Genomic DNA, 135897 nt, shown 5'->3' on the forward strand with positions numbered 1-135897 from the left:
AAAAGATTTCGATAAAAGTTGCGATGTCTTTTGTATTTTTGTTGCAATGAAGTTGTGATAGACATGGAAAATTATTTTAAATTACTAGTTTTCCTACCTAGGTAACCTTACTAAAAAGGCTCAGGATGCTGCAAATGTTGGTATAATATGAAAACGGCTGGTGGATTTAAGTAAAAAAAAAAAATAATTTATTGAAAGAATCAAATTTGAACTTACCTGTCAGTGGCTTGTTGATCTTTACATTGTTAGTTTATGTCCTATCCTGGCCTGGGACACCCATTCATACTATTTGATAAAGTACTTATTGGACTTTAACTTATCATTGCACTTACAATAACGAGAGTAGCTGGCCTCAATTTAGGTCATCGTGTCGTCTCATCTCTGGTTATTCCTGTATCCACCACGTGTGTGTGTGCGCGTGCGTCAGTCGCAGGGGGAACTGAGCAGCCCCGCCCACTGCAGAGAGCCGACAGGATTGAAACAGCAGCCGCTTTCAACGACTTTAATGAAAAACGTTACAGCGTACATTGATGTTAAAATGTATACAGGTTGGCAGGACGGTCTGAAATGTTTTGTTGGTAAATGTGAGATGTTCCAGTCACACACTTCTCGTCTTCATATCAGAAACAAGGAAATCAATTTGGCGACGTACGTGTGTTACGTCAATCCGTTCTCACTCCCGCTTGGTCAGTGGCTCTCAGAGTCCCATACTGATACAAAGTCTGGCACGTGGGACTGCTGGGATTGGTTGAAGTCGCGGGAAACTCCGGTTATTGGTCAAATTTGCGGAATGGTTGCGGTGATTGGTCATAATTGCGAATAGTAAAGTAACTCAAGTATTTATTGTTATTGTAACTCAGGTAAGTTAATAGTACCAATTCCATTCAGTGCATTGAACTTAAAACTATGAAGTATTTTGCACTCATATGAAGCATCTCTCAAACTTACAAAATATATACAAAGCGGCAACCTCTGTTTTTAATGAAGCGTAATCTGCATAGACAGCTGTTTAAATCACACAAATATCCCGCTGTATATGTGTTTTGAACGTATTAACTGTATCTACATGTATTGATCAAGGCTTCCAGTCTGTCAGTGAGTGTTTGGTTCACTACAGACACTGTGATTCTCAATGTCATGTTAACATTTAAATTATTACCTTGATAAAAAGTGGTTATATTCAAAGTAAGGTGGTTAAATTCAAAATAAAGTGGTTAAATTCAACCTTTTTTCTTCTGCTAATTGTTAGAAATGGGTCATTAAATTTTTTTATAATTCGATCAATATTGACTGAAATTAAACATTTTATCGTGATTCATTTTTAAGCTATATCGCCCAGCTCTAGCTGCAGCTCATCATTTTTCTAACTTTCTGAAATGCACACAAAGTTGTCATATAAACATTAGTCATAGCAGTTAGGGCTGTTGGATATTGAAAAGAAGGATGGGAAATAGTTATAATGTGACATCTACTGAGCCAAAAAGCTTATCTTATCATTAGTTGGCTCATTCTTGTTTCCTAACTGCGTTGCGAGTTATAGGAGCTCAGCTTGTGGCAATTGCTGTCGTGTTGTGGCAATTGCTGTTGTAGTCTGCACTTTAGGGCCACCGTATTGTCATCATTTATCATTGTTTATTGAGTTCCTATCATTTCCTACTTTAGTTCTTCTTGATTGAATTTACATGTGACATAATGAGCACATTACAAACTTTGAGGGCACACGGAGAGTGCAGACCTCTGCCAAGGCATGCCCTATGTAACAATGTTAATGTATTATGAAATTTCCCAGTTTGGAAAAAAAATATTCAGATCATTCCGACACCACATGAATGCAGCAAAAACGCCCTATCTCACAATGTTATGAAAGTGAAAAGTATATTTTTTTAACCCCTGTTAAGAAAATCTAAAAGACGTGTTCGTTTGATTTCTGAGGAGGAAGGAGAGGCTGGGTCGAATTGAAAGATTAAGCAAAAGGTTTAATGAACAACACGATGAAAACGACATGACAAAAACAATCAAACATGAAACACTGCCAGCAGTGGACAACAAGACATGCCTCCCCTTGCGGGGTCACAGTTGCAGCCATGCGACATGACAAAACAATACACTGTAAACTGCGGACTACAGAACCTTGTTCCCTTGTCGGGTCCCAGGCTTGCAGTCCTGAAATCATCTCTGTTTCCGAATTATATTCCTGTGGAATTGTGGCCTCGGATTAAGGACACACCTCTGATTTCAGGTTTACTCCAGGTCACAGACAAAGGTCGTTTATCATGGTAGTGCCAATTCTATTCAAGTTTGCAGAGAGTGTCTTTAGAAACTAGGTTTGGGGTGAGGCAGTCAAATGCTGATTAGGCTCAATCAGTATTGCAACAATCCTTTTCGACTCAGTTTCAGTATCGCTCAGTCACACAACAGTTTACATTTTTAAGTTACATTTTTTACCTAAAAGTATATTGTACTAAAACATAAGCATGGTTTTAACTTTTTTATCTTCAACACCCCCCGTGATTGGGATCCGCTCCAAAATGTAATGGGTTCTTCCTTGGCCCATGCTACACCCTTCCACCAAGATTCATGAAAATTAGGCCAGTAGTATTTCTATAATTCTGCTGACAGACAAAACAAACCGACAAACCAACTAAACGACAAACCGAACACAAAACCTCCTTAGCGAAGGTATCAGTACATTATTTGTTTATCGGTGTTTAAGCCCCCCAACGGCACTAGGATTAGGCAATGGTTAGGGTTAGGGTTAGGTGCCTTGAAGTTAACATGCTTTACCAAGATCATTGTGTCCAGGTTGATAAGTGCTAATGTTTTATCATCCAAGGATGTCTTTTTGTTGCTTCAGTCTTCTCTTCCAAATTTCCATATGAACTGTGATGAATTTATTTTGTGTTAGTTATTGTTTTGAGTAGGTGTTGTTTTTTTTTCAAATAGCTGAGAACTTGTTTCTCTAACAGGAGCAAAGTGGAAAGCAGCATCCCCGATCACGACCCACACACCTCACACATGGCATCAGTGCCTCCAGTCGCCTGAGTCATCAAACACAGCAATTATACAGCGTATCTCTCGCAATCACATGCCATTATTTGGCACAATACTCCTCAAACTGCACACAGTGTGGAGCCTTTGTTCAGTAGGCTGCGCTCCCTCCTACTCGTTTCATCTCCTCATGTCTCTGTTCGTTCTCCATTACGCCGGTCCAATCGGACTCGTCACGGTCATTCACTCAGCGACGCCGTGTCCTCTCCCATCCTCCATCACCATCAGCGCTGATTCCTTCTTCTCCTCTCTGCTCCTGTCTCCCTTCAGGTGTTGACCTTGATAGAAATCAGTAGTCAGCACATGCAGAGACCTATGAAAATGTAAATGATGACCAGTAGAGGCAGGGAAGTGGGAGTGGGCTCATCGTGCGCCCAATGAGCAGTGCCTCCAGGGGCCAACCATATCCATCTGGCGAGAGGGCTGCAGGGCCTTCCTAGAAAGCGAATGGCTCGACTGGTCTGATGATTTCACTGCTATGTCCTCTCCTTGCTGTGGCTGGCATGGTTACCACCAGCTCACACAGCGGCTCACACTGGGAGGATTCAATGGAGCTAGTTGCTGGTTTTGTAGCAGTGATACTATCATCAGTGCTGTTTCTTTGTTTTTCATTTGTCCACTCCATACTAAAATAATTTTATCCCTGTTTCACCAAATGCCTCAGTGACCTTCTCCGCCAGCTTATTTCAGCCATCTGTGTGGATGGCTGAAAGTAAAGAAGGAAAGAATGTACTCATGGAAATGAGTCTGGAACTGAACTTTAGACCCAGACTAAACTCAACTGGTTAATTCAAGACGTGTCCTGTCAGGTTTGGGCTCCGATATTATTTCCATATTTCTGAAGAGGCTTTTTGTAAAGCACCACCGTTTTCTAGATTGACCTCTGGATGCCAGTACTGCAGATACTTTCTCGGGATTAAAATTCAGATTCTTGACAAATGTATTCAGCAACCACCTTCTCTGTCTGACCTCAGTGGACTTCTATCAGCGACCAGTGGTAACAGGGGGAAGGAGCAGAGTGGTAAAGCAATAATCATATGAGAAATAGATTTGTCAAATCTAGTGAGAAAATGGATACATTGCCAACTATAGTGCCACCTGCTGGTATGATTGAGCATTGAGTTTGTTAATAAAAATAACTTGTTAAAGTAAAAGTTAAAATAGATAGGATTTTCCTAAAACACAATGTATAGACTAAGACACAAGTAATCCCTCTCAATCCTCATGTATGAATTGTGAGGTGGTGTCTGTCTCTGCCTATGCCTGTATTTTCTCTTTTCTTTTCATTTAGCTTTCGGGACATTTCTGGGTGTTTCTCTGGCCTTGCTCTGCCTCCAGCTGTCACTCCTCTGCTCCCCCCTGGCTCTGTTCTGCCCTGGCTGACACTGTAATTGCAGTTGTCTGAGTTGGAAGTAGAGCCCTTGTGGGAATGTTTTCTTAATCCCGCTCCCGCTGGATTTGTGACCATAACAGCCCACGGTAATGCAGTGTGTGTGTTCTACTCCCGCCCGCTCTCACAATGTGTGTCTTGCCCCGCCCGCACCCGCAAACATTTTGACCAAGCATACACACATTTTTTGATATCCCTCCAACCCCCCCAAAAATATTTAGTGATATTTGTGCTTTTATAAAACGGCACCCCAGCCGACGAAAGGGTAATACATTCAGATGAAGTTCTGAAGAAGTTGATGAGGGACAAGCTACAGTACAGTATGTTTGCCGAATTGCAGGACATTCTTGGACAGAGTGACCTAATTTCATCGGTACATTTGGTCGGTAATTAGAGTCGCATTGTTATTTCTTTGTTGTTTTTTAAGTTCTGCTGATATAGACACCAGCTCAGAGCGGGAAGATTTGTGTCCCGCAGGACCCCAATCCAAATGTCGTCCTCTAGTTGGAAACTCAGGAAGCTCAGCTTAAGGCCGGTTACACACTGGCTGCGTGGCGTGTCCGGGTCAGCTGCGTGGCGTGTCCGTTTATATTTCGGCTCCCATGTTAACAGGTTAGAGCAGGGGTCACCAACGCGGTGCCCGCGGGCACCATGTAGCCCCCAAGGACCACATGAGTAGCCCTCAGGCCTGTTCTAAAAATGAAAATTGAATATTGATATTATGTTTCCCACCTTGTTAAGTCATTGTTTAATAATTATTGTGAGAAATCATTAACGTGATCAGTGTCTTCACATAGATGAGTATCATTAATCATTAATAATCATATATAACTAAAGGCAAACTGAGCACATTTGTTATTTCAGAAGAGTGTATCAAACTGGTAGCCCTTCGTATGACTCAATACCCATGAAGTAGCTCTCAGTTTAGAAAAGGTTGGTGACCCCTGGGTTAGAGCTTCCACACTGCCTGCGTGACACGCACGTCTCAGGCACGGCGAAAAAGCGTGCCTGCTAGAAGTAGAACTGACGCCTATTTTTCACGCGACACGCAAGCGTGTTGGAAGCGTTTCCAGGCAAAATAGAATAGGAAAAGATGTTTACATGTCATTTAGATACGAATACATATTAATAAATGACATGTTGATGTTTGAAAGTCTTTAGGTTTTGATATACATGCAGATATATAAATGTAATAAAAAAAACAAATTGATTTTCAAATATTGCACCTGTCAATACAGAACGAAATATTCTGGCGCCTATTTTGCCGTCAATTTTTTTGCCGACGTTGTCTTTGCTGTAATCAGATCAGTATATATTTATGTTTAACATGGTATTTAATGTTATCAATGGGAAACATCCATGTGTCCAGACAAGGCTAGCAGCAGCAGCGCCGCGTCAGACACCTTTCTGGTGTGTAAAGACAGAAAAATCCACGCCACAGAAACGCCACGCTCACGCCACGCAGCCAGGGTGTAACTGGCCTAATTCTCCTGTCAGGACACAACTATGCCAATTAGCTAGCTACACTCAAGATGGCTAAACTCATTGAGTGTCATTGAGCTGGGGAGCAGGGGCCAAATACTGGTGTATCTCTCATATTTGTCATGGTTCAGGAGCCTGGTGGTGACATCAACACGGACACCGACATACAGAGAGCAAACTAACCAGTCACAGTTAGAGCTGGGCGATGTGGAAGAAAATCAAATATCATGATATACAAAATACTATTGCGGCGTTATTGTAGGGTTTACTGTTGGTGCTTTCAAAAAATATTAACACAATGATGAGTTTTGATAAATAATCCCCAATAATGTGGATACAATGACCAAGTGGGTTCACGATTTTACCATATCCAAAATCTAAAACGATACCTAGCCTCATATATCGATATATTGCCCTGCCCTAGTCACAGTATTATCGTTAATGAACTACAGCTGAACTTTAATGTCTACAGTTGAAGTCTCTGTTAATTATGGAAGTTAAAGTCTTGACTCTTGTCATTTCAAAAGATCACACTTTGAAAATGTGATTATGATTTGACAGCGATTTATTACTATTTATTAATGCCCCTCCCTGTTATGTTAGATTCACGTAGTGCTATGAGGCAATAAAAGCCCACCTGTAACTAATTACCAGCTTACTGGCCATTCCTTTCTTCTTATTAAAATGTATTTTGTCTTTTCTTCTAAATCCTGCCTTGATGCATCCAAGTGCTCGGACACATGCACACATCCATTGGCCCCATTTCTTCCTCGTAAAAAAAAAAAAAAAAAATCATATTTACGATTGTTTTTTATCATCGCTGCTTTTCTTGACTGCCTGTATATGCATACATGCAGCAAAAGACACCTGCAGTTCCTTGTGAAGGTTAAAAACATTATCTTAACCCCTCCAGGTAATGGCAGTGTTGATTCTGTACTGTAAATTGTGGTGTCAAGTGTAGTAGCTGCTATTACTCTGAAAAACAATCAACTAACCTACACACATGCAGTATATCCATACACACAGACTGCAAATGCTTTTTTTTTTATTACTCAATCTAGCACCATTACAGCATGTCTCCTGCTGTGGAAGTCATCTGAAGGTCTTCCTTAAATCTCTCTACTTCATTACCTGCCGCTTGCATGTGACGACCGAACCCAATAGATTATTATTATCCCAGCAGCTCGCTTCACAACATTTAGCAGACGCTCGGTTCCAGCTGCTGCCTCTACTATTGCTCCACTCGCTGTTCTCACATTATTAGGCTGGAGCCAACGATTGGACCTTTAAATAGCAGCGGGACATTCAGGGTTAATATCAGGGATGCAACTATTGCAAATTTCTCAGCCGATACCGAACGTGTAGAATTTTCATTTGACCGATGTCGATGTTTCTTGTTTTCTTTTGCAACAGCTAAACAAATAAATGTCATCATAAAAAAAAATTGGTTAACATGGGCTGAGTCGATCTGTTGGTCTGTGCTTTCTTGGCCTCCAGGTCACCTCTCCGTTTTTTATTAGCTTTCGGGTAATCGTTGTACACTTGAAATGTCACAAGTTTTGAAGCTGAGTAGGCTACTGTATGAGTCAGACAAATTAACACAACATTTAGGCAGCGCAAAATAGATCAACATCGGCTACTGCCATCGGGACATTGCATCCTAGTTAATATCCTCATTCCTTCCACAAGAAATCTTCAGTACTGATATATTTCAGTTTTCCTTCACTTGTTCTGGTTGGGTTGAAGATGAAGAACCTCTTTTGTGAGTAAAGCTTGGCGAAGACATTTATTTATTGACAACAGCATCTTTACCCTCTATCTACAGTCTTTATAGATACACCGATTGTCACTCAAGAATGCCAATGAATAACAGATTTAATAAAGGTTTATTTTAAGAAAAACAAGACAATAAAGGAGAGTAACGGAGACTGTGTTCACTTCTCCCAGTAGGCTACAGTGTGGTAAGACTCAAAAGGCATTTGATTGAGACAGACCTTGTTTTGAATAGGCTCATGATAGAGGCTTGGCAATTTATTTTCCATTACTCATGTTTCAGCATTAGAGCTGTAATGATTAGGTCATTTAACAGGAAAGTATTTTGAGAATGAATTAATCTCGTCTATCATTTTTCTGTCAAACATTCTTCTGTGAAGATTTGCTTTTCTTTCTCAAGTAGGATTAGTAAATTAAATCTCTTTGGGTTTAGACTGTAGGTCAGAGAAAACAAATTTGGGCTCTGTGAAATTGAAATTGGCATTTTTTATATTGTCTTATATTTTATAGTCAAAAGAATAAAAAATCATTTGAAGGCACACAGGAGTGTGGAGTCCAGACCGAAACCTCACAGCAGTAACTGAGCTTCTGAGTTGTAGTTTGGTTTGGTAAAAGGAGAAGAAAAAGTAAGCTACATAAACCATAAGGAGTTTATATGTTTTCTGTGGGTGTTTTTTATGGGAATGTGTATCTTTCAAATCAATTTGAGGAGTGCCTATGGTTAGCATTTTCACTGGTGGAATGTAACGAAGTACATTTACTTAAGTACTGTACTTAAGTACAGTTAGTGCACTGAAGCACAGAAGGGAGGGAACGGGATGAGGAGGAGGAAGGAGGAGCGAGCTAGGTCAACATCGCTTAGAGCACCTTTAAGTAAAGGATCTGGATTCTTCTTCCATCAATGAGCATTTTCCAAATTGTATCGTGTCATGCGGTGTGGGACTCGCACTGGTCTGGTTTGGTCTTGGTCTTGACTCGGTCTCAATACACTCTGGTCTTGGTGATGCCTTGGTCTTGGTTTAGGTGTTCTTGACTACAACACTGCCAGTATCTGCCTGCTTGATGAACCCTGATACAAAAGGCGATAATGTCTTAAAATGTAATTATTAAAAAGGTCTGTATGTGCACTGGCTGGAGCTGCAGGCTGAGATGTCAAACATCATGCAAAGATGATAGATCTGATACTTGTGGGACTCAGTGTCATGTTCTTCTGATATAACACCCGAGTGATGTTTACCGTAATTTGGATGTGACTGCGATGCAGCTAAATGCAAAGCCCGGGGTGGATCTGCTGCACACCTACTGCACAAGGTCAACTCTGAAATCGCACAAATGATCCCAGTCAAGAAGGGCCTGTTTTTTCCTGAATGCAATAATTCGCCGCTGTAAACTAATACATGCAGAATTACAAACACTGAGGTTAGAATGGGAAATGCCACGAGGCATAGACATTTAGACATCACGACATTAGGGAGGAGGCGTCATTTGCAACATGTCATGCAACAGCAGCCTTCAAGCCAAATAGGAAATGAAAAAAGTGAGATTACAACGGCGTTTTGCAAGGCGCTGATAGGAGGTAAACAATCTGGAGGGGAAGGGAAGCAAGGTCCCCGTTCTAATGTGTGCTGATGTTTGTAGGTGGAAGTGTTGAGTATTTTTAAAGATACACAGGAAACAAGATACCAGAAAGTAAGACTAGATGTTTCTTTCTGGAGGGACATAGAACTAAAACACTGTGTACGCACTGACAGAAAGATGGAAATATGCATACAAAAGATTTTCGTCACATTTTTAAAGCCGTACATACACATGGTTCTGTTTTATATTGGAATAGTTTGCATGTTCACAGGTCTGGTTTCCTCTGCTACAGTTGTATGTCTGTCTGCTTTACCAGTTTTTGAGTGATAAAGAACGACAAAGAAGCGTCATTTTAACAAATGGCATTGATGAGGTCCTCCGTAATTATTATTCATTAATCACAACCAGGAAACATGGGCACGCTAATTTGTTAGGGGGCCCCTATTGACCTCCACCATACGACTGCTTTATTATTTCTCTAGACATCTGGAAACGAACCAGTACAATGGTTGTTTTTTAGCAAAAATGCAATAAAAAGGTCTCTGGTCCCTGTTCTCTTAGTCATCTGTGATAGTAAAGCTAATGTCTTTGGGTTTTTGGGCTGTTGATCACACAAAAACAAGACATTTGAATATGTTAACTTGAATTTTGAGAAATTGTATATAAAGAATTATGCGATTACAGCTACATTTTTACACCGGGTCCTTCTACAAGACAGGGCTACAAGATTAGAAATGAAGTTTAGTGGTGCATGTGAAATAAATTTACAATGAACCCAATAACATACAACAACCAATTAATGTGGAGTGAATCTGGGGCTTTTGGGGCTTTTTGATCAGCTTTGATCAGTTGGTTATCCAGCTTCACCTGTAAACTGTCATCAGCAGTGATGCTTTATCTCAATAATCGTTATCGTGCTTGGGGGCCCTGGGGTAAAACTGAGCTGTGGATCAGTATACACAAGTATCTATCAAGTGCACACAACAGAATACACACGGCACCTTCATTAATTAGATTGTATTAAATACATTTTCCCTAAAGCCCTGGAAAACCCCCAGTACTCCTATCTCGGACTACTACCTGGCTACAGGTTTGCCGTGAATAATATTCTTATGTCTTCTCATAATAATAATAACCGGGTTAACCGTAGTTAAAACAATTATACTAAAAGTAACTTTATTGTAGCGTGTTGAATGATGTTGTAACCTTATAACGTTACCCACTGTAGTGGCGCTTTGACCTCCGATTGAACAAAACAAACTAAAAACCCAAAATCAAACCGCCACTGAGGCACCGAAGGAGTGAATCTTACGCAGAGATAAAAGCGTTCTTTGTCCAGGCAGAGGTGGCATTTAGTTGGGTTTATTTATCCAGCTCTCGGCAAACAAACATTTTAAACAAAGGAACAATGGCGTGTCTACCTCCTACATACCTGATCCCCCCTATATGTAGACTTCACCTGGTGGCTAAGGCTGCGTGGTACTTTCAAAACAAAAGCACTAGTAGATACTTAACCCAAATAAAAAAAACTAATCATATAAACAAGCTTATGGAGCTGTATGATTCAAGCAAAACAGAAATTAAATAAATAAATATTTAACTATTAAATATACCAAAACAATGAATAGCTCCAACACCCACCATTAAATTAATGTTGGCTTTTAATGGAATACTCCACGGCAAACCTAAGACTCCCCAAATGTGCAGGGTGCGGCTTCAGCCAGGGAGCTGATGTGGAGAGGCCCACTGATGGAGGGTGAGGTAAAGTGTTATTGGCAGGGGCCAACCTGTTGCATAGTCAAACATACATTTTTTTTATTTTCAAATACTGTTTGTTTATTACAACTATATATATAAAGTGATATCAGCATCTTTGTAAAAAAATAAATACCACCCAATAAGGCCACTACAAACCTTTGTATTTGACTCACCTTCAAACAAACAAAAACACATACTATTGTGTATATATATTGACAATTGAAAGTGAACTATAGAACCAATCTAGCTTTTCGCTGTTTTTTCATATAAACTCCAGACAATGTCGAACGAACAGTAAAGCGGCCGCTTCCTGAAAACATTTTAGGTGAGAAATAGGCAATACAGTAACAGAGTCTTGGTGTAAATCTGATCAGCACTGCCTAGTTTTATAATTTCATCTGAGTTCAGTCTGAGTTTGAAAGGGAGAGGGGCGGCTGTCTATCGATCTGCTTGTATACTCTTTGTGTCCGTGTGCTGAAGTACAATCTGTAGTTCTAGCAACAGCTCTAGAGCCAGCAGGAAAACCCTGGATGAGGCGTTTGGCGTCATTCAGCGTTTTTTTGCTGGCCTGTGAGTAGGGAGATCTGGGCACTGGTAAGACATTTACACATACTACCAACATTATTATGATACAGAGTTGGTTGAAGATCAGCAACGTATCCCTTTAAGTCAGTACTATACTGTACAGTAGCAACACTGCTTAACACCTGCGTAGAATATAGCCATTATTATAAAGCACTTCGCTGCAGCCTACGAAGATGTTTTGATGTGTCCTGTTTTTTTGCGTTTTTAATTTGTATTTTATCTGCACCACCACTTTCCTTCTGTTTCTTTGTTATCCATCGTTAACATGGTGTTTGGAATGAGGGCCGCTCATTTACTACCTACCTTACCATAGACTTGGTCTGGTATTAATACTCGCTGTAGCGGGTAGTATGAAAGGACGCAAGTCCGCGGAGGGAGGTTGGTTGGGGTGGCAGATGGGTGGGACTTTCACCCAGGAGGGCCCGCGTGTGGCGTTGATCAACTGTTTTTTTTTTTTTTAATAAAGCCTTGCCCAATGTACTTTTCCTAAACCCTACCTTTTTTTTGGCGACACCACATGGTGTGTATGTTTACATCCTCTGTATACAGCGTAGACATACACGCAGAAAGCTCAAAATGCGTACAGATAACGCGCCACTTGGCTTTAGGAAAGTGGCGTGTATGTTTACGCAAAGTCATGATGCCATGTTGGTAAAGAGACAGAGACCACAAGCACTTACCTCCACTGTCTCTCTCTCTACACCTGTCAGCGTAGACAACAAATCACACTTTACTGATTACTTACTTACTTATCATTTAGGGATAAGTGACTGAGTGAACGAGGGAGTGATTATGAACACAGCCCAGGTCACGACAGCCGCCGTCCTCCTCGAAGGAGGGAATAACAAACGTTTCAGGTTTGATGTGTGATTATCAGAAAACATACGTTTTCAGTTAGGTCAATTTTATAGTCAAATGTACAAAACCAAAATCCTTTTCACCCGTATCGTTAAATCTTTATCTTTTAAATCACATGCAATGGAAACGAAGTGTGACAAAAGCTGTGTTCACACTTTATATTCATAACCATTCCCTGTTGCAATCCATGTCTGGTAACAATGCAACCTGACAGCAGCGCTCTAAAGGCGAGTGACAATAACAGAAGACATCACATCTGTTTCTGTAGCTCAGCTTCTCCCTCTCTCTTGTCTCCATCACACTCCAGTTTGTGTTTAACGGAGCTGATATACCAATCAAATCACAGTTTGTCTTTCTGTCCCATTGTCCTCCATAGAGCCAAAAGTACAACAGCTGTCTCAGGTGAAAAGATTTACTTATTGTCATGGCAACGCCAGCAAATTGCAATCCGAGTTTTAAAAATACATGTGGGTCACGTGCTTCAACATGAGGATTTTGCAGATGTGGCCGAGACTAACGCACAAAAAAGGGCTGCTTTTTGATGCCCATGCTGGTTAGAAAATACCAGATCGTTGTCACGTGTGGGGGCAAGAAGGAAATTTGGGACACTGAGGTTGTGTGCTGTTCGATGACAACTAAAAACATGTCACAGGTTGATAATAACGCGACTATACAGGCAGTTAAGGCTGATGCCATCAGACAAGCAGGCCAAATGCTAAAGCTGTATGAAAACAGAGTGTCAGAGCTGCTGATCGAGAGGATAAAGAGAGGCTGCTATTAACAGTAAGCAGGTGACAGTGAAATGTGTGTGCGAGTGTGTGTTGATTAGCCTCTTGTGTAGCCTAAGTCAAATTCGTTCACCTCTCTGTCACCACCTCGATTATCCAGAACCGCACACGCAAGACAGTGAAGGGAGAAATGCCTCGGTTCACACCAACAGAAATGGGGGGGGGGCCAATTACAGCTGCCAGTTACCATGCCGACAGAAGGCGGTCCCTTTCTATAAAAAGCCAGTAGTGTGTTACTTTACATAATTCCAGTCACTTTGGATTTTCCATTCTGCTCCTTCGAGACTACGGGAGCTACATTACTGAAGCAGGTTTAAGGAGGCACGTCCAATCGCATAGCTGCAGCGCCAGCAGCGCCACACCGTCACTGTCATCTCCAGATGTGTCTTTTTATTCTCATAAAAACAGTTGACATGTTGACACGCCTCACTTAACTAGGGTTGGGCATCGTTTTGATTTCAACAATTCGGATTCCAATTCCGATTCTTCCTTTCAATGCCGGTTCTTATCGATTCTCGATTCCGATTCTTGGAGGGGTGGAGAAACGGGTCACGTGCTTATTTTATTTTGATTCAGTGGTGATTTACAGTTTTACTGGGAGTTTTTAAAAGAAAATGAAGCCACACTTTAGAGTGCTGCTTACTGTGCTCCATGGCTGCAACACAACAAGTGCCTGAAAGTACGGGGGCCGCTACGAAAACGGAAAACTCTGAACCGATGATCTGATTCCAAACGATTCCAATAAAGAAACGATTCCATTGGAATCATAATTTTCGAAACGACTGAAGTTGGAACTGGTTCTCGATGCCCAATCCTACACTTAACCACAACCCTAACAATGTCTGAACTGCAGATCATAAAGGTGTTGTGTTTCATCACTTGTGTGTCTAAAATACGTTTAGCTGCTGCCCCCCGTCCACAGCAGTTTGCATTGCTTAGCTTCCATGTCTGTACTCCTGCTTCTCCACTAAGGGTGGGACAAAATATCGATACGGCAATATATTGTTGTCCTTCTTTGTGAGATAACATAGTCGATACGCTGGCGCCAAATATCGATATTTTAATGAAAAAAATAAGGCGTTCTAAATACATTCCCCTGCTCCCAGAGTCACTACTTCATGGCTCCTCGAGGTGGCGCTCAACACATGAATGAGGGAAACTTGAACATAAGTTAACTAGCCAAAGAGACAGAGGTTTTCAATGGGATGGCGGAAAGCAGTTTGAGGAAAATAACAGATGCCCCAGTAGGGCTGTCAAAATTGTTTTTTGAAAAATTTGTTTGAATATCTATTTTTGTGCATTATGTCCATAACAAATACAACGGGAGACATACAACTACTTGTGTAGATATATTTATTTGAACATGAAGATGTATTTTAAAAGATAATGTCCTATATAACGTAAAACTTAATTTCAACACCTTAACGTTAGTCCTCTCTCTCTCTGGAGCGTGCAGGAGGCAGACATGACGGAGATTACACCGCGGTCACGGAGCTTTTCGTTATTTGGTCATAAACAACCCAAGTCTCTTGCCGTTCCCTGAGTTTGTCTGACAATACGGGCGTTGGGTCTTACCAACAGAAATGTATCATCGTCTCTGCAGTTAAAGATTACACATTAGCGTCTGTTTGAATTCTCTTCCAGACCAGTGTCAGTACCCGATCCGTTCCACCGGCACGATCCGTTCTGCACATGTGCAAGATGACACGTATGCTATGACGTATGCGCAGATGATAATACTGTTTTAGGACCTGCCCAATCTGTTCCACGCTAGCCTCCACCGGGATAGCTAACAGCTAATTCGGCTAACCGCTAGCCGACAGCCTTCAGTCTAAAATAACGCATGCGCAGAACGGATCGTGCAGGCAGAACGGACAGCTAGATTCAGTGTAAAATAACGTTAAGTCAAACATAATGGGAAAAGCAGGCTACAGCTAAATTAAGACTTTACAGTAATAACAATAAAGACAAGTATTGAGTGATTGTATTTTAAATGAGCACAAGTAGAACTGACCTAACAGCTGTTATATATGTTAACGTTTATTTTCAAGTTTTATTTTGAGGGTCTTTTAAAGTTTACATGCTGTCTCAGCTAGCGGTTAGCCGAATTAGCTGTTAGCTAAACTAACGTTAGCTGGAGGCTAGCGTGGGAACAGATTGGGTAGTGTTGTAAATCCTCGTACCAGAGCGCAGGCGTGAACATCTTGCGCATGCGCAGAAGGGATTGTGCAGGTGGAACGGATCGGGTACTGACAACCAGCTGGGCTTAATCAGAACGTTAGGCAGTAGCGGCCCACGAACGCTCGCTCGAGGCAGATAGCCGCGGTAGTGCCCTTTTTTCAACCTCTCTCATAATATTCAAATCTACATTTTCATATTCAAATTTCTGTTTCTTTTTACTTTTCGAATGTATATTCAAATTTAGAATATTTGTTGACAGCCCTATGCCCCAGCCACATTTAAGTCCAAAGTCTGGACCCATAGTTGCTCTGTAGTATGCGAGTACCTCATAGAACCCCACGAAAAAATTTGAACTATAGAGACAGAGCACATTTAATTTCCGCTTTTCTCTCCGTTGACTTATATTGCGTGAAGGTGCCTCCTTGTCAATTCAGTCTGCTAGCAAACACCAGAAATGCCTAAAAACTGCTGTGTGGTGGGATGAACTAAGAACATAATAAATAACCTATAACTAAGTTTTTATAAGCTGCCCATCGGAAAAACTGAGCTTTTATGATGTGAGGAATCAGCAGGAAGAATGGGAAGACACTAAGCTAACGTTATGCCCAATGTTGTGTGTGCAGCAAACATTTCATTACCAAGCCAAATATCCAAATGTCAGTTGTAGGCTAACTATATTTCTGCAAGTTAAGCTAAAGCATTTTGACAGTATGTAACTTGTGTTATAGTAGAATATGGATAAATCAGAAAGCTATGCAGTATTATGTTTGAAGTGCCTTAGCTTGCTACACATAGCTAACATTAGCTTACTAACAGCTAACGTGTCCTCTCTGATAGACTCTGCTAATAATCGTTTGACATGCATCTAATGTTTTTAGCTAGCTACAGGCACTCTGTTAGCGTTTCAGCTCTTAGTTGCACGTTGTGGCTTTACCAAGCCATTTTTGAGCATTTTTTGCTCCTGTCACATTGTTACCCACTGTGAGATAATTTTTTACTCTATCCACAAGTCTTGCTTCTCAAATTAACAAGCACAACCATGGCCAGAAGCAGGAATAGCTTCTAAATGTCTTTTGAGCAGTATAACACAGTTATAATGGCATACAACATAAAAAAGGCAAACAAAAGTTGTATATTGGATATACAGGGTAAACATGTATATCCAATACAGGAAAAAAGAAGAAAAGAATTTTGGCTGCACATCATTCACACAAAGAATTATTTACATTTTAACAAACTTTACACCAGGCAATCTAGTTCTGTAGTTTGCAGTCTCAGTCATGAATTAGATGATTTTTTTTCACGTGGCTATACACATATGGCTGCTCCCTTTAAGCTAAAGGCTTCCAAACTTTCCCCGTTTGCCTCGGGATGTGTGTTTTGATGGCAATTTATGCATTATAAATATGTTGATATAAACATACTGTGTGTGTGGAACGCTGGAAATATGTGGAGCGTGCAGTACAAACTCCTGAGCCACAGTAATAAGATTTTAAAAGCACCCACGTGACCATAAAGACACACATTTATAAATACTGATTTTGGGTAGAGATGGTTTGAACATGAGCCAAAAAGAAGATTCCGCTTCATGCTAAACTAGTAATGCAGATGCATTTTATTCAACGTTTTTCTTGCAGTGCATTGGAGTGATTGGTCTTGTTGTTGTAAAGCAGCATCCATTATGGATATATGCAAATGTAATCTCAGTAAACGGATTGGTTATGTGATGAGCACAATAGTAATTATGGGATGGTTCTACCAGTGTGATTCCACTCTAACTGCACAGTAACACAATGCTTTCTCCTTTGGCCACTGACATCCGAGCAGTATTGGCTGTCAGGCTACTGTTTCTCCCTGATGGACATGTGTCATGGAGCAGCAGTCTTTACAGGGAATGACCATATTCTGTAGTTCTAATGCCAACAGTTCTTTATCCTACCTCTGTGTCACATTTACATTTACATAATGTCAATGTCAATTTCAATATGACTAGTGAGTCATATTGAGTAAAACTCAGCCTTTGAAAACATGTATAATGTCTTATGCAGCTTAAGAGACTTTTAAAAAAAAATGCATTATGATCTCTGTTGTGAAGTTTGAAAGATGTGGGCTTTTACCTGGCAGGGAGGGTCTAATGAAAGACGCTATTAGTTGCACTGTTGAAAAATGGAGCTTGACCTCTATTGGGAGTAAAAATAAGGATGTTTCAGCTTCTGCTGCCTCGATTCTTACGAGTCCTCTAACTTTATGTAAGTGCAATACCGAGTCCCCTTAAATGTTATGAAACAATCCGATCACGGATGTTTTGTGGCTCGTATCCCATCATATACTGGCTTGACCTCTGTGAGTTGATTCTGGAAGCAGTTAGGAGATCTTGGAGAACAAAGTGACACGAAGCAGGGTTCAGTCACAATGTTTCTAACGGTTTAATGAGACACAAGGATATATACATTTTCTAACATTCACTTTGATGACAAAAGTAGATAGATTAGAATGAGGCACCGAAGGAAAGGAGGATTGGTTCAAGGTAGGTTCAAGCAGATACATCTTCAGAAAGTGACAGTGTAACAATTTATGACAAAAACATTTTTTAAACTTTTTTTTTTTAAGGATTTATTAAGAAATAATTAATTGACAAAACTGTTACTCTGGTTTTGTTAAAATTAAAATTACACATTGAAACAAATCCTTATAATGTAATTTTAAAATGTGCTATCAATCTTAACAGATGTGGAAATGTGGATCGTAATATTAATATTTTATTCTCTGTATGTGAAAGTTTACCTAAGATGGTGAAGCAGGGCTCTCGCTCAACCTCTAGCTTGTGTTGTGCAGCCCTGTAAAGCAATACAGTGTTCCTACTCACTGGAATGGGCTTTTAGTGATTTTCTGGGGGCGGGAAACAAAAGCAATCAGCGGTACTTGTAACTGTAGTGAAGACCCAGTGACTAATATAGCATCTAATCTGGCTTCCTTGTAGACTGATGTGCTTGCTATTTTTAGTACAGACCAGTGATTCATTTGTTGAAATTTATTTTTCTTCTCTGACCTCACACTTCAACGCTTCTACTTCAGATTAATTGAAGATGAGTGCGCTTAAAAGTTAGTTTAATCTAAAGGCGTTCTTACCTGCATTTGTCATCCAACTCACGGCCTTTGCGATGGCCAAACTGCAGCCGCACTGAAGCTGGGAGGATTTCTCCGCTTCACAGACATGGAGCTTATTAATCTCACACTGGTGTCAGCCTGCTGGCACTGATTTAATGAGCCAATTAATGTTAAACAGAGGAGTCGCACAGATTAGGAGCAATTCATATGAAAAATGATTCCTTAATGGTGTTGAACATTTAGATGTACTGTGCACTCTCCTCTCCCTCACTGGAATTAATATGGAGCAGTTACAGTACTTGGACCACTCCAAAGGTGGGCATTGGATGGAATCTGGGGTTTTCCAGAATCTTCCAATATTGATCTTATTGTCTGACGATAAGGTTTAGGAAAATACATGTTTACTTCTACATTCCAACTAAACTCAAAGACAAATTTCTCTTTCCCCCTCATTTAAAGTTACTACATTAAATGTCTCATACCTATTGATATAGTTCAGAATAGTCAAATGTGCCAATGGCAAAACTAAAGGTTTTGGACAACTAGCTTTGCCAAATATAAATACAGCTCATTTATAAACACAAAAAACAATGTAAAATGTTCAATATAGTTTACAGAATAACGTTATTAAGATTTCAAGAAGTAATGACATGGGTTTCCCAGAGCTGCAATCATTCAATAAAATAAAATTCAAAATGAGAGTTGGAACAAAATATGAATTTAAGGACCATTTACTATCTTTCAGCTGCATCTCATGGCCTTCATCAGTGAACGAAAAGTTAAAAAAGTATTGTTCCCAAGATCAATAATGAACTTTCACACTCAAAGTGAAATCATTACAGCCTTTAACTGAAATGTTAAAGTTACTGACTACAAAAGTTAGTAGTCTAGCTAATCTATATTGGTTATAAAAACCAAACACAATCCCAAGTACTCATGGGAGAATCCTACTGCAGACTTAGAACCAATCAATATGCTGCCCTTGGATTGATACCGTGTTATTATCAATTTCTCCAACACCCACTGTTTGAGATGTGGCTATGAACCCATCTCCTAACTCTATCTATAATAAAGAGGCTTCATATTTTCATAGTTCTATAATATACCATTGGACTGGGTTCAACCTATGTCCAGCTTTTAGCTGTTTTGCCTGCCAACCATTTTCAAGATGAAGAAAGAAGTTCTAATGCCTTTCTGATGCCTTACAATTTGTCATTGAATCATGACACACACGCTCAAGCTGTACTGAGTAATAAGTGTAATGGAATCTACATGTTCGATCTCTCTCTCTCAGCCTATGTTCTCAAAATGTGCCCGGAGAGAGTCAGGACAAAGCACACTTCTCTTAGCTTGATGCTTGTAAGATATACCCATAATTCAGTGATCATGTTTGCTTTTTATTTTTTTCTCAGGAATGTCTGCTGTAATGTGTCAGACCATCTCAGCTGACAGGGCAGCGAGACTGACTCAGGGCCTCAGTGCAATTGCCTTTGTACACCGACGCATGTATCATTCCTATTTTGCACCCGACACACAGCGGACTTTTCCCTCCACAGACGCATGTTGGTAAATTAGGGAATGTATTTGCGCTCCCGGGGGCGTTTCAGCGAAAAGAGGAGGCGTGTTCCGGCGCAAACGTTACTTTGTGCTATTCTGCAGTTTCAGAAAACAATTCCGCCACTGACCAGGAAAAACCTGGTCTAAAGTCAGTGGCGCTAGTCTAAAGTCAGTAGCGCGTTATTCAGATGCTATTTTAGGGGCGCATGCTTGGCCATAATGTAGCGTGTGCACAACGAAAATATTACTGAAAATGCGCTTCATGTGTTTGGATAGATCAGGAGGCACTTACAGTCCTCAAAAAGTCGCAGCATTCTTTGTGGCTTGTTGTGTTTTACACATTTCCATGAATTATGGATGTGTTGATAACATAAATGAGGAAATATTACAGGACTTAAGGAGACGTGATGTTGAACTACGGTGGGATTGGACACTCCGGCGGAATCTGGTCCGGGAGTAATGCGCGATGCGCTCCTGGTGGAGCGGGTGGACGGAGATGGAGTGGGGGGGAAGAGGAAGGGGCACAACAGGTAGGGCTGCACAATTAATCGAATTTTAATCACGATCACGATTTTGGCTTCCCACGATCAAATTTGCGTGATCGAGCGATATTTTAAATGCGTCATTCCCTTCATAGAACAGTTTTTGCAAAGCCAATCTAGCGCTCCATAAACCACTGTCTGATCACATGTCTCCATGAGCCAATCAGAGCTGTTCCCTGCCTGCACCGCGCAGTAATGTGAGGAAAATTCCACAACAGGTAGCAGTCGGTCATCATAAGCCGGTCACAATGTTTACCAGTTTACCAGTAAACGCAACATTTTGTCCCGTCTGTGTTGTTTTTCAGACAACAGCAGTGACCAGTGCTAGTTTGTGTCTTTTAGCTCATAGCTTTAGCAGCAGACTGTTGGACGTCCCGCTGTTGGAATCCTACAGTGAAATACAGACACACTACACTGTTTAGCAGTCAGCTACTGTGGCTAACGGTAGGCTAACGTTACCTGCAGTGTAACGTGTTATTAGTGTTTACTAGCGTGCCATTCAGCCGATTTTTATGTTGCCTCTAACGTGGGTTTTGAGACATCAGAGCGCTAACGCAAACATGCAAGTGGCAGTGTAATGAGCCACAGAAATCCGCGTAGCTATTTCGTCTGGTAGATACCAGGCACCACATGCGCCGTTAACGTGAACAGAAAAGTGCGTTGCCTGTATCTTTCCACGGCAAACATGCATGTGTGGAAACGTTCGCACAACAGCTGAAATGGCATACTCCTTCACAGTATCCTTCAATAAAGGAGGAATGTAGCACAATATGGATGTATTAGTAGGAATGTAGCACAATATGGATGTAAAAGCAGTTATAATTATATAATTATGTGACAATAAAATTTGTTTTGGCTAAAATCAACAAATAATCGTGATAATTAATCGTGATCTCAATATTGATCAAAATAATCGTGATTATCATTTTGGCCATAATCGTGCAGCCCTAACAACAGGTGCAGGTTTGGAGGCCCACCCTCCATTGCTGCAGCAATCCTCTCCAGACTTGAGGAGATGCGCCCGAGTGGCCGGAGCAACATCGCCACCCAGCCAAGACGGGCATTTATTACTTTGCCGCATCTCGCATCGGCAGCTCCCGCTGGCGTGCGCCAGGCAAATCCGCCGTCATAATAGCAATCCGCCATGGAACAAGCGCCCTGCTCTTAAAGGGAATGTGAGATGACGCTCTGATTGGTTTATTGCACGTTACGCCCAAACCACACCTAGCTACTTCAGACCAACCCATTTTAGATTTGCGTCGGGCGCAAGAGTCATTTATCCCGCCGGTATCATAGCAACAGCGCCCGAGAGCCGCCCACAAAGCTACTTGCGTTTTGCGTTTCATACTTGCGTTTCAGATCGTTAAAATAGGGCCCTCAGACTTTTTACACCAAAACTAGGGTTGGGTACCTTTCGGTTTTGAACCAATACCACTACCGATACCGGTACCTGGAATTCGGTTCCGGTACCCAACGGTACTTTTTTCAGTACTTTCCCTCTGTAATTACAAAAAAATAATATTTCAGTTGTAAAAATAATTCCAAACCTATTTACTTAGAACATTATGTTATTTATTTAGAATATTTTACACTGACAGAAATTAAACAAAAACTAAAATAAAACCCCTCCCAAACCCGTCCCTACAACCTATTAAATTTAATCATTATTCAACTTTTATTCTTGTATTTGTATATTATTCTATTTTAGTTTTATTTTCATCATGACCGTTTTTAACTGCTCTTTAATGTTTCATGTAAAGCACTTTGAATTGCCTTGTTGCTGAAAGGTGCTGTAGAATAAAGTTGCCTTGCCTTATAACCTCAGCCTGTCAGTCAGTCCCCAGGGCGTAGAAACCACTGTTGTGCCTGCTCGTGTCAGAGGAAGTGTAACGTCAACAGCCCCGCGACTGCTTATGCCTGGCCATTAAAATCATATCGTAGCAAACGCTGTCTGCGTGAAGTTTTGAAAAAGTGTAACCACACTTGAAACCACTTCATCAGCATCGACCGTGACTCACGGTGACTTCAACAAAACTGCAGAGCCGACGTAGTTCACTCCGTCTGCACCTCTGCGCGCGTATGTGTCGGACCTCTGCTCTCTGTCAACATGCAGAGAGGACAGATAAGCTTAAGTTTACTTTCAGGTACCGAAATCAGGCACCGTTTGATTTTACGTGAACAAATACTCGTTAGTACCGATGTGATTTGGTCGGTACCAGTAAAAGTACCATGTTCGGTACCCAACCCTAACCAAAACGAATAATTTCTCTGGGTCAACTGAGCAAATTACCTCTGTTTATCTCAACCAGCTAATGGATGTTGAAAATCAAATTAACTAATACACGTGATATACTTAAAGTTGCAATAATTAATAATTTTATAGAAACTTACTCTGCGTGATGTAAAAGGAGTGGCTCAGAGAGAATCATCACCAACTGTGCAGTTCTCCTCAGTTCAGTGAAGTAGTTTAGGGTCCTTCAGTTCATTGTGTTGGTTTTACAGCCAGCAACTTTGGTTCACTCCCACGGCTCTCATCGATTTCATTTCCAGCCTAAACAGGCAGCTGTTTTCATTGAAACAGTTCCGATAAACCGACTAGCTGGAGCATTAAGCAGCTAAAGAGCCAGATCGGTTTCTTTAGGAGTTGGTGGAGACCAAAACAGCTAAAACGACAGTGACTTAAATTCATTAGAAAGCCAGAAGCCAGAAACTTGACTCCAACCTTGACTCATGGTTATTATAGTAAACTAAAACTGAATCTAATCTAACTAATCTAACGAAAATAATCAATGAAAAATATTGCTAGTAAACTGAAACTAAATAAAACTTCAAACTAAACTGAAAACTAAACTAAAACAATATTGCCTTGTTAAAAAACTAATAAAAACAAACGTTTTTCAATTTTTTATTTTGAGCAATAATATTTTACTACCGCAAAAAGGGGACAGCAAGAATTTCCGTCAACTCTTGTGACATTGAAACACAGAAATTGAAGGGACTTGACATTTAAGAAGATTAAACTTTAACGCCATTCCTTTACAGTTCTCCAATCATGTGTTTTGTCTGTATGTATAGTCTCCATATTTCTGAGATATTATACCTGGCCTGAACAAAAACAAACTGAAACTACTGTAAAACTAAATATATAAAAAATAAAATTAAACCTTTCTGGAACTAAACTAAAACTAGCAAACACACTCTGAAAACTAACTAACTAAAAAAACTATTCTGATTTGTCCAAACCAATTACTACGTTATTTTCTGTTGAAAGTTGCTATAGCGGCTGTTGTAGACACCTTTGTCATTGGAAAAAATATGCAGATTTAAGAGTTGTTTAAGGTATCTGTAAATGGACTTACAATGACCTGTACTGTGTTGCAATTGTTTCCTTCCATTCCTACAAAGCTCTGATTGGCTCAGTTGTTTTTCCAACCAGGGAAACAACCGTTAATGAGCACAACTACTGACCTACTTGAATCACTGGAAATAAATGGAGATGTGGGCAGTGATTCAGGTGTCTGGATCCAGGCTGGTCTACAGAAAACATAGATGGGTATTGAAACTTTAATTTTGCCACATTAGAAACAAGAAAAATATCGAACAGACAGACACCATTTTACAGGTCACAGTCAACTCCAGACAGACTGGAAACCCAGAACCTTTCTTTTCCATGCCGTCTCACAGTATGCTTTATCAGCGACCTATATTCTCACTGATGTGAGAGACAAATGTGAGACATGTGCAGAGCTTAGAGCATTACAGGGCCATGATGGGACCAAAGCAATCCTAGTAGTCTGAGAGTCTGAGCGATTACACACTGGTAGATATAATAGAAGCACCATTATGTGAGGGCCATAGAAGAATGACAGGGGTGGCGAAGTCACCCAGCAGATTAATGAGCTTGCCATCCAGTTCGATGACACCGCCACTTGGTCCAAGCCAAAACATTTAGCAGAGAGTGACCTGTAAAGAGAGATGTCAGTTGGGAGACCATACCTCACAGACCTGCTTCACCGCCACAAACCGCCCCGTAACCTCCACTCCTCTGACGAAACCTCCTCTCCCCACCACTCAGGACCAACCACCGTACCTGGGGTGACAGAGCTTTCACCATTGCAGCCCCCTCCCTCTGGAACTCCATACACATCCATGACTGTACTCACCTGGACACATTCAAAACACTAATCAAAACACACCTCTTCAGATTAGCTTTCCACATACAATACTCTTATATTTCTCACCTGATAGTTACAGGTGTTTTTAATTGCTTCTAATATGTTTGTTTTATGTGCACATATCATGTTAAAAATAGATTAGCAATAAGCTAATCTATTTTTAACATGATATGTGCTGGTTTTAAATGTAAAGTGTCTTTGAGTACCACGAAAAGCGCTATATAAATAAAATGTATTATTATTATTCCAATATGCTCATATGATTTCAACACACTTAAACATAGTGCATACTGTTAGAAAGGTACTCTATCAACATATCAAGAATCGACTGTGGATCCAGAAGACTGATGTTCTCTCCAGATTATAAAAAAAAACTGTGACTGAAAGTTGAAACTGAAAAAAAAAGATTGAAAAAAAAAAAAAAAAGTGACGTGACACTCTCTCTGGTGTTTGGTGTTAGCACCTACGCCTGTCAGAAATTAAAAAAATGTTTAATCTTTGGTGGTCCATGTCCAATTGGGGGGAGTACAGGACCTTCAGATCTAAAACTAACATTACACAATTATTCAAACTAGCTAATGTTATGCTAACTGAAACAAAATATTGGCTAATCATGCATAATTAATCTACCAGTATCAGATAAATGAAACACTTAATGGTAGCCTACCTTTGTGTCTGATTGTATACTATATATATTACATTTCATGTTTTGAATCTTAGTCACTGTGTGTTGTTTTCTGTTAGTTAAGAAGTTCTTTATTTAAACTTACAATAAACAGCCAGCGGAGGGCTCTCTTCGGTGCGTTCAGACCAAAGAAAGCAGTCGGGCAATTCGCCGAAGGATTGTGCGCCAGTGGGAGTGTCACTTAAATGGCCCATTTGTGTAAATACCGTAGTATTGATAAGGTCCACCGTCATTAGTTCTGCTACCTGTAAAAAGCAATTCTGATCAAATTCACAATTCAAGATCAAATTAAACAATAATAAAGAGGCAGATGATGCTCAAATGTAAAGAATGATGAAATACATCACTCTTAAATAATTTAAAATGGAAGTTTTAAAATAGCCTTTGACTGCATTGCATTTCACAGGACGCTGTGTAGCCTACAAAAATAACAATCAGACTTAAAATCATTGTTTTGTTTGATGGATTTGCTGAGGAGGATGAGGACCACGTGTGAAAAAAAATGATTTGAGTTTAAATTCAGAATTCTGACTTTGTTCTAAGAATTCTGACTTTAAACTCAGATCTCAAATAAAAGTTTCATGTGTCCCTAATCCTCTTCTGTAGCCCTGGCATTTTGCCTTTGTGCCCTCAAAAAACAAACACCAAAGGCCCTATGGTAAAAATGCATGCCTGCCTTTAATGCCTCGCTCTACCCACTGAGCTACAGTACATCTACCACAAACCACCCACTCACATTTGGTTTGTCATATTTTAAGAGATTTATTTTTCCATGAATTTCTAATCAAGTTCGTCCCACGTCACAGCAAAAGTGTTAACCCACTGTATATCTGAATAATGAGAAATAGCTTTTGTTTGGAATCACGTCATACAAAGAATAGTCATAAATAGTGCTGGCATAGTTGGCTGCTTAACCGCGACTAAAAAAGGCCACCCACGTCAAGCCATGAGGAACATCACGGGAGCGCTTTAAAAGATGCCACTTATAGTTCATCAAGGGCTGTTTGAAAGGAAACCAGTGGCATTGGAGCTACAAGGCCAACTGCAGATGCAATGTACATCAAACCCATTAGGTTCTTCTTATCGTTAAATCATTTTGTTTAAGGTGGGCTACTTCATGTTAAGCATACAGCTAAGATAAACAAGGAACAAAAAACTGACTGGCTTCAGCTGTACCTAAGCAACCGGCAACACAAGCTGTTACAAGCATTTCTGTGAGAAAAAGAAGAAGCACTCACTCACTATCACAACTGTACACAATACAACTGAGAGACACACACAAACTCATTGTCACATTTATATTTCAATATCGACTCTTTATAGAACCACTTCCAACTGTAGAATTATGTTCAGTTATATTCACCAGACATGTAACTAACAATGAGAGCAATATTGAAGGTGATTTGTATTTGCACATATAGATTTGTAAACATATAGGCATCATGTAAGCATAAAGTACAAGAAAATATATATATATATATATATATATATATATATTTTTTTTTAGCCACTAAATAAGATGTATGTCCAATAAACCCAATATTCACTCTATTTTACCTCTGTTTTAGTCTCCATCGAGTCCTGAGAAAAAGATCTTAGTCCTAAACTGCTAAATATTCCACCATGTCACTTACTTTGTCTGTGTGTTTTATCAGATTTATCAGAGCTTTTTGTTGAAAACAGCTGCTGCTGGAAACGATAAAGTTGTGGGTCCTAACACCAAAACAATGAGCTAAAAGACGCTAAAGCGCTCTGTAGAGCTGAGGGAAACTGCAGTGTGTTGATAATTCTCTGTGGGTTTGACGCTATGGGTGAAAAAAAATCCCATTATTTCCCTCTTCCTCTTATTTCTGGCCACTATGATCCATTTCATGCTTGGTTTGAAAGGATGGCACTTAATTTAAATTGAATGTGTGAATTTCTTGTCAGCCTATGATCAATTTCATGCTTCATTTGACTAGATTGTCACATCATTTGAGCTGCTGCATCACTACAATTCAAAAGTAATGAGAAATGTATGTATATAATATAATATCATATATGATATAATATTGACATAGAATCTCAATATATTGACTTAATATCTTAAAATATTGACCTATTATCTCAAAATATTGACTTAGTATCTCAATATATTGACTGATTAACATATTGACTAAGAATCACAAAGTAATGAGAAGCTTTAAAATATTGACTTAGAATCTCAATATATTGACTGATTAACTCAGAATATTGACTTCATATCTCAACATATTGACTGAGTATCTCAATATATTGACTTATTAACTCAGAATATTGACTTCATATCTCAACATATTGACTTAGTATCTCAATATATTGACTTATTAACTCAGAATATTGACTAAGACCCCCAATGTAATGAGAAACTTTAAAATATTGACTTAGAATCTCAAAATATTGACTTAAAGGAACACATCGACTTATTGGGACTTTGTCTTATTCCCCGTATCCCCCAGAGTTAGATAAGTCCATACATCCCCTTCTCATCTCAGTGTTCGTAACTTGTAACTGAGAGCCCATAGCTACTGTGAAATCCTGGAGGCAGCTTTACCGGCTGCTCCATCTAGCCTACTGCTCCCAATAAGTGACAAAATAACGCCAACATTTTCCTATTTACATGTTGTGATTTGTATAGTCACAGGGTGTACAAATAACAAGGTCACATAAGACACAGCCATCTTCTAACCATATACATACTGGGAACTATATTCTCAGAAGGCGAAGCTGTAATAAGCTGTAAAATTTTGACTTAGTATCTCAATATATTGACTCAGTATTTGAGAATATTGACTAAGAATCTCAAAGTAATGAGAAGCTTTAAAATATTGACTTAGAATCTCAATATATTGACTTAATATCTCAAAATATTGACAACTACGAGACTAGTTGTGCATAAGCCATATGCAAAAAAAAAAAAAAAGTCTTTTGGCCCAAAGTGACATCATCCCCAGAGCTGACATATTTGTGAACTTGATCCATCGTCTCTTTCCTCCTCCCAACGAGGTCACCTTTTTTTTTCGGTGAAAGTGATGAGTCACTGCCTGTTCTCAGTTGTCCTCTGATGATGTTATCTAACTCACCTTTGCTGCTGTTCTTCTGGCCACTTGCTACTGCTCAGAGAAGACATGTTACTGTGAGAGAAAGGCACATTGAAAATTACAACCTCTCCCTGCCGGATCATGGATCTGCTGTCTAATTGTGGTGGGAACGTTCTTGCCTCTCTGTCAACGTCTCCAAGATTAGCTCTGACGGGTCAGCAGGAGTGCACCGGTAAACTTAGATTGCATTTTACTTCTGTTTGTTTGATGATTAGAGGAAGCAAAAAGTCTTTGAACAGTTTCCTCCGATTTTCTAATTTGTGTCATAGCGGGCGGTGAGCCGTTCGTCCATGACACAGCTTGACAATTGTGAACGGATCTCAAAAGAGCAGATGCTCAAAGAGACGCGGTGTCTGTCAAAAATAATGTTAATGTTCTGCACACATTAAAAAAACAAACACACATCACACATAGTCATTTTATTTGTTGACAACCTCTATGAATGCTGACATCATTCAGCACCTCCCTTCCTGTCCAAAGATACAAGTCTTTCAACCCTGGTCCTGTTTGATCCAATGGAAATAAGAAACCGCGTGTTGTATCCTGGCAACAAGTTCGTTGCCAGGTGACAGATACAGAGGTCCTGAGACCAGAGACTGCATGCAACAATTCCACATGAATAAGACAAGGCAGAACATAAGTCACCTCCTGCAATTCACATGTTTCTTTGATAATCCTGCTTTGATGGTCATTGCCATTAAAGCAAACGATACAAATCTGTTTACCATCATATGAACAGTAAACTCCCTCATTCGTCAATGGTGACAAAGGCAATAAACCGGGACGGTATTGCCGAATTCTGACCTCCGCACCTTTCGCAAACCTTAATCCGCTTGCCTAATTGACGCATTGAACCATAATGTACACACTGGCGGCTTATTAGAGAAGACGTATTCGCCAGCAAATATGAAAACAGCCATAAATGGTGAGATTATTAAACGTGTTTCTGCCAGAACACTGGGCCTTTCATGTGGCACCCATGAGCAGAGATAATGATCATTTCCAAGGCGCTGCAGCTGACAAATCCACCACCAAAGGCTTTCATTCTCCCCCGGAGCTGTGTGGGGCGACTGTATACTTTTACTTTGATTTAGATGCAGCTGCTTTAGCGGGGGCCATTTGTTTACTGAGGTCTATTTAGCTCAAGTAAAAACCCATGATGTGTAAAGCAAATATTGGATGGTGAGCTGTATGTTAGGATCACATAACTACATACGTAATGATGTGTAATGTGAAAGGTACCTATTAGTGAGAAAACAGCAGAGAATTATCACCTGGCTCTCTACAGATCTTTTAGCATGTTTTACCTCATTCTTTAGGGTTTTACTCTACTTTCATCAACACTGTTTTCAGCAACAACAACAAACAACAAAGTTGTTTGCCATCTGCCCAGCACCAAATCAAGTAAAGGAAATGTTAGCAACTAGCTGGTGAAGAAAGTCAAACACTTAGCAACTAAACAAGTTCCTTCCCAAGACCATTTTGCAGAGCCACCATCGCTGCATCCAGGGCTTAGCGCCATCCAAGATGATTGTGATTGGTTTAAAGGTCATATGACATGGTGCTCTTTGGATGCTTTTATATAGGCCTTAGTGGTCCCCTAATACTGTATCTGAAGTCTCTTTTATATAGACCTTAGTGGTCCCCTAATACTGTATCTGAAGTCTCTTTTATATAGACCTTAGTGGTCCCCTAATACTGTATCTGAAGTCTCTTTTATATAGACCTTAGTGGTCCCCTAATACTCTATCTGAAGTCTCTTTTATATAGGCCTTAGTGGTCCCCTAATACTGTATCTGAAGTCTCTTTTATATAGACCTTGGTGGTCCCCTAATACTGTATCTGAAGTCTCTTTTATATAGACCTTGGTGGTCCCCTAATACTGTATCTGAAGTCTCTTTTATATAGACCTTAGTGGTCCCCTAATACTGTATCTGAAGTCTCTTTTATATAGACCTTAGTGGTCCCCTAATACTCTATCTGAAGTCTCTTTTATATAGACCTTAGTGGTCCCCTAATACTGTATCTGAAGTCTCTTTTATATAGGCCTTAGTGGTCCCCTAATACTGTATCTGAAGTCTCTTTTATATAGACCTTAGTGGTCCCCTAATACTGTATCTGAAGTCTCTTTTATATAGGCCTTAGTGGTCCCCTAATACTGTATCTGAAGTCTCTTTTATATAGACCTTAGTGGTCCCCTAATACTGTATCTGAAGTCTCTTTTATATAGGCCTTAGTGGTCCCCTAATACTGTATCTGAAGTCTCTTTTATATAGGCCTTAGTGGTCCCCTAATACTGTATCTGAAGTCTCTTTTATATAGACCTTAGTGGTCCCCTACTGTATCTGAAGTCTCTTTTATATAGACCTTAGTGGTCCCCTAATACTGTATCTGAAGTATTTTATATAGGCCTTAGTGGTCCCCTAATACTGTATCTGAAGTCTCTTTTATATAGACCTTAGTGGTCCCCTAATACTGTAACTGAAGTCTCTTTTATATAGGCCTTAGTGGTCCCCTAATACTGTATCTGAAGTCTCTTTTATATAGACCTTAGTGGTCCCTAATACTCTATCTGAAGTCTCTTTTATATAGGCCTTAGTGGTCCCCTAATACTGTATCTGAAGTCTCTTTTATATAGACCTTAGTGGTCCCCTAATACTCTATCTGAAGTCTCTTTTATATAGGCCTTAGTGGTCCCCTAATACTGTATCTGAAGTCTCTTTTATATAGACCTTAGTGGTCCCCTAATACTGTATCTGAAGTCTCTTTCCCAAAATTCAGCCTTGGTGCAGAATTACAGCCACTAGAGCCAGTCCCACAATGAACTTTCCTTAGTATGTGCCATTTCTGTGTCTGTAGCTATTGAGGAGGAGAGAGGGGGGGGAGCAAGGTGGAGGGTGGGGGTGTGGCCTTGACCAACTGCCACTTTGCTTGTTTGAAAGCCATGATGTCTCTCTCTTTCTCATGGGTGGGCCAAATTCACTGGGTGGGCAAAGCAGAGAAAGGGGAGGTAACCTTGCTCCTTATGACCTCATAAGGAGAAGATTCCTGATTGGTCCATCTGAGCTTTCATTTTCTCAAAGGAAGAGCAGGATACCAAGGGCTCGGTTTACACCTATCACCATCTCTAGCCACTGGGGGACCATAGGCAGGCTGGGGGAACGCATATTAATGTTAAAAAAACTCATAAAGTGAAGTTTTCATGCCATGGGACCTTTAAAGAAATGCAAACAACCCCTGGCTGTTTTTTTTTCTCCTTTCCAGGAGTGTATGCTCCTGTTGCCAGACCTTCCTTCGCAGCGCTGTGGAGATAGGTCTGGAAATGCGAGACTAGGTAATGACTGAACATGACTCCAAATAAATGCTGTTGTTGCTCCGTGTCTTCTGGATGTGTAAATGTTTTTCCTGTTTGCTAACAGGTTAGCTGCAATAACTCGTAAGGCGATATGTCAACTTGTGCCTCTGCCCGTAAGTGGCCAAAAAAAATAATAATACATTGATGTAGTTTAAAATAATACCTTTGTTTTTTTGTTTTTGTTTAATTGGTACCCTTCCAATAATTTACTTCCAATTAAATGCTCTTTGAGAGTCTTTTGGTCAGTGCACTGCAAACATGTACAGTTTCACTACAGGCAAACATACAATTCAACAAATGATGATGATAAATGGAGCTGTTCTTACAGTTACATTCCTTCGGGAATCCACAATTGCTTAGGAACTCAGCATAACTAACTCAACTAAAATAACATTCTTTATTTTCCCTATACAACATTCCATAGTTCATGCCAGGAAAGTTTCAGGATCTTATTAGGACATAACTTCCCATAAACAAAAGTGGTACGAATAATTCTTCCTACAGATGGCTTATGGGACACTTTTGTGGCCATCAAGGACAAAACAAAACATTAATCCCTTATTTGACTCCTCGCTGTATCAAAGAACACCACAACCTTGTAGTATACTGTCGCCACCGCCATAACCAGCCCTTTGCTGCCACCTACTTATTGAGTCTGGTAAATGGGAAAAATAGATATAATAAAAAAAGATGGAGACAATAAGTAACACTGTGCAGATCTGCAATTCTCTGCCTCCCTCTAGAAAAGCATATCTCTTGAACACGACAACCACCGATGGAGGTATAATGCAACCGATTAGTGACTGGAATCATACCAAAAAACTCCAGTAGGAATATGTACAGGTAATTAATGCATCACCACCATTTTACCTTCAAAATAAGAATGACTTCTGTTCAGTATTAAAGGGTTGATTGACCTCACTTACCTCCAGTATGCCTTTAGTTTTGGTTTCCTTTGCCCATTTTTGCCTCTACCCCAATACAGGAGAGTTACTATAGTTAGAATTGTATTGTTGGCAAAATGAAATATTTAATTAAAAAAACTTGCAACTGCAACTTCTCTTTCCAGCATCCATTTTCCAGTTACTCTTGATAATCCACCAAACCCAGTCAACAGTCTTCATAGAGACTATTTCTTTGTTGTGTGGATTATGCGGAGTAGCTAAGACATTGTGTCTTTGCATTATAAGTACGCTACCTGCTGCCACGGATGCTAGATTATGCTGCCATCTATTTGAAGATCAGTCAAAGTGGATAGATTCTCATTCAAGTGCAGGTGCTGATATCTATAGACACTTTATTCCATTATCCAATCCCACACTCCTTTTTACTTGCAGTCAGTGTATTTTTTTTTTAATATATTACAGTACACTTTTGTATATATTCTGTTTGTATATTGTGTAGCACCTGTATTGTATGTTGTATGTATCCTTTTATGGGATTACTACTTTATCTAAACATTAGGCATTTAGTCCTTGTGGGAAATAGCGCGTGTCCGCCATCTAGCGGACAAACTTCTGCACTACAATAGCCGTCCAAACTACTGTATCTTTGTCTTGAAGTTTTCTGATTTTCTAGCTCTTTTATGTAAAAAATAAAACTTGGATTCTCTATAATAACCAGGGACTGAATGTACCACAATGCTAAAAATTAGCCTTACATAATATTTTTCTTATAGCGAGCAGCATTGAAAAAAAACCAGCAAGCAATCCAATTACTGTTTTAAGTGACTTTACCCAAGTCACCTTTATTTATATTCCAGTCACACAAGTTAATTTAATAAATCAAGATGTCATTATATCCTAATAGAAATTATAAAAAAAGAAAGTTACTATATTTCAAAATAAACAAGAGTGCATCACTGTTACTCCAACTCAGGTAAGCTTTTGACAATTAAGAATTTGATTTAAAAGGCAAACATTTGTATCACAAATCACACCAACTTGCAGACTTTTCATTCTGTGTGCCCGAAATCTACATACCCATGCTGAACCAAACAAAACCAATATTTCTGCTAACATAAGCTCTCCTTTTATTGCTTAGTTAAAAGACGAAACAAAAAAAGGACACTCGGGTGAGATTCTGTACTCCATGGAGACAGTACAGTGCTTTCAGTGTCGTGTTCTAATTTGAATCCTAAATGTCCTTGTTCAAACCTCCCAGAGTTCAGACGGCAGGCTCAGAGCTCAGAAGACTTCCAGGTCCGCAGAGTTGTACACCACAGGTGTCTCTTCAATGCCCACAGCAGCTTCCTCCTGACCCTCCTCTTCCTCTTCTGCAGGCTCCTCCAATGACTCCAAGGCCTCGTTGGTATCACTGGCGAAGGTCTCCCTGGAGACGTCGTCGTGCTCCTGAAGGTTCAGCGTGCCGATGGCCTGCTTCATCTTCTTGGCAACCATGTGGCGCCTCCTCTTCTGGGCGGCCTTCTTGGTCTTGAAATCTTTCTGTTGCTCCTCAAAGAATATCTTCCTGACCTGGGCCTTGCTAATGCTGGGCGTGTTCTTCAGCAGGTTGAGATACACCCCACCGGGCGTCCGTCGCCTGCTGCCGTCTATGGTGTACACGCCGCCGCTTTCCTCCAGCGTGGCGGTCTCTCCGAGCAGTTCTATGGCTTTTTTCTTACCGATGACTGTGACAACGCGCTCTATCAGGTCTTTTTTAGGCTCTCGCAGCCTGTGCGCGATCTCATCGGTCACCTTATCCTCAGGGTCATCCTCTGTGATCTCATACCGGCCCTTGATGTCCATCTCGGCCCTGGGGCCCAGTCTGTCTTTAGCTGGCCTCTTCCTCTTCGCATCACCTCCTGACCCCTCCTGTGAGTTCCGGTCGTTCATGTACTCCTCCAGCTGGGCGTCCAGCATGTTCACTTCTCCCTCATTTTTGCTCAGATTCTCCAGCTCCCTCTCCTTCTCCATTATCTTACGGGCCAGGACAAAGTTGTAAGTCTCCACATTTCTGCTGGACATGCTGACTTCACCATCCATGCCAAATATGCCCAGCTCTGCAGCTACGGCATCCTGGCACTGCTCTTGGACCACAGAGCCCCAAATGTTGTTTACTTTGCGGCCTCCCGTCGCGCCGGGGACGGGCATGCGAGTCGGCTCTGCCCGGGTGGTGCAGGCAGGTGGCTGGGGAGCGTCGAATACTTTCTGGCGTTTCTTGCGCCAAACAGCCGCCTCCTCGTCCGACGAGTCCAGGTCACTGTCGCTGGACTCCACCGTCCTACCAGTGCTGCGATAGGCGGCGGAAGACTGCTGGGCAGCGGCTCTGCGGTGAAAGGACTGGCCGCTAAAAGCTGTAGGAACCTGGGGTCGAGCTTGTGCTGCGGCGGCGGTTCCCATCTCAGATTCCGAGTTAGACCCGGAGAGCTCTCCATCTTCCAGATCCCCGTCCATTAGATCTCCGCCATGCGCCATTTCTTGTCTGGAAGCCACACAGAAGATACTGGCTACTGACTGCTGTTTTAATGCATCGGCACTACGTATTAGCACTTGCTACTTGCTAACACAACCAAGCTAGCGATACCGTAGAAGTTAACATTAAACCCGGGCAAAGAACCAAACAACTCTGGATTAAAAGAGAAATACCTTTAAAGATCTGACACGGCAGCTGACTCTGTGCTCTGCATGTAACGTCGATTGTATTTTAGCACTGCTTGGCTCTTCCACTCACTGTGAACGGCTAAGAAGAGGTTGATTATCAAGACAAACTTAAGACCTTCTGAAGAAAATTCGCGCTAGGCTAAAGCCACACTTCCGTCTTCCAACTGACAGACCCTTTCAAAATAAACGTAACCATGGTAAAATAAAGTAGAAAACGTTGAAAAAAAAACTAAACACCAAAAAAGTAAAGTACGTTTAATATAATCAATAAACAACAAGTAACAAGTAATTTAATCATTAATTATAGACATAGGGACGCTTACTGCACACTTGATTTTCAGATAAAGTAATTTCAAAATAGATTTTTCATTAACTCTGGGGATAGAATTAATGACCAAAGTGCACTGAATACCATAGTTTCCATTCATCTATCTATTAAGAAAATGTAAATGTATATCTTTTTCATCAACCATTATCTCACGTTTTTACTTACCATTATTCACCATTACAACTTTTAATTATATAATGACTTGCAGGACTAGTTGTATCTATGTTAATTTTTTTTTTAATAGTCTCAAAAAGTCTTCTGGTTTTTATTTTTTTAATAAAATCTACTGCTCATCCCGGCCGGATGTTGCGTGTATGCTTGAGCCTGAAACGTCACTTGCACAACTGTGACAGATAAACATGGCATCGTCCTTACATCGCCTCACGTCTGCTGGGAGATATCTTCTTCAAAGACGTTTACTGAAGACCAATTCTTTAAACAGGGTAAGAAGTATGCGTCTACAGTAATGTTTTTATGCAGCACGTCCGCGACAGTTATTATTCCTCGACAGTCTAACTGAGGAAAACCGGTCAGGATCAGTGTTTGCTAACAGTTAGCGTGCGACATGCTCGATTGCAAGATGAATTCTTAAAGTTATGCCTTAGGTTGGTCTGTGTTACTGTAAAACGACGACGACATAGGTTAGCTAGTTAGTTAAGTGTAAACAGGTGGCTGGTAACAGCTGACTCACTGTTCTAAATTTGAAATATCATTATGACGGCTGTTAAAATTGGAGACCTGTAACGTTGCTAAATGTAGATTATAAAATACTTTCACTAATTTTTGCCAGACGTTTAAAAAGAAAGGCTTAAGTCAAATTATAAATGAAACTCAAACTGGCTTTATGGCTAATCGACATATAAACTGTAACATTATTCTGATTCTTGATTTAATAGATTATTCTGAATATGTGGAATCTGACGCTGTGATATTATCGTTGGATTTTGATAAGGCATTTGACACAGTAGAGCACCAATTCTTATTTAGGTCACTTCAATCTTTTGGTTTTGGGCAAAATGTTATCTCCGGTGTTAAAATGCTTTATAAAAAAAGCAGTAGCTGTGTCATGCTATATCCGAATAACACCCAAAGTTTCTCAGTTTATAGATCAGTCCGCCAAGGCTGCCCTTGTTCTCCATTTCTATTTCTTATTGTTGTTGAAATGCTTTCAATACATATTTTACACTGTAATGATTTACAAGGATTAAGGATTTTTGAAAGAGAGATCAAAATTTCTCAACTAGCAGATGACACAGTTCTTTTTTTAAAGGATAAACAACAAATTGGAAACTCACTCAAAGAAATACAGTCCTTTTCTCTGGCATCAGGTTTAAGATTTAATGTTTCGAAGTGTGAAATTCTGTCTGTTTAACACTGATGAAACTCTTATAAACTCCAATTTGTATTATAATGCAGTTATAATGAAATTAAGTTATCGCAAAAGTTATCAAAATTTCATCAACAGGTGCTTAACGCTGCAAAATTATATTTTATACACAAGTTTTCTCCACACAGAACTATTATATGGAACAATGAGTTTATAACCAGAAAGAATAAGTCTGGATGGAAATGATTATCTCTGTATATGATGCCAAATTGTTCAAATATTGTATAACATGTTTGTAAAGTTTTGCAAATAAAAAAAAAATAATAATAATAATTATGACGGCTGTTAATTCCTGTGTATCCTCCAGCCGCAGCTCACAGTGGGACCGCACAGACCCTTGGCTACTCAGGCTGCTCACCAGGTGGTTCTAAATGTTCCTGAAACCAAGGTGACCACTTTAGAAAACGGACTACGGGTGGCTTCTGAGGACGCTGGGCTCACCACCTGCACGGTCAGTTAAAAGTAACCCCCCAAAACACACACACAGACACTTGATGTCTATTTTGTCTGGCTACTTTTATGTATTTACAGTAATCAAAAATCAAAGAATAAAATGTTATGCCATTTTTTCATTATTGTCACAATAACTTAATTCTTAAAAGTAAAAAATAATATTAAGAAGAATTGCCTCACAGTTGAATAAGTCCAAACTATTAAAGGGTAACTACTGTTTTTTTTCCCACCTGGACCCTGTTTTCCTATGCGTTTGTGTCTAAGGGACTGACTATCTTTGACATCTGTCCAGTATTAAGCGAGATCGCTGCAGTCGGCAGCGGAGAAACAAGCTACAATGTAAGTTAACAGGGCAATAGTACAGCTCTTATTTACCTTCACAAAAGTGCTTGTTTTGCCACAGACAGGCTCAGATTATTATTCTAAGTGTCTGACAACTTTATGGAAAGAATCCCTACAGAGATAGACCTTTAAAACCTCTTTAAGACCTTTCTATTTAACCAGAAACCCCAGACTCCATTTAAAAAAGCATTACTTTTAGCATGTATAGAGCCAACATATTTTCCCATGTAAATCGGTAAACTATGTGTTCATTTTACTGCTGTTAAACGATTAAAATATTTAATCGCATTAATGTCATAGTTAACTGCGGGTTAGGGTTAGGGGGGTTATAGCTCAGTTCACAACGACAAAACACACAGATCACTTTATTCTTGTCAATGGAACCATTTGGCAACTTTTTAAAATTAAACTTTCCATTCAGAATCTTACTGGCATCCATTTACTGTTTATTTACATGGAGTCTAGTGGGTTAAGCGATACTATTTTGCGGACTTTTTATGTTTTAAAAAAAAGAATCTTACTCTTTAACAGAAAGGTCCTTTCCATAACGTTGTTAGACACTAGAATATAAATCTGAGCCCGTCGATGGCAAAAGGAGCACTTTTGTGAAGGTAATGCAAACTAGAGAATTGCCCTGTTAACTTACATTGTAGCTTGTTTCGCTGCTGCCGACTGCAGCGATCTCGCTTAATACTGGAACAATTTAAAAGATTGTTGTTCCCGTCAGTCACTTAGACACAAAAACATGGGGAAATGGGGTCCAGGTTGAAAAAAAACGTAGTTACCTTTAAACACCTTGGAACTTGTTGAAGTTAAAATACTGTTTTATTTATATGTATTTCTATAAAAAGAAAGAATAGTGAAAAATGGTCAGGAAGTCAGATAAAAAAAGCATGGAAGACCCCAAGGCTACGAGTCTTTTTACAGAGGGTGTGTGTGTGTGTGTTTTTTTTTTTTTTTTTGTGTGTGTGTGTGTGTGTGTGTGTGTGTGTGTGTGTGTGTGTGTGTGTGTGTGTGTGTGTGTGTGTGTGTGTGTGTGTGTGTGTGTGGTTATTAATCTGAGAATATTCATTACTGACTTCGTCCAGGTTGGCCTCTGGATAGATGCCGGCAGTCGCTACGAGAATGAGAGAAATAATGGCACAGCACATTTCCTGGAACATATGGCATTTAAGGTGAGATGGAAACTACTGTTAACTAGATATTTTTTTGTCTTTTAGTGTATATTTATCTTATCATCTTCCTTATTGTTATGTATTTAGTTAATTTGACCTGTGAAGCACTTTGTGACTCTGTGATAAGTGCTATATAAATAAACTTTACTTACTTAATTACTTATTTGCACATACTGTATTATGCAAAAATTCTAAGGAGAAGTTTACTTTAGATTTTAAAGTGCTCATATTATGCTTTTTCCCTTTCCTTTATTGTGTTATATATCTTTTTTGTGCACCCCAAAAGTCCACCCCAAAGGGACTTACCATCTCCAACAGAAAACACTGTTCACCAACTGCTCCAAACAGCTCTGTTGTAGTCCAGCCTTTACTTCAGAGACAGACGTGGTCACTTTGGAACACACGATATAATGCTCGCCTAGCTGCTAGCATGGCACGCCCTCATACTCTGCTTCTGACTGGCTAGTAGTCCTTACCTAGGTACTGTCAGGGCACGCCCTCATACTCTGCTTCTGACTGGCTAGTAGTCCTTACGTAGGTATTGTCAGGGCACGCCCTCATACTCTGCTTCTGACTGGCTAGTAGTCCTTACCTAGCTACTGTCAGGGCTAGCCCTCATACTCTGCTTCTGACTGGCTAGTAGTCCTTACCTAGCTACTGGGCATGTGCGACTCCCAACAAAGATGGAACAGAAGTGCGATGCCTCACTGTAGCTAAAACAGAGAGCTCAACACACAGGGTGAAGAGAGGAGCTGCAGCAATGTGCAGTACCACAAAAATATGGTGTTTTCTGAAAATGAAACCATGTAAACCTATTCTGATACAACCTCTAAATACAATTATTAACCTGAAAATGAGCATAATATGAGCACTTTAAAAAAATAAGCAAAATAGACATTGTCTTCCATGAAGCAATACCTACCCAAGGTTTGTTCCCCTGTGTTTATGTGACAGGGAACCAGGAAGCGCTCCCAGCTGGATCTGGAGTTGGAGATCGAGAACATGGGGGCTCACCTGAACGCTTACACGTCCCGGGAGCAAACTGTGTATTATGCCAAAGCTTTCTCTAAAGATCTTCCACGAGGTACAGTGCAGCAGGGCAGATCGGCGGAATGTTAATTAGTGGTGTGTGTGTTGATCCGCACGGATCAACGCTCACGGTTCGGAACGCATTTAAAGTTTAACCCTAATACTAGTGTGTAATACGTTTTTACTGTCGCTGTTACTTAAAGTAGGCTGAGAAATCTCTATGGAGGTAACATTGGTGTTAGCCTACCGTTAGCTAGTCGCTGGATTAAACGGTTAAAATGTCGACAGCTAAAAGTGTGTCTGTATTTCACTGTAGAGGATTCCACCACCGGTACGTACAACAGTCTGCCGCTAAAACTAAAAGACAGAAACTAGCACTAGGGTCACTGCCGTGGTCGGTAAAACAACACAGACGGGACTAAATGTTGCTTTTACTTGACACTGGTAAACCTTGTGGCGCATTCAAAGTTATTGTAAAATACCCTTTTCTTATCTGTTACCTGTTGTTTAACAGCAACTTACTGGTGAAAGAAGTTATTGTTAGAAGTTATTGTTATTTCATTTTTAATAGATCATTTTAAAAAAAGAAAGCGATGCGTGAGTTTTTTGATAAGTTGCACCCCTAAAACAGGGAGATTTAAAAACACACACTATACTGCTTTTTTGGACATATAATATGACTTTTTCCACATCCTATACTTTATTGACTTTTTCCCGAAGTACTATCCTATGGCTCTTTTATCACTTTTCGACATACTGTGACTTTTTTATGGCTTTTTTTCGACATGCTATACTATGGCTTATTTATCTCTTTTTTTCGACATGCTATGACTTTTTGTTATTTGTTTTGACATATACTATTCATTTTTTCGACATACTATACTATGACTTAATCACTTTTTTCAACATACTATACTATGGCTTTTTTCGACATACTTTAGTTAAAGTATGTCAAAAAGTACAATGACTTTTTAATGGCTATTATGAAATACTATACTATGACTTTTTATTACTTTTTTCGACATACTATACTATCACTTTTTTTTACATACTATTCTGACTTTTCAGTAACTGTGTATAATACTAATAACTGTGTAAATGAATTACGTTTTTCATATCACCTGTTTAATAAAGTTTAACTATGTATTTTACACCACAGGAGCCTTACCACTGAATTTACAAAAAACACCAAAATAAAGCACTTTATTCACATGAAATGAGTACATATAATGCACAACTTTTAATGTAAATTGTCCAGATCATATCCTTAATGAGAGGGTCTGTATACTGAAGTTGTGTCAGCTGCAATAGAGCTCCCAGGTCACTGTGGTTATTCTTTTTGTGGATACTAAGTCTTCCTGATGCTTCTGGCTGCTTTGTTGTCTTCAAACCATCACTTGACTGAAGCATGACAACTGTCCAGCATTAATTTCCTTCTCTGGTGGTTTCTCATACTGCGATGAGCCTGGTGGGTCGAAAAAAGTCATAGTATAGCATGTCGAAAAAAGTGATAAAAAAGTCATAGTATAGTGTGTTGAAAAAAAGCCATAGTATAGTATGTAGAATAAAAGTAATAAAAAAAAGCCATAGTATGTCAAAAAATTTCACATACTATGACTTTTTTTTTCTCACATACTATGACTTTTTTTTTCACATACTAGGACTTTTTTTTCACATACTAGGACTTTTCTTTTCATCTACTATAACCTTTTTGACATACAGATTTTTTTCCACATACTATATAACTTTTTTGAAATTGTATACAATGAATTTTTTGTACTTTTTTAAACATACTATGCAGCGACTTTTACGCCATATTCCCGTTTAAGCAACAACCCTATAATATTTTATAACATAATATAATAACAGTGTGGTTTGCCAACCTTTTATGTAAATCCAATTTTCCGTGTTTTCTTTCTCCCAAGCCGTGGAGATCCTGGCCGACATCATCCAGAACAGCACGCTGGGCGAGGCAGAGATTGAGAGGGAGCGAGGGGTGATCCTCAGAGAGATGCAGGAAGTAGAGACCAATCTGCAGGAAGTGGTTTTTGATTACCTGCATGCTACTGCGTACCAGTCCACAGCTCTGGGCAGGACCATCCTGGGCCCCACAGAGAACATCAAGTAAGAGCAAACACGCACAACCCTGTTTTCAACCTTGAAGGTATAAACTCCAGACAACAAGTAGTAAGTGCAAGTACATTAGCTTTAAATAAGCACAACTATAAAGAGCCATATGAAAGTGCAGCTGTAAAAAATATATATATAAAAATATATATATATATAAGTATAATATTTTATTTATTTTAACCAAGGTGCAGGGGGAAGAGATCTGTTTTTAGCCTTCAGCAGAAGATTTGTAGCCTTTCGGCCGTCCTGTGGTCAATGGGCAGCTCATTTCACCATTTAGGAGCCAGGACAGCGAACAGTCGGGATTTTGTCAAATGATTAGTTGTCCCTCGCTGTGAGGGGGCAGAAAGCAGGTTGGCTGATGCTGGGGGGAGTGGGCGGGCTGGGGTATAAGGTTCTCGTGCTGTGTTGTTATGGGCTAGGTAGATAAGTTTTGGAGATGGAGGGGTGCTTGCCACCACAGTTGGCACATTTGGAGTCTGTTCTGTCTATATTGCATTGCAGGGGTGAGGTTTGTTTCTATAGGGTTGCTGTGCATTAGGGCTGTGCTCATCAGTGTTGTGTGTAAAAAGTAGTGTAATGCGCTACTACTGAAAATTTGGTAACGAAACGTAGTTCCTTTTTCAATTCGGCGCAACTTTACTTTTCCCAGGGACAGATTTGACAGCGACACTGCCTTCTCAGCTGCGCGCTCACAAGCTCCACACGGTACGTGACAGAGGCTGGTAGCAGAGCAATCACGGCACGCAAGAATCAGCCAACGCTAACTTTTGAGAGCGTTTTAAGCTTTGTGGCTTTTTGCTGGACGGCGCTCTGAGCGGAGAGCTACGTGACACATGCCATCGCTGAGGAGTGGCGGTTAAATCGGCCGCCCTACAAACCGAGCATGCCAGGCAGACACAAAGCTGACAACCTCACAGATGGATGCGCCCCTATACACTTCTAATCATACATCTATACATATACACATACAATATATGCATACACTCCCAAATTTTACCCAAGAAACATAGGAGTTGATTTGTATATGTCCAGCTCTTTTTCCCAGCGTTGCTTCACATAATCTGTGGAGTCCTTTTTCAATGATGCGATGCCATAATACAGCTTGCTTATTAGTCCTTTGGTACCTCCTGAGTCATAAGCATCAGCAAATAAAAGTGTCAAACAACTTCTCCCCATATTTTTTATGAAAAATTCAACCACTGACTCTCTACAATATTTCTCTCTCCCTATCAACACAGCCTATTAACGACTGGATTGGTGTACGTGTTAAAGAGACCTCTATAGTCTTCCATTTGGTTTCATAAGATGGGTTACACCAGCATGCAAAAGGCATCAACTGAGCTGATATATAATGATCCTTTAACAATCCCCTTTTTTTATTTTTAAAACACTGAGAAGGCTCGACACAACATGAAACTTTGCTCCAATTATCACCAGGGGCTCTACACCTTAACGAAAGTGTTGACAACATTCTTTGTGTACCCAGAGTTTACTAAAAAAAGGTTTTGAACAACTCACCGTAGCTCTTGTTGTTTCCGGCCGCTAGGTTGAAAAGGCCGGGGCTGGCAGGGCGGCCACGTTGCAAATTGATAGCATTAGAGAGGCTTCTGTTAATCTTTATTCTTGCTAATGGGGAAGAGTAGAGTATCTGAATGCATTAGTAAATAGAGAAATTCCCACTCAACAGAGTCAAAAGCTTTTTCAGCACTCAGGCTTAAAACAATGGAACAAATGTTTTCTTTGTTAATGTGTTTAATAACATGCAGGCCCCTCCTAATGTTATCTTGAGGTTGTCTGTTCTTTACGAATCCCGTTTGGTCTTCATCTATTAGCTGGGGCATTACGTATTTCATCCTCTTTGTTACGATAGCGGCATAAAGTTTGTAGTCCGCATTTAGCACACTGATAGGCCTATATCCTTTAGAGTCCATCCTGTCCTTTCCTTCCTTGGGAATAACTGATATAAAAGCCTCCCTCCAAGATGGGGGTGGAGATCCCTCTTTTAAAATAAAATTAAAACAGATCTCCAATACAGGGAGGAGGCGTTCTCTCGTAGTTTCATACCATTCCGGGGAAAACCAACTGTACCGGGTGACTTATTATTGTTTAAGCTGAAATAGCTTTGTCTATCTCCTCCCTAGTTATCGGTAGAATACGTTTATCGTCGATTTGCTCGTCAATCTCGGGAAGATCCAAAGAGTTGAAAAATTTGACTATTGCGTTTCTGTCGGCCTGGGCTTTCTTAGAGTATAAAGATTTGTAATGTATTATCTAGCAATCTATAATTATAAGCTGTCCTATAGAAATAAAGGCCTAATTTGTTGAGTAATAATAGGATCTTTATTAACAACGTAAAAGTGGCGTCATTCAGCATTCCCAGCGTTTAACCTCCATAATGTTTTACACCGTCTGCCTTCAAAATGCAAAGTAAGATAAACCCCCGAGCGATCAGAAAGATCTCTGTGACCTATTTTACAATCTCTCAATCTGTGCGGTATGGAATGCCGTTTTATTCAATATTAAATAAATGAATAAATAATGTATGCTAGTCCTAATGGTAATATACAGGCTTCTATTGCAATCTCTTAGGCCTACATGCAGTGTTGTAATGTAACGGAGTACAAATACTTTGTTACTGTACTTAAGTAGAAATTTCACATATCTGTACTTTACTTCGCTATTTAAATTTATGTCACCTTTCACTTTTACTCCACTACATTTCCTAGATAAAATGTATACTTTTACTCCGTTATATTTCCACTAAGAATCTTCGTTACTCAACGAGTAACGTTTTTACTGGCCCCGGGCCTGGATTATTTACCGCCGATGGCGCAGATGAACTAACGCTACACTCGTTACTGTAAGTAGGTAGCCTACAATAAAACCTCCATGATTAAAGAGTCAATACTTATCAATAACCCACGTACCTGTTCTACAGGCAGAAACACGTAGAAACCGATATCTCAGTCTGCTCTGTCCACTCTCCTCCACCGCGCTGTGCAAACCCAGCTCTACTCTGCAAACAGCGACTTTACAAACGAGCTAAAATGAAAGATGTCAGTTTGTAGTCTGTTTGTCTTAATTTGCAACCAATCTTGATCTTTGGACAAACTCTTGTAAACGTAGCTGCTGTCTAAACGAGCCATCCTCTCCGCTGGAGCGGTAAACCTGTGGCTGTATTATAAGACCACAACAAATACATGTGGCTACTTAATATGCATGTGAATGACGCGTTCTTCATTCTTGACAATGTTGCCGGTTGTATAATTTAGCAACAGAATTGGCTTATTTCAAATTAGGCATACAGGACTAATCTGAGATCATTTTCTAGTTAAGTAGCCTATCTAGTTATCATTATGGATTTTCCATGTTTTTAGGGGTTTGCTTACTAATGTAAAAAATATAGCATTAATTTAGTAAGAAAGTGAAAATATCAAACAAGATGATGCGTATTAGGTATAATTTTATTTTCTTTATTTCAAAGTCCGGCACCTGGAGTGTCTGCTTAAACAAATTCTGGCCCTTGGAAAAATGTATTTGATGACCCCTGGTCTAGCTTTGCTGCTAATGGCACAACATCCAGTGGCAGTGGCTAGCTGGGTTAGAACCATTTTCTAAAGCATAGGTGCGGCGTATATTTTCCTGCTTTTTTGTCCTTTTACAATCACAACTATGATATTTCTTTCAGTGCTCTAAAAGGTAACTTTCACTTCTACCAAAGTCTTTTTCTAGTACGATACTTGTACTTTTACTCAAGTATTGCTTTCTAGTACTTTATACAACACTGCCTACATGGTGTACCTATATTTAAATAAACACACAGTAGCGGAGTTTAGGCAGTGTCTTTTATTTTACTTGTGTTTTTTGTGCTGTCAGGAAGAGCGCGTGCAATGTTGCAGACTTTTTCCGACATGCAGACCTGCAGACACGTACGCATTTTGACCCTTAAGTACGCTCGTACGATTCGCTGCTCTCTAGGTACGCATTTTGTTGCGTCTCGCATTTTTCCGGTTTCAGTTTCTATGCAATCTACATCTATGACGTTGATTCTGCCGCTGAGCAGTGGAGTGAAAAGCTTTCGGCCAATCAAAGCGCTGCATTTTAACCCTCCGCCCACCTGCCTCTCCTAGCTCCACATGTCCAGGCTACCTCACATAGACAGTATATAGAACCTCCTCACGCGTTCTGCACCGTGTGCAAGACTGACATCGACATCAGTCACCGAGGGGCAACAGGTAACGAACACTGTCCCATAAAGAAATGCTCCCCACCCCCCGAACCATAATGATATTAAAAATAAATGGATGATAAGAAAACAACGTTCATAGTGTCCATCGGTGATCGGAGTAACACGCTAAAATTCAGTGGTTGAAATGACCGCAGAGACGGATCCATGTGAGTTTTTTACGCTGCGTAACTGTTCCCCGTGGTCAGAGCCAGAACCAGAGACCGTAACGGACAACATCCGTGTCCCGTCGGCGACGACAGCAATGTGACCGAGCAACTGACAGAGAACGCGTCGGGAATTAATGTTTAGTCTTGCTACACGTAATATTACATTTTATCAGCGGTGGAAAGTAACTATGTCCTACCGTCGGCTACTTTGATTCAATTTTAATTGGGTATTTTTAATTTAATCCTACTCATTAGGCTACTTCTAGTCCACCACAATTCAGAGTCAAGTAGCCTAGGCTATTGAACGTTTTAGTTAACTATTTATTTTATAGCTTTAGTTACTTTGCAGCGTCAGATTAATAATACTAAATAATATGAATAAATTATGATGTATTAAAGTGGATAAAGATAAGACTTTGTTGACCCTGTGGTGAAATTCACAAGCTACGAAGAATACTTCCGCTTTTATTTTGGTGAAAGTAACTCAAAAGTAACGCAAAAGTAGTGTAAGCATTACAGTTCAGAGACAGTAATATTGTAATATAACTAATTACTCTCAAATGACAGTAACTAGTAATCAATAATGTATTACATTTTGGAATGAACTTGCCCAACACTGGTGTCAATAGGCTAGCCTGTCTCACCTGCCGTCCTTCCCATTAGTCGGGGGCAGTTAGAAAAGTGGTGGAACGGCTAGAAAACTAAAAGTTTTTAGAAAGGCCAGGTGCCGATTAACGTAAGATAAAGGTAACAGTTAGGCTATTTATGCGATGTGATGGCAGCTGACATAATACAATGCCACCAGTGTCAAATCTTTAGAAGCGTATCTGAAAATATCTGATCCGTGTTATTTATTAGCCTAGAATTGGGTCTCAGTCAGGCTTCAATCTTGTGCTTTTTTAGTAGTTGCTTTAGGCCTATTTAAAGTTGCTTTATGAGTAAATCATTACTTAGACTACTTCATTTCCCTTCAGTAATCAGGAGAAGGCTACGTGTTAACCCGGTCTGACTCATCTCTAACACAGAAGTACCTAGGCATATTTATTAGCTGTCTCTGCCTCACGTCGGTTAGACTGACAAATATACGGGCACTAGGGACGGGCATTCGATAAAATTTTCTCAGTCGGTTGTCGGGAGATCGACCATCGATTAATCATTAATATTTTTATATTAAAATTCATTATTTATTTAACTTTTTATAAATTAAAAATGCAATGAAAATACAAAAATACAGGGTGTTTTTCCTCGATGAGATTTTAATTACAAGAAGAACAACTTGTGGCAGTTAAACGGGAGGTTGTAGATACAGATTATAGATATATGCGCTGCGGTGCTCTGAAGCAGCAGAACCTGCAGCTGCGAGCCGGCGTTCTTAAACAGAGACCCTCGTTTGTTCCAAACTAGTAAATAAAAAGAATCATGTTAAATAAGAACTCAACCAAAAACATAATTATACTTAGATCTGACAGGTTTTGTAACTCAAAACTATCCAAGGCACGGACAAAGCCTAATAACAAATAACCAGTAGGCTAACTCAGATACAACTTCTGCACCAGTCTACTGATTTTTGTTGAGAAAGATAAGCATGTCGACATGATCTGGGGTCAGACGCGACCGCTACCTGGTGCCCGTCAGTCCAGCCGCCGAAAACACCCGCGTTGTCTGGATGCAAAGGTACCTCAGCGCTAACTTGGCCAGCCCGGGGAACCTTATTCTGTTCTTCGTAGTGAGTTTTTACCAGTCTGGTGATGGTATGTTGTGACGAAATGCAATACGCTTGTTCCAACATCCATGTCAATGAACTTTCAGGTCCCTTGGGTAATTTTCTCTGCTCGTCGCGCGTCGCAGCTCCTCCGTGCTAACGCCGAGTTTATGCTAGGTTGAGACTGAGAGCAGGATGCACCGACATCAACCAGGGTCGGATGCACTTTGTTTAGCAGGCTACATCATTTGAGTTGTGGTCGTGTTGTACTTATACACGGCATCTCAGTGTTTTCTTCAAAATTTCTTCAAGGTTGGCAGGTCTGGGCACGTATAGTAGGGTCCCCCCCGCCGATGCAAGACAGAGCCATCTGCCCATCCAATGGAGCGCTCCACCGTGGCCCGTGCGCGTACGTGTGCACTGTTGTAGCGGCGCATAGAGGTCTTCTAAAAGAGCCAAATCTACCATTGCTGATAAGTGATCAACTGATGACTTCTCCTTCTCCTGTTAAACTGATTATATGCTGCACCGCAAGTCCACGCTGACTCGAAAACTTGCGTACACGAGTTCAGACCAGACGTGAGATTTTATCGCAGCCTACGCTCACGTTCAAATTGATAAATGCCGAGCTTTGCGTAGGAATCGGCGTATGCCCGTCCTATGCCCGTTTCATAAATGAAGGCCAATGTGATTTTGGAGCTGTAAACAAATATGAAGACATGGGATTTGAACAGAAATGTTTTACAGGCCTTGGTTTTGGGACCCATTCTTGATATGGAGTAGGTTTGAACAAAATCTGAGACAGTGCAACAACAACCTGTAATTCCATTTTAACCCAGAAGACTATGACAGTGCACATGCACCTGCCTGATAAATAGCCTATATTAATTGGAAAAAAAAAAGTGCTTTGCCATTGCCAAGACATGTACATTTATCTACTGGAATAGAGCAGTGTAAATATTGCATAAGGCCATCCTCGACCTTACAGTAGGCTACTCGTACGACACTCCGTCTGACTCCACAAACAAACGCTCCATAACGGACTGCTCGGTGTGTCTTATAACAAACGGAGCGAGCAGCAGCCGCACTCTTAACATCTGTTGATCCGTGCAGGACTTGACTGCGAGCGGACCGTTTACAGACCATGTGACTACAGGTAACGTTAAAGGTTCGCCGCTACTGTAGCGGAGCTGCAAGTAAACCAGGGCTCTCAAGTGTCGCACATTGAGCGTGACAGTCACTCATTTCGGTCTTTTGTCACGCACTCCTGCCACACATTGTATTTCTCACGCGGAAAACCTATTTACAATATATTTAATATGTCGCAGCGCCCATACTTTTTCTGGCCCGCCGCTCTCACTATGGAACTGACAGGAATCAAGCGTGTCTCCCCTGGGGTTCTTAGTCGAGCCTGCCACTTACCAGCCAATCAAAAGAAAAAGAAAGGGCTACACAATAGCCAATTATTGTATGTGGGTAAGATTAACGCAACAACCCATGAGAAAAAAGCACAGAGCAGCGTACAGACACTTCCCTGTGCGATGGCAAATTTGATTTGAACCATTTTGTTTAATGATTGTTTTAAAAAATATATAATAATATAATTAATTATATTATTATTATTATTTATTATAATATAATTTAAAATATATGGCGCGCGGCGCGCACCGCACTCTGGCATTTCGGCAAAGACCCGCCCCGCTTTGCATCCGATTGGCTAGAACTCGTTTCATGGGTTGGTGGAAGTTCGATGATCGGTTAAATCCATCGCATCAAAACAAATCCCATGTGGACTTTTTCATTTATTTATTTTTCTAAAATAGTCATACGCCAGAAATCGGGCACCAGGCCCGAGTGCTTACACCTTCCCCCTCCCCCCCCCTTACACATTTTCTCATCGAATCTACACGATTCACGTAGGTCACCTATTTTGGTTTCAAAACGGCGAATTTTGCCGAAAGGTGAGCGATTTTCACGTCTGACATAAAATGTACATATGACGACGAGCACAAATGCAGCATCTCACAAAAGTGAGTACACCCCTCACGTATCTTTTAATGGGACAACACTGATGAAATCGTGTAACGGTGTAAATGTGCCCTCCCCTCAAAATAACTCAACACGCAGCCATTAATGTCTAAACCGCTGGCAACAAATTCCCACAGAGGCGGGCAGATTTTTATTTTTAAAGGCCAGTTATTTCACGGATCCAGGATACCACGCATCCTGATGAAGTTCCCTCGGCACCCCCATCATCACATACCCTTCACCGTTCACCCTTCATTTTATGGAAAGTACCCCGTGCCAATCTCTGTGGGAATTTAACATAGGGCCGTACTCGCTTTTGTCGCCGGCCGTTTAGACATTAATGGCCGTGTGTTGAGTTACTTTGAGAGGACGGCACATTTACACTGTTACACGAGCTGTACACTTAATACTTTATTGTAGCAAAGTGTAATTTCTTCAGTGTTGTCAATTAAAAGATAGAATGAAATATTTACTAAAATGTGAGGGGGGGGGTTGTACTCACTTTTGTGAGATACTGTATGTAAACAGTCTACACAAGACGCAGCAGTAACCGTGCCAGGAAAAAACCTAAATAGCCAACAGACTAAAGAAGACATCGCACGGTCGCGTGGACACCCCGGTATCGATCGACACGTTAACCCACGCTTCCTCGCGCTTTTAGCGTTCAAGCGTACTTACTAACCGGCAGCTATCGGGTCGCCGGCGAAAGCCCTCCCGTAGCGTTCTCCGTCCTGCGTTTATCTCAGTCGTGCCGTCTGGCCCCGGCCCCATACATCCACGCCCCCGTTTCGGGGGAAGGGGGCTTTGCGTTCTCCTTGCCCCGTCGCTGCTCGTTAAGGTAAGCTAGGTTAGCCTTCTCGTGCGCGCTTCCCAAATGTACTTTGAAATTTGTGGGATTTTTCCCTCAATTGTCCACTTATTTTACCACCTTCCACCGCGATAATCAAAGAAGTCTCTGTCGCTTTCTTCCGACTTTCGCGAGGGGCACGGACACGTCGTGTTCAATTTGACGCGGAATGTCGGAATTTCTGGGTTCCCGGTCGGCAACTATACGTCTACGGCGCGTATAGCGCTATTCGCTCTGTGAAAGACACCGACGAAGACGAAAACTAAGGACGTTTACTCGATCGTTTTATTTCATTTTAGTTAGTTTTGCAAACAGATGTTACAGTTTTAGTTTAGTTGGCGTTTTTTTTCGCAATGCCTCGTTTTTATTTTTATTTCAGTTAACGACAATGTTTTTTCCCACCTGGCTTTCGTTAACGATTATAACCTCGGCGCTCGTAGGTGGCTTTGCTTTCGCTTTTCTGTCCAGTTCATCCCAAACCAGCTCAATGGGGTTTAAGTCTGGTGTTTTTAAGCTTACCGTCTTGTTCTTTTTTCCTAAAGGTAGTTCTGGCATAGCTTGGACTTACGTTTCGGGTCAATTATCTTGCTGCGGGACGAACCCCTGACCAACTAGGCGCATACCAGAGGGTACCGCACGGCGACCGCTATCGAGCTGCGCATAAAGCGGTTGTCCCGTGAGCCGCCTATCGCGCAAGCTGTTGACTCTCAGAAACTTGTCTTCTGATTCCGTTGTGGCTTTGGGTCTGCCAGACCTCTTCCTGTCAGTTTGCCCCAGTTTCTAAGTGCCTTTTGATGGCCAACAATACTGTACTCGCTGACTTTCTTTGCAATTTCTCTGTAGGAAAGACCAATATTCTTAAGCGTTACGACGGTCTGTCTCTCTTCCATTGTTAATTGCCTTTTTCCCGCCATTTTTATTAGCCTCGTGAGACCTTCCTGATCTCGCGAGCTCCAGTTTTCCACTCGCAGATCAGTCTGGCATCTTGAGATAGAGAAAATTTGTAGCAGTTAGCCAAACGACCGGGCCAATCAGCGTTGGTTTTAGACAGATGGTTTATCCAATCAGCTAACCAGTATTTTCAGACAGCGGTAGCCCCAATTCTGTTAGCCACTCGCTAATGATTTTTTTCTCTTGGATCCTTCTTTTGGAATATGGTCCAGGAACCTGAAATGGTGCCTTTTATTCCAAAATTCTCGTTACACAAACGGCAAATCTCCCTACCGACATGTTGCTTGCTTGCAGGAGCTAACGAGCTATGCTTTGCCTGCAGCAGCAGGGGCGGGCTTGTGGTTGTATGTTCATACGCTTCGTGGATCTGATTGGTTGATTTGGCCCGTCTATCACCAACATAGGTGATAGACAGATGGTTCATCCAATCAGCTAACCAGTATTTTCGCCCCTTCCCAAAAGTTCTCCAACGGAAAGTTCCCAGATGGATATGCCGAGCAAATGCGAAGCAATCCATCTGGCGGAGTCAGGTTACATTTTTATAGCAACTTTCTGCAGTACAATACTGTTCAAATAATGCTCACGAGGATACGGTACCGCAGCGTGTTCCGACAATACTTTTATACAAACGGAGGGGGTTGTAAGTAATCCAGACAAGTCGGAACGCCTGTGGGAATTGGTAGCGCCAACTTTCAAAGCTCGATCAACCTCCGTTGCTGCAGAACAGCTTTACATTGTTTACCCATTTCTCGTTCCCTGAAAAAGGCCTTTCTGTAAAATACAAATGTACGTTATGTTTTAGTTTTGGGTAACGTTACTTGTTTTCTTACCTCAGGGAGTTCACCACTTACCTTTGTACCATTTCAGTCTATTCATTAGTGGGAATGCTGATTCAGCAGCATTCCCACTATTGTTGTTTGTTTTTTGATTTATTCTTATTCCGTACGTTTTTTGGCTCTGCGTAACTTCTGCATACTTTGAGCTATTAAAACCATTCAACTTTTACAATGTTCAGCTAATGATGGGACTTGTTCAACTTTTTTCTACTATTTATACTTTTTAAAATGTTAAGCTTTTTAACATTTTTTTTTTACATTGAAGTGAACGAGAGCATGCTTCAACTCCTTTCTCCCTCCCTGTCTCTCTCTCACTCCCTCTCTCTCTCTTTCCCTCTGCCTCTCTTTCCTTCTCTATCTCTCTCCCTCTCTCTCTCCCCCTCTTTCTTTCCCTCTCTCTCTCTCTTTACCTCGGCCTCTCTCTCTCCCTCTCTTTTTCAATTCAATCCAAATTGCTTTATTGGCATGAATGTCAGAAATAACAATATTGCCAAAGCATCAAGGATAATAATGAAGAAATACATACATACAATTAATTGAGTAAACTAAAATATATACATTTATAAAATAAAACAAAAACAGGAAAGCAACAACAGTATATCAATATACAGTAAAGTAAGAAAGAAAACAAAGACAAAAGCAAAAAAAACACCATGAAATAAACACATGAAGTAGAGGAGTAAATGAGAAGGCAGAGTAAACTGAGGGGAGGTGAACTACAGATATTAGGTGTTGTTGTGCTGGTTGTCTCTCAGGCTGTGACACGCACTCACATATCTCGCTGCTTGTACAGAGCTCACACTATTTTCTCCAAGTAGATGTTGCATTTTTGTCTGGGTGGTAAGTGTATCAAAATCTGGGAGTTTACATTTAATTTTGGTAAAGAACTGAGTTCTGATGTCAGTATATGCGCTACATTGAAGCAGGAAGTGTTGCTCCGTCTCCACCCGTCTCTGTGGACAGAGCTGACACAGCCCGTCTTCCGGAGGCAGCCGGGTCTGTCTGTGGCGGCCGGTTTCCACAGCCAGACCGTGTCCACTCAGCCTGTACCTGCTCAGAGTCTTTCTGAGTCTGTGGTCACGTATGGCGCTCAAGTATTCAGCCACTGTGTACGGTCGGTTTGGGGCTAGGTAACAATCCATTTTGCTTTGACGTTTAGTAGCGTCTTTCCATTAGGTCACGTATTTCTGTTTTTGTCTGCAGATGATTTGGTTTGTCCAGACGGTTTCGTGGGTGTCCTGAGGCTCTGGGGGCTGTGAGGTGAGGGAGCTGAGGGACAGGGCTAGCTGACTGAGGGGACTTTTCTCTATGTTTCTATCTTGGTATTGCTTTGTAGTGGAAACAATGGGGGTCGCTTGTTTTCAGGTGGTTGTAGAAATTGATGGATCTTTTTTCAATTGTAATTTGGAGGGGATATTGGCCTAGTTCTGCTCGGCAGGCGTTATTTGGGATGCGTCTTGGTAGGTGTGGAAGGTTGCTACAAAATTCTACATTGGGCGATTGTCCCAGTCAGTAAATTTTAAATGTCTACTGAGCGGGCCCCATATTTCGCTGCAATATAGAGCAATGGGTTCTATTACCGATTTAAATATTTTTAACCAAATTTTAATTGGAATGTCTGTTTTGATTTTTCTTTTAATTGCATAAATGCTCTTCTTGATTTGTCTCTCAGCTCATTCACACCCATTTGAAAACTACCTGATGAACTAATATTGAGACCTAAATATGTGTACATGTTGTAATTGAACGGTGTTTAAATAGAATTGATGTTTACCGTAATTCCCAGATCTTTTCTGGAAAATCAGTATTTTGGTTTTGTTTAGGTTGACAGTCAGAGCCAGGTGTTGTTGTAGGCCTTCTTTTGTAGGGGACAGCAGGACTAGATCATCAGCATATAACAAACATTTGATGTCAGTATCTCCAAGAGTGATACCGGGGGATGTACAAAGTTCCAGATTTTTTGCCAATTCATTTATATAAATGTTAAACAGAGTCGGGGACAGGCAGCATCCCTGTTTCGCTCCACGTTCTTGGGGAAAGAAATGTGTTTGTTGGTGGCCAATTTTAACTGAACATTTGGTGTTTGTATACATATATTTTATGATATCATATGTTTTTCCTCCAATACCCATTTCAATCAATTTATAGAAAAGACCATCATGCCAAATTGAATCGAATGCTTTTTTAAAGTCTACAAAACACAAAAAGATTTTTCCTTTGTTCTGGTTTAATCGTTTGTCAACGAGGGTGCGGAGAGTAAAGATGTGGTCTGAAGTTTGATATTTTGGGAGAAATCCAATTTGACTTTTGCTCAGGATATTGTGTTCACTAATGAATTGTAAGATTCTGCCATTTATAACGCTGCAGAAAAGTTTTCCCAGGTTACTGGTCACACAGATTCCTCTGTAGTTATTTGGGTCAAACTTGTCTCCATTTTTGTGGATTGGGGTTATCAGTCCTTGGTTCCAAACAGCTGGGAAAATACCTGAATTTAGGGTGATATCGAAAGCTTTTAGGATGAACAATTTGAATTTATTATCCGTGTATTTGATAATTTCATTTCAAATGGAGTCAACACCACAGGCCTTTCGGAGTTTAAGCTTTTTTATTTTGTCTGTTAGTTCTTGTTCCGTAATCGGGGTGTCAATGGGGCTCTGGCAGTCTTTAATTGCCGATTCAAGGAGTTTTAATTTCCTCTGTATTTCCCGTCGGCCTGGATTATTTGTTATTTTGCCGTAAAGGTTAGTAAAACGAGCGGTCCAAATATCCCCATTTCGGATCGCTAATTCCTCTTTAGATGTTGCGTTTAGTTTATGCCAATTTTCCCAGAATTGATTTGACTGTATTGATTCTTCGATTAGGTTTAGCTGATTTTTGTTATGCTGTTCCCTTTTTGTTCTTAATAATTGTTTGTATTCTTTTGGCGTTTCTCCATAGAGAAGGCGTACAGTTTGGTTATTTGGATCCCTGCGTTTCCGATTGGATACGTTTCTTAGTTCTTTTCTTAGATTTTTACAATCATTATCAAACCATTTTTCACCACTAATATTTTTGGTTTTTCTTTTTCTCTTTAAATATTTTAGTTTTGCTGCCTTGTCAAAAATGGCATTCATGTTATTAATAGCTAAATTCACACCTTCATTGTAAGGAAAGGATATACAAAGAAAATCATCCAAGAGTGACTCGATTTGCGGACTGTCCATTGCCTTTCTTTTGTAGGACCGGGTAGAGGTTTGTAGATTATTAGGATCTGGTTCTTTGTGTTTGAGATTTCCTCTACTCGGATAGATTTTTATTTTACTACGGTCAGACAGGGGAGTAAGGGGATTGACTGTGAATGCCTTAATATTAGAAATGGCAAGGTCAGAGATAAAATAATCAACAGTACTGCTGCCAAGGGAAGAACCGTGGGCGTATCTACCGAAAGAGTCTCCTCTTACTCCGCCATTGACAATATACGGACCTAACGTACGACAGAGCCGTAGGACCCGTGTCCCATTCGCGTCAGTACGCTCGTCGTAGTTGTTTCTGGGGGGATACGTGGGATTAGTTAGGCTGTCGTTCCCTAGTATGTGCAGGTTTCTGCGGCTGTCTGTAGCGTCTAATTTCTCTGCTGTTCTGGCATTCAGATCACCACAGATTAAAATATTACCTTGGCTCTGAAATTGGTTTATCTCCTCATTGAAATAGGGCGACTCGTAGGGGGGAAACGTACGTGGGGCAGAGGAATATATCTTCGTCAGCTGAGATTCTTTCTTTTTTTAAATTTTTATCCAGATATAAAATTCCCCTCCGTTGACGGTAGCGAGTGCGGCGAGTAGTCGTGAGCAGATATTAACACTCAGGATGCGTCCAAGATGATGTGAAAAATGATGGGCTTTTATTATGAATGACCCAATTAAGGCCCATAGGCAAAAGTTATAATAGAAAAAATTAACTAAATTAAGGAAAGTAACTAAAAAGCACTTTCAAGAAAATAAATTGAAATTGACTTGAGTCAAAACAATCTATTCACGCATAGACCTTAAATCAGGTTTCCATCCACTTGTCAATCGAATTATCTGAAATTTGGTAAAAAAAACTCATACAAATAAAGCTGGTGAAAGTGCGTTTCCATCCAACGGCTTTAAAGCGAATAAAAACCTGTGCGTAATGACGTCACGTGCCGTTTTGCGATCGAATTGATTTGAGACATTTTAAGGTGTAACACTTTGGGTTAAAGCAAGTGTGCTTTAAGCCTCTCGTTTACATGCTGTGTAGAAGATTTTTCGCAGGACCCGATGGACTAATCTCTCTATAAGCCAAGCTATAAGCTCCGATGGGTCTTTGGCCAAGGATCTGATCCAGCTCATCTAAAAGGTGGAACTCGCCTTATATTTTCCCTCCGGCACCGCTGCGAGACAACTCTCTTTTTGAGCCGCTTATCGCTGTTTGAGCGCCTTCCATTTACTCCGCAGGACGTCCCACGGCTTGTCGTAAGGGACATTCTAAAACGCTTAACGTGAAAAAGCTATACGCGGTTTAACGTATCTAAACGACGATCAATCATCACCAGATGTATCACGGTCATATCTTGTCACGAACGCTTAAGCCTGTCAAAAAAACTAAATCGAAATCCAACGATTAAGTTATCTCACGTTAGTGTCAGATAACGTCCATAATATTTGGACATTGGGTTAGATTTGACCGTTTTAAGTGGTTGCGATGAGCAATATGGAAGAGGATTTTTTTTTGGCGACGATTGATCGTTGTTTAGGTACATTCAACCACGTTAAGCTTTTTCCATAGGCTCTATGAAGCATAAGCGCTTAATGTCAGATAACGTCCATAATAATCGGACTTTGGGTTCGAGTTTTTGACCGTTTTCAGTGGTTATGAGGAGCAATACGAGAGAGAAATTTGGTAATCGTTGATCATTGTTTAGGTACATTAAACCACGTTAAGCTTTTTCCTCGCCATATTAATAATACCGTAAAACTTCAAATAATAGCCCGGTAGTAATAGTTCGTTAACCTGTTCGTTATGTTGCCATAGCGATGAGTCGTTTATGAACGGTTGCGTCTGTCACGTGAAATCAAATCAAAACGTAGAACAAACGATCTGACGGGTTTTAAAAGATCAAATACAATCTGGTGTTGTCACTCCAGGCGTTTAAAAGAGACAGGAGTCTATTTGGGACTCGGCTATTATTTGAAGTTTCACGGTATCAATATGGCCACCGATGAAGAAAATATTAACGTGAGATAACTTCTATAATCGTTGGATTTCGATTTAGTTTTTTTGACAGGCTCAAGCGTTCACGACAAGATGGGACCGCGATAAATCCGGTGACGATCGATCGACCACATTAAGCTTTTTCACGTTAAGAGTTTTAGAATGTCCCCGTCGTAAGCTTTGGTCATTTCCTTCGCGAGCTCCTGATAGATGATGGCGCTTCTTAGATTTTTGCTATCTAAAATTTTCCGGTAAATTAAAAAAGTATCTCGTCTCCTCGTTTGTCCTGTTTTTGTCGACACCAGTCACGCGTGCAAACGGAGCGGAAATAATTTCAATTCAATTTTATTTATAGTATCAAATCGTAACACGAGTTATCTCGAGACACTTTACGGATAGAGCAGGTCGAGACCACACTATAATTTACAAAGCCCCAACAATTGCAGTAATTCCCTCAAGAGCAAGCAGTGCTGGGGGGAAATGAACTGAAACTTCTTCTTCTTTGTTTTATTTCGGGTCGCAACCATAAAATGACCTAAAACTTAATCGCAATTCATTATTTATTCGGCAAATAATATCCGTCAGTGTTTATCGCATAAGCCGTATATCGATCAAGAGAAAATCCGACAAGACCGAACGTATTTTCTTTGAGTCGATATTCATGAAATTCAATCGGATTTTACCGTTTTCATAAGGCATTTTTCATTTGATATCACTTAATTTGGATAAAAACGGGTCGACGGAAACGTAGCTATCGTCAGTAGTATCGATCTCCTTCAGGAACTCTGCATTTTTACTTTTTAATCCAAAAGTTGAGGCCCTGAACATTCAAACAAGAGATAGAAAAAGACATCATACTGTTAAAATACTTAATGTTTCTAAATGAGGCAAACTCCTGTTAACGATATATGTAAATGTTTTCTTTTCTTAGATAAAAATAATAATAAAAAGCAAACTAAATTGTGTGTGTGTGTTAAGGTTCCATCAGGTGTGAACAGATTAGGCTCAGCATGTGCTGGATGTCCTTCAGTTGGCTGGTGGGTTGGTTGTTCCCAGAGGTTAAATTGGGCCGGAGCGCACCGGAGCGCAGCTCCGCCTCCTCAGGTCCACAACACACCCTGCCGGAGCTCAGCTCCGTCTCCTTCAGCATCAAACATTTTGCCGGGGTTTCAGCCCCGAATGTTTTGAGTGTAGCCCCGAATGCATTTTGAAAAGTTGACTGACAAATATGAAACAGGACATCGTTTAGTTTCCACTCTGCGTAAAAGCTGTGCAGCTTCAGGTTTATGGATGCGCTCTGCTGTCGCGCGTGCGGCAGATGTTTGGTTTGAGCTCCGTGCATTTCTTCCATACATTTCGGGTTTCCACCTCCGATGTAGAGCAGCGTACAGCCACTTCCCTAAACGTCTCAAACGGGGCTCTGTGTCTGTCAGACGGTCTGAGATCTACCGTATCAGCAGAGCAATCATGTAATGCACAGCAGACTACGGTGCAGGTAGATTATTTTCTGAAATATAGTGACTTTATTCTCGTAATAGCTCGTAATTATAAACTTTATTAGAGAACACAGATGGGATGAGTTATATTTTCAATGTGCACAAAGTTTTGGACATGAGCAGAAATCTTGCTCAAACATCTGAAATATTACAGTCCAGAGGTTTATTAATAAATTAAATGAATAATGTATCACTAAGGTGAATTATTGTCATATGCACATTTACGGAGGTTACTTCCCAAACAAAAAATAAATGATGCCTAGGCTACATGTTTGCTGACTCAGATATAATTTGAAAAGTCGATCTAAAGGAGAATAAATAGATGAAAGCAATACAGCTTACAGCCTTACTACAATATTTTCCATTATGTTTTTAGATTTGTTTCCCTTTACATAACGATATTTCAGGCTTATTTATTCAGAAAAAGGTAGTAGAAATAGGTGCATAAAAATTCACCAAAATGCAGGAAATGAAGTGTTTAATGCTAAAACAATTCTGGGGGAGGACCCTCAGACCCCCACATCATAAGTCAGCACACAAATCTGGAAGCAAAACCTTGGCCTTTGGGCTGCCAGGCCAGTTACGATCAGACCAAATGTTGGTGCCGTCTAACAAACTGGAAGCTTAAATTAACATACACTGGCTATTAACAAGCTGGGCCAGCCAATCACTGTTAAAAAGGCTATAATAGTGGTTTCTGATTCTCTTAAATCAACATAATGTTCTTGTTTAAAAAGATTTTTACATCCATTGCCTGCCTGTTAACATTACCCTATAAAAGGTAAAAAAATTAAAAATAATAATAATAAAGTAAGTGAATTGTAAAGTATTTCTCTTTGTTTGAATAACTAATCAACCCTACCTTATACATTAATACTGGAAAAAGAGCCCTTTGGTGTCAAAACACATGAAGTCATTTTACAGCGCGATTTTGAATGATGACCATTCCCCATAAGGGCTCCCCCTCCCTACAAAAGCCAATTAAACCACTGGTTGTTCCTCTGGCTGTCTGGGCGTAGCTCAGTCAGTCTCTCTGTAGGGGCTATTGTCAGTTCAGGGGGGAGAAGAGGGAGCGGCCCGGCGGGGACGGCGATACAGCGGCTGGGTCGAGGGGTCCTCGCTGCTGATGTAGCGGTATCGGCGTCCTTCAGCGTCTTTGCGAAGACGGGGACCGCTTGCTCGTAGAGGCGGACGCGATCACGTAGGCAGTCTAGGTCGAGGGCGGGGCGGCGGGCACCGTCCCGGGAGAGGCCGGCATCGATCCGTCGGACGGTAGCAGGGTGAAAGTGTTTCCGTTGTAGGAGGGTGGACACAACAATGCGGGAGTTAGGGAAGTTTCTGCTGGCTTTCTCGATCACTCGCCTTAGCGATAAGGTCACTCGCTCTCGTCGGGTCCGCAAGTCATTTGTGCCCGTACGAATGACGATGACGACGATTATAGAGTGTGGTCTAGACCTACTCTATCTGTAAAGTGTCTCGAGATAACTTATGTTATGATTTGATACTATAAATAAAATTGAATTGAATTGAATTGATGTGGCTGGGAGAGCCAAGTCTGTCCTCACTTGGCAGCTCCAGAGTGGACAGAGTGGGGTCGTGCTGTGTCTGTGGTGCAGGAGATAAGGCAGGTTGGGCAGGGTGAAGTGAGGCAGGTGTGGCCCGGGTTGGGTGGGGTGAGGAGGGTGCAGTTTGGATAGGTGGGGGAGCGGTAAGTTGTGGAGGACATACTGTGGCTTTCTCAGGTGGCTGGGTGCAGGGGGTGAGGTGGAGGTGTAGCTGCTCCTGAAGGTTGTCAACTTCTTTCTCTCTCTCTCTGAAGTTCTCTTACTTTTTCTGTCATTCTTCAGATCTTCAGTCTCTTTCTTGTTGAGCACTTTTTAGCTCCATTTCCCAGTTGTTGTGCTGCTCTCTGAGCCTGGCGGGGAGCAGCTTCTCTGGCGTGGTGTTCTGTGCTTGTCTGTTCACCTGTTCCCTCAGATGGACCAGCTCTATTTCCAGTTGTGTAAACTGTTGTTTAAGGAGGGTCATTGTGTTTTGCGTCTGAGCTTGATCTGAACTGGTAGGGTCATTTTCTCTTTCTGGAGCTTTCCTGGATGGTTTTTTTACAGTCTGAAAGTCTTTCTCAAACTGTCTTAGGTCACCTCGTACCATTACCGTCCCATTTTTATAGACGTCGACTGACGGCGACAGTGTCGGGATCTTCTTTGTCTTTAATTTGGACTTTCCACCCATTGCGGATGCCTTGTCTTTTGACTGACTTGTAGTGTGAGCAGATGGCTGAGTGCCACGCGCTTGGCAGTTGGGTGAAAAGGATGAGATTACTCACATCACCATTTTTGTAGCGGTCTGCAAATAGATCCTCTGGTCTTTCCTTCAATACTTTTTGTTTGACTGGCAGTTGGGGCATTCTGAGCTTAGCAACGATTGCTATGTTCTGCTGCTGTTGGCTGATTTGCTGTGCTTGCTAGCTAGCTAATACGCTAGCTACTTGGTTAGAGTTTAACTTGAGCTCAATATTTCTTTAGAAAAGTAAGAGTTTTAAAGTAATAACATTAAATACTTGAAAACCTCAGCACAGTTAGGTGGTCACTCAATTTGTAGAAACATGGGTCTAGATTTGAGATGTTTTCTTGTTCATCTAGATTTCAGTTGTTCAGCCAGGATTTTCTTGTTTTCCTTTGTGGTTTTTCCTCCTCCTGATGTAGTTGAGTTTTCAGTCTAGATATTTGGAAGTTTGTCTCATTTTCGAAAACAAAAAAGTAACTAAAACAGGAGCTCATTTTGAAGCAGCTGCTTCTCATGCATAGATGTGTACTTATTCTCTTTCCTTCCTTCTTTCTTCCTCTTTCCTATCCATCTCTCTCTCTCTCTCAGTCTCTACTCAACTCACCTATTTGCCCTGGAGATTCTCTTTTCAGGCAATATATTTCACATCTGACCTCAGCTAGATTGATGCTTTTTCGTTCTATGCAGCGTATGCGTCTGATAAAGTATTTCTTCTTTCAGCCTTTTCTAGTCAATTTATTTGAACTTGCACTTTTGACAGCATTACAGTTTAGCTTCCAGGTTTTCTAGAAATGTATTTTAATGTAGTTTAGTTTCCTTCTGTGACAATTGTCCAGAATTTTCAGCAGTGCGGTGCAATGCATTTGGGCTTTAAGATTGTTCATACAATTTGTTTCATATTTCTGTATATGCGAGTCATTATCTGTTCGAAAATATATTCAGGCCTCACACTGTTGTACATTTTGTCATTTTTCAACTTTTAAAGCCAACAGTTGAGTTTAGTGTCAACTTTTACATTTCTAATGAAATTCGTACTCATTTAACCGATTTCCACTTTGTCTACTACTCTCACTACTTCTATAATTTCCAAAACAGGCTGTGAAATCCTTGAGGGGCCTGAGCAATGTGTCCATTATACTGCGGCGCGGGTTCTGAGTGTTTGCATGTGCCGGTGTGAAGGATCTGGGGATTTGCATCAGGTGTGTGCTGTTGCGATGGCGGGGGATGGGGAAGCCACTGCAAGCATGCTCTTCAATAGTGGAGGTTTTGTCTCTCTGCTGTTTCTTGTTTTTTATCATGTGGTTTTTCCGGTCCAGACGGTAAGTTCTGAGATAGGTTGTGCAGTTAGTCTTTGTAATTGTTTGCAATCATCATCGTTATTTTGTCAACGTTTAGGCCTTTGACGATGCCGGTGTTCAGCACGCTGCAGGCATTGTTGGCTGTGCGCAGTATATCCATGTGTTATTTGAGCAGTCTGCGTGTAAATGATATTTATCTTTAACTAATCGTTTGGGTGTTATGATTTGTCTGTAGTTGGGGAGATGGTTTAGCGGATAGGGGATGTTTTGCAATGGGTGAATTTCCTGTGTTGAGCATTGTGGCATGTGCTGTGGTGAGGGATGTGATTAGTAGCATCAGGTGTGTTTGTGATGGCAGGGCTTGTAGGCAGGTCTGGGTCTTTGACTAGTTAGAGGTCACAGAGGGACTTTTGACTTGGTGTATGTGTGTATGTGTCCATGTGTCGCCTGTGCTGGTGCCTAGTCCCCTGGCCCCTCCGTCGTCCCCGTCCGGCGGACTCCTGTGTCTTTGTCCTCCGATGTCCTCGTCCGACGCGGCTGGCCGCCGAGGCTGCCGCCTCGCACGCACGCCCGTTGAAATAGCGCCAGCAGCGGTGCCGCAGCCACAAGGCTGCCAAACGGCAAACGAGCACCAGCTGGTGGCTCGTCAACCTCCGGGCCTAACCTGCAAGGCAGCCGGGCTGACGAGCCTTGCAACACTTAACACGTAACCACTGTTGTCTTCTGTGTTCCCATCGTTGCAGGACCATCAACAGAGGAGACCTGGTGGAGTACATCACCACTCACTACAAAGGCCCCAGAATAGTGCTGGCCGCAGCCGGAGGTCAGAGCAACTCCTTTGCTTGCTTTCACATAACGTCCAGCTTCTTCTACATCTGTGTGCAAGTGTGTGTGTGTACAGTACAGGCCAAAAGTTTGGGCACACCTTCTCATTCAATGCGTTCCCTTTCCTTCATGACGTAGTCACCTGAAATGGTTTGCACTTCAGACTTCACAGGTGTGCTTTGTCAAGGTTAATCAGTGGCATTGTCTCCTGTATTAATAAAAAAGCAAAGGGTGGCTACTTTGAGGAATCTAAAATATAAGACATGTTTTCAGTTATTTCACACTTTTTTGTTAAGTACATAATTCCATATGTGTTCATTCATAGTTTTGATGTCTTCAGTGAGAATCTACAATGTAAATAGTCATGAAAATAAAAAGGAAACACATTGAATGAGAAGGTGTGTCCAAACTTTTGGCCTGTACTGTATATGTGTGTCTGTGTGTCCCTCTCTCACTCACTCTCTCTCTCTCATCCATCAGGGGTTTCGCACGACCAGCTCGTCGATTTGGCCCAGCATCACTTCGGAAAACTTCCCGCCGCGTATCGAGGGGAAGCCCCGGCACTTCCTCCGTGCCACTTCACAGGAAGCGAGGTACGTCGAGCGTCGCTGCCAAACGTGGGTCCGGACCGACCGACGGTCGTAAACTCAAACCCTTTCTCTTCCCCTCTTTTCAGATCCGCGTGCGCGACGACAAGATGCCCCTGGCTCACATCGCCGTGGCGGTGGAAGCGGTCGGTTGGCCTCACCCAGACACCGTCCCGCTCATGGTGGCCAACACCCTCGTCGGGAACTGGGACCGCTCCTTCGGCGGAGGCGCGGTGAGTGACGATAAAACCTCGGTCCCATTCCCTTGACTTTTTCTTTCATCGATCGATTGATCAATCCGTCAAAAAACTGTAATGGCGTGTCCTTTGCCGACCCAGAACCTGTCCGGTAAACTGGCTCGGGTGGCCTGTCGGGGAAACCTGTGCCACAGCTTCCAGTCCTTCAACACCTGCTACACGGACACGGGCCTGTGGGGACTCTACGTGGTGTGCGAGCCCGGCACCGTCGACGAGATGATGCGCTTCGCTCAGATGGAATGGTGAGTGCCCGCCGAACGAACGCGCAAATGGACCGGTGCCGGAGAAACCGCACCGCCTCTAAATAACTCGTCTCTCCCCGTCAGGATGTCTCTCTGCACCGCCGTGACGGAAAGCGAGGTGGCGCGAGCCAAAAACCTGCTGAGGACCAACATGCTCCTGCATCTCGACGGTAAGGCCGCCCGACTTCCGGTGGCGGCGCCCACCCGAGATCCCGAAGCTTCGCGTGGCGTGACTTGATTGTTTTTTTCCTTTTCCCAGGATCCACCCCCGTCTGCGAGGACATCGGCAGACAGATGCTGTGCTACGGTCGGAGGATCCCTCTGCACGAGCTGGAGGCCCGAATCGATGCGAGTTAACGTCGCCTTCGCTTTCGTAACACTGTCCCGTTTCGATCGATCGCAAAAGTTGCTAATTGCTTTTCTGCCCCTCGACAGGCCGTCGACGCCGAGACCGTCAAGGAAGTGTGTACGAAATACATCTACGACAAGGCTCCCGCCGTCGCCGCGGTCGGTAAGTCGGTTTTACCTACGTGCCGTTTTCCTGTTGTTGTTTTTTGGGACACTAAACCGAACGGCGCCTCTTTTTGTCTCAGGTCCCATCGAACGGCTGCCGGACTACGACCGCATCCGCGGCGGAATGTTCTGGATGAGAACCTGAACGACGGACCGGCTCCCGAGGACAGACTGCACATCGACACGCCAACTGGATTTACGTATCTTCTTTAATACAAAATAAAGACCGACACAACAATGTTAAAATAACAGATGCTATCGTTTGTGATTTCTTGTCATTTTTTACTCTTGCCCGCGACGTTTTCCTGTGCGGCTTTCTTGGCTTTGACCATCTCCACCAGCTCCTGTGAGACAAAAAAAGAAACGTGTTAGAATGCCAATACGCCACGTTACGGGTTTGACGTAAACCTGTATTTGAACCCATCAAACCTACGACGTTACAGTGAAGCAAAACACTATCGATCTCAGGAACGGGGCCTAGCCAAAAGGCAGAAAGCAGACCTGCCAACCTTGAAGAAATTTTATGAGTACAACCCCCCCCCCCTAATTTCACCAATCGAGAGTTTTTAGTTACTCCGTAGCCACGTACGAGTAGACCGTAAATGTTATGTTATACAATTACTGCTATCGCTCCTAATATTGAATTGAAAACAAACTGTTTTACAGGGGGCATAGCCCGTGGAAACTTCTTCCGCCTGAAAATACATTGTTTGGCTCATCTCTACCTTCTAGATTACAGTAAATTATTATTACCGTGTAGAGGAGTGGTTGAATGGCTGTACGCGTAGTGAAACTAGTATACAAAGGTTTTCTTGTATCCCGTCCAATATTTTGTGCCCGTATATTTGTTAGTCTAACAGGCGGGAGTCAGACCGGGTTAACACGTAGCCTTCTCCTGATTACTGAAGGGAAATTAAGTAGTCTAAGTAATGATTTACTCATAAAAAAACTTTAAATAGGCCTAAAGCAACTACTAAAAAAGCACAAGATTGAAGCCTGAAGTTAATTCCAAAATGTAATACATTGATTATTAGTTACTGTCATTTGAGAGTAATTACTTATATTACAATATTACTGTCTCTGAATTGTAATGCTTACACTACTTTTGCGTTACTTTCGCCAAAATAGAAGCGCAAGTATTTTTGGCGAATAGCTTGTGAATTTCACCACCGTACATCATAATTTATTAATATTATTTTGTATTATTAATCTGACACTGCAAAGTAACTAAAGCTATACGATGAAATGATACCAAACTTCTACACTAGTACAAATAGGTCATGCTCTCATAAAACGATGGATTGGACAGTTTGTAAGTACACCGAAGTTTATGAACACTTGCTCCTCTTCTGCTCTCTGCTGCTGCTGCTGCTGCTACCTGCAGTTAGACGAGTGCTTAGGGCCGTCTACAAATTACTACACCGAAAAGAGATGCAACAAAAATATTTATTAATTTAATGATTAAATAAGGTAATGTCCCCAAACTTACCTCAATTAAACTCGTCTCCTACTAGTTATACTACAGCACTTACTAAAAAAAAAGTTAAATTAATAAATATTTTTGTTGCCTCTCTTTTTGGTGTTGTAATTTGTAGACGGCCCTAAGCACTCGGCTTACTGCAGGTAGCAGCAACAGCAACAGAGAGCAGAAGAGAGCAGGCAAGTGTTATTTACATAAACTTCTGGTGTACTTACAAACTTTCCAATCCATCGTTTTATGAGAGCATAACCTATTTGTACTACTTGTAGACCTTTGGTATCATTTCAGGCATTATTAGTGGGGTCATTTACGAGATACATCACTGGATCCGTTAGCCCCTGCGCTAAGCTATTCGGCCGATAACGCTACTCTAGCTAACTCTCCCAATGTTCGACCCGGGTGAAAAAAGCTTCTGGGGGGGTGTTTGGCTCGAGGTCATGGTGCAAAGGACCCTAGGGTGAAATTACTCCGAACCATCACTTTAACAGACAAAGGGTCGGGGAAGCAGAGGGGTGGCCATTTTAATAAATAGAAGGCTACGGTGCACCGACAGGGGTTATTATATTCAGGAGACATCTGCACAGTATCTTTAGTCCACCACCACCAGGGGCCTGTTTCACAAAAGCACAATATATAAATCCAGGATAACCGATAAAGCGAGGCTTGACCAAGTCCGGCCGTTCTCAAAGTGTGGGGCACTGGTGGGGAATATTTTATTATATTATTTATTTATTATTTATTTTATTACATTTATATAGCGCTTTATTATAGACACTCAAAACGCTTTTGGGGGGAAGGGGGGTGGGGACTGCTCTCTAACACCACTAATGTGTAGCACCCACCTGGGTGATGCACGGCAGCCACACATTAGCTAGTTAGGAAGGGGGGGGGGGGGACATATTTTTAGTGGTGGGGGAAACCGAAGAACCCGGAGAAAACCCACGCAGACACGGGGAGAACATGCAAACTCCACACAGAAAGGCCTGGATTCGAACCCAGAACCTTTCTCACTAACCACTGGGCCACCTGCAAAACCTGACAGGTGGGGCGCGCCAAACGGGAGGACATTTTCGTTTTTATGCCTTTATATGTCTTTATCCAGAAATCCCAACTGTTCCGGGAGTCTCCCGCATATTGATAGCGGCTCCTTGACGCCCGCAAATGACATCCAATCTCCCGGAATCTAGACCGAGAGTGTATGGCTGCAGCCTGGAGCGTCCCGTGTCACGCCGACCATGCTATCCCGCCTGGTGCCGTCCCCGAGCTTCTACTTTTCAAAATAAAAGCTGGCGTCTGGAATAATTCTGCCAAAAAAAGATGCCAAAAAATCCACAACGATCTCTATCCCCACAGCCGCTCTGCTGCTGCGCTGGCTGCACGCATCTGTTCACAACGCTGCCTGTCGAAACATTCTGCTTAACGTGAAAAAGCTTAACGTGGTTTAATGTACCTCAACAACAATCACCAAATGTATCATGGCCATATCTTGTAATGAACACTTAAGCCTGTCAAAAGAACTAAACCGAAATCCAACGATTATAAGTTATCTTACATTAACATTTTCTTCTTCGTTGGCGCCTGTGACGAGGAAAAAGCTTGCGATCGCTGATCAATGATTACCACACAAGCTTTCTCATATTGCTCCTCATAACCACTGAAAACTGTCAAAAAATCGAACCAGAAATGTGCTGATGATTGATCGTTGTTTAGGTACATTAAACCACGTTAAGCTTTTTCACGTTAGGACTTATAAAGCCCGTGAGAACCGTTGGGAGTCAACCCACAGCCGCTCCGCTGCCCTGCTGAAAATGTGAAGCAGAAACGCATCAGATGTCATAACGTCCATAATAATTGGACTTTGGGTTTGATTTTTCGACAGTTTTCAGTGGTTATGAGGAGCAATATGAGAGAGAAATTTGGTTATCATTGATCGTTTTTTTACGTACATTAAACCACATTTTTATTCATTAGTAAGCTACAGGATAGCGTCTTTCAAACGTGACCTGCGCGAACGAGGAAAAAAAAAAAAAGTATGCGTCATTGTACCCGATTGTACCCAGCGCTTCTGGAAATGTACTTCCAAATGTGTCTCTGTCCCCAGCACATTTCAAACCAAACTGACACCCGTGGATTTACCCGTGAATCAATCTGGAAAATAATTCGAATTCGTATTTTTGACCCTCTGAATTTACCGTTGGATACGCTCCAGGCTGCAGCCATACCCGCCTCCACTAGACTAGACAGTGACTGTGTGTGTGTGTGTGTGTGTGTGTGTGTGTGTGTGTGTGTGAGACTATAAATGCAGCGCGTGTGAGAGCAAACCATCCTTATAGCTGTGTTTTGCCGCTTATTAGACAAACATTTTAAGCTTGTTGCGTATTTCATTAGCATTGTGTTGGGCCGATAGGGGCAGGTGGGGCTTGAAAATTCCCCCTTGTCCAAAGCGGGGAATGACCGAAAAAGTTTGACAACCACTGACCTAGGGGCCGTCCACACGGAAACGTTTTTTTGTGCAAACGCACATGTTTTGCATCGTTTGGGTCGACCGTCCAGACGAATCCTGAAAACGCACTTTCTTTGAAACCAGGTCTCAGGGTGAAAAAATCCGAAAACGGCTCTCGTTTGGCTTCGTATGGATGGTAAATACGGATCCGTATCGATGATGTCATCGCCACACCCCTCTTTTACACCCTCTCCCACGGCCGCTGACGCACACAACTGCGGTGAAGCTAAGCGAGCATGTCCCATCTCCATGGTCAAACCAGCTCACTTCATCTAAATACTGTCTCTGCTCCCTGACCCTTCCCTCTGGATTCTACACAAGATATATTGCTAACGTTATGTAGCCAACGTTAAACATCGCTAAAGTAGCTGACCGCTCCAGCAGCGAAGTAACGTTAACGTTAGCTGCGATGGCTATCTGTTTATAAAGTGGAAGTAGATAACTTATCAACCAGCTAGCTAATCTGTCTGCTTATAAACTCCCTGAACAGATTATAGTAACTTTTACCACGGCTTATTGTAGAAAGGCTACTGCAAGAAAAACGTATAGATTATTAAAAAGACATCATTCATGGATCATTGATGTTTGTTTGACTGCCGATGTTAGAGCTAGCGAACGTTAGCGCGCTAACGTTAGCTCGCTGCTAGTGCGCTGCAATCATGCAAAATAAAAAGCAATCCAACAGCACATTATACAACGTAAACAAAGACACGTTTTCTTGCGGCAGCCTTTATAAAATGAGCAGTGGTGGAAGTTATTATAGTCCACGGATGTATTAAGAGAAAATGATAATCTAGCTAGTCATGTTATGATGGGAAGTGGAAGTGACTATGCTCTTCTTCTCCGTTTTTTTTGGTAAATTTCTGTAGCAGAAACAGCGCCGCCTAAAGGCCTGGCATATGAAGTAGCGTATTGAGTCATTTACAAGTGGATTCGTTTGGACGCAACTATTCTTGAAACAAATCCAGGGAAGACGGGTAAAAAAAAAAGATCGTTTTGGTACGTGTGGACGGGGCCCTAGTCTAATCAGTGAATCCTGGCTCGGTGCGTTTCAGGAAGGCCGGGCTGAGGAGGAGAGACTAGGTCGAGCCGGGCTGAAGTAATTCAGATAGATGTGCGTCCGCGGCTTTCCTCAAAAGACCGCGAGATCGATCGCAGATTTACTGATGCCAAAATGGACAATACGCGTTGTACGTACTTTATACAGAGTGAGCAGCAGCTTCTTGTGGAGGTATGATGACGTGAAACACAATATTTGTATAAAAAGAAAAACACGGCCGCTGTAATGAAACGGCCAGAGGAAGCGAGGCAGACGACCGCAGACCGACTGAATGCGTAAGCAGCCTAAAAACATACATTAACTGACCACTGCTCTGAATTGAAACCGTCATAATCCTACCATTCAAAGATTAGGCTACACATCATTTGCACAAATTAACAGTTATACTTTTTGCCTAGAATATGTTGCATAAATCTCTCTCTCTCAAATATAAATTTCCTAAGTCATTAACTTCCACTGCTCGCTTTTAATACAAAGTGTACAACTGTTCGTTTTTTGCCAATGACAGTGACTCATTCAATGGTTTCAGTTAAGAGCAGTAGTTCATAAATGTATATTTTTAGATAAATCGTTCAGTCGGTGCGCTACTATCTGCGTTTTATTTTTTTTAATAGAGGACGAGTTTCCTTCTCTACATATTATATGCCTTGTATATATGGCCGTGGAAAATAAAGACACTGAAGAAATTGGACTCTAAAATCTAGAAACTATAAAGATAATTTAGTGATAAATGTAAAAGTAGGAACATGAAAAGTACAAGTTTAGCAAGGCGGTGAAAGAGGTTAACAACGGTACTCTGAGAAACTCCAAAACCAGTTCTCAGCAAACAACTCTGCTTCTGTCTGGAGAGGGCTTCAACAGATCACCAGCTTCAAGCCTAAAGTCTCCCACTCCACCAACGACCGACGCCTAGCCGACGACCTCAATGAGTTCTACTGTCGCTTTGATGGACAAAGGGTCGGTCCTGTAACCATCCCCCTCAACACCTCCCAACAAAGGGTCTTCCCTGATTCCATCCCCCGCGACACCTCCCAACAGCTAAGGCTACAGTGCATCCCCTCAAACTCCACAGGAAGCAGCATGTGAAGCTGGGGAAAGAACTCTCCGACTCACAGACCATGAGCACCGGATCCCCTCAGGGCTGTGTTCTTTCTCCTCTGCTCTTCTCCCTGTACACCAACAGCTGCACTTCCAGTCACCAGTCCGTCAAGCTTCTGAAGTTCGCGGACGACACCTCCCTCATCGGACTCATCTCTGATGGAGACAAGGCCGCTTACAGGTCGGAGGCTGACCACCTGGTGAAGTGGTGCAAGCAAAACAGCCTAGATCTCAACGCTCTAAAGACAGTGGAGATGGTTGTGGACTTCGGGAAGAATTCAGCCCCTCCTGCCCCCATCACCCTCTGTGGCTCCACAATTAACATTTTGGAGTCTTTCCGCTTCCTGGGAACTACAATCTCCCAGGACCTCAAGTGGGAGCTGAACATCAGCTCCCTCGTCAAGAAAGCACAACAGAGGATGTACTTCCTGCGGCAGCTGAAGAAATTCAACCTGCCAATGACAATGATGGTGCACTTCTACACAGCCATCATTGAGTCCATCCTCACATCCTCCATCACCATCTGGTACGCTGCTGCCACTGCCAAGGACAAGGGCAGACTGCAGCGTGTCATTCGGTCAGCTGAGAAGGTGATTGGCTGCAATCTTCCGCCGCTCCAGGACCTTTACGCCACCAGGACTCTGAAGCGTGCTGGAAAGATTGTGGCCGACCCCTCCCACCCCGGACACAAACTCTTTGAGCCACTCCCCTCCGGCAGGAGGCTGAGGTCCATCAGGACCAAAACCTCACGTCACAAGGACAGCTTTTTCCCCTCCGCCACTAGCCTTATTAACAAGGCCCGGAAACCACCCTGACTCTCTCCACACCCACCTCTGGCTCTACATGCCACTGTACTTAATCTGCTCTTTTTATCTTAATTGTTACTCTTATTTTATTACATCCTGTGTGTGTATATATACACATATATTTATACTTATATTGTCTGTTCTGTTAACCTGTTTGTTTAACTTATTTTAGATAATGTGTGACATGCACCTACGACACCAAAACAAATTGTATGTATTTGTCTTGTATGTGTAAAAAAAATGTACTTGGCAATAAAGCTTTTCTGATTCTGATATAGGGTACTAGGCTCGGACATACACGCCGCTGTGGACTCGTTAGTCTCGCAAGCGGTTTCAGGAAAGTGGCTGCATGTGTTCGACAATGCACAGAACATTAACCGGTTCAAGCCTACAGCTGTCCGCGGACACGGAGTATGTCAAAGTGTGTGTGTGTGTGTGTGTGTGTGTGTGTGTGTGTGTGTGTGTCGCTCGTTCCCACCGAAGCTCCGACCTGCAGAGGAGCAGAAGCCGCACCTCTCGCCAAAATGAAGACTGAAAAACAGAACTATTTTGCTACAAACATTTACTCGCCATGTGGCAGATAGCCATATAGATAGATTTCATTTATTAATTATATATTATTTAAATGTAATATTTAGTGTTAAATAATTGTTAAATGTAGTACAGAGTCTGTAGTCTATCGCACAAACACTCGAGGAATGCTGCCAACGTTTGACAGCCAGCAGGCTAGGAATTACCTGGGAGAACGTACGCGTCACAAACGGCAAACAGCGGCGTGAAAGACGACATACTAAAGAGATCAAAGACATATTGTGGATATTTAAAATGTCTTCCAGTTCCAGTGTTAAATATTCTTTAGAAATAAAAGTTTATTGATCTTTGAAAAGGTGTACCTGCATTATTATGCCATCATCATTAAATTAGATGAAAATGGTCTCAGAACGACAATATTATCGTTTATCGCAATAATTTCTGGGACAATTTATCGTCCAGCAAAATTTGTTATCGTGACAGGCCTAACCAGGTGTCTTCAATATTGAACCTTTTCACAATATTCAAATTTTCTGAGATACTGAATTTGGGGTTTTCATTAGTTGTCAGTTATAAACATCAAAATTAAAAGAAATAAACACTTGAAATATATCAGTCTGTGTGGAATGAATGTATACATTATACAAGTTTCACTTTTTGAATGGAATTACTGAAATAAATCAACTTTTTCATGATATTCTAATTATATGACCAGCACCTGTATTGACCTTAGTGACAGACTTCATTTAAAAACACATTTGAAAATATATATATATATATATATATAAATTAAACTTCTAACAACAATATGAACAGCAGTCTTCATACAGCAACATAACCGTAACAATGACTGTCACGTGAATAATTATAAAAAAAAAAAAAAAAAGAATGGTCACAACTTTAAATAATAACTTAATACTTAAATGAACAGCAATATGCACCTGTTGTATTTTAATCCAGGCTGATAACAATAGGGTAAAACCACTGCCGGGTGACGGAAGGCGGCCGAGGTTAAATAAATCCTGGCCGTTAGCGTGGGTCGGGAGCGGGCTAGCTAGTTCATAAATTCGGTTTTATGTGCCTCTCGATAAAGCGGTCGAATAAATTCATCCGGATGCAATCCGGCAAATTTCCCTTTGTTTTTGTGGTGAACGGGCCCCGAAAAATCACCAAATAAACTCTGACATTTCTTATTTATTAACAATCTTCAGGATGTACGGAGGACCTTACGCCTCAATACGACAGATTGCACGTGCCTCTCGCGTGCACGGCGGGCTTGTGCGCACTTCCGATTCAATTCTCGAATTTATGTCAAAAACAGGATCTAGAATTACAATTCGAATTTCAATTAAAAGGAAGCAGAATTGCAATTCAATAAAAGTTCAAAGAAATTCATATACGTAATTTAAGTCAGTGTTTTGTAATTAAGCTTTACGATATATGTCAGATACGACTGCGTTACGTATTCTAGAATTGATATTAGTTTGAACTACTTGTACGGATTACATTTTCAGGAAATGTTTTCCCCCGGCAATGAATGTTAAAAGCTGTAGTCGCGGAACAAATAATTCAGTTTTAATTATTGTAATAGTAATTTAATTTAACCGAGTATTTAAAATGGTCATTTGGACATTTGTTTGAAAGCTTCTTTTCTACACAACTTCAGATTATAAACGTTTATATATTTGACACCTGTAATAATAGCGACATGGAAAATAACAGCAGGCCTAAAAGGTCATCTGTACTAGTTTGTTTTGAAGAACCAATTCCAACGCGATCACCTGGAAACCACGGAGCCGTATGCCGGCGCTGCATTGCTCCGGTCTGTGGCTCCATCGAGGCTGCTTCAAATTTCAAAAGGCATCTACAAGTAAGTTAACAGACAGACGGTCTTTTATTTTGAAAACCATCTCTTGATGGTATTATGCTACCGATATTTGATATCGTCGGCGTTGGGGTCGCTACTCGAGAACGTGTAATACGCATTATTCGCTTTTACCCTAACCCATGATGCATTACCTCGCTTGTTATTCTCTATGGATAGTAACTCATTGCTCTACTCGTTACATCACTGTAGCGCAATGCGGCAAGGGCCTGGCACGTAGCTCATAAAGGGCTTAAACGCACCTTCGACTCACAACGCAACGGTAACGTTATTTGTTCTCTTGATCTAGTGACTTATATTTTGGAACAAAATGTATGCAGGGTTGAGGAGTGATATTGTTGTATTCAGTATATCAGTATATACTGATGGAAATCAGGAGGATTTTGAGGATTTTAGTTCTTGTGCCGGTTATAAAATAGATATTACAAAGACGCGACTTTTGTCATTCAACTATAATCCTTCAAAAGGAAGTAAGATGGGATATCGATAAAGTACTTAGGGGCAAACGGAGTTAAAAAGATATTGAAAGACGGTCTACCCGCCCGTTGGATTTTACTAGTAAGATTAGCGTAATTAAGATGAACGTTTTGCCTGAATTGCTATATCTATTCCGAGCCTTGCCGGTAGAGGTCCCTCGACGCCAGTTCTTAGCCTGGGACGTGCTTTTTTTCTAGCTTTATCTGGGACTGAAACAAGCCTAGAATAAATTATGCGACGCTTCAGTTGGCCAAATGTAAAAGGAGAAACGGCGCTCCCCGACCGTTGACAGAAAACCCCGTCGATATGATCAGTCGCGTCCCTGAGGTCCAAAAAAGGGCCACAGAACAGACCAAAAAGACGAGAGGAGACGAGACGTAATACGTCTCTATAACAGCAGGCGGCGCTAATCTGTAATGTTGCCCAATAAATAAAAACCGGCAGCTGATTGGACGAACGCGTCACATGGGTTTGTTTTCTCCGGAAATTCAGAGCCAGACTGTCATGGCGGCCGTTCAGAATACGATCTCATATTGGACTAAAATAGTTCACTGAAACGTGTTTCTGAAAACATTTTAAGTGAGAAATAGGCCATGCAGTTGCTGAATCTGTCTTCATTTCAGATCAACAAAGGTCAGTTTAAAAGATTTTCGTCAGATTTTGAGAGACTCTAGTCACCTCATTGCGCTCATCATTTCCGGGTGAGTCCCGACTTCCCTGCCGCCGACCGAACATGTCAGGTCGGCCAAAATGAATGCCGACAGCCCCCCCGACGGACGACGGCACGGGACACACCGAACAGATTTGAGTCACTGACCTCGCCAGACTGTCCCACGGCCGATAATCGGCCTGAAACTGTATTTCACACTATGATGGTTACACTTGCAACAATCTGCGGTTCACATGCTGTTACTCTACATCGCGGACAATTAATTTATCAATATTTCAAAATAGAAAACGTTACACTTCCTAATGTTTTGTATTCATAAAAATATTGTATTATTGTACAAATTAGCTACCACAGTAATAGCAGTTACCTTATGTAAGTCGCTCTTACATTTTTTAAACTGAGGAGCAAAACCTGCTCCTTGGGAAAAAGATACTGTTGTGCCCCGTTCATACTAATCTAATGAACTGGACTTTGTTGTCAGATGCGAAAGCCCCCTTCCCTTACTGCATTATACCATTACATTTTAAATTTTGAATGGTTACCTGCAGAATTTTGTATACACATATTTGCAGTACAATTAATATAAGAACTGACAAGAATCGCCGTTAGTCAAATCTTTGACACGCATTGATCGTATTTATACCGACGCTCCAGATATGCGCTCCAGACCTGTGTCTATTCCGGCGGGTTTCTCCTACATCAACTTCTGCACCGACATTGTAACAACAAAGAAGCAAATTAAAGTGCTCCCCAACCAAAAGCCCTGGTTTAACAGGGTGAGGGAGCTGCTCAGAGCCCGCTACACAGCGCTGAGATCAGGGGGCAGGGAGGAGTACAGGAGGGCGAGGGCCAACCTACATAGAGGCATCACATCTGCAAAGCGAAACGCATTGAGGACAACTTCAATGACGCCAACCCCCGTGCAATGTGGCAGGGTGTAAGGAACATTACCGGCTACAGACAGAGAAACTAAGTATCTCTACACTTATTAGAGTTAAACATAGCACGTATACTCTACCTATAGGCATGTCTCTACGTCTTATTATTAGGAGTTAAACATAGCGCTGTATACTGCTACCTTAGTAGGCATGTCGTCTACAGTCTTATTAGAGTTAAACATAGCGCCTGTATACCGCTACCCATAGGCATGTCTCTACAGTCTTATTAGGAGTTAAACATAGCGCTGTATACCGCTACCTATAGGCATGTCTCTACAGTCTTATTAGGAGTTAAACATAGCACTGTATACTGCTACCTATAGGCATGTCTCTACAGTCTTATTAGGAGTTAAACATAGGGCTGTATACTGCTACCTATAGGCATGTCTCTACAGTCTTATTAGGAGTTAAACATAGGCTGTATACTGCTACCTATAGGCATGTCTCTACAGTCTTATTAGGAGTTAAACATAGCCTGTATACTGCTACCTATAGGCATGTCGCTACAGTCTTATTAGGAGTTAAACATAGCGCTGTATACTGCTACCTATAGGCATGTCTCTACAGTCTTATTAGGAGTTAAACATAGCGCTGTATACTGCTACCTATAGGCATGTCTCTACAGTCTTATTAGGAGTTAAACATAGCGCTGTATACTGCTACCTATAGGCATGTCTCTACAGTCTTATTAGGAGTTAAACATAGCGCTGTATACTGCTACCTATAGGCATGTCTCTACAGTCTTATTAGGAGTTAAACATAGCGCTGTATACTGCTACCTATAGGCATGTCTCTACAGTCTTATTAGGAGTTAAACATAGCGCTGTATACTGCTACCTATAGGCATGTCTCAGCTGAAATTGGCTAGAGACGCTCGGTTGCTATATGACAACAATGGCTTTAAGCCGAGTCTTGAGCAGAAAGCAGAGCAGTAGCCTAATGTTAACATTAATCAAAACGTAATTTTCATGTATCAAACTGTGAAATATATGTGTGTAATATGTCAATAACTGGGTGAATAGAATCCTAAATGCTACTAAAAATGTTACAAAAATCCATCTTTTCTCCAACTCGTAGTATTGTGTGACAAAAAGAACGCAACAACCCGCGGTTGTTCGTTTTTCGACACAGATGTGACGTCACGCTCGAGCTACTAGTCCCGATTACAAGACAAAAAGAACGCCCCATTAAGATGACTTATTTATTGACTTCAGCTCTGCATTCAACTCCATCAACCCAGACAAAAACAAAACAGCAGAGGATCTAACCTGAGGCCTGTACTACGAAGCAAGATCAACATGTCCTGGATCTCTTTCAGCTATCCAGCTTCACCTAACCTAACAACCGCGGTCCCGCATAAGCTGTGTCACGACGCTGGTTAACAACTAGTTCAGTCAACTCAGGGTTTCCCAATCCAGTGGCGCGCGCGTTCACATAAAAGAGGCGGTGTTTGCACACCACGACCAATCGCAAGTTTCTACCAGAGCCGCTTATGTTATATATAAGAAGAGCAAATTATAATTCTACATAAATGAAGAACACAGACTCGGTTTTACAGGGAAAACGCAATACAGTCGCCGCTTCCTAAAACAGGAAGGAAAGCTGGCAAAAAAAAAAAATAGCCGACGCTGTAGATGTTTAAATCACAACTCCAATATTACTTCCCCATCAGTCAGGACCAAGATCTGACCATAATTACACTTGTGCTTTCCATAAACTGTCGTTGCTTTAGCCTATTATTTCAGTTGCAACCCTGGCAGTGGAAGCGATCGTGAGAGCAAATAAAACCTATAAAAACATAATTCAAACCGATGTGCGTATTTGCGACACACGGCTCAAGAAGCAGATATGTAATTCCCTCCCATTAAAATATATGTATTTCATAAAAATAGCCATCAGGGAATGTTAACGGGGTTGTCGGTCTCTAAATGTTTTAACTTTTATGAGCGCATCTCTCGAATTTGTACTGCAGTAACTATTTTAAACACTAGCTGTCAGTATTACATACTGCAAAAAAAAAAAAGGGGGGGCAACCAGAGGCCAAATAATCTTGCTGCGTCCCCAGACCGATTATCGCGTGCCGTCGGGAAGATCACGCGCAAGTTCGTAGCTCCGAGCTTTGGTGGAGCAGCAGCCTCTCAAAAACTCTTTTACGATCGATCTGAAATAAATACATCCCAGACATTAGATCGCCGACCTTTGATTATGTCGCACTACGAGAGGTGAAGACGCGCGCTTGCCGGTCCCGACCAGTTATCGGGAACGACTCTGAACATTTGTCTGCGACGTGTCTGTCGGGTCAAAATCGGGCTGAATTTGCGTAGTCTGATCCTGGCGTTTCACACGTTCCTAATATTTAGTAGGGCTGCGCCACATATCGTTGTTCTATCGTCACCGCTGTATCAACTGGCAGGATAAACACACCGCGAAAGACGTGCAGATTTAGTTGAAATAAAATATAAATCTTTTTTCTTTTCTTAGTGGTGCCTTTATATTCAATGTTCAATAAAAGAACGTTGAAAATGATTTCCCTTTCATTTAAATTCAACAAGCAAATTAGTTGTTTTTTATCAAAATACTGAAACTTTATCTGTTTATTTATCGCAAGTAACATCGCAATGGTAAACTATGAGATCTCGCATTTTCTACTCGATTGATATAAATGAATGGAAAAAATATTACACTGGCGACGTGACCAGAATGCAGACGGAGCAGCGCATCGTCTTACCTTGTACCTCTTCATACAGTCTTTCTTGCTGCGTCCCGGCACGGCCGCAGCGATCTTCTCCCAGCGCTCGGGTGTGCTGACCGGGTAGGTCTTCAGGGCTTGTTCCAGAAGCTTCTGTTCCTCGGTGGTCCAGGAGGCAGTGCTACCGGAGCCTGAGGGACGAGACGCGGCGGGTCAATACGGAGTATTTGTCAAACGTTTCCTTTGCTATGAATTCCATAAACGACCACCCACGCGGTGACGTGTCTGGACTGGACAAGAACTGGACTAGTGCGTTTTAGGTCTAGATCACATTCTCTCGTACAGACGCCAAGCGGCTGTGCAGATACACTCACCGTCAAACCTCTCTGAGGGCACAGCGTTGTCTATGGTGGGCGCCACTGCACCGTGTTCCTTCTTGAACTTCTCAAAGGCTTTCCTGTTTATCTCGTCTTTCTGTACTGGATCTGTGGAGAGGACGTCAACAGGGCTGATGACCGTTTGTAGCTTCTTGCATGGCAAATAGTATTGAATGGAATGTTAATAATGTATAATAAAACATTTCATAAAATGATGTCTAAGCAGACTTGTGTATGTAATGTTGATTGTACACACATTGTACATATTCAAAAGGTTTTAAAAGGTCTTTTTGCAAGCAGAAAAATGATATATATATTTTTAATCAACTAATATTTAAAGCTCAGAAGAGAACTTGCTGCATTCCATACATGCAAAAGGGATCTTAAAAGTGACTATATGGAACTTTTTAATGTTTCTGAAGCTCGGTTATTTTTCATACAATGGTCTTAAATGACCTGTAACGGCAAACGAGACTATACGACCTCCCCGTAACGCTAACCCGGTAATACGGCACATCAACACAAACTGAAAATGACACACGGCCGCTTTAAACGGGCGATTAGCATTAATAAGTGGAGTCAATATAACACGCGACTACGCTTATTTTCTTCCCGTTGGAACTCACCTAGCCGTTGTAGATTCTTGGCTTTGTTGATGACGTCTTTGGCCGTCCTCTTTGTGCCGCTGGTGGAGTGTAGGTTCATATAGTTGGCGATAACTTCCCATCTGGAAGGAAAAACACAATCAAACCTCCAAACGCACTGCAAAGCAGGGCTGCGCAATAAATTGTCTTTAAAAAAAATCACCATCTTTTTACATTTTAACAATTCGGCTGTAGAATAACGAATTAGCGGGGAGATCCGCTGCACCAAACCAAGCGCTTCTCATTTTTCTTCAAGTTACATTTACGGGAGCAGAAATAAAAAAAAAAGACAAAAGTAGAGCAAAAGAGTCGGCAGAAAAGCTTTGGAGAAACAAATTTAAAAGAAGACAATCCTGTCGGTGGTCAGGAGAAAAAGATTGTCCAACTCCGATTGCGACAAAATGAAAAGAAGGCCGAGGTCAGGGCGTACATTTCTCCTGACGTCTATTCTAACATTTATTCTAAATAAAGCCAAAACATCTGGATTGCCCCCTGGTGGTTGGCTGCAGCATAGGTCATAAATGTTTGGCAGAGTCGGGTATCGCTGCGTCCCCGAGCTTCTACTTTTCAAAATAAAAGCTTGCGTCTGGTCCACTACGACTTTTTGAACATAAATACGGCAATAATGCTAATGATTACAATTATTTTTCAGCAGCTGTCTTGGTTCCAACGCAATTGTGCTAGCAAAGCAGTTTTCTGTTTATATGTGCGGGCGGGATTTATTCAGATTGGGAAATCCCACGGTCTCTACAAAGCTGGCCGACTAAACAAGGATGGACTAGAAATCGGCCTGCGTTTTTTTATTTTAAGAGCAAATTTCTCCCCAATATGAATACGGATTGATTATCACTTATTTTGTTGGTAACCACTGTTGTATAATCGCAATAGGCTATTACACTTGAGTAAACTTTAGTGCTGCTTACCGATCTCGAAATTAAACCCTCATGTAACATAGCTTAAACTGATGCAGTTTTAAATGGTCCCTTCACCCCAAAAAATAAAATTTTTTTTTTTTAAAAAGTAATAATTTTTTTTATAATAAAATATTGGTTAATAATGTGTATTATTTTTCTTAGGCTATTACATGTGGGTGGCTTCATTGTTATTTGTTATTTATATATAATTTTTTTCAGCTGGCACACGTTTTTATGTTATGCTTGTCCTTTTTTGTACTCATTTGCAAAAAAAAAGAATACAAAAATGATAATAAAGAGGCATTGTTTACATTATAGACTATTCCATCATCTGGGTCACATGACCGTGATATAACCAAAAGATGTATCCTGGGATTCATTCAAAACTTAATTTGCAAAAGTAATTTTTTTATTTGACTGAAAGAGACAATCATGTTGTTAAGCGCAATTATTTATGAGACAATTAATTGTACAGTAAAATTTTGAATTGTTACACCTTTACGTACACCTCTCAAAAATTGTAACTACACGTCACGGCGACGCAGACAGCAACGACTGCGATTGGTCCGCTTGGCCTTGCTTTGGTAGCGTTGAATTTCCCCCTGACTCATTTCCTGGTTCTCCTTCTCCGTAAACAACGTGAAATCAAGGAGAGGGTTAACTTTTGCTGCTACAGGTTTCCCACTGTGGTCAGAAAGAACAGGGGAGACGCTTTGTTTCTCTCACTATGCCTCCAGAGTCCCTAAACGCTCCGAAGCCCACCCTCGCTGGTGTGTTCTGAGGAAACATCACTGTCTCTATCGCTGCCACGAGAGAGTTTTAAAACACCAAACACAAGCACTGAAGTGGCCAGGAGTTTGTAACAACCGAGTCCCTACGGCTCTTTTCTTTCTCTCTTTCTCCATAAAATAAAGGTGCCTTCAAGTTAGGGCTGGGCGATATGGAGAAAATCAAATATCACAATATTTTTGACCAAATACCTCGGTATCGATACAGCAACGATATTGTAGAGTTGAGTATCGGTGCTTTCACAAAATATTTACACAATGAGATTTTTGATAAATAATCATCAATAATGTGGATATAATGTCTAAGTTGGGAAAAGGCAAATAATAGAACAGTCTGGTAAGTTCAGAAAATGACATCACTTTACTGTAATTAAAACCAGGAAAAGACAACACTTATGCTATATTACGATATCCAAAATCTAAGATGATATCTACTCTCATACCACGATATCAATATAATAGATATATTACCCAGCTCTAGTCTGAAGTAACATGACGTTACTCAACTCAGCCAATTAAGGGACATTCCCACCGCCGCACAACCCTTGCGCCAAATCCCATTTTGCTGATGTGACCGCTGCCTAAACAGTGAGTGTGTGTGTGTGTGTGTGTGTGTGTGTGTGTGTGTGTGTGTGTGTGTGTGTGTGTGTTGTGTCAATCAATTCAGTCAAAAAATCAATTGCTGACATTAAGAGAAACTCATAAGAGGTAAAAACATGAGCATCAAAAGGGAAACACGTCGGTGGTAGAAAGGTTTAAGAACGGGATCGAGAGCGGCTGTGACATATACCTGGCGTTGGTCCCAGCAGGGAACAGGTTGACAGCTTTGATGAGCAGCTGGAGGTCCTCCTCGTTCCAGCCCTTCCCCCCCCCTCCTCCTCCTCCTCCGCTGGCCTGCTCGGCGCCGCGGGCCGCCTGCCTCATCTGGACCTCGGCCTCCTTCTCCCTCTGCAGCTGGGCGTTCACCTCCTGCACCTGGGGGACATTTGTTTCACATACATCAGCTGATGCTCATTCTCTTAAAAGGGCGGCCTTTGCTATGTATCGCCTCTATTAGCTACCAAATAAATAACATGAGAAATACCCTAAGAAAATATTTTCAAACAAAAGTGCCTTTTTACCTGCTTCTCCACAGCTACCTTGCTATCCTCTTTGGAGCCTGAGGCCAGGATTTCATTCAGCGACTGCAGGCTGGAAACAGACAAGCACCATAAAATACTGTTACACATCTCCCCAGGGCTGTTTCCTGACAGCCTCTCAGCAGAACACAACAGGACTAGGATCAGCTTAGATGACAGAGGCCTCTGGCGACCTGATCTACAGAAATGTGTCCAAGTGTCGATCCCGTAGTGGACTGTACCTCGTCAGCTCCAGGCGATCGCAGAGCTTCTCCACTTCCTCCATCATTTTCACGCTGTCGGCCTCGTCGTCAGCAAAGTAATTCCAGTTCTGCGGAGTGAGGAAACATTAAACACAGTGCTATTGCTAATGCCGGTTTCAAGTGGCAGGGATACATCTGGTGTGAGAGCTTCAATGAGAGTGAACCTTGCAGGTAGTCCTGAGTTTCTGCCTCTCCTTCTTGATGGCTTTCTTTTGGATCTCCTTCTCTTTCTTGGCCTGCTGGGCTAGCTGCTTGGCCTCTTCTTCCTCCTTCGCCTTCGCCAATCGAGCGGCCTCCAGCTCAGCCTGCCGGGCCTGTAACGCGCACGGGACACCGACTCGTGAGCGTGTGCCAAAGTGTCATCATTTCAAAAAGCAAACTTCAGTCACCAAAACATAAAGTCTGACCTATCGGAAGCTTGACATCTGCGTGTTACGCAGTCCGTCTTTGATATACAGCTCATAACCTGATTTACACTGCAGACATTTTAACAACTTTAATTAAGACTTTGTTCCATTTAGGTGTCCCGGTAATTCCACCACTTCAAAATGGTGAAAGATTAGGTTGGGTATCGTTTGGGTTTTTTCCGATACCGGTGCTAAAACGATACTTTTAAAAACGGTGCTGGTACCTGAACCGAAATATATATATGAATAATATATTATAATTTAAAAAAAAGGAGCACAAAACGACAGTTGGCGACATTAAAGAACGGCTTGTTTATTGCTAAGGCCATATGGTCAAAATTAAATGATTGATTAATAATGTAATAACAATAACCTATAACTGACCTTATTCACCAGTAAATTGCTGTTTAACGACAAAAACAAGCACCAGATGGAAAAAGGGTATTTTACAATAACTTTGAATGCACCACGAGGCTGGCGAGTTTCAAGTGAATGCACCACCTGTGTTGTTTTTCCAACAGCGGCAGCTGTGGTCAGACGGTTAGGTCCCGCTGTTGGAATCCTCTACAGGGAAATACAGTCACACTTTACACCGCTTAACGTAAGCGGTCAGCATTTTAACCATTGGGTTTAATCCAGCTACTAGCCAACGGTGACGTAGCGTCCTGTGCAGCGATGCTTCTGAAAAAAATAAAAAAGTCAGGCACCAAAATTTTCTTTCTTATTTGGTCTCGTTACTACCGTTTACGTCGGAACCGGTGCCCTATTGGCACTGCGTTTCGGTACGCAACCCTATGAAAGATTGCGCTAGATATCCAAAAAAGATCATACGGGGTAAATATTCTATAAATATTCTGTTTTGTATGCTCTTCAGAAACGTCCATATTATCTACAGCCTTGTTAGACCCAAACCAACTATGTATCTACTAACAAGCATTGTGCAACATCTTCTTCCTCTGTGCCATAGACAGGGTTTTTACTGCATAGAGGAATTTTTGGCACCCCGCAAAGAGGTTTGAGCCAGCCCCAAAGGAAAATCACCAGCACCAAAATGATAAGAATTATTACTATAAATACAAATAGTGGTTCAAATCCTCCCTAACTGAGGTTAAGAGCTATTAACCAAACAACCGTTGAACGAGCAGAACATAAAACTTTTTTATGAATATTATTATTATTATTTCCAGTCAGGCTGTACCGGACTATCCTGGTGATTTTTTTTTTTTTTTTTTTTTAACCAATTTTGTTAATTGGGGTTTTATTTACTCAAGCAAAATTTTTGTTTATCTAATTGTCAAAAATAACAGGTAAATATTTTGACTCTGTGTAAACATCCGATTGAAAGGTAAGGACGACGCTTATTGATTTACCCACAACGGACAAAATGAATGGCCATGTTATGTCAGCAGATTTAGGATCAATGTGAATGAGACTTACTCGCTCCTTCTCTTCCTGCTCTCTCTTCTTGGCTTCGACTTTAGCCTTCTTCTCAGACTCCTTCCTGGCTTTTTCTTCTTCTTTGAATTTCTTTATTCTAGGGTCACAGCTGTAGGCAGTATCTGCAGGGAAGAAATACAAGTCATCAGTCTCAGGCTACATTTGATTTTACACTACTACGTTTTGTTTTTTTAGTGGCGTTTTGAGCTAAAAAACAATCTGTGCACACAATAGCTTTAGCTACAGTAGCAGAAATATTCTCCGTTTACTAGAGATGCACCGATAGACCGGCCGGTGACCGGATTGGGCCGGTTTTCACGTGCTCGGCCATGACGGGCGACCGGCGTGAAATCGGCATATGTCAGACTGACCTGCCGGTCAACGCTACAATTAACGCTACAATTAACGCTACAATTAACCAACAACATAAGTTATACGAGTTACAGTTCTCAAGGAAGCACACGCACACGGACGCGACAGCACGGTCTCTTTTTACTTTCTCTCAACTTTCCCGCCGTGTGTGGTGCGTACCCGCTCGCGGTGTGAAGCGTGTGTCGGCGCTATTCTCGCACATGTAGGGAACCTCGTGAATTAACCTGCAACATGTCAGCTGTTTGGAAATTCTGCAGCGTGTGTGCAGAAGATAACAAGTTTGCAATATGCAACACCTGCAGGGAGGAAGTAGGGCGTGGAGGGACGACACCAAAAACCAACATCACATTTTTTTTGTTGGATATTGGATGTGAAAAGCATGAAATGGTTTTAACATTGCACTTTAGATGTGTGTGTGAATTTCCCACACCAGGAGTCATTTATATAGTTCTATTTTATATTGATCCATTATCTGTTCCAAAAATGTTCTATGTTCTGTGCAAAATATTCTATTAAAGAAAAGATAGAAAATAATAAGATATTTGCGTGTGCTGTAAAGTGGTTAGAAAAAATGTAATCGGCTAAAATCAGTATCTGCTGGCCTAACTCAAAGAAAAATCGGAATCAGCCTAGAAAGTTGTAATCGGTGCATCTCTACCGTTTACGCTAAAACGGCTCATGACCATTCATGTATGCTGGCCGTGCCCATGACGGTGTAAATTGGAAGCAGCGTGTCTGCCCGGTTGCTGGTAGTTGCTTTTACTACAGAAGAGCAGCAATGGCGAAAAATACGACCGATTTCTTCTTTTTTGTTTGCACCGGCAGCGAGGTAGAATTGTTACTGAAAATAACACGTGGCGTCAACGGCGGCAGTCTGTCTGACGTGAACGTTACTCTGTGGTTCAAAGTCATGGATGTATAAGTTGAAAACACGGAGAAGGCACAACAATGGCGAAAAGTAAGAGCAGGGGTTTATTTAGCTTGGAGCAACAACGAGGTGGAACGGTTACTGAAAAGGTGTGTAAGCTACCTAAAAGGTAAGACTGACTGAAGGGGGTCGTCATTTCCAAAGCTCTCCGGGGTTGTCTGTAGTCTGGACGGGCACTAACTGTTTCTACATTTCTCCGTTTTAGGTGCTCCGAAACTCTGGAGCAATGTAGTGGCGAGGTGTAAACGTAGCAAAAAACTATTTGTTAAACCAAAACGTAGCAACCTCACTAATATTCAGCGGCAGTATCTGGGGATTTCTGCACCATATTATAAACTGTTTCTTAGTATAGACATTGGTTTTATTTCTACTATATACAGTACAGGCCAAAAGTTTGGACACACCTTCTCATTCAATGTGTTTCCTTTTTATTTTCATGACTATTTACATTGTAGATTCTCACTGAAGGCATCAAAACTATGAATGAACACATATGGAATTATGTACTTAACAAAAAAGTGTGAAATAACTGAAAACATGTCTTATATTTTAGATTCTTCAAAGTAGCCACCCTTTGCTTTTTTATTAATAAGGGAAAAACATTCCACTAATGAACCCTGACAAAGCACACCTGTGAAGGTAAAACCATTTCAGGTGACTACCTCATGAAGCTCATTGAGAGAACACCAAGGGTTTGCAGAGTTATCAAAAAGCAAAGGGTGGCTACTTTGAAGAATCTAAAATATAAGACATGTTTTCAGTTATTTCACACTTTTTGTTAAGTACACACCCATATGTGTTCATTCATAGTTTTGATGCCTTCAGTGAGAATCTACAATGTAAATAGTCATGAAAATAAAAAGGAAACACATTGAATGAGGTGTGTCCAAACTTTTGGCCTGTACTGTATATATACACCCCTCTCTTACAGCCACTAGAGCCAGTCCCACAATGAGCTTTCCTTAGTATTTGCCATTTCTGTGTCTGTAGCTATTGAGGAGGAGAAAGGGGGGGGGCAAGGTGGAGGGTGGGGGTGTGGCTTTGACCAACAGCCACTTTGTTCATTTGAAAACCATGATCTCTCTCTCTCTCTTTCTTTCTTTTTTTTTTTTTTTTTTTTTTTTTTTTTTTTTTTTTTTTTTTTTTTTTTTTTTTCTCTCTCTCTCTCTCTCTCTCTCTCTCTCTCTCTCTCATGTTTTTTTGGGGGCTTTTATGGCCTTGAATTGATAGGATAGCTTGAAGACAGGAAAGGGGAGAGAGAGGGGACAACATGCAGCAGAGGGCCGCGGGTCGGATTCGAACCCGGGCCGCTGCCGAGGACTCGGCCTACGTGGGTCGCACACTCCTGGGTGAGCTACAGGTCGCCCCTTGTCCTACAATATTTAATATCCATACGTGGCCTTGTGCTATTTGTCATGCGTTTCATTCATCTTGCAGTGTGTGCTGGCTCTGAGAGACTGTACCAACTAGTGTTCGTATTCTGTTCATCTCCTCCTTCTTCCTCTGAGCTCTGGAGGCTCGATTCTGCTTTTCAATCCATCTCCTCTCATCTCGACTGCGACAAGAAGAAAAAAACGTCAGTCGGACACTTAAGTTATTAGACAGGGTCTGAAATGTGTTTCGGTACAATGGATTACAGACACACACACTAGCTTACCACTCGGCCTTTTCCTTCTCTTCTTCATCCAGGTATGAGAATTCCCTCCATGAATCAAAGTTGTACCTTTAACGGAAATTGACATACAAGTCAAAAGGCTTTCTCTTCTCGGATTTGTTTTTTGACACGGCTTAAATTCTATTTTTCTGTTCTGACACCAACCAGGCACTCCGATCCCTCTAAATCAGATCAACATTTCTTGTTAGGTAGCAGCAAAAAAAACAAAACAAAAAAATTTCTCCCACTCACCAAAAAGAGTAAAAATTGTCGACTTCTTCGAAGGAGGACTCCATGGTTCCAAGTAAGGGGACGTGCTTTTTGGAAGACCATCTGGCATTTCTCTCGAAAACGGAAGAAAACACCTCCGTAAAGTTTTCCTTGCCTTCGCTCTTTGAAGGCACGTTGTTGTCAAAGGTAGGGTCTACGCTGTCGAAGGCTCTCCTCTTCACAGGGTCCGACAGGATTTCTATAGCTGAGGTTCAAACCGTGACAAACAGAGAAAACAGCGATGGTGACTTCAGGGCCTCCAGTAATAATGTTAGTGCCGATACCAATAAGAGGCAGTGTTGCATACCTTTAGTTATACAGGTAAAGTAGTCATTGTCTCCCTCTACAATCTGCTCTCCTGCAGCTTTCCTCTTGTCAGGATGGTGCTTCAACACAATCCCCTTGTCTGTTGAGAAACGACAGAGAATGTGAGCGGAATACATTACTTCCACCAACTAGAGAAATGATCCACGAGAGGAGGAGGAGGAGGAGGAGGAAATATACTCACGGGCAGCTTTGATCTGTTTTTGTGTGGCTTTGTACCTCAAGTGCGGCAGTCCCAGGACAGCATAGTGATCTTGATTCTGACAAACAAGTAAAGAGTAAGAAAAGAGTTCAAATGACAAGCTGATTCGTTGATTATATTTTGAGTAGTCTATAAATAACTCTACTAAATATGAATGAAGGGTTACTGCAGCCACTGTAAACTCGCGTGTCCAGCTCAGAAATAGAAATATTGATCAAACATCACAAAGTGGTACAAAAGTAGTGGCTGCAACTAGCAACAAGTTTCATCATCTGTCGTTTGAGTAGTTTCCCAGATCCCACTGTGTCGCCTTGAGATGACCGGCCGCTCCTCTACTGATCGCAGCCGATATGAACCGACCGGTTGGATAAAATGGGCGCGGAAATGAAAACCGCTTTGCGGCGTGGCTATTCGCGGCTCTTTTGCCGTTTTATATTGTTAATTGAATATGATTGACAGTTTGAAACAACTTCCACTAGTTTCTGCTAAGGGTGTCACAATTTCAATTTTACATCAACCGAAATTAAGTCACAATCTCGAATTAGAAAATGGAATCGTCGATGCTGCCACGCCCCCACCTCACGTCCGGTCGGCTTGTCAAGCAGCCACCCAAGCCCCCAGGAATAGCGCCATGTCTTAAAGCAACCATGGGCTTAGTGGCCAACGGTGGAGCTGCACCACTCTGACCCACAAAGACTTTTCCCATAGCCTTTGCATGGCGAAAGAAACTTTTGAAATTTTCAGCGGATAATTTTTTTGTGGTACATCAACTTAGCAGCCTGAACACTTAAAAAGGGTCCTTGTTTAAAACGTCACGTTTTTAACATTTTTAACATTCACTAGTAGCCGAATCCAGAGTTACTAAACTAGGCATGATGACAGTGCATAATGAACGCGAGCAGACCCGCGGGACTGCGCCCGCCCACGTCGCACGCCCCCATTTCACGTTCTGCCAAGCGGGAAAAAAAAAAACACGTGTTGAAGTGCTGCAAGTCAACATCCTCTAACTTAGTTACAGCCAGTCAAAACATTGCATGATAACTGCAGATATAGCAGACCTATCGACTTTATCCCAACAAAACCGCAAGGGTTGAAATTTCTGCCTTCATGCACGTTTTGTGGCCTAAACAGAGCAGCTTATATTGGTTATATTACAGAAAGCAACAAGTTAGCGGACTGCCGAGTCGCCCTCTCTGCTCAGCTGCTAAGACCGCTGTGCTGCGAAGCGTCTGCCCTCCCTCGGCATTGTCTGCAAACTTTTTTTCTTTTTACTTTATTGACAAATTTCAAGGTTCCAATTGACTGAAGATATAAGTTACTGTTACATTATGTTGTTAATAAATGTTTTCAATTTGACAATGTAGTGTGGTACATTGCGAACAAAGGTCAGATATTATATTGCATAAACGTCTAGTCTAAAAATGGCATAGCAACCTGTGCTTTAAAAAAAAAAAAGTAAAAATCGAAAATTGAACCGTGACCTTAGAATCGAAAATTTAATCTGCATCTACACACTATGTGTTCAAGCTCCCCAGTCAAACAATACAGGCATTACCAGTCTGTCCCAGTCTTAATTTATAGTAGTCACACATTTCTCAGTCCTACGTTCCTTTTCCAAAGGACAGGAGGAAGATTTAGTAGTCGGAAAGCTGATGTCAACTGTGATTAACAGAGAATAACCGAGTTAAGGTATTTCCTCAACTGATCTAAACTGCAGGGTGATATTAAAAAGCTCAATGTTGGATGAGTGTCTCCCTCCTATGATACATCAGCTCTAAAAAGGAAGCAGAAACTTGTCCTCCTGTGACATAATATTCTGACCGATACCTTCCAGTCTTTGGGGTCAAGTGTTCGCAGCATCGGGTACTCCTCCAGCTGAAGGTCTTCATCCTCCGACTCCTCTGAGGACTCCTCTTCTTCCTCCAACTCCTGGAAGGAGACGGATGCATTCCGGTTCCTCCTCCTCACGTAGGCCTCGAACCATCGACCAACAGGCTCCACCTGGATCTGCACAGAGGCTGAGGAGGGGACAGACGGGTCAGAAACCATGCTGGTTCTCATCCAAAACATGGAGCCCCACTGGATGCCAACTATGTTGGCCGACGCCAATATTAATATTTGACTGTTTCTCTCACATAAGGATCCCATAAACTGTCTTTTAAAGAATTGAGACTGAGACATGTACTGTTCTAGGGGTTTCCCCTACCCTTATAGGGTTTAGGTGCAGCACCCAAGACGTTTTTGGCAGCACCTTAAACCGAATTCATGTAAAATCCAGTGGACTTCTCTAGCAAGTTTTGTCTTTAAGCTTTTTTTGAGTGTTATGTATCATCTGTTATAGCTTTCCCAACGTTTCAGCCACAGATATGGTAGTTATAATGGTCCAAAACGATGTCAAATCACATGGTTTATTTTGTATTGAATAACATCACATTTTCTCAAGTGCTGCCAACTAGCAAGTGTTCAGCTCATGTCAAGAGCGCTAATAAATCACTGCGGCAAGTGCAGCCATGAGTGGGCAGCAGCTCGGTTACATTATGAAACTCATGGAAACATACAGTCGGAATCAACCGAGGAACAACACAAATTATTAACAATAAATGGACTCTTCCCAGCTCCGAATTAGCTGATAAAAAAAATAGCTTAGTCCTTACTGTCTGCGTGTTAGCTGCGTGCTAACGAGTATGGCAACAGTTTTCATATATTACATTGGTGAGTTAGCTTAGCTAGCTAACGTTACCTTCCTTTCAGTGCTTACCGGCAGCGGCTGTAAAGACAACTGTCTCATCACCGTCCAGCGCTTCTAACAACATCTTAGAAAAATGGGCTACGCGAACATTCAGGTGCCGAAATGATCAAGTGAAAGCTTCCTGATGTGCTGAAGACTGTGGCCCGATCATTAACATACCACATGGGCCTCCCTTCCTTCAGAGTGCCGAAAACGGCTGTGCTCTCACGCCGTTAGCTCCGTGTTGCAACTAGCTATGGTTCCTAGCTATTTTAGTTCAGCATTAAGCGTTTTATGAAGCAGCGCCTATTTGTTGGAAACCCACTAATATAAATTAAAACGCATTTGCAATGATTGAGTAATATTTATGATGAAATATAAGATTACTGTTTATGTGACAAAAATAAAAAAATGTATTGGTGGTACAGCCTGAATAAAATTCCGACCTGTATTTCCGGTGACTGTCGGAAACCCAAAGCTGCTGTGTAATTGTACTGTTTGACTGCCAAAGAGCTCGGTCTCTTTTTGTAAGAAGCTGTTTATTCCCAGATAAGAAATGCCGGACTATTTGGGAGACGATCAAAGGAAAACTAAGGATGAGGAGAAGGATGAAGGACCTATCAGAGGTAACGTTATATCTACGAAAAACAAATGTAACGTTCACGTTAATAGCTGAAAATGAACGACGACAATAGCTACTTGGCTAACGTTAGCTAGCTCTGCTCGTTAAATAAGACTGCTAATTTTTCCCTATGTCCGCGGTAACTTTTGCGGTAACATTTAAGATGTTTGCAGTGAATGCGGCTACTGTAAAACGTGTAAACTTGATGTAACGTTAATGATACGCTGCATCGCTAAGTTCGACAAAAGTGCTTGCGGCCTAATGACAGAATGCAAAACCCCGTTGATGTTGTTTTCATCTTCACAGCTTTGGATGAAGGGGACATTGCCCTGCTGAAAACATATGTAAGTACGGCCTAAGCAAAGCTAGCACCAGTTGACATCTAAAGCGGTGAAATTGGTCACATTTGCACTCTGTTACTTTATTTTTTTAAACACACACAGACAGGCCTGAAATACACATAGATGCACATCCATTTTAAGTTCTAATGTTGTTGCTGTGTGTCTTCAGGGTCAAAGCACCTACTCCAGACAGATCAAACAAGTGGAAGATGACATCCAGCAGCTGCTCAAAAAGATCAACGAGTTGACAGGTGGGCGATAAAGCCAGGACTACACTTAAATGATAAAGTGTGACAGTTGAAAATATGTTGTTATTACTCATAGTGTTCAAAGTTAATCACTTGCGTCAGATGTGTGACCGGATGCCAGATTGGGTTTGAAGTTCCTGTTGTGTTTTCTTGGCTTTGACAGGCATTAAGGAGTCCGACACAGGCCTGGCTCCACCAGCACTCTGGGATCTGGCTGCTGACAAACAGACTCTGCAGAGTGAACAGCCGCTGCAAGTTGCAAGGTAAAGCAAACTGGCTGGTAGTTTAAAAAATAAAAAATCAATCACAGTGGTTTTGAGTCAGTACTAGTATTGTGACATAAAAAAAGCTAATGTGGCATTATTTTTTGGATATGGCTGTTTTAGCTACATCACAAGGGAAAGTCAAAATTGAATGTGACATGTCCTGTGAGGGAAAAACGCTGTCTCCTAGCTTTAGCAAGAACGATATCTTCCCAACAAATAATGTGTAATGCTTAATTTATTCCCATTTTTTAAGATGCTAAATATTTGCATACTATAGGATTGTGTCGAGTAAACTCATATTTCCTACTGCATTTGTCTAAAAACCTTGTGCATGTATTGTCTATCCCGTCAAAATAAAAGTGCAAAATATATTCCACCTCACAAAACTTATATATATATATATATATATATAAATTATAATTAATAACAACAACTTGTAAATGGTGTTTTACCATGGTTGAATTTTTAAAGGATATCCATTTGTCTAATCTGTGTATTATTCAAACAGATGCACAAAGATCATCAACGCAGACTCAGAGGACCCCAAATACATTATCAACGTCAAACAGTTTGCCAAGTTTGTGGTGGACCTGAGCGACCAGGTGGCCCCCACTGACATCGAGGAGGGCATGAGAGTCGGGTGAGGCGGAAGGTTTATTTAAATGTCTCAAATATTATTTAAAAGGTCACATTTCTGTCGAATGTCTAGTGATACAATCTGCTAAATGTAGTGTCTCTTGTGGTCTTTCAGTGTTGACAGAAACAAGTATCAGATCCACATTCCTCTGCCTCCTAAGATTGACCCAACTGTCACCATGATGCAGGTATGAATCTGCTTCATGAGAGCAACATTGTCGTAAAGAAATCTGTGAAAAGTTTAAACGTTTAAGCTCTTACGCTATCTATGACTTTTTACAACATTGTCCCAATTCAGTTTTGAGAAAGTGACAGCCGACGTCCACCTTTTACTAAAAAAATTGCAACGTTGGCTTGTGTAATTTCCAGAGTAAGCTGCAACAACTCTGTTCTTGTGTTGTAGGTGGAGGAGAAGCCTGATGTGACCTACAGTGATGTCGGCGGATGTAAGGAGCAGATTGAGAAGCTGAGAGAAGTGGTCGAGACCCCCCTGCTCCATGTGAGTGTTCACAAATGAAGACTATCCCACAGCCTGAATCACTCCCAGAGCTTTTCCTAGTCACAACAATCACCCAGACTCAGACAGACTGTCCATTAACCCTTTCTTGAAGCAATATTACTAATAGACAGACCTGCCATCATACCTGTGTTCTGTAAAAAAATAAGTTAAGTTTCCAATTTAGTACAGTTAACAGGACTGTTGTCTGCCACGTGAGAGATCCTGACTGATCATCCCGTTTTCTTTCTCCTCTGCTCACCAGCCTGAGAGGTTTGTCAATCTGGGTATTGAGCCTCCAAAAGGTGTGCTGCTGTTCGGGCCGCCCGGCACAGGAAAGACACTGTGCGCCCGCGCCGTGGCCAACAGGACTGACGCCTGCTTCATCCGAGTCATCGGCTCCGAGCTGGTGCAGAAGTATGTGGGAGAGGTGAGTGGGTGAAGAGCTTGAGAAACGCACCCGGCAGAGAACAGCGGCTGTTAGATAGTGAATCCTGATCAATGTAAGTATTACATTTGGATTCCTGTCTTTGTGTGTAGGGAGCCAGGATGGTGCGTGAACTGTTTGAGATGGCCAGGACTAAGAAGGCTTGTCTGATCTTCTTTGATGAAATTGATGCCATTGGAGGTAAGGCTCACCCCACGGTCACATTCTTTTATGTTAACTATTTTATTTCAAGTACATTTTCACTCATGTGTCTGTGTAATGATCATTTTAAAATGGCTTAAACTAAAAGGGTCAGGATGTAACAAACTAACTGATCAAGGCAGCGGTAGAGCAGCAACTCCTTTTGTTCTTCGAGGTTAAATTACAGTTTTTGTCAAAAGGTGTCTGGTGGCTTTTAGAGAACGTTATAATGGCTTCACTTCCCCGTCGTAAAGGGCGGCAAGGTAAAGCGGTGAAAATATTCTAAATATAGCATACGCTTAAACAGATAGCTTAAATAGATTTATCTGCTGCCCCCGTCCACAGCAGTACATTGCTTAGCTTCTGTGTCGGTACTCTTGTCTGCTTCTTCACACTGGGGGCCAAACTGACTATGGATGACTATGTACCTCATTCAACCCCACTTTAAAGAATCCAAACTATCCCTTTTTAAAATAACCCATAAAAATGGATATTAATAACTAATTTTAGCCAGTTTTGTTGCATTCCTTCTCTATGTACAATGTTTTTCTTTTGTCCCATCGTGAAAAACTCAGTTATTTCTTTTAAAGCAGTGGGGAAAAACGTATCCCCATGTTACACTTGAGCAGAAAACAATCTTCCACATCGACATGGAAACGTGTGCTGTGCTTGAACCTGCCAGGTGCTCGTTTTGACGATGGTGCCGGTGGAGACAATGAGGTCCAGAGGACTATGCTGGAGCTCATCAACCAGCTGGACGGCTTCGACCCCCGAGGCAACATCAAAGTGCTGATGGCCACCAACCGACCGGACACCCTGGACCCGGCCCTGATGAGACCCGGACGTCTGGACAGGAAGATCGAGTTCAGCCTGCCTGACCTGGAGGTGAGTTACAGTATAAAAAAAAATACACACTGGACGCGGAAGTGGATATATTTTCATATCGGTGCCCATGTTATCCAATTTGTCAAGTTATACCGGCTGCGATCAGAAGCAAAGTAGCTGTTTTTCTAGCCTCACCTGGTTTTTGTTTTTTCGTTTCAGGGTCGCACACACATCTTCAAGATCCATGCCCGCTCTATGAGCGTGGAGAGAGACATTCGCTTTGAGCTGCTGGCTCGCCTCTGTCCCAACAGCACTGGTAAGACTGACAACAGCAGCATTCAATCTCCTATCTGACATTTGTCTTCTACATAATCTTCCTATAGCTCTATTTGACATTAGTCTGGCTTCCAGTTCTAAAAGTATCACTCCCAGGGTCACTATAATACTGATGTTTGTTCATCTTCTCAGTTGCTTATTTTACTGGTGTGGAGTATTAACCACTAGACACTCTAGATGACCGTTCCAAATTTGCCTTCAATTATTTGTCCACTGTTGTAGTACTGGTGTGTGGCCACAAGGGCGCACTGTAACAAGTTGTCACTGTCCAATAAAAACCATGCATCTCTATATTTAGTGATTTTGAAATTGTCAGATAAACCAAAGAATTAAATGTTTGTGTATTGACAAAAGGCTCATTTTTCTCGAGCTATTTAAAGGATTTTGAATCAGTCGTCCCAAAACTGAAAACTTGTGTTTTTATTAAAAGGCAGAATGTGTAGGATTTGTCGGTTACAAAGTTGGCCTCTTTTCTACCGGCTCACTCTCGTTTATGGAAGAGCTTTGTCTGCTTGCCGTTTCGCCTTGCTACATTTTGTGTATGTTGTTTTTTTAGGCGCCGTGTCCGCCATTACCGTAGCTTCGTCTTGGATGCGTGCTTACGATCTGGCACCTGGTCGCTACGTTTTAATAGAGATTGAGGCCCAGAAATGTCCCGAACATAAAGAAAATACAGGCAGTGGGCAGGGTCTCTGCAGATGCAGATACACTCACTTCTATTATTTTTGTAGGAAAATCCTACTCATTGTGCCTTGGAGTTAAAATGAAAGTAAAATGAAAAGTTGATGTTTTGGAGGGACATGGTTTTCACTGGACAGAAAGATGAGTCAGGGGAAATCTAGGGTTTGTTTACCTCATAGGTATGAAGACAATACTGTCTTTATAAATGTTTTGGAAACACGGCACAAAGCTCCAAAAGCAGTTAAAAAGTTTGGTTGTAATGACATCTTATGTCTGAAGACATTTTTCTCAGCACATGAATTAAAAGCTTTTTTTTTTTGTTTAAATCTCTCTATCACAAAATTGACAATAGAGGCATCTCACCCAAAACCTAAACATCTCAAACATGAATGACTGACTGACTGAAGTTGTACACATTGTTTTGTTCGTCCTGAAAGTCGTTCTGTGAGCAGAGTTTGATGCTGTGTGTTCCCGCCAGGTGCCGAGATCCGCAGTGTGTGCACAGAGGCGGGCATGTTCGCCATCAGAGCTCGCAGGAAGATCGCCACAGAGAAAGACTTCCTGGAGGCTGTTAACAAGGTCATCAAGTCCTACGCCAAGTTCAGCGCCACCCCCAGATACATGACCTACAACTGAGTGTGTGTGTGTGATTGAGAGAAAGAGAGAAGTTCCACTTTGGCTTTTTACTATCAAAAGAAGCATAGATCGGAGTCAAAAATATTGTCCTTTTGTTGTTGCTTGTTCACTTAAAAATAAACTTTATTCCAGATTTGAGTCTGTAAAATGTTTTGTAAAATAACCACATTGTAACTTTTAAGGCATCTTGTGTTCCACAATTACAGCACAACTACAGCTTCTTTTTTTTCTTAAATAGGAAAACACTTGTACAATATTAGTGTTGCACTCAGACTGAAAACGCAGTGCAGGTACTGCAAATTGACGAATGATAGTGCTTTCGCTGGTTTAAATACACAGACAAACATACAGCTTAAAACAAAACTTCTCAATAACAAACAGTGATGCCAACAGGATATTGAGGCAGTTTTAGTTTTCATACATTTATACCAAAAACTATAACATTCTAACAAGGTCAGCTTACTGTGAAAGTACTTATTCCAGCAAAGCAGTAAGAACTTCAATGCAACTACAAAAAAAGTGCAACTCTAAACAGACATATGGCTGTAAGAATGTCAGCTAGAATATATCCTGCATTTCTGATTGGATAATAAAAGCCTCATAAAACGGCCCACTCACTCACTGCGCTGGCCACCTTAAGTTCACAAGGTTGTCATACTCTTGTGTGCTTTATGAGAGGGAAAAGCTGTTCTACAAACACTATTCAATATGAATGATTGCTCGGTTCATCCCTACTGTGATGCGGAAGCATCAAAAGGTAATCGCACCTACAGTACAGTTGTGTGGAGGACCTCCCAAATCTGTCCCAAGGCAAGACCTTGCTGCTGTGATTCAGGGGTCTTCTCCAGTCAGGTTGTTCCATAGCTGCCCTTTGAGTGCTGACAGCGCAGTACTGCATCATGGACGGTGGGGAACACCATCTCTGGGGTCGTGACCCCAGTGAAAAACTGTAAGGTGTCCAGCTCAGACATTAGGCTTCCTTGTAGATTAAAGCAGAGACACAGGATCAGTCAGACCACATGCAAACCCTGTTCTCATACTACAGGATTTAGATGACAGCATTTACATCTCACATCTGCTGTACCATGTGTACCATAAAGGAACCTGATCACAGCCCACCAGCAAAAACTAGGTATTCAGCTTGACCGGATTACTCCATAGCAGTTGGCTACTTTTAAAAGAATGTATCTCAAACAGTAAAATACTACTGTGGAGAACATAAGATGGCCTTGCTAGTTTATAGTAAGAAATTCATGAATTGTATCGCTGTAGTTTATAGTGCTTTGTAGTGCTGTGGACATCCAGCTGAAAAGAAGGACATACGGCGGATTTTCCGGCGGCAACAGAGCAATCCCAGAAGTAGAAGGTGGTTGATATAGACTAGTACAGGGTGACCAAACGTCCTCTTTTGGTTTATAAATTCATGAAAATGTCTGGTTTTTAATGGGATCATTAAGCTGCTTTGTGGGCGGCACACACACGCACGCACGCACACACGCCAGGCAGGCACAGGCACAGGCTACGGCGAAAGCCAGAACCATAAAACAAGACTAGTGCAGCTTCACAGTTGAACTGCAAAATAAATGTCCCACTACCGTCCCGGTCGGGACCGGACCAGTGGGAGGCGGAGTGCACCGTGTGCAAAGCTGGCACATATGTTTCAGTGTCTTTATTATTTCTCTTATTACATTGAAAAGTTATTGAGATATTTTGTTGAAGCTGGATCTTCTAACACAGAAGAGGTCATATTTAGAACATTATTTCATATTATTTATTTATTTTAAAAGAGAGCTATTATTTTGTTACAGGTTGTTACAGATTATATTTTATTTTATTAAAGAAGTTATTTTTGCACAATTGAGGCATAATAAAGCATGTTCATTAACCTCTGAGAAGCCTGTCTGAATTTGTGTCTCGAGGCTGGGCCGAGTGTCCTCTTTTTTGGAAATCAAAATATGGTCACCCTAGACTAGTAGTGCTGTCGACCTGTGTTCGGGGTCCAAAATTTACTTTTTCGTCAGCCAAATGGCAAGTAAATGTTCAAATTTTACCAGCCATTTAATAGACTACTATTGTTTTTTTGGCTGATGGATGAAGCAAATCTACCAGCCACTTGCATATTTTACCAGCATTTGGCTAGTGGATTGTGCTAATTTTGAACCCTGCATGTGTTGTACTAATAAATAAATGGTATGGTGAAAGTATATTAGGGCTGTGTATTGGCAAGAATCTGGCGATACGATACGTATCACGATACATGGGTCATATATTGCGATACTGTGCGTAAGGCGATATATTGGGATTTTTTTAAAGTATAATTGAAGAAAAACTAATATAAAAAAAAAAAAATACATGATGTTCATAAAAGTCAAAGAAGATTACTTTAGGTAAACAATTCAGTACACAGAAAATCAAACTGCCAGTTTGGGATTGTGGTTCCCAGGTTCTTAGTGAGCTAATGTTGATATGCTAAAGTAGGCCAAAGTTCAGCCATAGCTACGTTGTTAGCTTCTAGCAAAAAGTCAGGCACTGCTAGGCACTGCTAGGCGAGGACACTAGTAGTGCGTCTCAGCATAGTTATCTAGTGGTAGGGGGTTTAAACACAACATAAACCACTGTCTTACATGAATATTTTTGAAAGTAAAAAAAAACGATATAGCCTTTTTGAAAATCGATACAGTATTACAAAATAAAATATCGCAATACTCAAGTGTATCGATTTTTTTCTTACATCCCCAAAGTATATAGTAAGTTATGGTGGTTAGTTGTAGCCACATGTATCTAAAAACCGGCTACTAAATGTGTTGTACAATATTGATTAGGTTTGATAAAATAGTCATTGATGGATTTGTCAAGTAAACCCTCTGCAATACATTCTTGGTCCCCAATATAATGATGATTATAATGTCATACTATAAACAATGGTGTGCAAGTCCTGACTTTGCAGGCAGACATGAAGCAAAAGTTTAAAAAGAAAGATATTTCCACATCAGAGTTACGTGTTTAATCTGGGAAAGGATCTAAACTAGGTTCCTCTTAAATCATACAAATTAATCCAGGTTAGCCAATGTGACTGTTATTATATTTCCACATGTAATAAATGACAGTAGCAATTACTGTATAGTATCTCTATATAACAGAAAAAAAGTCACTGTGATTACTTACTGCTGCAGCCGGCTATCACCACTCGAACATCCACAGCTGCGTATTCCTTGATAACCTGCAGAGACAAATAGTGATTTACTCCCTGAGGTCAAGTCCTGAACCAGGGTTCCTTCTGCATCGCACATTTTCCTACAAGCATTCCTGACTTACACTGGATTGAACTTCAAAGCATTTATATAAACAATTAATTTATTCCTCCCCTTACTGTGTACTGAATTGTTTACCTAAAGTAATCTCCCCCTAATACCCAACTGTTAGAAACCCTGTTGCAGTGAACTCAATATTGAAAATACCCTCAGTTAATAAAAAAAATAAAAAAGACGAACCTGTTTGATGGCTTTGGCTCCCACAGAGTCGATGAAGCTGGCAGGGGTCCAGTCCAGGATGATGGAGTGGACGGTGCTGAGAGGTTCAAGGAAGACAGCCTCCTCTGAGACTGACTCGCTGTGTCTGTCCCCCAACTGGCCGTTCCCCTGCTCCTTCTCCGCGTTGTTATAGGACAAAACCTCATGCGTCACTCCCTGCTCCTTATTGTAGAAGCATTCAAACAAAGTCATCTTTTTATGACAGGAATATAACCCTTGTGATGTCTTCCGGTCGACCAAGAAATGAACGCTTTTTTAAAACGCTTTTGGCACTTTTTTGTTTTTTACTTTTTTGTCCCTCTTTAAAGTTTTTTTTTTAATTCATGGTCAATTAACCTAATTAAATGACATTCTACCTATTTTGAGTTAAAAACAAAACAAAACAGGAATTATTTTAACTAATAGTTAAGATCAGTGGATGCTGAGAGAATCACAGACTGGTTTATGTCAAAGTTTAGTCAGGATATGGTTTTGAAACCACTTTTTTCAAATGCTATGAACCTAAATAAAACAACCAAAATTCAATGGAAGTAATCATTCATTTTACCTGCAAAGAATGTTAACGTACATGCATGCATCCAAGTTATTTTGGGGCACTTAGGTTGTAAGAAACCCATATTTCTGATATAAAAGCTTTGAAAATTTGAACCATAACACAAGGGTTAATAAGCCACAAGATATTTCACGTTGTCATTTTTGTGTATTTTTTTGATACTACCACTGCGGGGAGCCAGAGTCCAACATTTTCTACATAGAGGCTCTGAGAATATGTAGACGTTGCTTATGTACAGTATATCTAGCTAACGAGACAAAAATGTCTTTTTTTCATTTCACTTTTACCAAACAAACTTTAGTATACATGACATGATAAAATAAGACAGTTTTCTGCCATCTCTTTACAGAGTTCTCCACCGAGGCCTAAGGAACATCGTTAGTCGCTTCCTGCTACTGTACCGCAGCCTTGGGAAACACGTTTCACAATCCCTCCAGGATTTCACAAGCCCACACACATAAATGCAAATATGCAGCATGCTGATTAAACAAAGCTGACTGTGTACATACCAAACAAGGAAGCAGGGAGAGAAGAAAATGAAAGGAGAACTCACCTGGGCAGACATCATCTTCATTGGAAAGCTGTGGTTGCCGTTTGCCTTCTCTTTCTGTTTTTTTTGGGCTTTCCGGGCAGCTTGCAAGTGCTCGGGATTTACTCCCGTCTGTAAAGACATCATCAATATTAGCCAACATGTGAGTCAAACAGTTTGACTAGTAGAAATGAGCTACAAAAAAGGGTGATTTATTTATTTTATAAAGCTAAAATGTATTATTTAGCATTATTAACCTTACTTAAATCTCCTATAAATCTGAGTTTATAGGAGATTTAAGTAAGTTTTTTTTTTAATAGTAGGCTTGTGATAATTACATAAAACTCACATTTTAGAAAGGTGCATTTTGTTAAAGAAATTCTCACAATCCAGAGACCGTTTTAAAACTTTATTTCCTTGTAACGGTTTGCTGAAAACCTCGGCTGAACACTCAGTACAATAACTGAAGTAGATCTAATGACAACTTGTGCGTAGGACATCTTACAGCACAACCAAGAAACACAATTAAGCTTTAATCTAACTCATTCTAATGTCCTGCATGACAATTAGCAACTGCTACTTTTCCTGTCCAGGCCAACAGCTGTTAGCCTCCTTGAAAACCCTTGAACAAAGCCACTTGATGGAGTCGTTTTTACTCTCCCAGGCTGCACTGGAGGCCGAGGCAAGTTTTTCAAAAGTCATTTAAAATTTCCACATATTCTAAATAGGAAGCGACTTCTGTTATCTTATTTTAGCATAAAAACTGGAAGCAGATGGTGTCTAGAGAAACAGCTAGCCTTGCTCTGTCCAAAAGGTTAAAAGTTCTGTAGCTTCATATTAACTATACAGAGATTTTCTCATTTAACTTTTTGCGAGTTAGATTTCAGATTCCTTCTGAAATGTTGTTAGTATTTCCTAAATTGTCAAACTGTTCCCTTTAAATAGGATAAATTCACTAACTTGTTCAACCCTGGACCCAGACATAGGTGCAGTCATACGGTCGTCCTTGTTTTTACACATTAATCTCAAAAACCTGGGCCCCATTCTTCAACGTGGCTCTACTAATCAGAGCTGAAATAATCCTGTTCTCTCCTCCAGATCATTTGGTTCTTTGAAATCAGTTTGAGGATTGAGTTGTTAATCCTGGATGAAGTTATCTTGAATTATTTTTGAAATAAAAGCAAAATTAGTTCAAATCATTGAGTTCGTATTCATATTATTGGCTTAAGTGGCAAACATGTGATTGCAGTTTACACAAGGTAAGTGTGTCGGAAAGCCTCCCAGCACGCACTGGCGCAACAGATTCATAGACGAGCTTCGGACGCAGCAACGGCAGCTCTGCAAAACAGTCTCAGGAAGGAACTTGTTTTAGTGGAACATATGCACCCCGCAAAAGTAAACGCCACATACAATATTAAATGAAGTTAACTGAGTAGCACAAGTTATTAATAGCCCTGTGTCATGTTACTTCGTCCACAACAATCCTGTCACAATCAGTCCCAAAACGTCCCAGTTAGATAGTAAATGCTGTAACGTTAAACATAAACTTTGTAAATCTTTACAATTATTCCCCGAAAGAACCAAGCAGGCCTGCCTTGTTGCACCAGGTAGCTGGCTAGCTCGTAGTTTGTTTCCCGAAGAGAATAGAGTTTTGCAAGGCGAGGGACAATACGCTGGACCCTGACAACTGCTCACAACTTTAACAATCAATCTGCCACCGCATTGTTTTCATACAATTACATGTCGCTGGGTAACAGTAGTGATGATCTACATGGTGCCAATGCTGTTTGTTAATTCTAGACTTCAATGCACTTTAAACAATCCGTTTCATTCTGTCTTTCATTCATTCATTCATTCGACTCCCTCCATAGAGGACATGTCACATGTTACCTTCTCCTTGAGGGCGTTCACATAAAGATCACTGTTGGCGAAGTAGATTGAAGAGTTATAGTGGAAAATCTTAATCCCCTCATATTCAGCCACCTGGTAACAAAACACAAATCACAGGCTTTTCAGAGTTCAGAACAACAGACTTAATGTGAACTTTTTTTAGCCTGGGTTCAAACTCAAAAAAGGCGTTTTTCTCTTCTGACAGTCTCACCTCTTCATACTCATCCACATCACAGTACAGCTCCGTGCCGGGAACATGACCCAGGATGGCACTTTCAGGGCTGGAAGGTGAGGAGAAAGGTCAGAAACACTTAAATAACTTTGACACTAAATTATTCTGTTAGCACGCTTGGAGCACCACCCAAACCAGTTCATACAAATGTATTTACACGCTATGATATGCGGCATCACGTTTATTCAGTGAATGTAGTAAATTATGTGAAAAAAAAGAGAATCACACATTCGGACTAAAACACAAAAGACAAGCAGCTGCCTATTCAATACCTCTGTGTTCTGTAAATGACCGTTAGTATGGCGAATGCGATGGCCGCCAGGAGGCCATAATCCAGTCCCAACAGCACAGATGCTACGAAGGCCACAAGCCAGATGGCCTGAGGAAGAAAAGGGAAGCAACAGAAATATACTGACATGAAGTGTTACAGCAGAGTGACAGCTACATCCTCTTTTCCTCATCTAAATGGGAAAAAAACAGGGCGTTTAATTTATCACACACTGACAAGATCAATGGCATGTGATAGAGGATCCCAATCATATCTCAGTCAACATACGTCTCATGACCTTCAGTAATTGAAGAGAGGAATCACATATAGTCTGACAATAATTTAATGATATTTAAGAGTCACACTTAGCACATAAATAGTTAGATAGTAGTTTCATGTCCCTTTTCTCTCTTTAACTCCAACTAAAAGTGCAGAACTTTTTTGTTTTTGCTTTATAAAACATAGAAAAGGTGGGTAGGACCAGAAAAGTATTTCTAAACTTATTCCTTCTCCTTTTTGAACATGGAAATCCTTATTTGAATCATTTCCTGGAATGTTGAAAGATATCTTTGCTGACGATTTTGTTTGTGGAAGTTTTATTGCTGCAACTCAAATGCACAAGTTCTTAATTATCTGTTATATGTTCAAAATAAACCAAATAAACTAAACTTTTGATTTGGTTTTGGCAACTGACCAGTTCGATCTTGCTGTTCCTCCACAGAGTAGGAATGTCTCGGAACTGTTTGAACATCCCCAACAGGTTCACCATGATGATGGCAGCCAGCGCAGTCTGAGTAACAGATCAGAAGATAGTACAACATGAGAACAAAACAAATGCCAGGAACAAATTAGGAAAGACTCTTGGCAGTCTTTTTTTAACTCATTACAAGAAACATTACACATTAACTAGTTATTGTGACTTGTAATCTGTATCAGTGGAGGTGTCAGCCGTTGTTTGTTCAACAGACTGGGAAGAAAATAAAAGGGTTCTGCAGCTCCACCTGTGACGCCGAGCTGCCAGACAGGAAGCTCTGCGTCATCAGCAACACCTAATCGGCAGCACCCACCTGAGGGAGCGGCTGGAAGACAAAACCAATGGCCACCACCACTAACAGCACCATGAGAGACCCGAGCAGTCCTGCTATCTGGAGACAGAGACACACACACACACGTTTTACAACACCAATTTAGTCTTATCAAGTAAGATAGTGTAATCACTCCTGTACTACTGTGTGTGCGTTACCTGGGTTTTTCCACCAGTGCTCTCCTGCACCAGACTCCTCGACATGGAGCAAGTGATGGCGAAGGTTTGGAAGAAAGAGCTGATGAAGTTACACAGGCCGAGGGCAATCAGCTCCTGAAAGCCGAACGACACAAAGGTTTGGTCTCCGACCATGGAAATACATTCAATGGAATGTGAATAATATCTTGGAAATTACCCAAACTTACAGTGTGTGGGTACAAGTAAGCAGATGACAGTAAAGAACCCACAGAAACCCACAATGAACTCCAGAAAGGGTCAGTTGTGCTAAGCTGAAGTTACAGTGACTTCTCATTTCCAGAAGTGATTTTCCATATCTAAATCACATAGTGTAACATACAGCATAGCCTGAAATAAGGTCTTCTCATTGCTGGGATATTTGCGGTTTTAAATAACCTAGCTCCGCCTGTGAATCTATGTGACTTCAGTATCCGTGTCATTGGGCAGTGTGAACCAAAAATAAATAAATAAAACAACTTTTCCCTCTGCATTGAACCTTATTTTAGAGGCGTAACTTATTTTGACGTTATTCATGACAGAAGACGCTGCGTTCAGTTTAATTTGGCGTATTGCAGCAGACTGGCGGGGCAGTGAGGGACAGGCAGAGCACAGCGTTTCCGCACGGCACAAATGTGTCTCAATATTACAAATGGTTCAGTGAGCGTCGGAAACCAGCTTATTTAGACACGTCTTAGTTTCGGTTTTAATGATTGGAATCATTTTAAATACAAAAGGATATATTGATAGCGTGTAATGATCTTTTTGTTCATCCCACCACTCTTGTCAGCAATTTTTTCACCGTCTCAAGTCTTTGTCCTGCACATGCTCACATATAAAAAGCCAATTAGAAACCCTTATACTTGGAAAGAGAAATCAGCCTTCTCTAAGGCCAAATCTAGCTCGAGAAATTAAATCGTACTTAATTACAGAAAAGGAACCAGGCGGGGCGACCTCTAGCTCACCCAGTAGAGCGTACGCCCCATGTAGACTGAGTCCTTTACAGCAGCCCGGGTTTGAATCCAACTTACAGCTCTTTGATGCGTGTCATCCCTTCTCTCCCCCTTTTCCTATGTGTCTATACTATCAAATAAAAAATAAAAAGAAATCCCCCCCCCAAAAAAAAAAAAAAACAGGTTTCTCTTTTACATAACATTTGAGAATTCAGCTTATTAGAGGAGGCCACCTGTGACCACTACTTTCCAACAGGCGCATCTGCGCGGTGTACCGGAGGCGCTGTGGGCCCAGCGACCAATCGCAGCCATTTAAGTCAATGCTTGATGTTCCACCAGATGCGCCACAGCGCGTCCAGAGCGTGCGTGAAGCGTCTCTCCGCTCCGCTAAAGAGCCGTTCGGACAGCAGGGCAGGAAGCGAGAGCATCCAGTCAGGTTACCAAAAGACAACCCCAAATATGGTATACGTCTCCTTTACAACACCACTGACAACAAGAGAGTCATCTTGGAGGTGGAAAAATATAAAAGACATCACAAATCCCTTTTATCAGGACAACACCAGAAAAGAGAAGGCATGGAGTTTATTACAGGAGTGCTTGGAGTGGAAGGTAGATACTAGCTTAAAGGTCCCATGACATGGTGCTCTTTGGAGGTTTTTATATAGGCCTTGGTGGTCCCCTAATACTCTATCTGAAGTCTCTTTTATATAGACCTTAGTGGTCCCCTAATACTGTATCTGAAGTCTCTTTTATATAGACCTTAGTGGTCCCCTAATACTGTATCTGAAGTCTCTTTTATATAGACCTTAGTGGTCCCCTAATACTGTATCTGAAGTCTCTTTTATATAGACCTTAGTGGTCCCCTAATACTGTATCTGAAGTCTCTTTTATATAGACCTTAGTGGTCCCCTAATACTGTATCTGAAGTCTCTTTTATATAGACCTTAGTGGTCCCCTAATACTGTATCTGAAGTCTCTTTTATATAGACCTTAGTGGTCCCCTAATACTGTATCTGAAGTCTCTTTCCCAAAATTCAGTCTTGGTGCAGAATTACAGCCACTAGAGCCAGTCCCACAATGAGCTTTCCTTAGTATTTGCCATTTCTGTGTCTGTAGCTATTGAGGAGGAGAAAGGGGGGGGCAAGGTGGAGGTGTGGCTTTGACCAACAGCCACTTTGTTCATTTGAAAACCATGATATCTCTCTCTCTCTCTCTCTCTCTCTCTCTCTCTCTCTCTCTCTCTCTCTCTCTCTCTCTCTCTCTCTCTTTTTTTTTTTTTTTTTTTTTTTTTTTTTTTTTTTTTTTTTTTTTTTTTTTTTTTTTTTTTTTTTTTCTCTCTCTCTCTCTCTCTCCTCTTTTCTCTCTCTCTCTCTCTCATGGGTGGGCCAAATTCTCTGGGCGGGCAAAGCAGAGAAAGGGGAGGTAATCTTGCTCCTTATGACCTCATAAGGAGAAGATTCCAGATTGGCCCATCTGAGCTTTCATTTTCTCAAAGGCAGAGCAGGATACCCAGGGCTCGGTTTACACCTATCGCCATTTCTAGCCACTGGGGGGCCATAGGCAGGCTGGGGGAACGCATATTAATGTTAAAAAACCTCATAAAGTGAAATGTTCATGCCATGGGACCTTTAATAAACACGTGATTGTTTTGTAAAGTACTTGTAGAGACACTAAAATCTGCAGGTCAGGTAGCAAGACGCTCCGCTTCTGAGAAGCTCCCGGTGTGGTTTGGCGCGTGGCGGAGGACGGAACAAAACCAAAACGAAGCCGGAACGCAGCGCAGACATGCCCAGTGGAAATAGGGGTTACTCGGTTACTTGTCAGGTTAGCATTGAGTTCATTGTGCCAGGATGTAGCTCGCCAGCAGCTCCTCAGATGTCCAGACTCACCTGGTTGCCATCCACGCTGTAGCCGTGCTTCAGGGCAAAGGTCTTGGCAAGTGAGATGCCCATTGAGAATCCTACAATGGCTACAGCAAAGGAGTCCGTGACCAAACTGGGTAACAGAGAGAACTCCGGGGCCGTAGGAGGGAGAAGCCTGAGAACACATAAGATAACACTTCTAGTTCATCCATCCCAGTGTGTCAATATGTTTTGGCTGCAATGGTATGATGGTTAAGGCTTGATGGGGTGAACACGAGTCTAAAACTACAAAATGAATACAATTAAGATATATAACAAGTCCCAGTTGTAAAATCCCACGGCTTTCCATGACTGAAATACACCGCTCTATATTCCACAACATATCAGAAAGTCCTCTGACAAAATGAGAACGTAAGAACCTACCCGGTTGGTATCTTCCCAACCACGTCCACATTGTAGTTGTCTGATAAGGACATGCCATAAGAGACGCTGGTAGACACAATGACCACGATAATCTCTCCAGGGATGGGAATGGGCAGTTTCTTCTTGAAGCGCTCGTTGAGGTCTTTGATCACGAACAGGAAGATGAAGCACACGAGGCCCAGGATGAGAGTGGAGACATTGGTGCTTGTGATGTCATAGAGTACCGCCTTGACGCTCTGGGGCAAGAGTGTGACCATTTATTATTATGCATTTGTGCAATACATGTTTTGCAATTACCAAAAAAAAAAAAAAAAAAACCAGACCCAAGAAAAAAAAAAAGGCAGTAAAAAAAGATGAATTCCCTACAACTCAAATTCAAATCAAGTACTGCACACTTTCACCTACAAACCACTCAGAAGCTATTGAAACTCACATAAATAGCAGAGAGGGGCCCACTGAAACGCTGTGTTTTCACCCCCAGCAGGTACTTCAGCTGAGAGATAACAACGTGCACCGATGCTGCTGTAGTGAAGCCTCGCACCAGGGGCTCTGTGAGGTAGATCGCCACAAAACCAAACCTGAGAAGACCTAGCACAAACTGAAAGAAAGGAAAACAAAACCAGAAAGAATGAGGTAAGGGGATAAGAACAAGCTGTTTCAAACAAAAACATCAAGTTGTTGATACATCAACAGTGATTCAGATACGATGCTGCTTTGGGTAAAAGGTGATTTTTGAGCGTGGGAAGATTTCAGCAAGCTGTATTACTTTACTGTGATGTTTTTAACCAAATAACAAGACACTCTGTGGGGGCTGAGGGCTTTCAGTTGCTGCCTGATTGTGGCGGTTGTTTTGAGGCTGACCTGGATGATTCCCACCAGGGTTGTGAGCACAACGGCCACCTGCACCCTCCTGGCATCACGAGCCTCCACGTCCAGGACGGCGGACATGTTGGATCCGTTGGCAGGCAGGACGTAAAACATGGAGTCTGGGGCCTCCCTCACTGCAACACTCCCGATCATCAGACTTATCACGGCAAAGGTGCCTGCAAGACACACAAAAGACAAACAAAACAGTAGTTTGTCAAAATGCATCACGGCTCAATTGTGTTAAGTACGTTTTAAGCTTTGTTCTGTACAGTATTATGACATCCACTGAAAGTGTAAAATCATGCCCTCTCTTTGAGTGAAAATGCCATATTGCCTAGCACTTGAACAGCAGCCCAGTTATTCCCTCTCCCTTTCTTCCAGAGGCCTGTACTACGAAGCAGGATTTGGCGTTAACGAGCTAACTTAAGGTTCAACCCAGGATTTTCTGTACCACGACGGTGGATCAGTTGTTACCGGGTGAAATCGCCGTGGTAACTTATGCTGAACACCTAACCTGGTCGGGAGCAGGTTATGTTGGAGATTAGAGATCAACCGGTGTAAAAGCATCGCCTACTGACCAATCAATACTCGATTGATAACGGAGCTTGGTGCGCAGAGAGAGAGAGAGAGAGAGAGAGAGAGAGAGAGAGAGAGAGAGAGAGAGAGAGAGAGAGAGAGAGAGAGAGAGACTCCTAAAAGTTAAAACATTTAGAGACCGACAACCCCGTTAACATTCCCTGACGGCTATTTTTATGAAATATATATATTTTAATGAGAGGGAATTACATATCGGCTATTTCTCGGCTTCTTGAGCCGTGTGTCGCCAATGCGCACAGCGGTTTGAATTATGTTTTTATAGGTTTTATTTGCTCTCACGATCGCTTCCACTGCCAGGGTTGCAACTGAAATCATAGTCTAAAGCAACGGCAGTTTATGGAAAGCACAAGTGTAATTATGGTCAGATCTTCTGCCTGACTGATGGGGAAGTGACATTGATGAGAGTTGTGATTTACGCATCTACAGCGTCGGCTATTTTTTTTGCCAGCTTTCCTTCCTGTTTTAGTAGCAACTGTATTGCGTTTTCCCTGTAAAACCATGTCTGTGTTCGCGATTGGTCGTGCTGTGCAAACACCGCCTCTTTTATGTGAATGTGCACGCCGCTAGATTGGGAAACCCTGAGTTGACTGAACTAGTTGTTAACCACCGTCGTGACACAGCTTAGGTGGGACCGCGGTTGTTAGGTTAGGTGACGCTGGGTAACTGAAAAAAATCCAGGCCATGTTGATCTTGCTTCGTAGTACAGACCTCTGAAGTTAAGAGGTTATTATTTCCACAGCAACGTGCTATCAGACTACTTTGCAGTGAAGCCAACTGCTTCCTGCTGTTCTATCCACATCAGCTCTTTTGTTTGGTTTATCATATCCTTTTGTCAGACTTGGAGCCCTTGCTTGGAAAGAAAGTAGTCAGATGGTTGAGATGAGGAGAGTGGGGTCACTGAAATCACACAATCCTACTGCTCACATCAATTGTGGCCACAACAAGCACATCAAACCCCTCCTAATCTGGACAAGTGAGTAGCTCGTGAAGCTCTGGGTAACAGAGCTGACCCCCTGTGTGTGGGACAGAGACGGTTGGCAGTTTGAGCTCATTATACTGTTCTTGGCACTGACTATGGAAGGCAACGTGGCTGTGTGAAAAGGCCACTGCCTGCCTTAAATGCCACCATTAATTTATACCAGATACATATTAACAGACTTAACGACATGAGGATGGGATTAGAACAGCACCCAAAGGTTGATGATGAACCCATACTGACATTGCCAACAGTTTTTTCCACCTCCAGCCCTTCAATATACAGCTACATGAGGGAGTAAGCAGCAGGTGGGAACAAAATGTAAGCACAATTATAACCCAAGACCTTTTTATCAAACATTCAAATTAAGAGAATATGTAGCAAGTTCCAGTAACAGAACATGTGTAAATATACCTGTTGCTTCCTATATTCTTACCAAAGCTGTAACTTACATACATGTAGATTGTGGGGATCTCTGAATATAGGATATTATACATAAATAATACATCAATCAAGCTTGGCTTTGCATTGGAATAATATGCCAAATGTCTAATCTTTCTAGTCAGGTGGCCAGGCACACAGGCTCTTATCAGTGTTGGCCTTCACTTGCAAAGCAACACCAAACCAAACACAACAGTCCTCCTTCAAACATCCTGTCTGAATCACGGACGTATTTCACCTTAACCCTACTTATGCATGTATGTGTGTGCGCGTGCGCTCGTGCGTGTGTGGGTGCGTTCCTGCGTGCATGAAAATGCCATCTTGCCTAGCACTTGAACAGCAGCCCAGTTATTCCCTCTCACTGTCTGCCAGAAGTTAAGAGATTATTATTTCCACAGCAACTTGCTATCAGACTAAATTTGGGGCATAGAGCACTTTACAGTGATGCCAACTTCTTCCTGTTGTTCACTCCAGATCTGCTCTTTTGTTTAAAAGGTTGAGCAGGTTTAGTTTATTGTGACCATGTGTCACATGGACTCATTGCTTAGAGCTGACATTTGAGATGACCTGGAGCCCTTTCAAGGAAAGAGAGCAGTGGGATAGGCGAGATGTCAGGGTAGCGTCACTGAAATGTCACAATCCTGCTGCTGATGTCAGCTGTGTGTGTGTGTGTGTGTGTGTGTGTGTGTGTGTGTGTGTGTGTGTGTGTGTGTGTGTGTGTGTGTGTGTGTGTGTGTGTGTGTGTGTGTGTGCGAGAGAGACAGAGACGGTTGGCAGTTTTAGCTAATCATCGTGTTCTTGGCGCGGACTGCGGAAAGCAACCTGGCCGTGTCAAAAGGCCACCAACTACTTCTTAACAGCCTATCCTCCAATAATTTAGAACGTGAAACATTCCAAAAAACACGGGATTAGGACACCTCAGGAATCCTTTTCCTAAAAATATTATGCCACAAAAAAGAAACAAGACAAGTTTGTTAATGTTTATCATTTTCTAAATCAAGATGTACTATTAAAAGCTGAAAAACAGGGTAAGAAAATTACGGGAACCCCTTTCCACGAAATACTGCGGCAAAGGCTGGGCAGGTGCCAAAAGTCTATGATCGCATTTAATTGTTTGAAGCTAGCGTCGGATTTCTCATGTTCAAATGTACACGGGGCTGTAGAAAGAGTGATACTCAGTATTTAAGGGATTTTTTTTGTAAGCCTTTCCAAAACCAAAAACAAGTGTAAGGAATGAATCAAAGCAGCCAAACAGAGTTTTGTTAGGACGTAATAACAGTGTGATCTTAGATTGTTCTATTATACGTACAGCTGCTTACAACAAGCTCTGCACTGCAATACAAGATCAGTGCTTCTTATTTCCAATGGAGACTACATGGATCCTCAGCTGGTGAGGATGCTGGCTTTTTGCCTGGGACATGTTAGCTTTCGGCAGTGGTGATGGTGCAGTGGATATGACGCGTGCCTTTGGTGTGGGAGACCTGGGTTCGATTCCCACTGCAATACATCAACCAATGGGTCTCTGAGCAAGACACTTAAAGTGATGGTTCGGAGTAATTTCACCCTAGGGTCCTTTGCACCATGACCTCGAGCCAAACACCCCCCCAGAAGCTTTTTTCACCTGGGTCTAACATTGGGAGAGTTAGCGTAGAGTAGCGTTAGCCGCTGAATAGCTTAGCGCAGAGGCTAATGGATCCGAAGTGTCTCTTAACATTACCCCACTAATAATGCCCGAAATGATACCAAAGGTCTACACTAGTATATATAGGTTATGCACTCATAAAACGATGGATTGTAAAGTTTGTAAGTACACCAGAAGTGTATGTAAATAACACTTGCCTGCTGGCTTCTGCTCTCTGCTGCTGCTGCTGTTACTACCGGGCAGTAAGAGTGCTTAGGGACATCTACAAATTACAACACCGAAAAGAGATGCAACAAAAATATTTATTAATTTAATGATTAAATAAGGTAATGTCTCCAAACTTACCTCAATTATTACTTGTCTCCTGCTAGTTATACTACAGCACTTACTTTAAAAAATAAGTTAAATTAAAAAATATTTTTGTTGCATCTCTTTTCGGTGTTGTAATTTGTAAGGCGGCCCTAAGCACTCGTCTCTAGCAGCAACAACAACAGCAGAGAGCAGAAGCCGCAGGCAAGTGTTATTTACATAAACTTCTGGTGTACTTACAAACTTTACAATCCATCGCTTGATGAGTGTATAACTTATATATACTAGTGTAAACCTTGGTGAATCATTTCGGCTTTTAACGTGGAGATACTCGACAGAAGCCTGCCAAATCCGCGGCTAACGCTACTTCGCCACTAACTATCCCAATGTTAGACCCAGGTGAAAAAAGCTTCTGGGGGGGTGTTTGGCTCGAGGTCATGGTGCAAAGGACCCTAGGGTGAAATTACTCCGAACCATCACTTTAACCCCTATTTGCTCCAGAGGTGCGCGACCTCTGACATATATAGCAATTGTAAGTCGCTTTGGATAAAAGCGTCATCTAAATGACATGAAATGTATGTAAAAGCTTTAGCCCCACTCTACTGGCATGATATCACATAATAGGGCCGCAAAATATATTGTTTTATCGTCATTGCAGTCTCAACTGTCGCAATAAATGCATCGCAAAAGGCTGCGACATATCACAAAAGACACTCAGATTTTTTTGTGTTAGTTGAAAGAAAATAACTGTAGAAAACTGCACTTTAAAATGTAACTGTCACTCTTTTTTCTAGGGGTGCCTGTTCTATTTAATTCAATGTTCAATTTGTTAGAAATGAAATGCTTTTCTTTCATTTGTTTCGAATTCAACAAGCAATTTGTCGTATTTCAGCAGAATACTAAAGGCAGCAGAATGGGAGAACTGAGTACACTTTAATATCTGTTTATTTATTACATATTTTCCTCATATCGTGCAGCCCTATCACATATGTACTTGTGAATGAATGAAGTGCACTTTTAAGACCCTTTAACAAGATTCTCATCCAGCAAGTCAGCTTGGAACATTAAAAAGTCAGCCGGAGACAGCGTTTTCAACCAACTGATGGACATAACCACAACTAAATAAGCAGACGAGCAACAATGTTGTCATTTTAGCCAGAATCAACTAATCAATCAAAATCAACTGTCCCCAGGTAGAAAAGAGAAGCTACTTTGTCTACCTCAGTCTAAAAACCTAGTGTGTGACCTACTGTTTCTAAGGAGTATTCCTGAGAATTTTGAGAGCTCAATCTGCCACCTTCATAATTGTAAACTGTATGTGGCGTGCGAGAACGCAAAACTTGACAGGCATAATAACAATAATTAAGTGGGCATGCAGAGACATTAGGCTTAAAGGGATCAGTCAGGTGTCAGGTTTCTTGAACCTCCATATAAGCTAGGAGGAGATTTATGACCCAAAATCAAAGCCTCTACAAGAGGCTTTAAGTTCATTTCTCACCTATGGAGATGTGTCTGGATGTTCCAAAGAAGGTGTAGAGCAGGACGGGGTAGAATGAGGAGTACAGACCATAAACTGGAGGCACAGCAGCCAGCATAGCATAGGCTAGACCTGTGGAGCAGAGGAGAGGGAGAGAGGTCAATAAACTGAACAGTCCCAGAAGCCAAGTGATTGCATCACAACCTCAGAGCTACAGAGATATCAAAACAAAGACAGTGTGAAGCTGAAAGCAGCCCATCAGGGGTTGGCAGCTGGCCGTTCATACATTTAACCCTTCTGTCATTCCATATGACTAGCCTGGCCAAACGTAGCTTGTGGCTACCGTACAAAGCCTTGGAATGCATAACATTTCTGGAAATCTGTAAAGGTGACGCTTTTTAGGCTTTCAAACATACAGATGGGTGACAAATGAAATGAAGTAAGGTTTTTTTTCCAGCACAATCCTCGAGGACTTTTACTGCTCTCTGTCACAGATTCCTTAAGTAGGTCTGGGTATCGTTCAAATATTTTTGACACCGGTAAAATACTGTTACTTCGATACCCATTTTATAAAACAAAAATAAAATTACATTTGACGTTATGGCATAAATCTTTTTATTTTTCGGCTCCTACTACGTGAGCCCGTCTCTGTGTGTAACAGAGTATTTCTTGCGTGCCTCTACGGCGTGTAAAGTTAGACAGCCAGAGAAGCATGCTGCATGCTTATTGGCTCACTGATGCTGATGAGATTAACTCCTAAAAGGTATTGAAATTGGGCATTGAATGACAAGGCATTTTTCGATCCTTAACAACTTTAGAGGCAATTCGTATGTGCCTAAAAAGTATTGAATACGGTACCCAGCCCTATGCTCAAGTCTGTAGAACTCTAGAGAGATGAAAACCATTCTTCCAGGCGATATTCCCTCATTAATGCATGTCTGAAAAGGACTTAAGACAGCTGGGACTGCACGCCACTAACCTTGAGGGAGCTGCACAACTCCTGTGCTGAGACCTGAGACCACATCAGAAAACAGGTACTGCTTGACTGGATAAGATGGCAGCCATGTCAGAATAGGCAGAAAGCTCAAAGCGGCCGCCTTAGCCTTCTTTGATGAACACCTATGAAAGGGCACATGTGGATTAACTTTTAACAACTGCCCCGATTTAATGACTGCAAAGAGAAATGCAAACAAGTAATATACTGCTCATTCATTGTTAGTTACTAAAAATAGCATAGAATTTAAAGAGATTTTTCTATATTCTAATTATTTGACTTGCATTAACATAGCCATATCTTAACTCCTAACTGCAACTATTAGAAAACATGGTGTGTGTCTTTATCGGTTTTCACATTTCTATGTAAATGTTTTGTAATATCTCTACTCAAAAACAAAAGATTACTAGGTCTGAACTAGTAAGGTTGCCGTCGTAACTTTAATGGAGAAGTCCCACACCAGTGCAGAAAGACAGAGGTTATACGTGTTTACACTGGGACGGTGAAAAGTCAGTAAAAAGCATTCTAACTAGGACAGGTGATCACAGGCACTCCCAAATATATCTAGGGGGGAAAAAACTGTTCAATCAAATCAATTTATCCAATCGACTGAAAATTCATCAACAATTAATCAACTATTTTTATAACTTATTGATCATTTAGGCCAATTATCAAGTACATTCTTCCTGTTTTATATCATTGTACATTATATATATCTTTGGATTGTTAAATCAGACAGCTTGAATTTGTCTCTTCAGGCTCTGGGATATTGTGATGGGCATTTTCACATTTTAATAGACTAAAACCATTAATAAATTCAACGAAATATAATAAATGGGAGATTGACTAAAAGTAATCATTAATTGCAGCCCTCAAAATACCGGACACTTGGATTATACTATTTGACTTCCAGTGACATTAATCAAAGTAAAGAAAAATCTTACACATCCATTTTAGAAGCTGGAACCAGTACATATTTAGCATTTTTTGTTTAATGGATGACGTCAATTATTAAACCATTATCAAACATTGTTGGTGAATTTTTGTTGATCAACTAATGAATGGATTAATCAAATGCCTATTTCTGATTTCGGCAGGACAAATCCAGGGGTAAAACTCCTCAGTATAAACTTACCGGAACTGGTGTGCTAGCCTCTGTCCGAGGGTAGTGGAGTTTTCTTTGTGCTTGAGAAGCTGCGACCGGATGAGGGCTTCATCGTAGACCGGGCGCTCTATCCTGTACATCAGCTGGGAGTCTGCATCCTCCACAGCTGCTACAGCATCCTGCTCCATGACAGAGGCAGGAGGACTGATCGTACGAAGTCAGAGTTTGGGTCGCTCCGGTGTTGTTTAGCTCTCCCACTTTATCTTCTCCGTCATTGTCCTGGCCGGTACATCTTCATTCCTTTAATCTGTCTGCACTTGCTCTGTCTGTTCAGAGGGCAAGAAAAGACAAGATAGATTTCATTCCAACACAAACTGTTTGCCTTCTGGTTCACTACTTTTAAATAAGAACAAGAATGGCCATGGTGATAACCAACTACGCCTGTGTGTTTGTACATTTTTTATTGATAAGAGAATGAATTGAGTGAATGTTTTACCAGATTTTTAGCAAATATTTGGTCTTTGGCCAGTTCATAGAAAGCTTTTGTCAGTGGAGAACATTTCTCTCAAAAGTTGACAACCATATGCCTTCATGTTTCGACATCTATAGAACTATAACATATATGCAAATCTAGCAGGAGATGGAACTTTATGGCATTACTGAGACTCGCAATGAAGACGTGAGGAAGGTCTTTGTCTGTGTAATTATTGTTGGTGATTTTAAACACTCATGTTGTCAACCAGAGGGACCAAAGAACTGTGCTGTGTTTTTGAGAACTATGGACTGACTCAGCATGTGACGGAAACCACACACAATAAGGGGCACACACTGGACTTGATTATCTCCAAAGGTCTGAACATGTCCAAGGTTGTGGTGACTGATGTTGCTCTCTCTTATCATTCCTGTGTTTTCTTTAACGGCACTATCTCTGTGCACAAAAGTGCCCAAACAAAGGTAATCAGAAAACGGTAAAAGAAATGACTCAAGTAAAGTAAAATGCCTCAAATTTGTAATTAAGTAAAGTACTTGAGTAAATGTAGCCTACTCGTTACATTCTAGCACTGGTCACAAGTATCTATGTTTGACTTCATAGTGCACCAATGATTGCACTTCCAACAGCAGTTCCATCAAGTTGATTACATTTGCAGACAATACCACCTTGGTCGGCCTTATTAAGGACAATGACGAGTCTGCTTATAGGCAGGAAGTGTCTCATTTGGTTGGATGGTGTGATAATAACAATCTGGAGCTTAACCAACAAAAGACAGTGGAAATGGTGATGGACTTCCGCAGATCCCCCTGCTCTCTCTCACCCTTAACCATCAAGAGCTCTGTTGTGAAGGAGGTGGAGTCATTTAAATATGTAGGCACTATTATCACAAACAACCTGAAATGGGAGGAAAACAGTTCTTCCATTATTAAGAGGGCTCACAGTGGAATGTTTTTTCTAAGGCAGTTAACCAAACTTAACGTTTCCAGCTCTGTTCGGTCTAGTTTTTACAGAGCCACTGTGGAAAGCCTTCTGTCAACATCCATTTCTGTATGGTTTGCATCAGCATCAGCCCAGGCGAACAACAGACTGCAGCGCATTGTGCGCATAGCAGAGAGGCTGACTGGACAGAGGCAGCTGTCGATCAGTGACCTGTATGAGGCCAGAGTCAGGAAGAGGGCAGCTACAATTGCTGCTGATCAGTCTCATCCAGCAAGTGATATGTTTAGGCTGCTTCCCTCAGGAAGAAGGTACAGGGCGATGAGGACAAGGACCTCACACCACCTCAATAGCTTTTTTCCTAGAGCTATTTCCGTTTTGAATAGGTGATCAGGTCCCCCCCCCCATCCCCCAACATTACTATTTTAGCTTTGGACTGTTTTATTATTGATTGTTTTTAAGCATGTCCATACAGCTATACGGTTTGTCAAGCTCTGTGTTACCGATTGCCATGTCAAATTCCTGTGTGTCTGCTGATGCATTTGGCGAATAAAGTGATTCTGATAGTGAATTTACAGTAACCTTACATTTTGTAGATGTACATTTCTGTATCCCTGAATGAATGAATAATGAATTAATTAATTAATTAGCTAAATGGTTGATGTCAAGCCATTTTAACAGGCATGTTGTCAAGGTATGCATGTATGTAAGATTGTATCTAATACGTGTTGTATGGGATACTTCCATGTTAAAAATTGTATCTTTGTAATGTGTCTGAAATGTAATTGACTGATAATGCTGCAAACTATGCTAGAGAAGACACTTTATAACGTTCCCAGTGACACTTCGCACTTGCATGCAAAACCATGTGTGTTCCGGTGTTTTTTAGTTTACTATTATCATTATGAAAATGAAGCAGCTTCATTTTCTTGTTTTGGTTTATGGTGGGACTTAGCAGTTTTCCGATTCAGTCAAGTCTCTGACGGACAAACGGTTAAAAGCCTCGAGTTCTTCCCGTTTCCTTTCCTTAACGTTAGCTAGCTAGCTAACACGAAATTAAAAAAAGGACAAATAGTGATTTAATAAACTTGAAATGTGAGTAAAAGAATCAATTAAATTAACAGCATTAGTGGTCGCGTTCCAAGTATTAACCGGTGTATACCGTCCTCGCTGTGACAGGAGTTTTTTTTTTTTTTTTTTTTCTGGCTCTCCACAGTTCTGCATTTAAGCTAACATAAACATGCTAGTAAAGACAGAACTCTTACCTCCGTACTCCAGCTCCTGTGGGGATGCTGCTCTCGGCTTAAGGATGATATAAATTTATGGTTAAACTGACCTCTTGAGTTAATGTTTAACAACGGAAACGCATGATTAACGTCCTTCGCGGAAAGCAGACAGCAGCAACCTGTTACGATACACAGACGGTGTATGTTGAAAGGATTAATACTCTAGTTAAAGTCCTTTTCATCTTCCGGTCTGCAAAAACAGGCGTTGATCCTCACGCATGCGCTCTTCTCGTGTACTCAGGCCAGTTTGTAGTCCTAGAATTTGAGCCAGTGTCAATCGCACGTTCATTTTTAATTATTCATTTATTTATTCATCAAAAACTCTTAATTTCTCCCTGATAACCCCCTATTATTTTTGAGTTACATAAATGTGATGATGCTGTTTCAAAGCCTTCTCTGTCGCTTTTAATGAAATTCTGGTTTAGAAATACTCTAAAAGCATCAAGCAGTTCCTAGTATCTGAATACTTGGTCAGATTCTTGGCTTTTTTCACTTATTTTTTGATCAGACAGCCTGTTTCATAATGCAATTTAGAAAACGTTCTAACTTTAGACACATTAAGCAAAGTCTTTTTTTAAGACTGCTGAATTTAGCAGAAAAAAAATTCATCACATCGGCACAGATATCAACCCGGTCCTTTTTTATTTAGCTTATTACCCAGAGTCCTTATGTTTTCTTGCCTGGCAGTTTTTCTCGGATTGGGGTGGTACCTAAATCATGGTTGCAGCTGCTGCGTGGTTCTGCTTGGCGCCCTGCTAAGCACTGAACTGCTACAACTATTATTTCTAGTCATAGTTCCATTATCTTTATTATTACTATAATTGCTACTGTTCATCATATCAACTGCTATAATTATTATGAATCATATTTCTCTATATCAGCGTCTCTCTGTCCCAACCTACACCGGCACACGCCTGCCCACCAATAACCTGGGTGTGTCTGAGGTTTCTGCCTAAAAGGAAGTTTGTCCTCGCCACTTGCTCTTGGGGATTGTTGGGGCTTTGTAAATTATAGTGTGGTCTAGATCTACTCTATCTGTAAAGTGTCTTGAGATAACTCGTTATGATTTTATACTATAAATAAAATTGAATTGAATATTTATTGGCCCAAAGGTCAAAATACTGTATGTTGACATTTAAAATTCTATCCATCATATGTCAGTTTTTTTTTTATTGTAGGATGTTTATTGTTTATAGGCTGAAACCTCAAATTCCCAGAACACAGAGAACATCTCAGTGTCATAAATGGTAGCTATGGCCCTGACTGCCAGACACAATACAAAATACTGTAGAAAACCATCAAATGAAGCTAGTGAAGTAGGTACAAATACTTACATAAGACAGTGTTATTCTAAGCTTGTAGACAAAGCTTTACGTTGGAAAAAGTTGAAAGGAATTATAATAAATACTGAACTTAAAAATAATGAGGACTTGGACTGGGATTGGAAGCAGAAAAACATGGTCAGGTCATCAAGACTTTTGACGTGACAATTGGGTCACCCTTGGGCTCCCATACACAGGTATGCCCATTCTGTAATCCATCTATGTCTAGAATATAATACTACTTTAAAGTGGAAGCACTATTATATTATGAATAAATATCAAACTGAAGTCTATGAAGGTGAAGGTATACAGTATGTATAAAATGTTGTTAGATATCAAATTGTATTTAAGGGATTCTGTTATCACATGGAATCTGTGGTGTAGGCCTAAAATGAAAGTGGAGTGTGATTACTATGTTATTTTACGTATTACTATGTTTAAAATGTTTGTTTATGTATATGTATGCAGCAACCACCAAGGCAAATTCCTTGTAAGTTTGACTTGGCAAAAAAATCTTTTTTTATGTTTATTTATTCACATTGTACTCCAAACTAACATCAGAGTGAGAGCTCTTCGTGTTTTGAGGATCTCTGGCTGTTTGGGGCCAGGGGGTGGATGATGAAAGCAGAACCGCCAGCGTCATGACGTGTGGTAGTCACAGGGCTCCCTCCTGTGCTCCGTTTTTTTTCCTCATCACATGGTCCAAAATGAACGAAAACTACTTTTAGGCCTAACATTTCTTCACAGGGAACATAACTACATAACTACGTAAGGTTTCCCCACCACTCCATATCACCTCCATCTACTCTAATCCATATCCCTCTGACAAAGATTTTGTTTCCCAACCATAGTTCCCAACACATGATGATGATGATGATGATGATGATGATGATGATGATGATGATGATGATGATGATGACGGGAAATGTCACACTAGGCTAGGGTTGCACAATTAATCGCAATATTATTGAAATCGCAATATGGACTAGTCCAATACCCAATTTGCAGGGGGTCACAATATTTGTTAAAGGCAAAATACGTGTCAAAGCATTCTGAATGAGGTATTGTGGTGCTGCAGAGACGTCCCGGTGCTACAGGCTAAAGAAAAAAATCTTTGTTTGGTACAGATCCTCGCACAAATCATACTATAATCATTTACATTTATTTTTATATTTTACAATGAAAATGTGAGAATAATTATTCAAAAATGATCATTCCCTCCAGCATCGTAAATCATAGCGCAATCGCAATATCAGTCAAAAATAATCACAATAAGATATTTTCCTCATATAGTGCAGCCCTACACCAGGCTACTTCTTATTTAGTTTGGTCTGCTACAGATTAAACCATCTGTAGTTAATTATTCATAAGTGTCACCACACCAAACAATCATTTAGAGAAGTTCTGATCATACTGATACAATGGTCCTTCTGTGATGTTCTGTTAAATACATTTGGCCTCTGCAATATCAGTGAAATGAATTCCCAGCCAGCAAAATATTACATTCACAAATAAAAAGTATAAAGACCACAGAAATGGTAGTATACAGTATATGGGACATTCTACCAGAAAGATACATTTCCACTTTTTTTTTTTTTTTTTTTTTAATCTGAACATTAAGCCATATGAAGGACATGTTAAATTATGAGAAACACATATTGTGCCATCTCAGCAATTTTTTTATGCCTAAATAATAAACATTTTTAACAGCATTTCACCCCCTAAAATGTCAGGCCCTGTCACAGACACATTTCTAAATGTCAGAAAGGTTTTCTAATGACTTTCTTTGATACAAATAGCATTTTCTTATTGATCACATGTCCCTGATTGTATCCGACATGGTTTTGTAACTCCTATAATAAATATAAGTGACTTTTGGTTAATTGTAGTAGATGGTAAGCACAGAATAACCGCCAACTACTCATAAGATTGTCAAAAATCTTCCTTTACATCCCAGATTTTTACAAATATTCAATAGTGGATATATACCGCCGCCTTCGTGTACAAATTTAAAGAGATTAATTAATTAATAATTTCTTAAATAGTCAATATTTATATCATACAGTATGCTGTTCATATAGCCTAGTGTATGGTATTTCAGTAGACAGTATACACATTGATGCTGTCTGTCTTTGTGTATTAACAGTGTGTTTCCATTAGGGGGCAATAACAGTCAAACTTTAGAGACTCTAGAGGTAAATCCTGATACAACGAGTGTTTAGTCATGCTTTTAGCTGGATTTAAATCGGCAAACCCTGTTTAACTCTTGTAGCTGCTAGAGGTGAAGCTAGTACTTTATACACAAGTTAACTAGTTTAGTCCAACCTAGGGGTCGTGCCCCTCCAAAGGGCCACAAGATAAATCTGAGGGATTGTGAGATGATTAATGGGAGAGGAGAGAAGAAAAAACTCAACATGTTTGTAATCATATATTTTTTGCATATCTATTAGATAATTTGACCTCCTTGGACCTAGAAAACGTACTTAAATGAAACCATTTTTAATTAAATCAAGTGTAGATGAGAAAGCACTATTTGTTGAGCTGCTAACAACTCAAACGCATGTGAAACATGACAAGGGGCCCCAACTAGACATACCGTAGCTTTTTGTAAGGGATCAAAAGCCAACCAGGTTGGGAACCATCTGCCTTTTTATCTAATCTTTAGTTATTCTTAATTATATTTTATAAGCTTTTTTGTGCTATATCCATCCATCCATCCATCTTCTTCCACTTATCCGGTGTCGGGTCGCGTCAGGTTTTTTGTGCTATATTTGTAAGTAAAATCTGAATCTGAGAAGTCACTAGTAACTTTAGCTGTCAATTAAATATGGTGGAGTGAAAAGTAAATTAGTTTCCTCTGGGATGTAGCTGAGTAGAAGTACAAAGTAGCAGAAAATGAACTATCCAAGGATCTTGAATGTGTACTTAAATACAGTACTGTGTAGTTATTTCCCACCGCTGCTGAAGAGTGCTGTAGTAAAAGAGAAAGTGCTACTGTAACTGCTTCCATCGTGGTCATTAGGTCAAAGGGAACGAGTGCAGGCTGTTTGCTGGATGGTGTCAATGACCTCAGTGATAAACCTACAGCACAACAGTCTTGTTGAACTTATCTGAAAACTTTGCCTCCATCACAAACAAGCTTCTGCTGCAGCCTTGTGTCCAGCTGCTGTGCTTTTTACATCACTGCCTGTCTTTAAGCACAAGTACATGCTGCTGAAGACCTTTCTTTTTGATGCTGCCTTTCTTTAAATAATTTTTAATTTCTTATACTGCACTGTAACTTTTATTCTCGTATTTTATCGGTTTTTATTTTTTTTAACTGCTCTTTAATGTTTTATGTAAAGTACTTTGAACTGCCCTGTTGCTGAAATGTGCTATACAAATAAAGCTGCCTTGCCTTGCTGAAGTCTCTTTTATATAGACCTTAGTCTATATAAAAGAAGAAAAAAAAACAACATTTGACCCAAAAACGAGAATACGGTGAATATTAAAAGTGGCGATTCGGTCCTAAATATGCTTTTAAACTAAAGTTTGACTCACATACATTCACAAAAATACCCTAGGATGCATTTTGGCGAGAGTTACGCTTTAAAAAACCTCATAAAGTGAAATTTTCATGTCATGGGACCTTTAAAACTGCTGTATTCAAATCTCGCTTCACAATGAAAACAATCCTTATACAATGGTGTATAGCATTTTGTAATAAGTTACCATTTTGTAATGAGTTAATATTTTTTTGTAACAACACTAATAGAACTTTTTGTATTATTTTGATTTACTTGTGGTCCCCAGGGGGAGAGAATATCATTGCAGTATTGAATAATTGGAGCTCAGACGCAAGTTTGTAATTTTGTAAATGTCTGATCCTCTGAATAAAAACAGAAAATTTGAAAAACAGTTTAAAGATCCAATCTTTTTATTTGTCGAGGCGAAAAAAAAAATTGGATATAGATAAATTGAACTGATAAGCGTTACACTGACTGGTGCTGTCGTCTTGGTTGAAAATAAAGCACGTCTAAGATCAAACAAACACAGAAAAAAACTGGATTGGAAATATTCTAGACATTCACTTTCATTCCAGCTAAACATACTGTATATGTGAAATAAGTCAATATGATTTGCTGATATCATTTGTTTTTATAAAATAGGTCACTCTGTGTGTGTGTGTGTGCTATCTGGGACTTCAAAGCCTGTGTTATACATATTTTACAGTGCCGTTTCATTCCGTGGGGCAGTAAACACATTGTTATCATGATAAGTTTTCCCTGCAGCTTTTGGCCTTCAGCCTGATGACCACTTCCTGCTCCCTCCAAATGGAATCGCAGCGGTGCTACTTAAAACCACTGTGTCCCAGTCCAAATCAATTACCCAGGCAACACGTTGTGTATTGTCTCCTTAATGCGCATTCATTTCTCCATGTTTTGGCAGCAGTTATATCTTACGTCACTGGCCTAAAGCGTCAGTGCGGCGCTAGCATTTTCCGAGTGAAAGCACTTCCTGTTCAATTTCCTCACATTGATTTGTTTTATTGACCGTATTGCATTTTCATCACTGTTAAGTAATACAGCAGACATGGTCAAACATGTGCTGCCAGAAATAACAAGGGTCATTGAGTCCAGTGCATTGAATCAAACTGCTATATGGACTGCATTCATATAGTGATTTTCTAGCCTTAACTATTCAAAGCGCTTTTACAGGCACCATTCACACACACTGAGCTGACATGCAGCAAAGGGCCACGAGTTGGAATCAAACCCGAGGCCCCTGCTGTATGAGCCTCTGCCTACTTTTGCCCTGTTTGACACCCCTCTGGGTTTTTCTTTCACTTCCACACAGATTGAAGAGAATAAATGTCAATGTAGGATTCTCATGAGCCAACCTGCCTTTTAGAATCTGAAGGCCTTAGCTCTATTTCAGACCATATTTTCCTCTTTCTTTGTTTTGTTCCATAAAAACTTATAGAGCAGCATTTTGTCCAAATCCACCATAGTGGTTCTACTCAGCCAGTGTAAACATGACAACATGGCCACCATCATTATGAGAAGGCGATGGAAATGGATTGGACATGTAATACGTAGAGCTCAAGAAAACATCACGCAAACTGCCCTTCACTGGACACCAGGGGCCCGTTTCAGGAAAGAGGTTAAACAAACTCAGAGTTTACACTAAACCTGCTTTCAGAAATGGACCCCAGATGGCAAACGTAAAAAAAAGAAGGCCGACCCAAGAATACCTGGCGAAGGATGGCGGGGAGAGAGCTGAAGACCCTACATCACACCTGGGGCTCTATAAAGACACTGGACCTACACCATAGTGGTACACAGTATAGAGGCAATATTCACATCATAAATATTGATGATTTATTGATGCTTGAAGGGTAAATGTAGCACCTGTAATCACTCCAGGGGCCTCCGCAACAATGAAACAAAATTGCAGTTATTTATATATCAATCCATCTCTGTTAAACCAGCCCGCATCTTCTGGCACAAGCTCAATGTTGAGTTCCTTCAGCAAACATCCTACAACACTCTATTTGAGTGTGAGTTGAGGGCTTGGAAAGGAACAAAAACATAAACGTGAAACACCACTAACCACTGGTTGACGACTGCTCACCACGCGTCTGTGGTTGGAGGCATAACCACTGCGTTTCCTCCCTCTGATGGGCCACGTCTGAAAACACCACTGACCTTAAGGAGAGAGATAGAAACACCCTGGCGTGGGTTAAGAGTGATCTTTATCTTTCAGCAGTGAATCATTCTGTGAGAACTACAAGAAAAGTATCAGATCACCTCGTTGGTGCCACGAACAGTAAAAACAGTAAAGAGCTTTCACACCTTTGCTTTTAAAGCCGCCCTGCCACACAAAACTGTTTTTACTTGCATTTTTTTGAAATATGTTAGGTCCATATGTGTTTGTGTTATGTTGTGAATGTGAAAATGAACGGCTACCTCCTCTGTCAGCTCTAGCCACTGAAAAGAAATAAGCAGCATTTGCTAGCTGTTAGCCAATCAGAGTCAAGCAGCTTAGCTCGTTGAATATTAATGAGAACTGGCACAAATCGAGCTGAGTCTTCCTGTAGGCTTTCTATACCACGCTAGAATGGCTTGAAACAAGGTAACCAAGGCATTTTCTCCACAAAAAATTTTACAGAGTCCATGGTAGAACTTCAGACATTACCACAAAGTCATGAAATATGTGTGGCAGGGCACCTTTATAAACGACATATTTAAAAAAAAAATGTATTGTGAAAACATACAATTTGCAAAATGAACTTCACCTGACTAAGTAATTTTGTTCCGCTTGAAAACATTTGTAAAATGTGTTTAAAACAGGACAATCCTTGAAATGTAATTGAGAATGCATTTTGGTCGTATGGGAATGTAATCTTTTAGGAGACAGAGTTGTAATTGAGCATTGTCTCCATCTCTATATATTTTTTTTTATAAACATTTCTCTATAATCCACCCTGACATTTTGGATCATGATTTCCAACTAAATGCAGTGGGATTTAGGTTTACATGTAGAATGAAAACAACATACCTTTCCGCTCATGTTTGAAACTTTTCTTAACTTTTATGTTTGCCTTTACCGTTATTGATTTTTCCCCCAGCCTATGTGAACCTGTAAACTTTGTACTCCTTGTTGGCATCCATTCCTGGTTGTAAAGCTTTGAAGGTCCGAGCATACAGTAAACATTGTTCCACTAATGGTAGAACAATGTTTACCCTGTCCTCGACATTGCTACAGCCACTGTGCGAGAGAACACTGCATGGTTGGTAACATCAGTCACAGAAGCAAACATGCTCACATACACAGCTTTCTGTCCCGCGCACCAAGCCCAAGAAAACACACTTTAAGTTTGTGTACACCCCAGCAGTCTGTGGTGCTTTGGTGAATTCTCAGTAGGCAAATACATAAAGACCAGAGGAGGAATAATAGAACACCACCTTTAAACCTGTACTAGGAGGCCTGATTATGATTTGAGGGACCTGTCTGCATCAGTAAGTGATACTTGAACTGCTCAATATTTGCACTTTTCTGCATCTTCATCAGGGGCTTTACACATTCATATCTTCATTATTATTTACTGAGAAATTCCATTACGTTTCTCCAGAACTGGAAGTCTGGAGCCAAAACCTGCTGTTGATCTTCATTATCAGTCCATTGTCAATAATCTTTGATTGCATCGGTTATCTTTGCGTTGAAGGTTTATTTTTCTTTTTTGATTTACTGTGTGTAATCTGTAGAGCACTTTATGTTTCCTCTGTACGGAAGAGGATTAGGGCCACGTGTAAAAAAAGGATTTGAGTTCTGATTTTAAAGTCAGAATTCTGACTTTAAACTCAGAACTCAAATAGATTTTTCACGTGGCCCTAATCCTCTTCCATACTTTTGGGTATAAAAATGTACTATAAAGATACATTTCCCTTGCATTGCCTTAAACCTTGCCTTGTATACAATCTCCACCGGTTGTTGTCACTATTTATTGTCTGTAATGGGTTTAAAGTCTGTGCCATAAAAAACACCTTCCGTGTGTCGAGCCTCAGTTGCCAACAGCGTTTGGTTCCCCCCAAACTTCTATGCTTGCTATCCATATTGTGTCTGTCTCAACTTTTCCATCCGTCTAATCCAATCCCACCCACCTGGCCGAAGAGATAACAGCATACAATGCACTGATAGGTGTTGTTAATACTGTTAATCAGACGTTTTACAACATCCTTCAAAGTATTTCCACATAATCTTTATCTGAATTGTCATCTACTGTATATTTCTATCCAGGGGTTGAATTGGTGTAGCAAAAGTGTAAATAAGGAAATAAATGATGGGTAAATTGAATTTAGCTGCTTCAGTTTCAGGTTTGTGGCATGCAGGTTCATGCTGGCTCACTGTCACACTGTCATGGCTTACTGGGACCCTTTCTATTCAAGTCATTGTAAATGTTATCAGTAACACCGGTGCTTTCCTACTATCTATATAAGTCTTCTGTAAAAGACTTCCTCGACTTCACAAGGCAAGAACTCGAGGCTTTGGGGTTGTCAGATGTTTGTGTCTCTTCCATTTTCTCTGCCTTTCCCCGTTGGACTACAATTCCCATATACTTTGTTTTCCAAGCCTGTCTTCTAAAGATTTTATTTCCCATACAACTAAACTGCATTACACTCACGTTGTGAAACGGTCGCCGCTCTAAACACTTGGTTACCGTTGTATATATTGACACAAAAGTACTTGGTTAGGTTTGGGAAAAGATTATGTTTATGTTTGCTATGTAACTTAAGTTACATATCGTCACCTTCCTAAAATAATTGGCTAAGTCTTTTTTTTCAGGTTTTTCAGAAAACACAAAAACAGCTTAAGTCACACGCTTGACATAGGCAGTTATACTAAAGGTGTAGAATCACATGACCTGTTCAACAGAGGATGTAGGCAATTTTACCAGAGGTGGCCAGCACCATGAGGAGATGATTTACGCAAAGAAATCATTTTTGTTAAAAAATTATTTAGGAAGGCCATTATTTTAGGAAGGTGACGATATGTAATATATAATAGGTCAACGTCGACTTTTGGTTTCACATGGGACACAAACGGCGGTTTCCAGGGTTGACTAATCCATCCACCCTGACCTCCTCCCTATGCGGACTTTGATTGGAAACATTTGTGATATTGTAACACATATATGTGTCACAGATTATCTGCAGATACACAACATACTATATCTTTTGCCTCTCTTCTGGCCCGACGAGCAATTCTGCTAAGGTGGAGGGAATCTGCCCCACCCACTCATACACAATGGCTGACAGACATTATGTCCTGCCTAAAGCTTGAAAAAAAATCAGGTTCTCGCTTCAGCATTCAAATGCAAGGTTTCGGAAAGCATGGGGAGCTCTTTTGAACTCATTCCAGGCTTTATAAACATTTATTAATCAAGCACCGTTTAATGGAATTACAGTGTCACTGGGACAGGTGGATACTGACATTTGCTTATTGGCAGTGATTTGAGAGGGATTACTTTGAGTATTTTGGTCTTTCTTTTGAGGTTGTTGGTTTGACTTGTATGGCATACACTGTTTTTTGTTTGTTCCTTACATACAACCTGTCCTTGACGGGTCGACAGCTTTGTATGTTGCTGCACTGGAAACTAAATAAAAAAAGATGTTGATTTAAAAAAACATATGTGTCACTCTGTAGCACTGTAGCAAAAGACAGATACATGTTTTTCTCAGTCTTCTGTAACTAGGATAGTCATGACTATAAGAGTAGAGACCTTACAGTGTTGCAATGTCAAGCACAATTTCTTTCCCGACTCCCCCTGTAACCGTCTCATCACGTTCTGTTCACGCCAGCAAGACAGACCAGGACACTCTGTGTGCTCAAGTTGTTCTTGATCTCAGTGTTCTTTTTGGCTGCCGATAGTAGTAAAAGTACATTCTCTTCTGTCTGATAAGAAATGAATGGGGGGGTGGGGGGCCTGTTAGCTCACCTGGTTGAGTGTGTGCCCCACGTACCGAGGCTCAGTCCTCACCACAGCAGCCCAGCGTATGATTCCAACCTGCTTCCCTTTGCTGCATGTCGTCCTCTCTCTCCTCTCGTCCTCTTTCCTGTCTTTAGCTATCCTAACAATCAAAGGCCAAAACCCCCCAAAAAAATTATCTTTAAAAAAAGAAAAAGAAATTAATAGGGCACAAATACACAGAGAATCCTATCCGATGATCCACAAATTGAACGATCCACATTTAATTGTTACACCAGGCCTGCAAACTCCCGTGGGATGACAGTTGGGAGGATAGGGCTGAACTTTGCTTTGGGACACATCGCTTTCGGTGTGTTGCTACTACAGCTGGGTCAAAGAAAACTAAAACATTGCTCATCGTAGAGCTTCTAGCGAAGCTACAACAAAAAGGTACCCACCCAATGATTCTCTTCTAGTGACTGTCAAAGCTCCACCAGACTCCCTGTCTCACAGTCTGACAGCAGCTTCTTATGGCTGGTTAGCTCTGACTTAGCCTGGCAACTAGAGCTGTGATAGGGGCCCAGAAAATCAGGCCCCAACCCTACATGAACCTAGATGTCCAAGTCCGACCCTAGCCCGAAACAAGTTCTGGGCCTGAGCTTGATTACAAATCTGAATTTGCACTGTAAAAAAAAAAAACTATCTATAATATAGATGTGAAATGTAGTATCGCTTACTGTTTGTCAACACACAGCGTTCAAAGATGGCCCCTCCTCCCCGGCTCAGATACAGAGAGAGAGAGTAGCCGTGGTCGAGCGAGATAGAAAGCGAATGTAAAGAGGGAGCACTGAACAAAGCAGTGAATCAGAGGAATAAAACTTTATTTTCTGATTGTTTCACAGCCGTTATGTAATATAAATAAACACAGAAACACTGCGGAAAGGTGCCGTATTGTCAGATTATGAGTGAATGCAGAGCTTCATCCTGTCTGTTTCTGTGTGTGTCTGTCAGTTAAACTTCATCATGCCCCTTGCGTCGGTATAAGACGCGAGGGGCAAAGTGGAGGTTAGGAATGAGAAAGGCTGCGCACCCTCCACGCTGTTATTGGCTGGGGGTTACATACCCACGTGGCGCCAAAAGGCTCTTTGCTGACATCCATTAACGTCCCTCACACAGGAAAAGAAAAGAGAAAATACAGGTAGAGGACAGGGTCTCTGGAGATACACACACCACCACACACTTCTAGTGGGACATTAATGATGATCGAGAAGGATTACTTTTGTATTAGTCTATACATTGTTTTTAGGATAATACTGCATATACCTTTACCTTTAACAAATGTATGTCAATTAAGGTCTTCAGTGCAGTAACAGACAATTGTGACATGATCTCCGACATGCGCCTTCTCAAATGTTCAGCACAGCCCAAAAATGTATTATTTTATTAATATTATATTTTATTTAATGGTATGCCTTGAAGAGATTGTATAACATTTTTCCTCATTAATGAGCGGCGGGAGTCAGGAGTCTCTGGGCAGTTTTAGGCAACTGCTGTCAGTGACATGATTTTCAAACTTTTCAACTGATAATAAAAGGCCACACACAGCGGTACACACCCCATACAATTTTCATGACCTTACATTGATTATAAGGTCTGCATTGAACAGCGGGAAATTTGGACAAACCCGACCAAATTTAAGAGGAGTGCTGCACCATCACAGCTCATTTCTGCATGTGGTAATCTGTCCAGTGCTCTGATTGGTTGTAGTTCAGTCCAATTGTGTACAGAGGCATTTGGGTGTACGGCCGTAGACAACGCCCCTTGGAAATAAAAAAATGGACTGAGGTTTCAGACAAACTCGCATTTGCGATTTGGTCTTGTGATGTAAGGCTAGCTCTCACTACTCTAAAAAAAATGTGTTTTAGGTTTTAGAAAGGCAAAAAAAAAAAATAAAAAAAAAGACGCCACCCTTTATAAATACAGAGTGTCGTTCTTACTACAGAAATCCAAAGCTTGACTTAACTGCCGTGCCAAATTACGGCTGCTAATCAGTGATTGATAATCACTGATTCTCTTTTTATCAATGGAAATAAAATCATACGAGGTGGAAAGTGGCTGACCTTGGCAGATCATTGTTCCGGCCTTCATCAGATATCAATTGTTTATCACTAGGCATGGTGTGACAGAACAAAGGCCAAATCAGTTCACACTGGTTTATTATAGTTATTTGTATGGGCTGAGGGATTTTACCCAAGAATTATTGTTCCAGTGGGTAAGCCATTGTAAATAACAACCTGTTCTTAATGACTTGCTTGTAGAAAAATAAAGGTAGAAAAAAGAAAATTAAAGAAATCACACATCCACAGTCAGATGTTCACATATGAGCACAAATGCACACCTTAAAAACATAATATGTGCATTCACAATTATGCACGTTCACTGTCAGGTTAAAAAGAAAAAAATGCCAATCCCCAAAACTCGATATTCTATTTTCACAAGGAGATGTATTCATGCATCAAGGGTTCCCACACACACATTTCCCATGAACCTGGCCTGAACTGTGCTTGATCCTGGACAAACAATGGGGGCAGGCATTACCTCTCCACTTAATTCTGAGTAGACACTTCGATAAGATTGCACTGAAACCAGCAACAATCCCCCCCCCACACACACACACACTCCTACAGTTTCTGCACTTTCTTATCCATTTGCTTGGTGTTGCCAATGAGTTGAAGGAACGCACTCTCTGTTCTGTCCACTCGGTGGAGGAAAAACATAAAAGTTTTGATGAAGTTGAGATGACTCACGGATTGACCTGTAATGTGTTCAACATTCACGACAGGAATCTGATGTGATATCAGAGTATCAGCGTGTCTTATCGCACGCTAGATAAATGAATCTTGGAATACAAATCTTGCATTCTGCAGTGTTTTCCTCAAACAAATCTTGGTTCCTGCAGACTATTTTTACCCTTGAAGTGCACTGCAGAGTGCTGCCGCCAAACCTTTAGTGGGCTTTTCCATCCTTAAAAGCTACTTGATTTCCACTTCAATTAAAACGTTCCCTGCCCTGTCCTGTCCTCTATGTCCTGTATGTTCTATCCTGTCCACATCCTCCCTATCCCATCGGTACAATATCTTCCAAATGCGCTTTGGGGACGGAAAGTCTCCACTAAAAGTTGCAGGTCAGAGATATCAGTAAGAACAATGGTCAAGGATAAAGCAGGCGTCGGAGCTGTTGTGCGAAACATCATAATTGCTGTTAATAATTACAGCCATGATAAGCGGCAGAGGTGGCATTTATTAATGGCAAAGCCAGCTGAAATCGCAGTAGATCTCCAGGAGCAGGACGAGGAAGAAGAAGACGACAGAGTGGAGAGTTTGGATTTGAGACAGATTAGGACACTGTCAGGTATGTGGGACAAGCTGCACTACTTCACATTAGGATATGAAAGTTACTGGAAAAAGAAACTACTTAAGTACTCTTTTGTTTGAGCTTTCGGTTGTGATAGCTTTGAACTCAGAAGCAGAATTCCAGAGGTGCTGATGTATTTTGTATGGAAGCGGATTAGGGCCACATGCAAAATCTATGAGAGAGAATTCTGATTTTTTTTCTGACTTGTTTCTCAGGAAACCAAAGGTGCTTATGTATTTTTTATGGAAGCGGATTAGGGCCACATGAAATCTGACTTTTAACTCAGAATTCTGACTTTCAACTCAGAACTCATATACATTTTCCACATGTGGCCCTAATACTTTAATTTGTCATAGAAGCATAAAATGTAAAAAGTGACTCATGACCCTGTTCTCCCCTACGAAGTGATGCTTTACCAAGGGTCCAACTCTTCTTCTTGCTTTCCTGCCTCACATTTTCAACTCCGAATACTGACTTTCAACTCAGAACTCAAAAATACATTTTCCACATGTGGCCCTTAATCCTCTCCCGTAATTTTGGGCTCCAGTTGATCCAGGAAAAGTCAGAGACACATTTCAGTGCTAAAAATTCAAAACCAAGCCTCTCTGGTGTTCTTGTTCCTAGAGCTCAAATAGAGCCTGACAAGTCCTTACCTGGCTCATGTACCTGCCACTATATTTGTGGGCCTGGCCCCTTTGTTGTTCGCTGTTAATGTTATTTCATAAGTGATGTTCAAAGGCAAGACAGGAGCCTCTTCCTAACCTAATGTGGTTAATGGGTCTCAGAGCCACATAGAGAGGCAGCAGCAGTGCACCAGGCAGCAGAGGTGAGATGATGCGAGCGGGAGCAAAGCAGTACGTGGTGGCCCGGCCGCTGTACTCGGAGGAGGCCTTCGCCCAGGACCAT

At 41.2% G+C, this 135897-nt stretch overlaps 6 protein-coding genes and 1 long non-coding RNA gene across 8 annotated transcripts in view; 3 read left to right on the forward strand and 4 right to left on the reverse strand.

The window, feature by feature from the left end:
* Window positions 1-33696: 33696 nt before the first annotated feature.
* Window positions 33697-35747, reverse strand: phax (phosphorylated adaptor for RNA export). Its single transcript, XM_039791651.1, has 2 exons — window positions 35570-35747; window positions 33697-35405 (listed from the first exon to the last, which is right to left on the reverse strand). The coding sequence occupies exon 2, from the start codon at window positions 35396-35398 to the stop codon at window positions 34169-34171; it is 1230 nt and encodes a 409-aa protein (XP_039647585.1). The 5' UTR covers window positions 35399-35405; window positions 35570-35747; the 3' UTR covers window positions 33697-34168.
* Window positions 35748-36197: 450 nt separating this feature from the next.
* On the forward strand, window positions 36198-66159 carry pmpcb (peptidase, mitochondrial processing subunit beta). Its single transcript, XM_039791655.1, has 13 exons — window positions 36198-36355; window positions 37607-37750; window positions 39183-39269; window positions 40224-40353; window positions 42224-42422; window positions 64228-64307; window positions 64790-64902; window positions 64986-65129; window positions 65235-65395; window positions 65480-65565; window positions 65655-65743; window positions 65831-65906; window positions 65989-66159. Exons 1-13 carry the CDS (start codon window positions 36272-36274, stop codon window positions 66051-66053), a joined length of 1458 nt encoding a protein of 485 aa, XP_039647589.1. The 5' UTR covers window positions 36198-36271; the 3' UTR covers window positions 66054-66159.
* On the reverse strand, window positions 66100-92700 carry dnajc2 (DnaJ (Hsp40) homolog, subfamily C, member 2). Its single transcript, XM_039791654.1, has 16 exons — window positions 92502-92700; window positions 91571-91761; window positions 89726-89801; window positions 89525-89623; window positions 89200-89422; window positions 88951-89016; window positions 88757-88848; window positions 85994-86115; window positions 84314-84463; window positions 84129-84217; window positions 83890-83959; window positions 83559-83743; window positions 81049-81149; window positions 80420-80530; window positions 80085-80236; window positions 66100-66252 (listed from the first exon to the last, which is right to left on the reverse strand). Exons 1-16 carry the CDS (start codon window positions 92554-92556, stop codon window positions 66184-66186), a joined length of 1851 nt encoding a protein of 616 aa, XP_039647588.1. The 5' UTR covers window positions 92557-92700; the 3' UTR covers window positions 66100-66183.
* Window positions 92701-92914: 214 nt separating this feature from the next.
* Window positions 92915-98319, forward strand: psmc2 (proteasome 26S subunit, ATPase 2). Its single transcript, XM_039791656.1, has 12 exons — window positions 92915-93097; window positions 93400-93437; window positions 93604-93685; window positions 93846-93945; window positions 94457-94588; window positions 94700-94772; window positions 94988-95083; window positions 95346-95510; window positions 95621-95708; window positions 96391-96593; window positions 96753-96849; window positions 98029-98319. Exons 1-12 carry the CDS (start codon window positions 93028-93030, stop codon window positions 98184-98186), a joined length of 1302 nt encoding a protein of 433 aa, XP_039647590.1. The 5' UTR covers window positions 92915-93027; the 3' UTR covers window positions 98187-98319.
* On the reverse strand, window positions 98292-121016 carry slc26a5 (solute carrier family 26 member 5). 2 transcript variants are annotated; one of them, XM_039791653.1, is made up of 18 exons: window positions 120787-121016; window positions 118123-118418; window positions 116973-117112; window positions 116015-116125; window positions 110546-110727; window positions 110118-110282; window positions 109685-109920; window positions 109289-109436; window positions 106432-106545; window positions 106256-106333; window positions 105883-105978; window positions 105193-105299; window positions 104900-104969; window positions 104689-104781; window positions 102823-102930; window positions 101678-101872; window positions 101352-101406; window positions 98292-99165 (listed from the first exon to the last, which is right to left on the reverse strand). In XM_039791653.1, exons 2-18 carry the CDS (start codon window positions 118278-118280, stop codon window positions 99035-99037), a joined length of 2187 nt encoding a protein of 728 aa, XP_039647587.1. In that variant the 5' UTR covers window positions 118281-118418; window positions 120787-121016; the 3' UTR covers window positions 98292-99034. The 2 variants fall into 2 exon arrangements, with proteins under 2 accessions (XP_039647587.1, XP_039647586.1); XM_039791652.1 differs by having other exon boundaries at window positions 101678-101878; window positions 120787-121015.
* Window positions 121017-127519: 6503 nt separating this feature from the next.
* Window positions 127520-135897, reverse strand: part of LOC120553168 — a 17925-nt gene continuing 9547 nt past the window's right edge. Inside the window, exons 2-3 of the long non-coding RNA XR_005638123.1 lie at window positions 131608-131740; window positions 127520-127816 (exon numbers count right to left, since the gene is read on the reverse strand). This is a non-coding gene — a long non-coding RNA (uncharacterized LOC120553168). The remainder of the gene's footprint in view (window positions 127817-131607; window positions 131741-135897) is intronic.
* The window catches only part of LOC120553165 (chloride anion exchanger-like), a 20246-nt gene continuing 19223 nt past the window's right edge, over window positions 134875-135897 (forward strand). Inside the window, exons 1-2 of the mRNA XM_039791272.1 lie at window positions 134875-134988; window positions 135777-135897. The exon at window positions 135777-135897 is cut by the window's right edge and continues 56 nt beyond it. Of these exons, the coding sequence (XP_039647206.1) occupies window positions 135823-135897 (75 nt within the window). The 5' untranslated portion in view covers window positions 134875-134988; window positions 135777-135822. The remainder of the gene's footprint in view (window positions 134989-135776) is intronic.

Source organism: Perca fluviatilis, chromosome 23 (genome assembly GCF_010015445.1).
Source record: "Perca fluviatilis chromosome 23, GENO_Pfluv_1.0, whole genome shotgun sequence".
Taxonomy (NCBI): Eukaryota; Metazoa; Chordata; class Actinopteri; order Perciformes; family Percidae; genus Perca; species Perca fluviatilis.

Excerpts from the sequence above, each read along its gene's own strand:
- phax (XM_039791651.1), bottom strand. The coding sequence starts at position 35,398 with ATGGCGCATGGCGGAGATCTAATGGACGGGGATCTGGAAGATGGAGAG.
- pmpcb (XM_039791655.1), top strand. The coding sequence starts at position 36,272 with ATGGCATCGTCCTTACATCGCCTCACGTCTGCTGGGAGATATCTTCTT. Across the intron at positions 37,751-39,182 it reads CTGGGCTCACCACCTGCACG|GTTGGCCTCTGGATAGATGC; the intron begins GTCAGTTAAAAG and ends GACTTCGTCCAG. Across the intron at positions 65,130-65,234 it reads GCTCCTTCGGCGGAGGCGCG|AACCTGTCCGGTAAACTGGC; the intron begins GTGAGTGACGAT and ends TTGCCGACCCAG.
- dnajc2 (XM_039791654.1), bottom strand. The coding sequence starts at position 92,556 with ATGTTGTTAGAAGCGCTGGACGGTGATGAGACAGTTGTCTTTACAGCC. Across the intron at positions 89,017-89,199 it reads GACAATTTTTACTCTTTTTG|GTACAACTTTGATTCATGGA; the intron begins GTGAGTGGGAGA and ends TTTCCGTTAAAG. Across the intron at positions 86,116-88,756 it reads CAGAATACGAACACTAGTTG|ATACTGCCTACAGCTGTGAC; the intron begins GTACAGTCTCTC and ends TCTTCCCTGCAG.
- psmc2 (XM_039791656.1), top strand. The coding sequence starts at position 93,028 with ATGCCGGACTATTTGGGAGACGATCAAAGGAAAACTAAGGATGAGGAG. Across the intron at positions 94,773-94,987 it reads CAACTGTCACCATGATGCAG|GTGGAGGAGAAGCCTGATGT; the intron begins GTATGAATCTGC and ends CTTGTGTTGTAG. Across the intron at positions 96,594-96,752 it reads TCAGCCTGCCTGACCTGGAG|GGTCGCACACACATCTTCAA; the intron begins GTGAGTTACAGT and ends TTTTCGTTTCAG.
- slc26a5 (XM_039791652.1), bottom strand. The coding sequence starts at position 118,280 with ATGGAGCAGGATGCTGTAGCAGCTGTGGAGGATGCAGACTCCCAGCTG. Across the intron at positions 117,113-118,122 it reads AGGCTAGCACACCAGTTCCG|GTGTTCATCAAAGAAGGCTA; the intron begins GTAAGTTTATAC and ends GCCCTTTCATAG. Across the intron at positions 110,728-116,014 it reads ATCCAGACACATCTCCATAG|GCACCTTTGCCGTGATAAGT; the intron begins GTGAGAAATGAA and ends TGTGTCTTGCAG.